Source organism: Genypterus blacodes, unplaced genomic scaffold, assembly GCF_046128005.1.
Source record: "Genypterus blacodes isolate CSIRO-AG114 ecotype Tasmania unplaced genomic scaffold, CSIRO-AGI_Gbla_v1 ptg000070l_1, whole genome shotgun sequence".
Classification (NCBI taxonomy): Eukaryota; Metazoa; Chordata; class Actinopteri; order Ophidiiformes; family Ophidiidae; genus Genypterus; species Genypterus blacodes.
In genome coordinates, this window is record NW_027466880.1 from 5,002,685 (window position 1) to 5,145,958 (window position 143,274).

Here is a 143,274-nt window from a genome sequence, read left to right on the forward strand (position 1 = left end):
AAGTACTATTGCTGCTACTATGATAAATACAACCACTACAACTTCTACTAGTGCTACTGCCTGGTCTACAACTAAATAGTAGTACTATTAGTACTCCAATAAGAATCACTCCCTCCTTTCTCCAAACACAAACTGTACAAAAGAGTAGAATAGTTTTTTTGATGAAATAAAAATAACAAGACTGAACAGAAATTCAGAATTGTCTAACCCTGTCCCTCTCCCCCTCCTATCATTCCTTTTCTCTAATCTTATCATCTTTCCTTCCCTAAATCCTCGCCCCATCTTTCCTTCTTCCATCCCTCCTGTTCATCAATTCCCCTCCCTTCCCTTTCAGAACCCCTAGTCAATAACTGGCCCTGTAACCCTGAGCAGACGTTGATCGCTCACATCCCAGATCGCAGGCAGATTATCTCCTTTGGCAGCGGTTATGGGGGAAACTCTCTCCTGGGAAAGAAATGCTTCGCACTGCGCATTGCATCCCGCATCGCCAAGGAGGAGGGCTGGTTAGCTGAGCACATGCTGGTAAAAAAAACACAGACAAAGAGAGAAACCTACCTTGTATATTGATTTATAAGACAATTCTCAAGTTTAAATTAATTGAATTACAATCATTGTTCCCATTGTTGGGTGCTTATATGATTACTTACAAATCATCTATAGCCAAGACTTTGCAACCCAAACTAACTGATGTGTCCTGTCCAGATTCTTGGTATCACCAACCCTGCTGGAGAGAAGAAGTACATGGCAGCAGCTTTTCCGAGTGCCTGTGGGAAGACAAACCTGGCCATGCTGTGTCCCACTCTGCCTGGCTGGAAGGTCGAGTGTGTGGGAGACGACATTGCATGGATGAAATTTGATGATGAAGGTGAGGGATTCATAGAACTGCCTTTCACAATTGGGGGGTGGGGGCGGCTATAGAGATGTTATAAAACAATATGGGACGGGTGATCGGTCTGACGAGGGGGAAGTTTCGCCTCATTATTCATCATTTACCTGTGGCGGTACTTATTCATATCGCTCCTCTTCCGATCCCGCGCCCCTGACTTTGGGAACCGCTGGACTAAGCCATTATGCACCAGTCGTAGAGTTAGTCCCCAGGCACTGCAGTGGGTGGCTGCCCAGAAAGAAAACGTTTCCTTGTCGTGATCAATCTTCACTAACCAACTAACTGACTAACTAAACATTCAGTCAGATGACTCCTCTTCCTCTTTGCTTCCTGTTACAAGGCAATTTACGTGCCATTAATCCAGAGAATGGGTTTTTTGGTGTGGCACCTGGCACCTCACCTAAGACCAACCCTAATGCAATGGAGACCATCATTAAAAATACCATCTTCACCAACGTGGCAGAGACCAGTGATGGTGGTGTGTATTGGGAGGGAATGGACCAATCGCTGCCTGAGGGAATCACCATCACTTCTTGGAAGAACAAACCCTGGAGCCCAACAGATAGTGAGGTTTTCTTTAACTTTTAGGATAATTTAACAGTCTGGCTCAATGATACTACAGGAGGTGTGTTCTGTTTATTTGTGTGTGTCAATGAAATAAAGCTTACCTTCCTGCATCTTTCCATCCTTAGGCGAGCCATGTGCTCATCCAAACTCTCGCTTCTGCACTCCAGCCGGTCAGTGTCCGATTATCGACCCACAGTGGGAATCTCCAGAGGGAGTCCCCATTGAGGCCATCATCTTTGGTGGACGGAGACCTGAAGGTGAGATGGAACCTGAGTAGAAAACCAGGGCATTAGAGCCTAGTAGTGGGTAGAAACAAGATTCAGTGCGACAAAGTGACACATCAGATACTGAATGGGATGGAAAGGAATCAAAGAGGAGGTATCAACATATGAGAATATCAGTCTAACATAAGATTCTTCCTGTTTTCAGGTGTTCCTCTGGTTTACGAGGCTTTCAGCTGGCAGCACGGAGTGTTTGTTGGAGCAGCCATGAGGTCAGAGGCCACAGCTGCGGCTGAACACAAAGGTTGGTATCTGATGTCATTATTTCCATTCTGATGTCATTTAGCTTCCGTGCCTGGGACGTTTTCAGAGACAACAAATATGAAATGATGTTACCTTACATTCTTTCAAGAAAATAAATATTCACCAACCATCTTCCTCCTTTTCTCTCCTCCTCTCTCCAGGCAAGATGATAATGCATGACCCCTTTGCCATGCGCCCTTTCTTTGGTTACAACTTTGGTCAGTATCTGTTCCACTGGCTCAGCATGGCCGACCGCCCCAGTGTTAAACTCCCCAAAATCTTCCATGTCAACTGGTTCCGTAAGAGCCCCAAGTCCGGCTTCCTCTGGCCCGGTTTTGGCGACAACATCCGTGTTCTGGACTGGATGTTCCGACGCATCACTGGTGAGGCCGGAGCCATGCCCTCAGCTGTGGGCTACCTGCCCTGTCGTGATTCCCTGAATCTCCACGGCCTCCAGGGCAATGTGGACCTGGAGCAGCTCTTCTCGCTTGATCAGGAATTCTGGCAAAAGGAGGTGCAGGAGGTGAGAAATTACTTCACCACACAAGTGAACATCGACATGCCCAATGAGGTCACCAGACAGCTGGAGCTCCTGCAGCACAGAGTCAAGCAGATGTAAAGACGGAGAACAAGGAGAGGAAGAAAAAGGAGTAGTTGCCTGCAGGACAAGACTATTTTCATAAATCTCAATTTGAATGTTGTTTATCCTATCCCAAATTAAAACTCAAGCGGCAAAACGAACAATTCTAGAGCATGCTGGACATTCTAGAACCAAGAGTTAGGCTTTTTTGCATGTCCTAAAAACAGAACACCAAAGAAACCTATTTTTCTCTGATAGTATTTTTACTGGTTGGTTTCCTCATTAGCCAGAATATGTGGTTGCTGTGAAATTGCATATGATGGACTAGTTAAAATTTGACTGGGAATGTTGAGAGGAATTTTGCAAATTTAGCAGTAAAATGTTAGAAAACATGACTCATTTAAAATGTTCCAGTCAAATTAAGTCAGCGTGTTGATATAAAAAGGAATTTTATTTTTCTGCAATTCATGTTCTGTTGTCTGCTGTGTTTTAATTTATTGCCAAATAAGTGATGTTTCTTACCTCTGTTGTTATTTAACTTTATTCAGAAATCACAACATACTGTCCTTGCCTTGCGATATTACATTATTATACAACACAGAATTTTCAGCCCCAAATAAGCTCGGAAAGAGACCAGGTGGGGGTAACAATTCTGTGGTTAATATATTTTTGTACTGTGCTATTATATTTGTAATTACAAGCCCCAAGTTTGTAATCACAAGCCCCAAGATAGGGGAGACAATAAATGTTTTGAAAATTAAATTTTTAAGATTCAGTTTCTGTGTGTTATCTTATTACAGATGCATGAATGAACTAGGAATAAGTTTATAAGTACTAACATGGAATATACAAAGAGTTAATCAGTTAAGATTGCAACGGAGAGCACATGAAACATCTCCAACAGGGGTCATTGTTGCTAGTATCTACTGTACTATGTCACATACATTTGCTGAATCATATTTTGGCCAGAGTTGGATTCATTTATGTCCATGATTTCTTGAATAATGATAGGTGCATTACAAGATGGTTACATCTGTATTAACTGTTGCAAACTTGGTCTAAACTGAGAGAAGCTGATAAACTTCAGGAATTTGGGAAGATTTATGATGTCCCAGCTGAATCGACCTACTTCTTACCACTGATTCTGGTGCTTTTTCGGTTTTAATTATCCTCAATTTAAGTGCAGCCTTTGACACTGGGGATCATTGTAATATGGGCCCATTACTTTGCTCAATATATATATGCTCCCTCTTGGCATGGATGTACAATGGACAATATTGGGGAATTATACAAGCAAAGGGCTACTGGAAAAAAGGAAAGACATACAGAACAGGAAAATTTACTGAAGGTTGAGGTTCACAAACAAGCTCAAAGACAAATGAGAGACAAGCAGGGGAACAAACACCAATGCATCTGAAATAAAAGAAAATATATAAAACACAGAATGAAAACCAGAGAAAACACAGAATACAAGGGCAGAATCAGACTCTCACAGGACAGTGAGGAAAACAGGCACACGAGAACACAACCAGGACAGACTGCGAGTCACACAAAGAACAGAGACTGAAGAAAATGAATCATCAATTTCCGATCACAATGGACTGAACATCAATGGAGAGGGAGTGGAAGATGTAACCAGCTTCAAATTTCTTGGTGTAAACATATCAGAGGACCTGAGCTGGAGCATGAATACTAAACATCTTATCAAGATGTGCAATGACAATTAAGTGTTTATCTAATGACACAGCTGTATAGGTTTTATTTTACTATTTTGATACTTAGCTGTAGCCATAGCCTCTCGGCTTTTGTTTACATTGTATAGCCAAAGATAATCGTAAAATGTTTTTTTTTTTTGCAATTTGTCTTTATTGAAGCTGACATTGTACATGACATTGTGCATACAGTTGTAGGATATTTTGGAGATCATTTTATATTAATTTTTATATAGAAAGAGGGGAAAGAGGAGAGAGAAAGATAGAGAGAAGGAAGGAAGGTTGTGTTATCCCTACTATTGTTGTTGAACTTTATACATAGACCCTGAGGTAGAGTACAAGTAGATTGGAGTTGCAATGATGTCATAGGGTACATACAGATCTTACAGGATGGTGTCAAACAGCAATGTAGGCTAGTACAAATCGCATCATAGGTTGTGATAGAGAGAGAGAGAGAGAGGGGAGAAACAGAGAGAGAAAAAAAGGACCAGACAGAGAACATCCCAACCTGAAACCCCACCCAACCCCACAGTCACACAACCCTGCATTCACACAACCCCATCCTGGACTGCCTGAAGTGCAAAATAAAATGATAAAATAAAATAAAAAGGAACTGTTCTGTGTTCTGGTATTGAGTCACTGGTCTGGCATAGCCTGTAGATCTGTGAAATAGGAGAGGAAAGGTTGCCATCTCTGAGAATTTATCAGTGTGGTTCCTCATAGTGTATTTGATTTTCTCGAGTCTAAGAAAGTACATTGTATCCTTATGCCATTGCGAAATAGAGGGAGGGGTGAGGGATTTCCAATGTAGGAGCAGGCGTCGCCTGGCAAGCAAAGAGGTGAACATGATGATTTCCTTTTGTGGGTTGTTAAAACAGTGTAGGTCATACGGAGTATCGAAGATGGCAATATAAGGGGAGGGTTGAACTTGCATTCCCAATATGGTGGACAGTATGTTGAAGTAACCCGCCCAGTAGTTGAGGAGCCTGGGGCAGAGAAAAAGCATGTGGCTTAAGTTACAGTGAGGCATCTAACATCTATTACATTTGTCATCTACGTTTGTGTACATTTCGGCCAATCTGGATTTAGAAAAGTGGACCCTGTGCAAGACCTTGAACTGGATGAGAGCGAGACGGGCACAAGATGAGGCAGTATGCAGATTGCTTATGTTATCGTCCCACTAGTCTATGTCCAGATGAAGTTTGAGTTCAGTCTCCCAGACAGCCCGTGTTTTTGAGTTAGATAGGTCCCCGAGGTCCAGAATACAGCTGTAAATCTCAGATATGGTCCCACTTGGCGGAGTCCTGAACGGTAGCAGGTCTTCGCACATGAGTTGAGGGGGAGGGGAGGGGAAGGGAAGTTTGGGAATTTGCTGCAGGCAAAGTGTCTGATTTGGAAGTACCGAAATAATTGGTTAACAGGTAGTCTGTGTTGAGTTGACAGCTTGGAGAAGCTGTTGAAACTGCCATCATAGTACAGGTCGAGAAAACCTTGTATGCCTTGGTGGTGCCAAGCTGAGAAGGAAGAGTCCAAGAATTAAGGTGGGAACAGGTGGTTGTTGCGTGCTGGACCCAGGGGGGAGGCGTTTACAAAGTGTTTCCTGAATTGGTACCAAATCATTAAGGTATTAAGAACAACAGGGTTCTTGGTGAATTGAGATATCTTGGTTGGGAGAGACGAGTAGATCAGCGCAGTGGCGGAGGAAGGGAAGGAGCACGACTAGGCTTCAAGCCTGCACCAAGGACCAAGGCCTCCACTGAACTTACATCTTCGTAGTAGTGGTTTGAGCATCCTTGGAGGCTTCGCACCCTAAATGAAGGCGCTGATCATTTTGTCTAAAGAGTCAAAGAAGAGTTTTGGAAGGAATAGAGGAAGAGATTGAAACAAGTAAAGGAATCTGGGCAGAACATTCATTTTGATCACGTTTATTTTCCCAATCATACAGTCAGAGAATGAACGGGTCACATTGATGCTAGATACTTAAACCCCGAGCTAGTGAGGTTAAAGGGGAGGTCTGTTTGGCGGAGTTGCAAACTTAAAGTATTAATGGGGTAGCATTCGCTCTTAGAAATGTTGATTTTGTAGCCAGAGAAACTGCTGAATGTGTCAAGGATGGAAAGGACAGCTGGAAGACTAGATATAGGGTCAGTTAGGTAGCGCAACAAGTCATCCGCATATAGTGATAGCCTGTGTTTGATACCATTACGGATAACGCCTTTAAAGAGAGTGGAAGACTGTAATGAGATGGCCAATGGTTCGATGGCAAGGGCAGAAAGGAGTGGAAATAGGAGTCAGCCCTGGCAGGTCCCCCGTTGGAGTGTGAAGTAGTCTGAACTAATATTGTTTGTGTGGACACTGGCCTGTGGGGATGAGTATAATAATCTGATCCAGCTGCTGAATTTGTTTCTGAAGCCAAATTGCTTCAGTACTGCAAATAAGTATTCCCATTCTACCCTGTCGAAGGCTTTTTCAGCGTCCAGGGCAGTGGCACCATTAAGGAGGGGAAAATCGCTGGCCCCCCCAGTGACCCCCCCACCGGCCACTTGACCTTCCATCACTCACACTATCGGCACTTGCCGTTTGCCGGCGGGTGCGTAGATAGTGTCGCTCACCGGCGCACTCACCGATGCACTCCCCGGCGAACTCAACGGTGAACTGCCGGCGCACTCACCGCAGGCGCAGCACACAGTACACCCGGCACCGGAAATTGAAGAATCCAGAGCTATCGCAGTGTCGGAATTGATGTTTGGGAAATTGAGGTTGGCAAGGAATTGAGTCATCTCTGTATTGTCTGAGGGAAATTCAGACTTGTAAAGGGAGAAGTAGAATGATTTAAATGTGGTGTTTATTTCCAAGGGGTCAGTAGTGGGGGTGTTTGACTCAGTGCAGATCTTGGGTATCAGACGGGAGGCGGATTTCCTTTTTAACTGGTGTGCTAGTAGACGACTGGGTTTGTCCCCATGTAGTGAATAGCGCGCAATTGTAGTAGTAGGCGCTCGGTATCCTTGGTGGATATAAGATCAAATTTGGTCTGAAGGTTAAGGCGTTTGAGAAGTTCTGGGGAGGGGTCGGATGCGCACCGTTAGTCAAGGGAGGTGATGGCAGCGGAGAGATTTTTAACCTTGGTGTTGTATTTTTTCCTGGAGTGAGAGGAGTAGGAAATAATTTGGCCTCTAAGGACTGCTTTCAGTGACTCAGAGCAATGAGTAAAATATTGTTAGGACTGGAATTACCAGGCAGCAGAGCCAAATCTAAATGTGATGTGTAATTACTGTCACAATTCATTCCTAATTTACATTTTTAATTTTCCATATTTGTGTTAATGTCAATATTCACTTTTCTTGCAATTCTGTACAAAATATTGTATTTAATAAATATTGCATTTTTATATCTCATTCTATTCTGTATAGATGTACTTATTCGTGTACTGACAGATAGAGCAAACTGTTTTAAAGGACGGAGGATTGTGAAGGCAACACTGGGGTGTCAGGTGTGACTTTGTGACAATGACAAATAGTTTAGATTCAAGCATAATTTAGCTTAAGGATCCAGCTCTGTTTAAGGTCATTTTGTTGTGAGGGGCAAGTATGACTATTGCTCATTATATTATCATTGTTGTTCACTTTTGGTAGTGTGTTGGTAGAATAGGTTTTGGTGCTTTCATTGCATTTTGGAGGTGAGATTAACTGTTGGGCCAAGCTGCAACACTTCACATTAACCCATTTACATGCACACTAATGCAGGGCAGAGGCACGGCATGCAAGGCACCATTCAGGAGCAATCAGGGGGTTCAGTTTCTTTGAGGAGGAGCGAGGGATCATCTGATCTCTAGGCAACCGCTCTACCTCCTGAGCCATGCCACCCCATGTCTATGTTCATGCTGGGTGTTATTTTTCACACTTGAAGTGATACCACAGCGGTCCATATGTCATCATTTGACACTGATACACAAAGGTGTAAATAACAAATGATCCATAGACTGCAAGGTGTTCAATGCTACAACGCTAATTACATCTCAGAGGAATTAATAAGTGCATGTGTGTGCATCTGTACGTATGTGTGTGTGCCCGTGTGTACAATAAGATAATCATTTGTATTGTTTATAATGGTATACCTCAATGGAAACAGGATTAGACTGTGGAAAAACATTTTGATCCTGGCCAGTGATTTTATTTGAATTCAAAAGTTCTCAAGTGGAGAAAGTGTGTAAAATGCAAATAAAAAAGAGAGCAGTGATTTAAAAATTAACAGGTTTTTGGTTTAATCTGGTTTAGCTTTAAAATGGTCATCTTATTTTTCTAAATTTACACTCGTTCTGAAATTGATGCCTGAAACACATTCCAGAAAGGTTGGGACAGGGGCAGTCCAAGAGCAAATTTACCATCAGTTTAACAAAAACGTAGCATTATTGCAAGGAATTCAGTGATTTTACCATCTATAGCCATTTATATAACTATTAACATTCCAAGAATCTGAAGAAATTCCACAATCTGGTAAAGGTCAAGGCCAAATTCCAGTACTGCATGCAGCGCAGCAGTGCTTTACTACTTTAATACTTTAAGTAAGTTACGAATGAGTTCCGTTTCAAGTGTGTCTTCAAGCCAAATTTGTATGAAAGTTGGAACAGTTACGTACATCTAGCATCAATTAGTCAAACACAATGGACACGGAGGACGATTTTAAGGTCTTACTTTGAGCCTACAAAATATTGCATGGTCTTGCTCCGTTATATCGTACAATCTCATAACCACTCTCAGCAGACGGGCCTGGTCACTATGCCAAAAACAAAGACTAAATCTTTTAGTGAAAGAGCGTTCTCATTTTAGGAGGTATCTTGAAGGTTGGAACGAACGAAACAAAACTTAAAAAAGTAAGTGCAAACTAATTTAAAAATAAAGTTTACTACCGCCTTAGTTAGAGTTAAGACAAAAAAGATTGTTCATGTTCAATGTAAATGTAAGAATGATAGGAAAAATACTGAAAAGAAAATGCAAAATTTACACCCTTTACACCCTTTACACCCTTTACACTGTTTACACCCTCCCCTGGACTTCAAACCAGGGGAGGGTGTAAAGGCCTGAAATGAGGTTTTTGTGTTTTTGCTCTACCTTCAGTCCTTCTTGGGACTCCTCGTGTCACTAGTTTGCAAGCTTGTGGCCTTTGTTTACAAGTCTCGGAGCGCCTGTAAATGTTAGTGTGCGAACACAAATCCAATCAAGGATTATTTGTGAACATTATTCCCTGAATCGGAACAAAGCAAATGAACCACAAGTCTGAATACAGCCTTACATTTCCCAAGATTCACCATGAGCCATGTAGTGATTAGAACTTAGTATAAGGGCCGGGAGGGCGGTAGATGACCACTGAACAGAAGGAGGGTTGATTTCCTTGGAAGGTGCTGGATTGAGAATTAGAAGCTCAAACGACGAGAAGTCAGAGTTGCTGCATCTCCTGGTGACAAGGTTGAGAAACTGATTAAAGATAAAGCCTACACCACAACCCTTTTTGGAGGAGTGTCCAGCATGAGCATGGGTGAAACAGGGGGGAGACGCTTCATTTAAAGGCATGTGGTCATCGTCCTTGAGCCATGTCTCGCAGAGACAGATCATTAACTAAGAGAGATTTGCTAGCTAGGGATCTGATATTAATCAGGCCCATATTAATGCCAGCCACTTTCACAGGGTGGCACAGCGAATCCTGTGCACATATATTTATGAGGTTGTTAGTGTCAGAGTAGCGCGCACCTCTGTAACGAGTGTGCCGTACTGACACTACACAGTAAATGTTTTGTGGTCTGTTAGTAGGAAACCTTATATGCAAGATATTAGAGCGAGGAAGCACAGTCTCAATGGAGTGAGTTAAACTATTGGGAGAGTCTCCAACCACAGCAGATGAGTGCCTAACAGGTTCTGAAAGAGCCTGTGACCTGGCAGGCTCTAAAGTAGCAAGTCACTTTAGTGCATGGTTAATATTTTTTTAAAGTAGATGGGCTCGTGGAGCATTAGGGTGGAGGCGGTCTCTCTTTAGCAAGCCAGGTTTGCCCCAGAAGGAGGCCCAGTTGTCAACATAGACTAAGTTCTGCTCTTTACAGAACTTTGCCAGCCACTGGTTCAGAGAACAGTCTACTAAACCTCTCATCATTACCCTTTGCAGGGAGGTGGCCAGAATAAATAGCTCAATGCTGACACACCTTTCTAGCGAGGTCACACACCCCAGCCAAACTTGATTTGTAGACCTCAGTTGCCTTATCCTAGTATCATTGGTGCTGGATTACTACATTATCAAAGTTTGTTACGCTGTGGTAGCTATGTGTGTGTGAGTGTGTTTTAACAACATTAGCCCTAGCCCTATGTCCGCCAGCACTCTAAGGGTCGCTTTTGACACTTGACAGCCATCAGGCCTCACTGTGAAACAAAACAGCGATGTGATTGGAGCCCATTTCTACACACAGTGCAGAAAAAATCCTGGCTCATGTTTTGATGTAGTTTACTGTAGCATTGCCGTCCAGCTTGTTTCCCAGCCATTGCCTGAGCCCTGTCTGAGCAGATCCCCACACAGTCCTGATCGGCCTCTTTCAGTAAGTGTCAATGGTTTTGAACAGTTCGTCTGCAGTGGCTCTGCTAGTAACTTGTTTGCAGAAAAGCAAATCAAATTATCGCCATCAATGAATCTGACGTACAATATCAGTAAACTGTTTTTGTTACTGTCAATTGCTTCATCAATCTGCAGAGCAAAGCAGCTGTCTCGTAAATTGTCATTAAGCTGCTCCTCTATGTCCTTTGACATATCATTAATGCGCCTCGCGATAGTATTATTTGACAGAGGAAAAGCCTTTAGCTTGCTGGCTGTTGCTTCATTAATCATTGTGGAAACCATATCGATAGCAGAGGGAAGTATTAATTCCTTGGCTATACAGAAGTGTCGGCTAAAGCTCTTGACAATGACTTTACATTCATTCATGCATTGAATGGCCAAGGTATATCATGCCAGTAGCCAACCTTACACATCAAAGCAGTTAGGGGTTCAGTGTCTTGCTCAACAACACTTCGACAGGCTCTCTACGAGGAGCCCAGAATCGAACTGCGAACGTTCCAATTCCAAGACAACCGCACTACCATCCTGAGCCACACCACCAGCACTATTATTTTTTTTAAGAGAATGAATACAATATTATGTAGACTTTTTTTGTTGATAGTTTTATTTATGTTTATATTCCATGATTTATTTTGTCACCAGTGTGCAGAAATTAAGATCCTTGACATTCACCATAACAATAATTGTCCGTGGAGTATGCTGGCCAGAGAAAATAGTCCTTGGTCAAGATGCAGATAGGAAAATATGATGCCTATTGGAGGTGGAGCATCAGTCTCTGGGTAGAGAGAGAAGATGCAATAAGTGAAGGCAGAAAAACAATAAATGAGTTGCATGAGGAGTTTTGGTCAGAACGCTGCCAAGGTTCAGCATCATCTTTGCTCCCTCGAATGATGAAGACCATGGAGGAGGCTGAACTCTGCTTTCCGCAACTCTTCAATACCTCGTGCAAGAAGCCGACACAACCTCACACTGAGGCGCTGCTGATTTATATTTTGCTGTCCTCTGTTTCTTTGATAACAGTGTTTTTGAACCTGCTGGTCATCATCTCCATCTCCCACTTCAGGCAGAGATAAGCTTCTATAAGCAAATATATCAATATCTATATATATATATATATATATATATATATAAATGTCATGTAGTTTTTAAAACTAGACCTGAAGAAAATACTTCAATGTGATGAAGCATGTTCCATTTGTTTGTAAATGGTTTATGTAGCTATGGCTTCTTATTGATAATATCAACAATAATACATGTTACTTTGGTAATACTTTATATATCTGTGTGTTTAATTATGGTATTCTCTCACTTCAGGCAGCTTCACACCCCTACAAACCTCCTCCTCCTCTCACTGGCCACTTCAGACCTCTTTGTGGGCTTCCTGTTGATGCCAGTGGAAATCATCTACATTGAGTCCTGCTGGTTTCTTGGTGACCTCCTGTGCTCTCTTTATTATGTTCTAGATTACATGATTTCCTCTGCTGCAGTGGCCAACATGGTGCTCATATCAGTAGACCGCTATGTAGCTATTTGTCACCCTTTATCCTATCCCTCTAAAATCACCCAGAACAGAGTTAAATTATGTGTTTGTCTTTGCTGGATGTTTTCTGCCATTTACAGCAGTCTCCTTTTAAATGATCACCTAGGGCAACCAGGAAGGTCCAATTCCTGCTATGGAGAGTGTGTTGTTGTCATCAACAGCACTGCTGGAGTTGTTGATCTTGTTATCACTTTTCTCATCCCAATATCTGTCATCATAGTACTGTATTCAAGAGTATTTGTGGTGGCCTTATCTCAGGCTCGTGCAATACGCTCTCACATTGCCACTTTGACACATCGTTCAGGGACAGTAAAAGCGAAAAAATCAGAGAGGAAAGCAGCCAGGACTCTTGGTATTGTTATAGTGGTGTTTCTTATTTGTTTCTGCCCATACTATTACCCTATTCTTATAGGCCAGGAAACTTTAATTGATGCTTCATCAGCAGCTTTTGAGATCTGGTTGGCACATTTCAGTTCATGTGTAAACCCTATCATTTATGCATTTTTCTACCCTTGGTTTAGAAAATCCATCAAACTCATTGTTACACTTAAGATACTGCAGCCTCACTCCCGTGATGCTCAAATACTACACTAAAAGACAGAGAGCCTGGAATTCTAGACTTAATTGAATACCATGTATGTTTTCCAATGTCAGTAAACCAGTAAACCAGGGATATACCTAAATCTTGCCATCCTTCACATTTTGACATGTACCTTTAACTATTTCTAAAACTCACTTCAACACCCTTCAACAGACTTGTTTTAAACTTTCATCTCTTATCACCAACTTTGCCATTTTCTTACTTTCCTTTTCATGGCCTTATCATTGTGTAGTTCCCATCCTCTCAGTCATAATCATAAAGCAACTTTGAAATGCTGTATATTAATCCACACACATTTGTGTGAATAATGAAGCACAATTCTCAATGTTTATCAGATCAAGAAAAGGGAACTACTACGGTAGAGCATTGGTGACATCCTGTGTTGATACAAATAACGTATGGCCACATGTCATGTTATTGTCATTGCACAAGCAGTACAATGGGAAAAAAAATGTATATATTTTGGCCACAGCCTGCCATGCAATAGTAATGCTGTCTGGCATAAGATGATATACAGATGATAACTATTGCATGAAGAGTTTGCCTGTTGAAACTACTATCAAGTATGTGTTTCCACATAGCTGGAGTTGCTGTTAGGATCATTGAAACTATATGTATTTATAATGCTTATGTGTGTATGTACGTGGTGATCACTGCTGTTACAATATATTTATTCTGCAACAGAATTGCTGTATATTTGATATATCATTAGCTCAAACCAAAATCATATCACTAAAGTTCACGCAAAATGATTTGATTTGGTGTCTGTGTCAATTTCATATTTGTAGTGGAAGTGGGCGGTGGGTGTGTGTGAAGTTTAAAAGACATAATTTTACTTCTGTTATAATTGTTTTCAGGTAAATACATATTTGCACTTCAGTAGTTTTAGGGCATAAAACAGTGAAATTGAGCGGAAAAGGTTTCCACAACAATATTGACTTGTAAATGTAGACGTGTTAACTTCATCAAGAGATAGTAACTGACAGTTATAACTAAGCTGAATTGGAAGGAAGCACAGTATTTAGAACAGAAAGGATGTCAAGATTGTAAATATATGTCAATATGTGTTTTATTTCCACATTTATTAACATCTCATAGCTTTTAGCCATAGCTGGGTAGCCTTCGGTTAATATGTCTTGTAGGTTGGTAATTTCTTCTCAGTTCAGTCAAATAGAAGTTTGGCCATTAAGCAATTCCTATCCACATAAAAATGAACTTGTGTTTCGTAAATCCACCAATCAGTAATTCAGAGCAAGACAAAATACTTCAAATGTTTTTTAAGGAGAAGAGCTATTGAAGCTTGGAGAAACAGCGCCCCCTGCTGCTCAGATGGCAAAAACACCTTTGAATGGGGCCAAAATATTAATTTTAATTAATTTTCATGCATCATGTGTTGCATGTGTAGCGAATTTTAGTATTTAGTCTTTTGTATAGTTTAATAGCTTTGAGTGAAAAGCAGTGCATGATACTGCACTGTAGGAGAAACGACGCCCTCTGCTGCTCAGATGGCAAAAATACTTACAGAACCTGGTATTCCCATCCAAATACTACCCAGGCTTTGTAGCATTGAGTGAAGTTGGAAAAACTGGCAATAATGTCATGAAACTGCACTGGAAGAGGAACGACGCCCCCTGCTGCTCAGATGGAAAAAAGACTCAATTTCACTTACGATATCGATACCTGGCCTTGGCATTACCTCATTGCAAAAGAATTTCAGGAGTGTGCGAGAACGGTTTCATGTATACAGTAACTGATCATATTGTTAATTTGACCAAATATTAATCATAATTTTCACGCCATGCTTGTAATGGGAGGGGAGTTGTTGCCATCTAGTGTCTTTTCTCCTAATTGTAGAATCTACAAACAGTATGACGGAAAATATTCAGTTTGTCATTGCTACCATTATGTAATTGAGTTATGAAATTGTGATATTGTGAAAATATTTTAGTCATCATGTTAACAAGACTGAATCTTTAATGACAACAACTATGTGAACAGTGAATGATAATCTGTCAGAAGAAAGAGATGTCAATGGAACCTGTCAACTGAAAAGATTTGTTGCGCAATAAAGCCTACCACGAGCAAAACTAACAGCTGTGTCACTCTGTCACACACATTCACCACCATCTCCTCTGACCTAGTGTTGCGTAATGCATGAACGTGTGTACGCGTGCGTGAGAAAGAAACACAAATGTTCCGTCTCCCCAATATATGTATGAAATACGATAGCAAGTATTTATATCTGTAACATTACAATTGCACAGAAAAAAATGAAACTCGCACAGACTTGTGGTATTCCACGTATGACTCACGCAGGGGCAGTGACGTAATGACATCACAAGGCCTATCTCGTAATGCGGAAGTGGAGACAAAAAAAAAACAACAAACCTCAACTGAAGCCTCTGTTGGCGAAGATAGTTTAGGTCGACTAAGCTATTAAAGGAATAACTATTCGGTTAACAGAGTTCCGGGAATTCGTTTGCAGCAATTACTACAGTTACTGGTGACATTTAACGACAAAATGTCGATATTTGGGAAGTTATTCGGAAGCGGGTCTAAGGGTGGGAAAGCGCCGACAACTCAGGAGGCTGTCCAGAAACTCAGGGAGACTGAGGAAATGCTGGCCAAAAAACAAGAATTTCTGGAGAAGAAAATCGAACAGGAGCTTCTGACGGCAAAGAAAAACGGCACGAAAAATAAACGAGGTAAGGGGAAAGTCGAATGTGGGATAGTTGACGGGGCGACCTGCAGTAAGTTGGTTAGCCCGCAGGCTAAGGAAGCACCCAGAAAGAGACAGGCTACATAAAGACACAGCGTGGTCCCATTTAATGTGTCATACCTATTGTTATTGTCATTATTTTAAAGTGTTTTTAGGAAAAATCACAGAAGGGATTGCTGATTTGGTACCAGAAATAAGTTGGAAGGAATTTATGTATTCACTGCTTCTACTTAACTTCTTTTCTCTTAACTAAATCAAAGCAGAATCTGTTGCAAGTACGTTGTTATTTGACAGAGAGACAATAATCAAAGGACAAAATGATAAGATAATGGTGAGAAAATAGATTTGTAGCAGAAACCTCAGTAGCATAATGTGCTGTACAATCTCTCATCAGAAAAAAAACATAGTCTTATGGTTAAGTCATCATTCCTTCATTAAAGGTATAACACAATCAACAATTATGATTAAAATACTCCTACAAGTATGGGAATTATACCTGAATATTATAGGTATAGGGACCAGATGAGATCAGGAATACTGATAAGATTATGAAATTTATATCATAAAAATGGAACTGAGATTCAGATTGACACTCGCCAATGCATCTCTGACAAATAATCTGATAATGTTTGACTTGACTTTCCCTGGGATGATTTTTTTCATGCCAGGAATAGAGCTCCATCCCGATATAATCTAATAAAACTGGACCAGTCTGGTGCTGTCTGGCGTCTGGTCAGCCAAATCAACAGCAAAGACTGTGTGTGTGCATATGCCAAAGATGCACTAGAAGATTTGTAATTCATAAGGTTCATATTTTTCTGAAATTTGTAATTTAGTGGGGTATAAATGAGACGTAATTGTTCTAACTTAGATGATATCGCTGTCTAACTAATTTAGATGATATCGCTGTTGTGACGTTATTGGTCGACATCATTGTTGTTAGTTTTATGACATCACATTATTAGTTCGATGACATCAATATTGTTAATTTAAGTAGGGTTATAGCCTCATAATGTTGTGATGTTGCAATTGGAAGCATGAAAAACAGTACAGATGATTGTACACTTGACTTTGTAATTTTGTGTTTTCAAATTGATCGATTTGAAGGAAAGTGACCTAGTCTCATGTGTGCGGCAAACACTGTTTGCTGGGCTTACCCAAGAAGTGACAAGTCTACACCCAAAGACGGGGCAATGACATGTCATAACTGTGTGTGTGCATGCAGCCATGTGCAATGGATGTGGGGGAAAAACTGATTATAAACTTTAGTTGCTGGTGTAAATTTACAGTTACATGATTTGTCTACTTCTCTTGAGTAAGATTTCACCAAATAGATGGAATTGTGGCAATCATGTGTGCTTAAAAAATCAAGCACATTGCAATGTTTAATGTGCATGTTGCATGCTTCTTTTCTTCTGTAGCCATGAGTTTTGTTGCATCCTTGAATAATTGTTATAGGTAGCAAGATGAACCCCATTATTTAGTACCAAGTACTTCATTAAGTGAATCAGCTGATGCCATTTAGTAATCAAAGTTCTTTACTAATTAATGTTTAATGTCATTTTCAATAGTTTACAGTGAAATCAAACTTAACTTGAGTTGCACATATCTTTTTCACTACTGTGGGCAGTGAACAGATCTTAGGAAACTGTAATCTTTCAAGTTAAGGAAATAAGAATAACCTGTAAAACCAATAAGAATGTGCTTTTGCACCTCTGGTTAGAAGCTCTCTGCATCGTTGCTTGTACCTGTGACATGCAATGACAATAAAGTTGAATCTAATCTAATCTTAAAAAAAGGATACAGTTCTAGAGTATTGCTCCTCACTAATTCCAGAAAGTTCTTTGATTTTAGAATTCTTAAAGCTACAATAAAAGACCCTAGGAAATATTTTAATAATCTTATCCATGTCATCAATTTTGGATTTATTTTCTTTACAATTATTAACTAATGTTTTTGTAGTGAAATTATTAAATATGTAAACATAACTCAGATTCTCTCCCCCCTCCTCAGATATGAGTCAGCATCTTTGCGCTGACTCACTCCCTTGATAAGGTATTTTCCCTTATCATCACCACAGGGAAAGTCCCAGGGTTTTCTGGTGGATTCATGACTTACAGACATGACATCATCTTTCTACTGATTAGACTACAACTATGGTGGTGCTTCGTGCATCTTGGCCAAATGGACAAATCATTTAATAAGGGCTGAAATATTTTATTTATGCTCAACCCCTTAGGAGTTTATTTTGTTTAAAAAGGTCTTTTACACATTTCAAGCCAATGTTGAAGTGTAAGATTAGGCTTCATGTGCACCTACACACTCCTTACCTCTTGTTTTGCAATGGCCATTACTTGGCTGTGCGGATGGAGCATCTATTTTTGGGTGGGTTATATTCTCTCCTTTTAGCCTTTTTTTTTTTTTTTTTCCCAACCGAAGCCTATGATGCTATCTGTAGCTGCCTACACTGCTGTTTGACACCATCCTGTAAAAACTACCTATGAGATCATTGCATCAACATCACTGATGTCACCTGGGACTCTGCGTCCACACTACTTCTGCCTTATTTACACAACCTTCGGCATCAGTGGCTTTCTGCTGTTTCAGTTTTGATTAATTTGAACATTACATTGCCTATTTTGCCTCAGGTTCTAAGTTCTCCTTTCCCTCCTTCCCTCTGGCTCTCTGCCGCTCTTTGACAACAATAATAATAATAAATATGCAACCTTCTTTCTTTTCTCTGTCTCTCTCTCCCCCCCTCTTTCTATAAAAGAAACAATCTCCTAATGTCAAATGCTTGCTTCAATAGAAAAGTATACCAGCAATGTTACGTATCTGAAGATAGGCAGTCTTTGAAATTAGTTTTATGTGGGACTTACCTTGATAATAGATAACTACTAGATTCCTTACAGTGGCCCTGGAGGCCGGGTTTAAGGTATCTGTACTATCACAGGGTTTTTGATGTACTGTGAGATCATGGTTGTTGGAGAGGAGTGTATGAGGGCAATAACAGACAATGAGGTGCAGCAAGATTGGGCTTTGAGCCTGCACCAAGCTAGATGAAGGGAACCATCCTATAGCTTAATTTATGTATGTGTAGCCCAGTAATAGGATTGAAAGTTTGGTAAGGCGAGTCCACCACTGACCTTTGAAACAGTGATTTGCTGATCATTGAAACCCTCACACCCCAAATGAAGGAGCATTGACCTTTATTTTCTTCTACAATTTCAAGAAAATATGTCACTCACCTTCCTCCTGTGAAATCAAAGAGAAAAAGATCTCTAACTGTAACCTAACCCCCAGGTCTCCCTATCTCTCACTCTAGCGGCTCTACAGGCCTTAAAGAGGAAAAAGCGTTACGAGAAACAGTTGACTCAGATTGATGGAACATTGTCAACCATCGAGTTTCAGAGGGAGGCACTAGAGAATGCCAACACCAACACAGAAGTGCTCAAGAACATGGGCTATGCTGCCGAGGCGATGAAAGCTGCACACGAAAACATGTAAGGGAAAGATCTCCTCTTCTCTCATCTCCTCTACTCTAGTCATCCCTTCTCTACTGTTGTCATGTCTCCTTAAATCTACCCTAAGGCCCCTCTCTCTATCCCCACTTAACACAGGGACATAGACAAAGTGGATGATTTGATGGACGACATCAGAGAACAACAGGAAGTGGCCCAGGAAATCTCAGATGCTGTTTGCAGACCAATTGGCTTTGGAGAAGAGTACGATGAGGTCAGAACATAGACTGTAGAAAAAGTAATCTCTCACTTATCTCTCAAATCTGATCACTTATTTGTCAGTGCATTGTCATTTGTGCATCCAGGATGATCTTCTGGCTGAGTTGGAGGAGCTGGAACAGGAAGAGCTGGACAAAGATCTTCTGGAAATCGGAGGATCACAGGATGTCCCTTTACCCAGTGTGCCATCAACATCACTACCATCCAGACCAGGTAATACCAAGAACCAATTATTTTCAGTCTTGCTTTAAATGAATCGACGGGCGCTGTAAAGCTCTCGGCCGGTTAAAGGGACAAGCCACTTTCTCCCCAAGCCTTTCCAATCCAACCCAGAGCTGTTTGCATGCACAGCTTCATCCCTGTCTCACTGACTTGAATCCCCTTGGCAGACTACACAGACGCCACCAGTTTGCCGCTCACAATTTCACACTCTCTTGGACTTCTCCCAACAAAGTTATTTTGAACTTTCCCTTACTGTATTTTTCGGACTTTTGCCAGTATTTAGCCTTAGATGGAGTTTAGCACCCATTTTGGTCTGCCAATTCGTAGGAGCAGGCCCCTGGGCGACAGGCCTCACAATGTCCACAAGCAGAGCCTCGATCAAAAGGACTCAGGTCCCAGAGTGAACAGGGGAAGCAGTCTTCCATACCACGGTGTGCTTGACTTAAATTTCCTTAGGCTCCACACACTGAAACTTATATATATATATATACAGGTGCATTTCAATGAATTAGAATTTCGTGGATAAGTTATTCATAGTTAATATTATTTATTTCAGTAATTCAATTCAAAGAGTGAAACTCCCATAAATTCTAGATTCATTACAAACAAAGTGAAATATTTCAAGTCTTTATTTGTGTTCATTTTGATGATTATGGCTTACAACTCATGAAAACCCCAAATTCAGAATCTCAGAAAATGTTAATATTGTGGACTCATGCTGTCCCACTCAATCAGCTAATGAACTCAAATCACCTGCAATGGTTTCCTTAGCCTTTCAGTTGTCTCTCAGTCTGGTTCAGTAGGCGACACAATCATGGGGAAGACGACCATCTTCTAATTTATTGAGCTGCACCTGTAACTGCCTCATATTAAAAAGCAAGCAGTAAGATAAATCCATGGGCCCTGAATTTTTCGGAAAGCTTCTGTCTTGATTGGCCCATTTTTAACATTTTGCCATCATCCATGTTTCTTGGTTAATGGATGTAGCTCAGGTCCCATCCAGAATGTCATCCCTTGATCCCATGATCATGTTGACTGATTTGATTACCCACTAAACATTGCCAGTGGATTTTTTCATTTAATTGCATTTTTGTTTCTGTCTGTTCTTTTAGCCAAGAAGAAGGAGGAAGAAGACGACGACGACATGGCAGACCTCGAGGCCTGGGCGGCTAACTAAGCTTGCCAGGCCCGGCTGGCTGTCTCTCTGCTACCAAACTGGTCTTAGACACATGGAAGAGAGACAGGGACAGGTGCATATCAGCTGGCTGGCTTGCCGCTGTATCTTAAGCCCTGCATCCCAAAATTTAACCAAACCAAAACTCTAAACGTATGCACTTTTGCATTTGTGCACATGTTTACTGAAAGGAAATAAACATGAGGCATTTCTCTTCTGACAAATGTCTGTCATAAAAAGGATTTCTTGGCTCTGCCCCAACGCTGCAGTTGTCTTAGGGGCATAGGAGTATGGAAAGAAAATGAAATGCCTTGGATTGCTTGTGGTTATGTGTTACAAAGTGCTCTGTTTGGGAAACGATGGTATGTATTCAAACTTGAGGCAAGTGCATACCTCAAGGGAAGGCTGTGGAGGAATGCTGTGTGGCAGGTTTATGGGGGAAATGAGAAGCCTCAACAGATGTTTTGGGGAAAAAAGCAAAACTGACTCAAATTATTTAGTGTATCCTCAATCGTCATCTCTCTGCCCTTTGGAGATGACGATCACACCCCATTATCAACATCTCTGCTAAACCTCAACTGTTACACATTCTAAATGTAGGACTTTCTCATTGAAACATCACTGTCAAAAGAAATGTTTGACATGTCTGAAGGGAACACGACCTGTAATGGAAGGAGTGCGGAAGGTTTAAATAAAATTTGCTTTTAATTCCTAATAAAGGCACAATGTTACTCACGATTGTTTGCTAGCCATCATCACACTAGCCTGGATTAGTTAAGTAAACACGGCCTAGATGTGTCAACAATAAAAAATGAGTTTTGGTTAGGAGCTGTAGACATTCAGTATGGCTACCAAAGGGTGTGGCCTCTCTGCTGTGTTTGGGATATGCCTGACACCTGTTGTGCCTGGTCTACTTTTGACTTGAACAGTGGATACTTTGAGAAAATCTTACATTGGTGGAATCGAAAGACAAAACGTTTGTATGTTTGTTTGTTCTGCCTTTTGAAACAGTAACCTCTGATGAACATTCAGTCAAACATGCTATGAGTGGGCCTTCTTTGCTCTAAACACATTTAAGGCTGATTTTTGTCATTGAAAGATGACACAAGGCATAACTAAATGTTCGTTTGTTGATTCTTCATCATGAAGCAATGAAACAGTCCCTTCTCTGTAATGCTAAATCACCTTATTTGAGATCACATTGACCCCTTGATGTTGATATTGATATTGAGAAGACTTCCCTATCCCAGTGGAATTTATTTTCTCTTTCTTTTACCTCAAAGATCATTCATTCTCTCTCTGGCTGTACAGAAATACAGTGACCTATAGCCGCCTAGAGGACTCTGGACATGGATATCAGTTTTTCAGTGTGGAAGCCGTTGCTTCATGACTGTTGCTAATGTGGGAATATATACATCTGATCTGAATAAAGTTGGGATTTGATGCAAATTTCAGTACTATTGCATCTGCAAGAGTAAGACTTGTTTTTTGTTGTTTACCACATACCTCGTTAGTAATGAGATTGTGCAATTCCTTTCTCCACCATAAGGTCTCGTTTCTGAGATTTTGGAAGTAAATCCAACAGGCCTCGCACCCGCAGGCCTTGTGTAATCACGGCTGCCCAAGACCACCACATTCGACTTCATCTGAGGCCTGCCACATGGACAAATGATCAAACAGGTTTACACAACCAAAGAATTTGTCTCAGGGAAGCTCATCTGCATACTTGCTGTCCTCACTGGGGATTGGATTTGTCTGCAGTATGGCGTCTCAACGTGAGTGGGCAAGAGCTTACCTTTTGTGGCCATTGGCATGCTGGAGAATTTAACTGATGAATCATAGTTTTAGCCACACAGGGCAGGTGGCAGGCAGTTTGTGTGGCATTGTGATGTAATCCTGGGGCCCACTGCTGTGCTATTCATCTACCACTATTACCTCATGTTTCAGCATCACAATGCATGGCCCCATGTTGCAAGGATCTGTATTCTAGTTCCCACCAATATGCAATTACACTGTACAGCTATTGAGGAGGAGTGGAAGAATATTCCACAGGTTACAATCAACAATTTGATCAATTCAGTGTGGCAGTGTGCTCCATTGGAGTGCTGCATGAGGCAAATAGTGGTCACACAAGATACTAAATGGTACTCAATCCTCAATCACTTGAAATCAATATGTAACCACTTAAAGAATGTATTTCAGTTGACTGATAAATGTAAATTACATTTGACCTCAAGAACATCTTGGATTATATTTTTGTATTGGTTGTTGAAAGTTTTTAACAGATAATCAGTTAGAGATAATAATTCTACCATGGAAAAGATTTTACGTAAATTAAGAAATTAAAAAGAATGTTTAGGTGTTCACTTGTGTATTATTATTATTATGATTCCTTATTAAGATTTTATTTTATAACAAATTTACCAATAAGAACATACAGCAAAGACAATAACAAAAAAAATCATATACCAGATATTATATATAGAGAAAGTTGTTATTGTTAAGTTGTTATCGGTTCTGTTCAGGGATCCCCAAATCTTGGTAAACTGTGACATACCAAAATCTTTGCAGGAGCCGGGATGAAATCATGCCATTGAGCCACTGCTTGAAAACTGGTGGAGATAGAGATTGCCACTCGTTTAGAATCACTCAGCATACAGTACCTGTTGTTCAGTATATGATAGCATTGGTGTGGCAGTGGAACAGTCAGAAATGGCCAGTTCTTTATCCAAGATGTCTTTTTCGTAAACCTTAAAAAAAAAACAACTGATGGTGTCGACCCAGCATTTTACTAATTTCAGTTCAGATCAATTCAACTTTCTTTATGTAGCGCCAAATCACAAAAAAATTGTCTCAAGGTACATTTCATAAGAGCAGGTCAGGGTTGTAATTCAAAGAGACCCAACATTCTCCCAAGAGCAAGAACTGCAAGGAAAAAGTCCCTTTTAACAGGAAGAAACATCAAGCAGAACCGTGCTCTAGGTGGGATCTGCCTTGGCCGATTGGGTTGAGAGAGAGAGAGAGGGAAAGAGGAGAAAGGGAGAGAGTGTGAGAGAGGCACACATGCAGATAGGCACAACAACTATAATACCAATATAAGTACGACTAATGATAAGTAGAATGCATAATCCTCTATTGCTACCGTGTGGAATCTAGGCGTCATCTTTGATCAGGATTTGTCATTCAACTCCCACATAAAACAAACTTCAAGGACTGTGTTCTTTCACTTGTGCAACATTGCAAAAATCAGGCACATTCTGTCACAGAATGATGCAGAAGAAGGTGTCCATACATTTATTTTCTCTAGGTTAGATTATTGTAATTCATTATTATCAGGCTGCTCTAATAAGTCTCTTAAGGCTCTCCAGTTGTTCCATAACACAGCTGCACATGTGTTGACAAAAACTAGGAAAATAGATCATATTACTCCCATTTTAGCTTCGCTGCACTGGCTTCGTGTCAAGTCCAAAATAGAATTTAAAATCCTTCCGCTCACTTTCAATAATTACTCAATAGTTAGCCCCCACCAAACCTTGTATGAAGTATGATATTCGATTGTCTGTTACACAATTTGTAATGGATTTAAACATTAAGTCAAATAATTCCTTCCATCCTTGCATTCCATTCAGAGGTGGCTGAGTTACATTTAAATATTAAAATGTAAAATTGTTAAGGGTTAAAATGTGTGAGAATGATTAGTCTCACCATCAGCAACAAGGTCTTTCTATGTCTATTTCACTCATGCATACACATGATATTATGCTGTGTCATAGTATTACTGCAATCTTTACAATATTAATTAAAACGGTTATAAACTGTGATGCAAAAATGTCAAAATGTAAATGTGCTGTGTAACATGATTTACGATTTCATGGCAAAGAGTAATATACAAAGAATAATTTAAAAAATGTACAAGGAAAAACATTGAATAGAATTGTTTGATGATGAATAGACCAACATGGAACAATAATACTGAGCAGAGTAGTTGTTAGTTCATTAGTTTAGCCTTTTAGGACAGGGGTGTCAAACTCATTTTCACGTTGGCCCACATCAACATTATGGTTACCCTCAAAGGGCCGGTTGTAACTGTAACACAGTATAAATGTAACTACTCATACATATTATTTACATTATTATTATAATTTTGATCAGTGATAACTAACTTACCCCTCCTAACTAGGGACTTGAAGCAGAAACAGCTCAAGATCTCTAAAGTGACCAGAAATCAGATCCGCTGTGTTGTAAATGCGAGTATTAACATTAGTAGCATGTTGGCCAAAGAAAGAAAACCCACATAGGTTTGCATACAGACTGCAGGGCCTGCTTGGAGGAAGACACTGTGCTGTGAGACGAAATTGCTACAGGGCAACAAGTTAAACGTTTCATTTGTGTCAGTGTTTGACTTTACTTCTGCACCTGTTTGTGTATTGCCTTTGTTTGTCTTAGCAAAAGATGGCAAAAAGAAAACGGTTTTCCAAATTCATCCTGAGGGTTTGAGGTCCTTCTCCTTATGCTGATGCACCACAGCCAGTCTGTAACAAGTCAACCCAACACTATACTGAAAAATTGTTGAACTTTTCATATCAGAAATTCAGATTATATCATGAAATGCATTTTAGTATTCTTTTCACGTTGGCCCACATCAACATTATGGTTACCCTCAAAGGGCCGGTTGTAACTGTAACACAGTATAAATGTAACTACTCATACATATGCAACTCAATATATAAATAATTGTCTTTATTTGATAATTACTTATTTAAGTTACAAAATTGCATGCATTTGCATAGATGTAAAAATACATGTTAACTTATTTCTGTTATTATAACATAAGTCCTTTTGATTTATCAGGTTAAGAACCCCACATTACTCCATTAATCAAAGATCAAACTTTTCAAATAAACAGACAAATATCAAGTTATTCATTATAAGTATTATTAACTTTGTTCAAAACTTTTTTATTACAGTCAAGGGAAACAATTGTGAGCTTCTAAGAACATGTGTGACAGCTGTGGCATTTTACAAAATCAAATTGGCTGCACACAACCTTGCAGACGGCATACATCCAACTAGACAGGTGGTTTGATAGCAGTTAACAACAGGTGTTTACAGGTGCATTAACACATTCACCTGTAAACACACTCTAGTCCATTGCTACACATACAAAGTAGTATATATAATTAACTCAAAGTAAAAGTAAGGGTTTTTGGGATAATCTGTAGGTAGCCTATTTCCCAACACCACTTGGAACGACAGTTGGAAAACTACCGTCGTAAAACGCTGATCTGACGCTGATGCGGAAAGTAAATACTGCATTTTTGTCGCAAAATCGACGTGCATTGTGGGAAATGTATTGTAGTTTACGGATAATGTACGCTTGTAAGCAGCATTGACGTTTATTTTGCTTCCGCGGCCACAAAAAATGTGGCGGCCCGCGGGCCATTAGTTTGACACATATGCTTTGGGATAACGGAGTCCTCTCCTCACAACTCTCTCTCACTCATTCGCTGTCTCATTCTAGTCGCCGTTCTCGGCTGACCCGCCCACATATAATCTTAGCCAATCATATCACTCATACTCGGGGCGGAAAGCTACCGCAGCCAATAGAGGCCCAGAAAGCCAAGAAGGCGACACCGCCCCCTGTTGTAGACTAGGCTGCAATGGGTCCGCAGGATAAAACCGACCCGTCTAATTTCTACCGTTCCCTCTCTGCCTCCCTCCTCCTGCTGTACACACCACTCAGCGCGCCCCCTACGCAACAAAACAATCATGTCTGAGAAACTTCCCTTCAAAGTTGGTAAGTATATTTAGTTGTATGGCTTCACTTATGCGTGAAGTTTAGAAAAGTATAGCACTCTTTTGGCTAGCTTGTAAGCATCGTACGGGAAAACAGTTTTTCCAGCATGGGCCTCTAGCAAATCGTTTAGTAAAGCCTATACATGTTATCAAATTGGTTTAAACTAAAATCGGGCTTAGTGGCTAACATACTGTGCACACGAGATGTTTGTTCAAATGTAACAGCTGGTGCATTCGTTATTTGTGTTTGTTGTAGCTTGTCAGTTGTCAGTCTTCCGCACGGACAGCATATGCTGAGCACCTCCATGTGAGAATGAAACGGATGGAATAGCCGCTTGCGCCTGAGGTCCACTGGTTATTGTAGTTTCTTGACAGCGTTGCTAGGTAGGCAACTTGTATTTGTGGTCTACATTTCCCGTGATGCTTTGCGACCATGCCGACAGTTTCTGTGTGAGTGACGGGAGCAGGTAAAGAAGGCGTCTGCTACTTTTTACACGTGGTAAACTGCTGCTTTCCCTTGTAATGCCGTTGGAGGAATTACATCATGTATAAATCAAGAATGAAATCACATTTTTTTATTCTAATTCTCTAATCTGGCTTCATTTATATGCATTTATAATGACCCCATTTTGATCAGTGATAACTAACTTACCCCTCCTAACTAGGGACTTGAAGCAGAAACAGCTCAAGATCTCTAAAGTGACCAGAAATCAGATCCGCTGTGTTGTAAATGCGAGTATTAACATTAGTAGCATGTTGGCCAAAGAAAGAAAACCCACATAGGTTTGCGTACAGACTGCAGGGCCTGCTTGGAGGAAGACACTGTGCTGTGAGACGAAATTGCTACAGGGCAACAAGTTAAACGTTTCATTTGTGTCAGTGTTTGACCCTACTTCTGCACCTGTTTGTGTATTGCCTTTGTTTGTCTTAGCATAAGATGGCAAAAAGAAAACGGTTTTCCAAATTCATCCTGAGGGTTTGAGGTCCTTCTCCTTATGCTGATGCACCACAGCCAGTCTGTAACAAGTCAACCCAACACTATACTGAAAAATTGTTGAACTTTTCATATCAGAAATTCAGATTATATCATGAAATGCATTTTAGTATTCTTAATGATTGATTGTGTCTATTTGCATTCTTTGTTGATCATTTACGCTTACAGATACATCTCCATTCCTTGAGCCAAACAAACATGGTGCTCCTTTTACTTTAATTCAGTAAAAAGTTAATTGTACAGAGGAATGACTGATTAACCAACACATTTTATTTAGTCGGGGGGAGGGGGGGAAATAGTGTTGTTGCCGCTAATTTGCACCTGGAACCTTTGGGAAAAACAACATTTTGGTGTTGACTCCACATTTACATTGTGGACATACCAATTGAAAGTAAATTTGTCATTTTTTTCTGTAAAATATTGGTTGGCTCTGTGAGTAACTGTAGAAGTTGCACAATGTCCTGATAACTGGAGGTGAAAGTACATGCACCTTAACGGACTCCGTGCAGTCAGTGTCGAGGTTAGAACAGTGGCTCGAGCCTCAATCTGATCAACCCGAATCCATTCTCATCTCATGTTGTGTTTTTAGGACATTTTCAAAAAATGTATTGCCTTAATTGGATAATTGAATAATCAAGTTTTTGTATGAACTGAGTCAAGTATGTTTGCATGTACGGAATTCACTAATTCTATGCAAGTATAAGCAAATGACTTATTGCATCTTCGTACTCCAAACTTGTGCCAGAATTTCTGTAAAAGAAACGATTAGCACTTCACCTGACCAGTCAATCCAGTGCAACACGGGAACCTGGATTTCGTAACCCGTAACTCGGGACATAGAGGCCTCGGGGATATGAACTTACTGTAGGTTTGTTCTGTTCTTTCAACAAACTGTTTCTTGTGACAAATGCAAATATTTGATGATGCATTTGCAAAATCCACATCCTGGTTAAATAGATGGATTCGGACTGTTGGGGTGGTATAGTTCAATAAGTTAACACAGTCTAGGAATTGGAAGGTTCCTAGTTGGACTCTGGCTACGCATAGGGAGCTTGTCGAAGTGGCGTTTGCCATCAGTGTATGACCGGGTCAATGTGAGGTCAATGTAGGTGAAGTCAGTGCTTGGGTAAAAGCCACATAAGTACAGACAATAAATGCACTGTTGCATTTCAATTGCATATGACGTATGAATGACATCTCAGCATTTTTTACCTGCAAGAATTGACTTTTCCACTACTTCCAACCACTACTTTTGACAAACATTCTAAGACTATGACGATTTTTGCTTATCCATTCAACCAAACAAACAAAAACACATTTCTCATGTTTTTAGATAAGTGTTCACTCACAAAAATTTAAAACTGACAAGAACACTATTCTCAAAGGAAGAATTTAATTTAAAGTTAGCTGGGCCAGGTTGAAGGATACAAAGTGTTATGGGGTTGGATTGCTGCTGGGTCTTAAACAGAGCAGAGTTAAATTTTAACGTTGTTGATGTCAATTTCCAGTTTCACCCCGGGGAGTCCACATTGATATATTCTGGTTCGGTTATACATGTATTTAATACTTGGTTAAAATGAACCCTCGGTTAAATTCTGATGTAAGTGATACCCATATTTCACTAATGCTAGTGGTCCAAAATGATGTGGAAGCCTTATTCCCCTATACTGTAATTCACTGCATGTTTACAATTGGGTGCCTGCTTGGAGGAAGACACTGTGCTGTGAGACGAAATTGCTACAGGGCAACAAGTTAAACGTTTCATTTGTGTCAGTGTTTGACCCTACTTCTGCACCTGTTTGTGTATTGCCTTTGTTTGTCTTAGCATAAGATGGCAAAAAGAAAACGGTTTTCCAAATTCATCCTGAGGGTTTGAGGTCCATCTCCTTATGCTGATGCACCACAGCCAGTCTGTAACAAGTCAACCCAACACTATACTGAAAAATTGTTGAACTTTTCATTTTAAAAATTCAGATTATATCACGAAATGCATTTTAGTATTCTTAATGATTGATTGTGTCTATTTGCATTCTTTGTTGATCATTTACGCTTACAGATACATCTCCATTCCTTGAGCCAAACAAACATGGTGCTCCTTTTACTTTAATTCAGTAAGAAGTTAATTGTACAGAGGAATGACTGATTAACCAACACATTTTATTTAGTCGGGGGGAGGGGGGGAAATAGTGTTGTTGCCGCTAATTTGCACCTGGAACCTTTGGGAAAAACAACATTTTGGTGTTGACTCCACATTTACATTGTGGACATACCAATTGAAAGTAAATTTGTCATTTTTTTCTGTAAAATATTGGTTGGCTCTGTGAGTAACTGTAGAAGTTGCACAATGTCCTGCTAACTGATAACTGGAGGTGAAAGTACATGCACCTTAACTGACTGTGCAGTCAGTGTCGAGGTTAGAACAGTGGCTCGAGCCTCAATCTGATCAACCTGAATCCATTCTCATCTCATGTTGTGTTTTTATGACATTTTGGAAAAAATGTATTGCCTTAATTGGATAATTGAATAATCAAGTTTTTGTATGAACTGAGTCAAGTATGTTTGCATGTACGGAATTCACTAATTCTATGCAAGTATAAGCAAATGACTTATTGCATCTTCGTACTCCAAACTTGTGCCAGAATTTCTGTAAAAGAAACGATTAGCACTTCACCTGACCAGTCAATCCAGTGCAACACGGGAACCTGGATTTCGTAACCCGTAACTCGGGACATAGAGGCCTCGGGGATATGAACTTACTGTAGGTTTGTTCTGTTCTTTCAACAAACTGTTTCGTGTGACAAATGCAAATATTTGATGATGCATTTGCAAAATCCACATCCTGGTTAAATAGATGGATTCGAACTGTTGGGGTGGTATAGTTCAATAAGTTAACACAGTCTTAAAACAGGTTAAAATTAACCCTCGGTTAAATTCTGATGTAAGTGATACCCATATTTCACTAATGCTAGTGGTCCAAAATGATGTGAAAGCCTTATTCCCCTATACTGTAATTCACTGCATGTTTACAATTGGGTCGGCCACCACATTTTGGTTTTTACACCAGACAATATCTTGCTGAAAGACCACTAACAATCTGAGTGGAGGGGGAAGAACAAACAAAATAGAATTTTTTTTGTTAAACATTTGTTAAATCGGAGGTACTCACATACAAACGCTTTCTCTCCTAGCTGACATCAGCCTCGCTGAATGGGGGCGTAAGGCCATCGACATCGCTGAGAATGAGATGCCTGGTCTGATGAAAATGAGGGAGAAGTACGGCCAGTCCAAGCCGCTGAAAGGCGCCCGCATCGCCGGCTGCCTCCACATGACCCTGCAGACTGCTGTACTCATCGAGACCCTTACTGCCCTCGGAGCTGAGGTACCATCTGCTTCTAACGCTTTGGAGTATCGAGTAACCCAATACAGTAGCGACTTTCCTGTAAATAAGACCATGGTAGAAAAAGAGTAGAGGATTCTTGTAGATAAAATATCACATCATTGTCTTGTTCTTTGCGATGAAGTTGCCTTTCAGGTCACAGTGATGAATCTGGATTCCTTTAAGTTCCAGTAAAAGTGGCTTCAAATGGAAGTCCTTTCAAATTTTTCCTCAAGAATGGTCGACTGGGTTATCCTTCCACATCTAAGCACTGAAAAGGAAATGAAAATGACAAACTATGTAATGGACCCTTTACCGTTTAAATGTGCTTTGTCATATGAGGAGCAAGACTATTTCTCTCACAGCAATACAACAATTTATCAATGCTTCAGCAAAACACAGAATTTGGCAAAGCTGAGCAAGTGAGCCATTTTAACTTGAACAAAGGTACAACTTGGTATGACAAAACTACCATGCTGTTGAATAATTTAGATCTCTGCCCTTTTGCTTTAATTTGACCACTTGCTGTAACATGTTGTTCTGCTGTGTGTTGTACATTCATAGGCCAGTTTCTGATCTCTTTTCCAGTCACTGTAGCAGTCTCGCAGCCATTGCTACTTAAAGTAACTGCTATTTTCTGAACAGTCACGTGGAGCAGTTTCACATTAAATGCCTTGCTAAACTGCACTAAAGTACAGAGCAGTTTACTCATTATCCCCGGTATGTCTCAAGGCCACTGCTGTTTTATCTCTCACCAAAACTGGTCACATCTGCCTGCAACCAGCACCCTTAGAACCAGCGCACAGTGTAATATTTGAGGCGGCTGAGGGACTCGGATCAATCCGGAGATTTCCAGCTCTAGTTAATGACTAAAGCAGTGGTTCCCAAAGTGTGGGGGGGGGCGCAGGGAGGGCAGGACAAGAGAGAAAATTGGTTTAAAGCAGAAATGCTGTTACACAGTAAAAGTTGCACATTATCACACTGTTAGGCTTTTAACGATTTCACTGTAAAGGTGATGAAAGGTTTTGTTAAATAACAAGTTGCAGTTTTATGAATATCAATTTTTGAAATAAATTCCAGTGGAGTTTGGAAGCTAAAGATGTGTGTGTGTGTGTGTGCGCGTGGGCATGTTGGGGGATCGGCTCCCATCGTTTGCTAGCGACACATCACACCCTGCTAGCCAGCCGGAAAGTCCCGTGAAAAGTTGCTGTGGGCTTTGGTGAAGTGGCGCTCCACAGACACCGCTCGCACCGCAAATGAGACACGCACACACTTGTCATTCACATTCGTACTTTTTTTAATTCCTCATGAAAATAGCATTTGTTGGGGCGGTCATCGTCAAATCTAGTGTGCGCTTGCTAGCCGAATGTTACGGTGTCACATAACCAAACTTGACAGCAGTGTCATTTGTTGGACTGACAGCTGATTGGCTTATAATTGTTTTGTGACAAAAGGGGGCGGGTTGTCTGTGAATTTGATTGGATAGCACATTAAACAGCTTTACCAAGTTACAAATTTTAAAATCATAATTTAATAATGATAAAAAAACTCAATTGAGTCTCCTGGAGCTGAATTGGTGTGTCGGATTTGCCAACTGGTGATGTTTGTTAGCAGTTTCATGTTTCTGACGGTCTTTTGCAGGCAGAGGCATATCTTTAATCTGTTTTTGTCTGAGAATAGATACTCTGCTATTTAAATGAACAACTCTTTCATGTATTCACCCTCTGCCAACTGCTCTCAGCGCTGTGCTATCTCCTGAGCATCAAGCAGCAGCAGCGTAGTGGAGTTAGGAGATTTGATACAATTACAGCACATTTGCTCTGAGTCTGTCGCTCTTTCTCTCATCCGCAGTGGAAATGCACTGGGCAGTACACGGTGGCTATGACGCACATTTCAGTTGACAGAATTTTTTTTTTTTTTTTGCAATTTGTTTTTATTGAAGCAGATATTGTACATGACATTGTGCATACAGGTTCAAGGGGATTTTGGAGATCATTTTAGAGAGAGAGAGGAAAAATACAAGTGGGCTGGATTTGCAATGAAGTCATAGGGTACATACAGAACTTACAGGATGATGTCAAACAGCAATGTAGGTTAGAACAAATCACATCATAGGTTGTGATAGATAGAGAGAGAGAGAAAGGGGAGAGACAAACAGCAAATGAAAAAAAACCCCAAAGAGATGGCATCCCGCCCCGAAACCCCACCCAACCCCACATTCATACAACCCCGCATTCACACACCCCCGTCCTGGACTGCCTGAAATGCAAAATAAAATGATAAAATAAAAAGGATCTGATCTGTGTTCTCGTAATCAGTCACTGGTCTGGCATAGCCTGTAGATCTGTGAAATAGGAGAGGAAAGGTTGCCATCTCTGATAGAATTTATCAGTGTTGTTCCTCATAGTGCATTTTATTTTCTCGAGTCTAAGAAAGTACATTGTATCCTTAAGCCATTGCGAAATAGAGGGAGGGGTGAGGGATTTCCAATGTAGGAGCAGGCGTCGCCTGGCAAGCAAAGAGGTGAACATGATTTCCTTTTGTGGGAAAAGTTGACGAAAATTTTAAAACATTTTCTTAATTAGGTGTATAAGCTGCATATTTCTACATTTGGAGAATGTACACTTCTGACCATTATACATGATGACGTGAAAATGTTCTATATTATGCTTTGTCAAAGCCACAGGTAGCCAGCCACTGGGATGGGGCAAAAGAGCTGCATGCTGCACCCTTTTGACATAAGGGCAACTAATTCAGCTACAGTTGAGGCTGGGGGAATTAGTGGTTGCCATTTGTTCTAGCTAATGTACAAAGTATGTACAGTGTAACAATGAACACTTTAAGACCGTTAATCCTCATCCTGACATCCTTTCCCAGGTCCAGTGGTCCAGCTGTAACATCTTCTCCACTCAGGATCATGCTGCTGCTGCCATCGCCAAAGCTGGAATCCCAGGTAACACCGTCTGTGTTTGTATGGTACCGTCTCTGGTTTAATACACGTAAAAACACTCTTAAGTAAAGATATCTTAATCAGACATTAATACAGACTAAAGTCATGCTGAGTGTTGGCGCTGTTCAGAGCATCCTGACAGGCAACACCAGCCCTTAGTCTGCTCCAGATAGCAGGTGGTGGTCAGTCAGCTGAGCGCACTACTGGAACTGTGCTGTACTGAGGTTTAGATCCAGAGCCTGCAGGATCATGAAGGAGTTTCTTCCCACAAGTCATAAGAGTGGTCAATGCTGCATTTGACCTTTGCACGTTTATAATGGTTTCCCATTGGGATAGCATGTAAATCTCCTTTTTGACTTATCAGCAGACATATTTACAGCAGATGAGTTGGTCCTCATGGAACAATTTTGGGTGCAGTGAGCGTAGCTTCAGCACAAACCGCCTTTTCAGCACTTAAAAAAACATTAAACAGACAACAACACTGTATTCATTTAGTCTATTCCTCATAAGTCTGGAGAACAGAGCTCTCTACCGCTTTTCCACAGATATGCGGTTTTAACATGATATTTACTATGGTTAACCAAACATTACACAAAGTAATCGACCTGTTTCACTGTTAACCACAGCTGTTTGGATTAGGTTGCTTATCTAACAAAAGAGGGATAGAAGTGGGAGAGTCAGCAGGTCCCCTACATAAGATTGAAGACCCCCGTGCAGCTTTTTACATTTTAAATAAACCACATCCAAAATAATGTCAGTCCTATTTAATTTGGAATAAATAATGGTGGATGTTGTCAGTTTAAACTTATCTATGAAAGTCATTTCTTTATTTTCTTATCGGAATGGGACCAACACTTTGCCATGTCTGAAACAAGTTTAAGGTAATGTCTTTGTAGTGGTAGTGGCATTGTGTTGAGGCCTTTCTGAATGCATTTAGAAAGACGGCTTCTCTCAAAATGTCTTAATGTTGTGGTTCTTATATGCCCATGTTGATGGATTCGTGCCCCTTCGTGCGTGCGTGTGTGTCGTATAGAGAATGGTGCTGCTCTGCACTGGGATCCTGATTGACACAAGGACTTAGCGTGATTCACACCACCCACAATTAACAAAATGAGTGAACATAATGCTATACCAACTAGTTTGTCTAAAATGATGTTGAATATGAGTGAACATGGCGAATACACATGGCATAACGTCTTTTGTGCATTTCTCTGTCCAGTCTATGCATGGAAGGGTGAGACGGATGAGGAGTACGTGTGGTGCATTGAGCAGACTTTGTACTTCAAAGACGGTCAGCCCCTCAACCTGATCTTGGACGATGGAGGCGATCTCACCAACCTCATTCACCAGAAGTACTCCAAGCTGCTGACAGGTTGGTTTGTTTATACTCGCACACACCATTTATCACATGAGGTTGTCATTTTCTGAATTCAGAATAGACTTCATTCTCCTGTCATTTGACTCCAATAAGCCTAATTTTCGTAAAACTGTAACCAACTGTTGAACCGAAAGATTCTCGATATAACTTAAAGCCACCATAATGCAAAAGAAATGGAGCGATTCTTTGTGTTGATGGGGCATAAGACACAGCTTGCTCATATTCAATTATTGATTTAGGAGAAACTGACGAGGATAAATATGAAAAAGCGTCTTTTTAGCCCGTCAGCTGTAAACAAAACAGAATGTATTCAAGGCTTTGCCGCAGACATATACAGCTATCAAACATACAGGTATGAGCTCTAACAGAAACGTAGATCTGTCTAGAAAACTTTACCTTTACAACTACCTTTAGCTTCTTGGCACTAACGCTTGTTCTCTCCCGACAAGATCAGGTCTCATATGTATGTCGCTTTGGATTGAAGCGTCTGCCAAATGTAATGTAAATGCCTGCCTCTCGTATAATTATCTTTAGTCATTCGGGGTCTGAAGTTAAATTGGTTTGTGTGAGAAAAGCCAAGGTCAGTTTTTCCCTTCGCAGGTCTTATTAGTCTTAACACATTTCAGGTGTTTTCTGATCATTTCTAAATGAACAGTGAACCCTGTTCGTTACTAACTTAACACTATGTCCAGCAAACAGAAATACTAAATTTTCTCTTAAAAAAGAAAAGACAAAGCATCATAATCTTACTCTGTTGTCATTGGATTTTATGCCCCTTGAGGCGTTGCAGCCCGACTGTTGGTGTTGTGGCTGTACTGTGTCATAAGGCGGCAGAAAGGGAATGGTGGTGGTCTCTACTTACATTACGGTCATTTAGCAGACGCTTTTATACAAAGTGCGTTCTACTGGGACAAAATATTGGAATTGATGGTGCCTTTTGTTCCATTAAAAAAAAAAAAAAAAAAAGAAAGTGAATTTGTATTAGAGTATCCTCTGAGGGCACAGTCTGTTTTCGTTGGTCTTGGTGTTTGGTTGGACTCTTTCTTGTTGTGATTCACTTTGAGCCTCTATGAAAACCAATTGAGAGCCTTGGTGTGACCTAGCAAAGTTGCTGCTGAGCACAAGTTTGTCGATTAGTATTTTTATTTTTGTGACTTTGTTTTTCAGGTGTTCGTGGGGTGTCGGAGGAGACAACTACAGGCGTCCACAACCTGTACAAGATGTTGAAGAAGGGCGACCTGAAGATTCCAGCCATCAATGTTAATGACTCTGTCACCAAGGTAATGAATTATAGACCAGCTTTAAGAAAAAATGTTTTCACCTTTGTTATGAAATATTATAATACAGACCTGACTAGCTTTAGAGTGGCAATATGGGGATGTGACCACATTGCAAAATAAGATCCGTCCAACATGGCAATTAATGTTTGCATTAAATGTTTGCATTAAATGTTTGCATTGCGTTTTAGAACGTGCAGGTTCAGCGATGCCCTACTTTCACAGATTCATAAACACATCCTTTCTGTTTTGGGAGAATCCATGCCTAAATTTATAAACCCAAAAATAAAGCATTACTCTGCCTCCATAAAATATTATATATCGAATAATATTAAAATAAGATGTCTGTGAAGGTTAAGTCATCAAAGTCATGGTATCCAAGGTAAGTACGTCTTAGGCAACTGGGCTTTCTAATAAATGCTTGAAGACATTTCACCTCTCACCTGGAGGCGTCTTCAGTTTGGACAGACTGGTGGGGATTCCCAGGATTTAACCTCTGGGAGTCATAGTCGGGGTCATTGATACTACTTGTAGGTGTTTTCACTTTTATCAAACATCGCTATCAAAATAGTTTTTTTTTTTAAATATATAATAATAACTTTAATAGAATGTGAGTCCTCTGGGCACGACCCTTCAGATAGTGGATAATTGATCTAAGCCTCAAGGATTCACCATAAATTGTGACCTATCTGATCTAAATGATTAGATTAAATGGGAACAATTAAGGATTAGTTTTTGCCACCATGGGGGGCTAACCAGTCCAGCTCAAAGGGCCACAACAAAGCCCAACACCATTTTGAAGAGCTCACTGTTACCAGACCATCAATGGGATGAAATGGTTCAACATAACAAAAGAGCCATAAAGAAGAGATGACAGAGAATAAATCAAAATACACGAGAGCAAGGTGGCTGTAAAATAATCGGTCAAAAAATTTCCCCTGACAATACATAACTGATGGGAAAAGAACCAGAAACAAAAGACCATTGTTTGAGATTGTGTGTGTTGTAAGAATAAAAAGATGACGATGAAGTATTAACCCACAAGGGTAAAGTGCTTAAAGATTAACTAATAAAGAACTATAAACAAAAGTGCAGTGCGCAAGCAAGGCACAACAAGGAGCTGCCCAGTGACTGACAGAGAGCAGACAGGAAGAGGGGGAGCGAGAGATCGGCCCAACCCATAACAAGTGTTCACTGCACTAGCATACTTTCAGACAATGGTTTGAAAGTAGTAAAAGAGTAATTTGTATTCAAAAAAAGTTATTTATCCTTTATTTATATAGAGCCAAATCACGACAAACGTAATCTCGAGGCACTTCACCTACAGAGCATTTAATAGAAGCCCAACATTCCCCCACGAGCAAGCACTCGGCAACAGTGGCAAGGAAAGCTCCTCTTTAACTGGAGGAGACCTCAGGCAGAACTGGGCTCTACATGGGCGGCCATTGCAAGCGTCTTTTACAATGCATTGAAAGTTATTGCAATCCCAAAATTTTTAAACCCTGATTGCCGGAAGAGTAAGTGCTTAAATTGTCTTCTCTCCTCTCTGAGTAGAACTGTTAAATAGTATGAACATTCTCTTTCTCCTCTAGAGTAAATTCGACAACCTGTATGGTTGCAGAGAGAGCCTGATCGATGGCATCAAGCGAGCCACCGATGTGATGATTGCCGGTAAGGTGGCAGTGGTGGCAGGTTATGGTGACGTGGGCAAAGGCTGTGTCCAGGCTCTGCGTGGGTTCGGTGCTCGCGTCATTGTCACAGAGATTGACCCCATCAATGCTCTGCAGGCCGCCATGGAGGGTAGGTGACATCCAGACACAACTGTGAAAGAAATCATGATACTACATAAGATCAAGATTGACAGCATGCATGTAAGGCTGTATATGTTTAACAACCCAGCTGTCTCTATGAAGGTTATGAGGTTACCACCATGGATGAGGCCTGTAAGGAGGGAAACATCTTTGTCACCACCACTGGCTGTGAAAACATCATCATGGGACAGTAAGTCTGCCAAACTCACACTTTTATTTTTAGTAGTGTTTGGACTTGAAACAACCTGCACCCGACACTGCCTCTTTAAGCTGGTCTCAGTGTGATGCAGAGTGACTGGATAAGTGCAGTCATATGGCTAGGTTGATCATTGTGTTAAGATCAGTTGTTGCTAATCACACAGCAATGAATATTTTCCCATCTTTCCCAGCTCTATCTACACCTCATTTCATGTGTGTTCAGCCAATCAAAATGTACCAAGTGTATACGCTACCTTACGACTGACATTACAACATAAGTCATTGTCTCTTTCACTTTATGTCCACCTATCAGTCACTTTGAGGAGATGAAGGATGATGCCATCGTGTGTAATATTGGGCACTTTGACTGTGAGATCGACATGAGCTGGCTCATCGCAAATGCTGCCAAGAAGATCAACATTAAGCCTCAGGTAAAGACACACACACACACACACACAGTAATAAGTATTATCTATATATATATATATTCGCTCAAAAATGGTCTTTCCCTTTCCTCCTCAGGTTGATCGGTTCCGCCTGAAGAACGGTCGTCACGTCATTGTCCTGGCTGAGGGCAGGCTGGTCAATCTGGGTTGTGCTATGGGACACCCCTCCTTCGTCATGAGCAACTCCTTCACCAATCAGGTTCGTGAGAAATAACATTTTCATACTACTCTTTATTACTCAGTCATGAGCAACACCATATTTTGTAGATTATGACAAAACATCATGTTTTCCAAATATTGCCTGGAAGCCTTCATATGTCTACTTCATTCTGAACCGAATGAGGTGTAGTCTTCATCACTAAACACAACATCAAAGCCCTTTCCTGCTGCTTGTATTAATTTGATACTGCAGATGAGGGCCTGACTGATCTGTTGCCAAGCCTATATCATTGAAACACGTTTGGTCAAGGTTAAATCACTCTTTTCTTTCCCTAAACGTTATGTAAACACCATGTAAACATTAGAATTGAAGTAAGACACCTTCACCTATCCTCACCTAGTGGACTCTCCTCATGCTCGGATGTCGGATGTTACAATAACCATATTGCTATTTGTAAATCACTATTATTACGACTATTTTTGGAACTTTTGTCTAATTGAAGCTGTAACTCCTTTCCTGCAGGTGTTGGCTCAGATTGAGCTGTGGGTGAACACAGAGAAATACCCGCTGGGAGTCTACTTCCTGCCCAAAAAGGTAAGATCACACCAAAGTATGGTGCAGTATTTCATTTATAAGGGTGTAGGGCTGCACCTAACAACTATTTTCTTAATGATAAATCTACAGATTATGTTTTTGATTTGTAGATTAATCTATAGATTATATTTATTACGCAATACAAGGCAATGTGATATTCAGAATAAATAACCGTGCAACCTCAAGTTTGGCAGCTCATCAGAAAATCATCTTAAATAGATATTAATATAGATAATTTCATATTTATTATATTTACATCAATATAAAATTAGTGCAATTTGAGTAACACAAGAATAACTAAAACTTGCAATCTGAATCAAATCTCAACACACTCTTATCCCTCCCTTCTCTCTTTCTCATGGGTGTCTGTGCGTCCTGAGTGAGACTGTAGCTGGCATTCAGCTCACTCATACATGACTGAATATGCCAAATATAAAAAAGGCCGAATAACAACGCATGATGTTAGCAGCGGTGCAGAAATGACTTAAAACATGGACGGTTACAAACTACGAACAGAAACACGGTCGGCATATTGATCATCCTAGTGTATCACGCTTGGTGGGCGGGACACAAAGTAAACAGTACTTACATCGCTGTCTTGCTGCCACCTTGACACCGCGCTCCGCAATGCTTTCGCCTCAGGTGTTGGTGCAGAGCAGTTGTACAGCTGCGAAAAAGCCATTTTGAATTTGCAGAGCTTTGTCTAGAGAGCCCCGTTGTGAGGTTGTACGTAAGGTGACAAGTACCTTGAGAAGCATTGACCAGCTTTTAATGTACCACATCAGTTAGAGGTTCATGACATAGCAGTTCAAATGAACGTCATGTAGCTATGTGTGAAGAGCTGCAACAAGATGCATACTACCACGGATACTCCAAATGTTCAGCCCACTACTAAAACAAAGTACTAAAATTTCCACCAATAGACTAAATAGTGGTGAGTGTGTTTAAACATGTTTCAGTATAAACTGAAATCTGGCCAAACTGGTGGCAAATGCAAGGAAATTAAAACTTGGAAATTAGCAGATTAATTTCATAAATATTTTGGCTCTGCTGTTCCTCCAGCTAGAAATAAAGTCTAATAAAATCTGTCTCTCCATACAAATATTCTTCCACATTTCTCAACCTCTTTCTCCTGACTCTTTTAGCTGGATGAGGAGGTGGCAGCAGCCCACTTGGACAAGCTGGGTGTGAAACTGACGAAGCTGACAGACAAGCAGGCCAAGTACCTGGGTCTGCCCCTTGAAGGACCCTTCAAACCAGACCACTACCGCTACTAAGCACCTCCTAGCAGGGGATGAGGAACAAACATCGTTGGAGGAGACCTGGCTAAAATAGTATTGGTGTTTGCTGCATTTGGGTGTTAAGTGAGAGCATTTGGGGCCAGGTTGCTCTGTGGATGACATGTTGGCTTTGGTCTCCCAAATTATAAGAATTCAGGAAGAATTTTTTTCTTCTCCCAAAAGGCTGCAGAAAGTATTTTCCAATTTATTTGCATCTTCTGTCTTGTTAAAGCAACTGGCCACCGCTGCAGTTGGCACAAACGCCATTTCGTTACACTTTTCTGTGGCATAAATGTGCATAAATACAAATCACAGAAATACCATGCTAACAATTTCTAAATTGAAGCCGAGACGTTTGTGTGATTTTGATCTTGTTCCTTCTTGGCATCTCTAACCAACACCTTATCCATCTTACCTGAAATATACCTGTACTTTGCTCTATCACCATCATAGTCCACCCTTTTGCCACAATACACTCAATTTTTCCAGCCTTCTCTTTTTAATGATCAGCGTCCTACTGGGACTCCATTGATTGTTACTGCCAGAGACGATTCCTGTCGTTTCCTCTTTAATGTAATTATGATATAAACCCCCAGTTGTCTGTTCTCTGAGCCTCAAGTATCTTGGGTGTTTGAGGCAGATGTAGGCCTGATTCTGGTGTATTTGTGTTATAATAACTTGAATTGACCCTTGATGGGCAGTATGATACACATACTGCAGACTTTGATTAAATGCTGGGTGTATTGATTGAAAAGTTGCTGCTAAAGGAACCAAAGAACATCTTAATTTGACTTCCTTGCTTATAAAATGGATTATGATTTCTGTTGCCTTTTGCTTTTATTCTTACTGTAACTATTTAAATTGACTTGAATTACCACAGGAAAATGGCCCCCAATTCTTGTAAATGGTCACTTAAGCTCATTCTATTCTTCTGTTGCCGGTGTCAGCCTTTTGGGTTTGTGTGATTAAAGCGGTAGCCATGGTTCTTGACGGTTGTCTTGAGTTCAACTGTTTTTCATTAAGGCTTGGAGCGCTGCAAAGCGTCTTTAATAAAAATTGTTGGCTCTGGATTGTAATTTGTCATTTGGTGTTTTTTATTGAGACATTTGTATCTAGACCAGTGGTTCTTAACCTTATTGGATGTACTGAACCCTTCAAGCTTCATCAGTGCATTCAGCGAACCCTTTGTAATTAGAAAAATAAAATATGATTTCTTCAAAACTTAGGTATATATTTTACTAGTGCATCAGTTGCACACAAAATCACTGCTCAAAGAACAAAACATGAATTTCACACAAAACCATAACTCAATGAATATTTACTGCAAATCAATGTGACTTTTGCTGTTACCTATTAGATACCTTATGAGAAGTTCAGAAATGCGCCGCTTCACCTTGGAAAGTGCCTCTCATATCATTTTCGCAAGTCTGTTCCTTTTCTTAGTTTTCATGTCTACCATCCTCGAAAAGGGTTGCTCGCAAAGATAGGTTGTAACAAACGGTGTGACTATCGCAAGGGCTTTCTCAGCAATAAAAGGGTATGGTACGATTTGGTGAAACCAAAACATTGAGGGCGTTGTTGTTCTGATGAGTTGCTGTTGAAGCTGACTCTGCTGAAGATGAATGATTTCGTCGAGGTATTCAGCGTTTACATCTGCTGTGAACGGCTGTCACCCATGCTGGATATGACTCTGTTCTGTTCTTTACAATTTTAATTAAAAAAAAGATTGTTTTCACGGCATATTCCGCCGAAGGCCCACTATGTTGAAACAACTCTCTCTCTGTTGTATTTCCTTCTGGCTATCACCGTCACATCAATCTCCACTTTTTTGCCGGGACTTCCAATTTAAGTTACCTAATCATCATTGTTTTGAACAAGGAAGTCCCAAAGAAACTGACCAGTCGGTAAGTGTACTTGGGTTTTACATTCAGCTCAACGGCCAGCATTTTTGAAGGGGCATTACGAGCCCATAGAAAAGTTAACAAAAGCAAGGCAAGTGAAGAACCCTCAAAAAAAATTCCCTTTCTTAAAGAAACCTCCTTTTTGTTGCATGGCTTGCTCATACAAGTCCATCGCAAGCCGTCAACAGTCTTTCCCTTTATTAAATTCAAAGGGTTTTGACAAGTTTTGCAATGTTTGTTTTTCTCCAATAATCCTCCATCCATATACAATTGAACTGGAGACTAATAGGTTTGACATAGTCAGACAAATCAAAGATGGATGTTTTATTTACTACGATGGGATGAAACTATTTTTTACCATTTGTAATCCAACACGGCGAAGAAAAATTGTGTTGCCAAATTGTCGGCAGCCAATGTTTTGACGGCCGACAAAAACAGCCCGACATTGCTAGTGTGAACCGGGCTATACTGTTTGTGTCTTGACCCCTGCCGAACCCCTGAGAATGACTCACTGAACCCCTGGGGTTCGATCGAACCTAGGTTGAGAACCACTGATCTAGACTTAATTAAAACAGCCACTTGATCACCTTTTTCTAAAGCACAGATTTCAGATAAGATTTCAGAATAACGTTTGGCTACATACACTGCCTGGTCTGCACAGTTCAGGTAAGATGATGTAGCGGGGGGCAGCTTTGCAGTGTTGATGGTGGGAGGTTACTTGGGGATGAGAAAATGGCAGGGTGTAAAGGATGCCCCACCGTCCCTCAGGGCGAGAATGGAGCTGAAAAACAGCTGACCCATGTAACCCACAATCAAGGGTGTGGAGCCCATAGGCCAGAGAAGTGGTCAGTCCAGTCGTGGGATGTAAAATGAGCAGATTAAGAACGATACAATTTGTGCGCATCATGGTGAGGTGGTGCCTCTCAAAATTGTAATTTTTTTCCTAGTAGCATTTGTTCCAAATGTGAGACAAACTTTCAGCTGAGGCTTAATTGTACTCAAAGACAACATGTAGAAAATCACGATATGAAGAGCAGCTGCCTTTAGATGGTTCAACAGGAGATTGGAAGTCGTATTGAGCACAAACAACCTTGTGTACACCCTAGAATGTTTGTTCAGATCTGTTGGAATGCCCCACATATAAACAGCAATGTTGGCACAAATGTTTCATTTGGAGAACTTGTATGGCTTTATCTCAGACTAAAGACAATAAAAAGGAGCAGATTTTTCAGTGGCGCAGTATTTCCAAGATGCTGCTTTGCTTTCCTTGTGAGTAGACCTTTCATCTGCCAGAACCTTGGGAACTTAAGGGTGGGGTCCTTTCTCTGTCAAACACAGTAATCTGGAGAATAGGAAGACAATACAGTGATTAAAGATTGTATTACCTCCTGGAGGAACATGGCCTTGTTCTGCAATGCATTCAGCTCGGCAGGGAAGTCTTAGAAGGGTACTGCCTGGTGAGAGCATCCTCCAACGCACACAAGCACGCACATGCACACACACGCACACCTTTAGGAGGCTGGAATTTTATTTTATAAACCAAATAATAGTGACAAAAAACCTACAGTGGAACTAATAAAAGTCCCCCACCACCGATCTAACCGATAACCAAATAATTCAATTAGGTAATGCTCTTTTATTCAATCACCAGGGAATCACCATCTTTCTTTACTTTCTGGCTTCTTTCAAATCTAGTTTTAAAGCACTTGGAAACGTAGAATGACTAATAAAACAGTCACATCAGAATGGAAATGAAGCATGGAAATGTGATGGCTGTGGATAGCTTTGACTATTAAACTTTCAGGAAAAACTTCTGCATCTTGCTTTGCCAGCTATTCTCCTGCTTTAAGTCACTCCATGTATCAAAATGAGAAACAGAATATCTTTATCTTCTCTTGGCCTCTTCAGAAATGAGCATGTGGCCTCCGACACCTGATTCACCTTTGCGGCCTGAAAGATGACTTGATTTAGTCAGTATGTTTCTGTATTTCCAGGAAAGCCTTCTGTAAATACGTAAGTGGATGGCAAACGGTGGGAATGGCCTTTAATGCACCAGCCATTTTAACAAACCCTATACTATGACACCGCATATTTTATGTTTTGTGCTGGTGTCCTGCATGGCCAAACTGGAGCTGCTCACTGCTTATTGGCTGCCCTGCGTCCATGGAGAGAGATTCCAAGGGCAAATTGTAGCCCTCACTCAAAATATCTCTCCTTGCACTTGGGTCTGTATGTTGTTTGCTGTATTTTTTCTCTTTTTGGTGCACCAATTCTGGCAAAAGTCCCCAGCCAATAGAATGGCAGGTGTTGCTTTGACCAATGTTATGATCACTGCTGACAGTCCATGTCAGCCAGTATTATCAAAACCAGCCCAAAGGGAGGTGGTATGCTAGACAGCTACTCTTAGCTAATGCAGTAAAAGTATGGAAACTGGAACATATTAAAGCTGTGCCTTTTTCATTCCAAAAGTGGTAATGAAAGTGATATCAGATTATCTGGACCCACATGAACACAATAAATACATGTCACACATCATCAATCACTTTTCACTGTTTGCCCTGAGAGAATTAATACCAGATGTATAAAAACTTCAAGTTCTTACTCTTTTTAATGTGTTTAAGTCCTTTGAGGTTTTATGTCTGGATATGTTGAGTTTCTTCAGTGAGAGAGAGAGAGAGAGAGAGAGAGAGAGAGAGAGAGAGAGAGAGAGAGAGAGAGAGAGAGAGAGAGAGTCTTTTGTGGGTGTTTTTCTATGTTAAATACCTTTTCCCATTTGGCTTCATGTTTAATGCAAATATAAACAAAACTCGTGGGCTTTATATTTATATAGAACATTTCCATTTGCGGTATGCATATAATTAACATCACATTGTTTTGAGCTTCTATGCTATATTCAGGGCTTTCTACAGTCTCATGTGACTCGACATGGCAGAGCGACTGATTTACTGGCCACAGCTTACAACACTTTTACAAGAGCACACATTTCAGTCATACACAACACAGCAACACACCCATACTTATTCAACCAAAAGTTTAATGTGATGAAGAAACAGGAGCATCTGAATTACCAGTTCTAAGAGATTCCCACCATAGGAATTATTGAAGGAACTTAAACTGATAAACCCTCTGTGACGGACCAATCATAAACATGCTAACAATAGAAATGTGACCAATGATGATTTGTAAAACACTGGCGTAAACTTATAGTAGCTCCATCAACGCATTCTGTTATATTATTATTATTATTATTATTATTGTTGTTGTTGTTGTTGTTGTTGTCATTATTATTATTATGTTACATACATTGATTCAATATTTCTATATTTGAGTTACCTGGGTGTCCTAGTGGTGCATCTGCTGAAAAAAACCTTCTTTTTGGTTTGAGGGTTGAATTGAGTTCACTGTGTGTTAGCAATCTTGTAAAAAAAAAAAAAGACTTCTTCTCTCATTCCAACTTTCTTTGGATGTTAAACAGATGCCTTCCTTTCTGTTCCCACCCCTAGCTTGATTTGACTCTTGAGAAGGTCACACTCATTTAGAATGAGTCATCAATCTCAACTCTGTTTTGTTTAAGTGACCTTTTAGAAATTGAATCAACACATTTATTTCCTTCTTTTTCCTGATGAGATAGGACCCAGTTTATACTAATACTATATAAGTTGAGCCAATTGCCTGCTTTGTGATGTTTTATTGTGAATACTGAACTTGACCTTGAATTATTCCCTTAGCTCATTCAGTAATGTATTACTTGTGTGTAAATGAATATTTACTTTTGAGAGATAAACTAAGGATATTGAGCAAGTGACAGGCTTCTGCAGGTAATCCATTGTGTGGTGCTCTTTGTACGAATTGTTTCGGGAAATGCACTGTTTTGCAAATATTAAGGATGAATCGAAAAATTAACCAAAGAGAAACTGAAAATAGCGCTCTCCACTTGGCACACAGTTTCATCTTAATTGTATTGATTGAGAAGATAAAACACAAAAAAACAATCTGAATGAAAGGAAAACACTGTCATATTAAACATTAAAGTATTGAAGATTTATTTAAACATGCTATCATAATATCATCATACAATATATATATATATATAGAGAGAGAGAGAGATGAAAAGAGAAATGAAGTGTAATGTCAAATAATGTAAACTGTATAATGCTCTTGTTTCCCACACATTTTCCTCCAGATTAACTTGGATTGAAAGCTTCTTCTTTTGATACGAAAAACAAAAGTCAAATTCTGATCTGTGTCACTTCCAGACAAAATGTAATGGGAACGTTACCATGGAGACAGACCTCATTTAGTTTGACACCTTATATACAGTATGTATATGTCCTATATCATATGTCCTATTTTATATCTAACCTCTGTTTCTTTATATTCATGCATGTGGTGTCAATTTGGAACATTTTAAAATAATGCAATACTTCCAGCTGTTTGGCAACCATATCACGCATGCTGAAGAATAAAGTATACATCTATCTTTCTATCTATCTTAAAATGAATTTGTTGTAAAGGACTTCTATTGTTGTATTACAGTAGTGGTCTCATAGCCAGGTTACTTCCATAAAGTGCTCTTATGTAACAAACATCACACAATATCGTAACAAGTAAGACAAGAAGTGTTTGGTGTCATGCAGTGTTCACTTCTGATGGTCTGGATTAGTGGACATATGTTGCATTTCAGCATTGAGGGTTTCCCATTCGGCAGTAACACACAGTTTTGAAGAGGCGGCACTGACAAAAGGCACAATAATCACAACACACATTTGCTGGAAATTTACAGTCTCCCCAAAGAGGGATACAGTTAGCAGGAGGAGGAGGACGCTTTTTCACACTGAACTTGTTCTGTGGGAAAGAAACATATCAAGATGAATACAAAGATAGATAGATAGATAGATAGATAGATAGATAGATAGATAGATAGATAGATAGATAGATAGATAGATAGATAGATAGATAGATAGATAGATAGATAGATAGGACCCACCTTTATTGTTTTCTTTTTTCTTTTGTCCATTGTTGTGTTGGGTAACACTGAAAGAGAATATCAGAAACAGAAACACCTGTAACAACATAGTAGCTAAATGATGTAAACTGTATCAAGGGTATAAAATAAAGTGAAACACCTGAACCGTAACTTACCTACAACAAAAGGTGTTGAGTTTCCATGAAGACTTTGAGAGAGGCCAGCAGTTTCAGCCAACCTATTGGTGGAGAGTGTGTCATCATGGATCATGTGGGCGGAGCTAAGCAGGTAATCTGTTTTGCCAAGAACCAAGCAGCCAAGTAGCAGGATGGCGTGCATCTTTCTCTGGAATAATAAAGATGACAACAGTAAATACGCACTTATTTTTATCAAGTCAGAAAGCATTTGGGGAATCTATCAGCCATACAGTCACTGGCTAAGTTTAGTGACTGTAACTGCAATTCTTTCAATTTCAGATGATTGCGAGAGCTTATCAGCGGCTCGCAATATTCCATTACTTTTTGTATGTCATTGAATGAATATCTTATATTCAATGACGTCACAAGTGTACAAAATCCAGTTTTGATTTGTTTTGACAATGGCAAATGTACTGCAACGACCAACAGTGAGAATGGACTGATAGAATTAAGTTCTACTTCGTACTAATACGGCACTCCATGTGTAGGGGTCACATTTACATGGAATACTTTAACCCTGTGAGTGAGATGGTGAGCTGTTGACAAGGCCTGGTATTAATCGCCCTGTTTTAGCTAGCAGCTAATTATGGCTATATTAATACTAATGGTCCGGTTTGTCTCAACACAGTTAGTATTATAATGTTCATTGCAGTGGAAGTTATTGCAAATGTTCTGTGTACTTTTTAAAAAGTCAAATGACCCTATGACTAGCGATGCATCATTTTAAATATGATATGTCTATATCAGCATTGGACTTTCTTAAATTATATTTTTCAAATTGATATTAACCTCAGATTATAGTAGTTTATATTCACGTTTATGGTCTCTGCTCCCACCTAGTGGCCAGGAATGGTAATGAGAATAAAGGATGGAAGAAAGTATGCTGCTAAAATGTGACCTAATTTGTTTTTGAAGAAGTGGTGTTTATTTTATTTTAAGAATGATGCATCATTTGTGATATGTACATTTCTGTAAAAGTACTTCAAACTACTTAAATAAAAAGGTAGCAGTACCTACCTACATAAACATCTTGTATGTTGTGTTTGAACTCTGAAACAGAATATTGTCTATTGATTGAAGCTTTTTTCACTAACGTGAAAGTGTATGACAAGAGTTTGAACAGTGTCGTGAGTCCTTTGATTACAATAGTGAACGAGTTGTGGAGCAGAAGCTCGAGCTAAGCTACAATGTAGCCATGGGTATTACCCTTACCAATACCAGTGTTTCCTGCAAGAAAAAGCGTAATTAAGAACGTTTCGGTTACGTTTTGTTACGTAAGAAAGGGACATCTGCCCACTTAATGAACATTTTACCAGAGCTGCACACTGGCTGTGGGAAGTGGAGCTGGATTTTTGTCGCATTTCGGAAACATACGAAATGTATTTTGAAAGTTAAAATTTTAGAAAATATGACTCCACTGAATGTCTTTGTTACCAAATATTTAAGCTTTTCTTTCCAAGTTTGCTTCACAGTGAGAACATGCAAGCAATGATTCATCTGTTCATCTGTCCAACTGGCCCCATGCCTATATGCCATAGATCTTTTCAGGTTTCTTTGACCCCTTCATACATATTATGCAAGTCTAGTTTCTGGTTGTGGCATATATAGAAACTATAGCTTTATCAGTTCACAGTATGAGGATTCTATCCCCCATCCCCACTCTTGTCTGTTTTCTCTTTGAAAGCACTTAATTTCAACCAAAAATAATGAAGACATTTGTCTTTGAAGGTTTAGAGGAAGAATAACACCAGGCAGCCTGGTTCTCATTTTGAAATTACTTCCTGCAATTTTCAATAGGAACAAACACACTTGGCCTGCTGTGTTTCCGTGGTTGTGGCATGACTCTCTTATTTTTAACAGACAGACTTGTATTCTTTCCTTATGTTATATCTGTTAAGAAAAAAAATCACTAATACAAGGTATCTAGAAGCTGGCCTGCATTAAATCTTCCCATGCGTTGTATTTCCCTCAAAATGCAAAGTTGTTGGATGAATTCTGGACAAACAGTTTAAAACAAGTTATACAATGCACAAAAATAGCTTACAAGATAAGTCAAATTGAGAAACAAAACTGAGTAAACTTAACTTGGAAAACAACATTCTTAGCATAAAGAACCTATCTACCTACCTATCGAATCTAACTATATCTAATGCAGCTATATTCACACATATAATGAACATTTTTAACATAGATGAAAAATATCAGCATTTAGAATTATCTTAATTTCATATATTCTATGATGAATCTAAATTATGCTTCACTTTTTCTTTCTTCATTCCCATGGGACATCTATGTATCACACACTTTGAGAACCACTGCAGGACAGGCTTGAATTCTTCCATACAAATGCCATGTGCCAAATACCAAGGACTAACCAACAAACAAACAAACAATCCTTCCATCTGCACAAGTTAGTTGGGTTACTTCTTCTTTACTTTTATTTAGTTAGTCAATCAAGATGGCCATCATTGACTGAACCCCATTTGCTCTGAACTTCACACACAATTTACAACAAAATAGTTTCCTCTTAGTAGTTAGTCACTGAGCGTAAGCATGCTATAAAGGAATAGCCCCATAAAAAAAATATAAGAGTGCGTGGCCATACAATGCTGTGTTCACTTTGATTTACAGAGTTAATCTTGGAAAATAATTTAAAGCTCCCTAGGAATAGTTTTAGTAGGAATTACAAGCACTTAAAATGAAGATATGATAACGGTAAAAACCGTAATTGTTACTAAAATTCATGATACATCCTCTGAGTGTTTGACTTCAAATGCACTGTGTAGTTGTACTGTCATTACGCCTGTACTTCGTTGAGGTGCTGTCCTGGAATTGTTTGAGCAAGTACAAATGAGAATCACACATTTTCATAAACCTTACCTGCAGTTGTTAATGCCAATTCCCTGATAGTCTTCACACACTCCGTTTCCTGTTTTCTCTCGTTTGTTTGTGTGCCACTCCCTTCTCTCCTTATGTCTAACTTTAGTTAAGAAATTACAACTTTGTCATGCCCTCTCTCGTCGGTTTACCCCTCAAATGTTTGTTTTGTATCTTCTCTTTGCCTTTATTTTACAATTTCCTAAATCCTCTCTTTGTTTCCCGCACACACTCTCTGTGTGAATGTTTCTCTCTCTCTCACTCAGCCTCCTCATGTCCCCCTCTCCCCTTCCATTTCTTCTTTTATCTCCAGATAAGTAGCAGTACCTTGCCCTGCTGTAAATAATAAAGACATACTGAGAGGTTTTAACCAAAGGCGGAGCTGGCAATGGAGTCTTTCTGGGGGTTGGGAAAGGTCAGATTAAGTGAAGGATGGACAGCTAGATGTGAACCAGACCCTCCAAAGATATGTTGTTGTGTCCCATTATTCGGGTTTGCCAATATCAGAGGCCAATGTTGGCCTTTTATTAAAGAGGAGTGTTCTCATCTGTGATATTGAGCACATTTCAGGATATTTTGTAATTATTTGCTGTTCTTTCTCTGCTTCTTCTTTGTCTCAGATGTTTCTCCACTTTCCCCCAATCTCTGCTGTCACTGACAGTTTGCAATGTCTTACATTTCACAGAAAGTATTATCAAAATTTGGGTTTGATTGCATGAGCAGGTGGCAACCACAACAGATTGTCCATCCATCCATTGTCTGTAACCACTTATCCTTCGTGGGTCATGGATTACCCTGAAATACCTCTCACTCAAACATAATAAAAAGCAAACCAAGATTTAAATTAGTTGGAGCACCTCAAGGTGGATGCTGGTGCCCAAGGTGACCAACACAGAAGGCAGAAAAAAGGAGAAATGTTTCTTGTCTTTTTGTCCGATGGTCACTGTACTGAAATTCATAGTGTATATAGAGTAATTACGAGGACTACTTATAACTGTAAAACATTTGTAAATAGTAGCTGTGTGTACTTTGATATTTTGAGGTCATTTGAGGACATTAGCATTACATGTGCTTGTTTAAAACATTTTATTACTTCTCATTTTAACAGTGGAAAAGAGACTGTGCAAGTGGTTTTATGGGTAAAAGGACAACTCAATGACAAATCAAATCAAAGTTTTATTGAGTTTAAGTTAAAAGAGAAAGTTGTAAACATGTGTCAAATGTTATGAAGGTCCTCAGTCTGCCACCAGAGGGAGACGTTTCCTCAGTCCAGTAAAATGACCTTCTCATCCAACCAGTTCATTACACACACTGATCGAATAAATTGGCTTCTTACACATTGACAGTCGTTTTTGCTTGGTTTCACAATATATTACCCAATTGTGTAAAATGTTGTATACATTTCGTTATGTAGACAGGTTGTGTAGCCTTATTTGCACCAAGCTTTCCTCAGTTAGCCGCGTAAGCTTCATCCGGCCCAGTATGAGTCACTACGCCCTTCAACATAAAAATGTGAAAAGATGGCGGCAGCATGGAGCTTGATACTTAAAAGCTTGATACTTAAAACATATATTTGATTATTCTGTCTAAAAAAATAAATGTATATATCCCTTTCCTTACTAAGAGCACGCAACATCCTCCGTTATTTTACGTTTGTATTTTTTTATTTTTTTTATTTTTTTACTACAATGACAATAGCAGCGACTCTCACGATATCACTGTGTGAATCCTTATTACCATCAGTTTACAGTATATTGATTCCTGCATAGAGAACAATTTCATGATAAGTTATGAAACTGTAACAATGCAGTTCAAGTTGCGCAACTGACTCTTTAATTTGAAGGCTGAGACCGGAAGTTATTAGTGCCTGCTATGCCTCTGCTCCTTTGCCAGAAGCTCAAAGAAGATGGCGGCTCTCCGAGTGGTGGTGCTTTCGGGGAGTGGGAGAGCGCTCCTGGGCTCCCCGAAAACGTTTAAGATCCCCAAGGTAGGAGAATTGATGACTGTTGGGACTATGGTTCAGGGTCATAGTCTTTTGAAGAGCCTTCTGATCAAAAGAGAACTATTAGTAAGATCTCTCCTGGCACTGTCTGTTGGCGGGGTAGGACAAGGTCACTCGTGCTGGTTCACGTTTGTAGGACGCTTACAACGGGACTGTCGTTATCGTATTCTATCGTTAATTATATTTTAACATATAGAAATATTTGTGGCTTTAACGTCAGATATAAAGATACAGACCCTGGCGTTTGTTACATTACTGTTGATGAACAGCTATCAGGTTAGCTAACTTGTGATGCGATGCCGGTACAAAGCAGCTTCGCTTATATTCCGCTTTGCCCTTCACGTTAGAGTAATTCAATTCCACAGATAGATCGATCACAGTGTAAGCACTTCATATATGTGCTGCCGGGGTCTTATTTCAGAAACACATTGTTAGAAAGGCACCCCACTTTGCTAGCCCAGCTATCTCGCTAACTAGAGTTTAGCATCTCAAGGACTGAAAGGACTTCCGGCTGATCAAAGCTACAGCGAGTCACCGTGTTGTGAGACTCAGCTAATCAATCCAATGATGTAATCACAGGAACAATGAGGCTCAGTTGATAAACTAACGAAGACATGTTTATTATCGATAGGTCTTTGGTGTAAATTAGCCTGTGAAACTTAAGAAAAACAACTGATTACAGATTTATATCTGCAGGTCTGCGGTGGTAGTACTGTACGGTCTCCACTAGTTGGCGACAGAGCTTCGAGCTGCTCAATACACAGACCAAACGGCTGAACTTCTGATTCTCAATTTTATTGTTGTTGTGAAATTAATGTTCATGTTCATTGTAAAATACCAACAGAAGAATATAGCATGACATTTTGAGGTATGAATTTTACTATACAAACCTTCAGAATCAGCTCAACTCTTGTACAAGGAAAATAATAGCCTGTAGGCAATTGAACATGATAGAAATGATCATTCTATTCATCAAATCATCCATAACTAGCCCAAAGCATATACAGGTTGCCTCAATATAGGCTCAATTAGCTCTTGCAAACTTTCTTAAGTATATATTTGGTTATTCTGTTGCCAGCTACGCTTATTGTGTGCTATTGTAATGGTTTTGTTTTGTCTCTTTTAGGGGTGTTAAAGAGTAATGCATTAGTGATTAACAGTTATAAAATTTTTAACTGATTTGGAATATATCTTCGGACTCTTTTTTGAAACATGGCTCAGTGTGACTCCCCTTAGCTCCCTGCTCTTATAAACAACAACGCTATCCTGGATTTCCTGCCCCTCTGCCTAATGGCACAGTAACAAAAACATGTCCCTCACTAACCCCAAAGGGCCACATAGGGAAAGAGGAAGTTTAAAAAGGAAAGCAAAATGATAATGTGCAGTAATGTAGTCGTACACATGAAGAAGGAAGAAAATCAGCCCGTATGCTCACCTCAGTAAAACTCATTCCTCACTGAGCAGACTGTTGATTCTGGGCTGCTCCTCAAATGCATTCAGTGCTTCAAGTCACCTCAGGTCACCTACACAGGCTGGCATTAGAATCTAAAAATATGATCCATTCACACATCGTAATGCTGTGTTGGTTCCAGCATGCGGTCATATGTGAATCACTGATATCCGGGTATATTCTTGGTTTTATACCAAGGAACAATGCTGGGATTTGACCTGGCTGTAACATTGTTGAGGGGTTTTTCTTCTCATTTTTCTTTTCGTTGTTTTTTGCACTAACAAATAATATTAGTCGGAGATGTGAGAGATGAGTGGAATCACAAATTATAATACAGTGGAAACAAACACTACATTAGGGGTGAAATACCTGGGGCAGGATGTTGTGGAAGGGTCGGCAAGAATGTGAGGAAGGTTATGAGAAAGAGCCCCAGCGTCGCATTTATGTTGATTTTGTTTACATACCTTAATCTTTCTATGAGTCACAGGGTCTCCTTTTCCCCTCTCAAGTGCTGTATATTGAGCATCCGTGTATTTTTGAACAGAATAGATGATTTACTGTGCATTGTCTGCACACATATAGGGACGTGGCTTTATAATGACTGTGAAGGCCTCAGGCCTCAGAAGTTATGTTGGTTTAGTTTTCTTAAGCTCCACCATCTGTCCCCTCTGTAGGCTAACGTGTCCTTCGCCAGTCTGCCACAGAGCAAGAAAGTTGCCCTTACTACACTAGGCGTGGTCGCAGCTGGAGGAGCGGGGCTTGCTCTAATGCTACACCAATCTGTAAAAGCCTCTGACCTGGAGCTTCATGCCCCTCAATACCCATGGAGCCATGCTGGATATCTGTCCTCTTTGGATCATGCAAGGTAATGGTCACTAAGTGAGATTCCCATATGTGTGTTTGTTGTGTATATAAGCTGCCACTTGGTTCCATCATACAGAAGCATAATGTATCTTACTATATTTTTAGCAATGAATCTACATTTTGTACAGTATAGGTGAGGTCTGTTATGTTTGCAGCAGCCTCACACATTTTATATGACAACCTCTCGTCTTTCCTTACTCCCTCAGTGTCCGACGTGGCTACCAGGTCTATAAGCAGGTGTGTTCTGCCTGTCACAGTATGGAGTACCTGGCTTTCAGAAACCTGGTGGGAGTTTCCCACACAGAGGCAGAGGTCAAGACAATCGCTGAGGAGGTGAGGTAGCATTTGTGGTTATGCTTGAGATGGAGGGGGAGAGTCGCCTTCATAAAATGTTAAGAATATATGTTGCCTTTAGATAGATAGATGGATAGAAATACTTAATTGATCCCAAACTGGGAAATTGTTCTGTCACAGCAGCATTACAGTAAAACACGCTGGAATAAATGAAAACACAACACACAGTATTAAATTAAAACACGGTCATAATAAATAAAATAGTGGTAAAAATGCAACATATTGATTTAAAGGGCAGAAAGAGTGGATGTGACCTAAACAAAGACTATGAGGCAGAGCATTCTCTATCAGACAGTGGTGAGGAGTTGTGAAGGGACATAGCAGCAGGCAGGAAGAATCTCCTGTATCGGTCCTTGTGACAGCGAGGCTGGATCAGTCTCTTAGAGAAGGAGCTCCGCTGTCTGTCCAGTAGGTGATGGAGGAGATGATCAGGGTTATCTATGATTGATAAGCGTTTGTTTAGTGACATCTTCTCCATCACAGCCCCAAAACTATCTGGTTTGCAACCAATTACAGAGCCAGCCTTCTTAATAATTGTATTAAGTCTGCTGGTGTCCCTGGCTCTGATGCTGCTCCCCCAGCAGACCACAGCGTTATAAAGTGCAGTTTTGCACATTTGCAACATCTTGCTGCACACATCTGCAAAGATCTCAGCTTCCTCAGGAAAGAGTCTGCTCATCCCCTTCCTGTATACAGCCTCAGTGTTGGTCTGCCAGTCCAGCCTTTATCATCATTTTCTGCCAGTAGGTGGCAGTCTCTTATCCTACATGCTTGGGATGGCATGTTTAACAGTCATAGGCCTTAAATGCCGGGCATTCAGTTGTGACTTCATTGCTAAAGCAAAATTTGACTTCCAACACAGTTAACTCAAATTGTCTGATATAAATTACTATTATTGTTAGATATGGTATAGATTTATGATATATAGATTTGGTTCTCATTAAAAGCACAGCGAGCTCAAACTTGCCTTACATACATACACACATGCTTAGTGTCACAGCTGTGTGATGGCACAGGGAAAACTTATCTCCATATAAAAAAATGAATGACTGATTATAATATCAACACACCTGTGATACACATTAAAACATTTCTATTTGAATATCACTACAAGTAGTATCACTATTTTTGTTCAGACTGTACATAAATTAAATTCTTTTCTTTTATATGGTGATTAGGTTGAAGTGGTTGACGGCCCTGATGAGAGTGGAGAAATGTTCACCAGGCCGGGGAAACTGTCTGACTATTTCCCCAAGCCCTACCCCAACCCTGAGGCAGCTCGGGCCGCCAACAATGGAGCCCTGCCACCAGACCTTAGTTACATTGTCAACGCCAGGTAACAGAAGTTAGGTTGGAAACATATGGTTTTACCTGATGTCATCATTTTCCTGATGGTGGTTTTGTTCCCCTTTGATCCTTCAGACATGGTGGAGAGGATTATGTGTTTAGCTTGCTCACAGGTTACTGTGAACCTCCAGCAGGAGTGTCAATGAGGGAAGGACTCTATTACAACCCCTACTTCGCTGGCCAAGCCATCGGCATGGCCCCACCCATCTACAATGAGGTGCTGGAGTATGAGGATGGTAAGGAAGCATTGGTGTTCAATGTGTTAAGATTAAATCCTTTCTGACCTGCCTTACAAATGAGCCATGTAAGATGGAAAAAGGGGAGTATATCACATGTTGCCTAATACTGTATTAACGTTGACTTTTCCATGTAACTGAACCAGATGAGATGTTAAAATAGCACATGTCAGTGTTTGTTTATTCCATTTCAAAGTGCTTGTTACTCAGCAAAACTAGGACAATAATTTTATGATGCCTTGGAAAAATCAAAACAGATCGTATGTTAATGATAAGACTTCAAAGGTAGATATTGCTTGTTTTCTGGTGCTGGAGTATCCAAGTGCTGCTGTCTAATGGCCACAACCGCCATGCTGATGTAGAGTCTCTGTATTTCCACAGGAACCCCTGCCACCATGAGCCAGGTTGCTAAGGATGTGTGTACCTTCTTGAGGTGGGCTGCTGAGCCGGAGCACGACCAGCGCAAACGCATGGGCCTGAAGGTAGAACACACAACACACATGGAGGCGAAAGAGAACTCTTTCCTAACTGCAGCATTTCTGGATGAACATTTCAAGAATATTTGTTCTTCAGTGTCAATGTAATTCCAAACTGTGCAACTCCACAAAACGCTTAAGCTCATCATTTCGGTTTTTCCTTTGTAATAGTCGCCTACTTTGTTTTCAGCAGTACCCACTCGTAACCAGCCATTTAATTTGTACTAATAAAAGTCATGTGCTTCAGGAGAGCAGGAGCTGAAAGAATATAAGCATTTGTATAAACCATAGAAAGGATCGGGAATGTTGAAGCACCTTCACACGCTCTGTAGTTTCCTCTCAATTTGCAGCAATAAACCTGCCTTCTCCTGATTCACTGTCCAGGGATTTGATAGAGGTTGGTTTCAGGTGGTTCTTGCCCAGAATCCCCATAGTAGTACGACTTGCGACTCCCATTAGTATTATCATATGTGTGTGCACATGATGAAAGAGCAGGCAACATAAGCATACTCTGTGACGCGTCTATTTTTGTACATCTCAAACACAAACACCTCATATTCTCTCTGTCTCTGTCCCAAACTCTGCAGCTGCTGATGGGCTCAGCCATCCTCATCCCCCTGTTGTACTACATGAAGAGGCACAGGTGGTCCGTGCTGAAGAGCAGGAAGATTGCTTACCGGCCCCCCAAATAAGAACCGGAAGAGATCCACTGAACTTGGGCAGAACCATACCAGACAGGGCTGCGCTCAACAACCTCACAATACTCACCCAGCAATGGACACAAAACACACACATGCCTTTCTAAGAATGGGTAGAGAAACAATACTGTTTATTCCTACAGAAAATGCCTTTTTTAGTTGTTGGCATGGAATAACCAGCTGTGTGACTGATGTTCTGTGTATATGGAGTATTAATGTTGTGAGAGTTGTGGTGTTCTTGAACGCACCTTCCTGAAAGTCTGTTTGATCTGCAATGGGTCACAGCTGGTACCAATACACATCCCGACATCAAACATGTACTCATGATTGACAGCTGGTTAATTGTCCGGTAATATGAATAACTACACGAATACCTACAAATGGTTGCTCTAAAGATATTTGTAACATTGTGGGTGTGTTCATCCATCCTCTCCACAAAGCCAGGGAATAGAATAAATGCAACCCCTGAACCTATGTTTTGCTGTACAAAATAAATTATAAAGTAACCCCTCTGTGTGACAGCTTCTTCAAACAGAACTGGATTCACACATTTTTCAAATAGATTGTTTTTATGGAAAATTGTGCTCATCAATTAAATGTTTGTATAGCCCAATATCACCGACAATGTAAGACCCACAACATCAGGAAAATAAGCTCTCAAGGAAGACGGGGTAAAAGTCCTGAGGAGAACTTAATGAATAAGGGGAAAAAAAGGAGGCAAAGGCAATTCCAAGAGATTTCCTGTTTATGAAAGTGGTCAGTACAGTCACAGGATGTAAAATGAGCTGAGATCTGAAGGATCGAGCAGGAAAGTAAATGGCAGTAAGGTCAGAAAGATGCACTGGAGACATGCTATGTGTTATCTTGTAAGTAAGAAGGGACACCTTAAAATCTGCCCTGGCACTGATATGAAGCTAATGACTGACAACAACCCAATGTTACATCTTTGTTGAATACTAAAGCGAAGAATTAAGGTTTCCTTTTCTACCTAGTGAACAAAACTAACTATACTCCTGAAATGGAGGCACTGGGGACTGGAACTGAGCACCACTGGAATGTGATAATGGGCCTTTATAACGTTGCCATAATACAAACGTCATCTCATCTCTGACAGACATTGTTGAGCATTTCAGATTATAATCATCACCTTAAGTTAATTGAGGAAAAAGTGAAGCTCTCTTTGTTGGAGATGTCCTGAAAAACAATCTAACACTGCCAGGGGGCTTGATCTGGAAGGAGGGTAGGTTCAAGTGCTTAGGTGTGTTTTGAGGGTCTCTCTCACGTCAAACTTCTGAAGTATTTATGTATTTGTGGTGGGCATTTTTATTCTTTTTACTAACGTAAAGAAAATATTTGAATATCGTGAAACAATCAGCAGCTCCAGCAAAGTGCAATAACTGGCAAACAAACACAGGCTCAGCAGCATTTCCTATAGGTTTGGTCTTGATAAGGATTCACAGCACTCTACCTTTTTAAGGGCACAATGGTTTGTAGTATATTAACTACTTAAGAAACTAAAGACCCATGTGGTTTTCTTTTTTAAATTGTCCCTGACAGTGGAAGGCATACGTTCAAACCCTACAGCCTCCTCCCGTGTGTCCATAGGTTTTGCTGTTAAATCGTCTGTGCTGTGCAACATTCAGAAAACAAAACTAATCAGTTCAACTATATTTGTGCAGCATACAGTACATAAAACATAAAAAGCCATAAAAGTCAAGATAAAATATTCATATCTCACCAAAAATAGTCCTTAATGACATAGTATGAGCTAAAATTTGCACCTTTTCTCATTTGGACTCAGAAGCAAAGACCTTCTGATATTGGTCACTTTGAGAAATGTTACACATTAGTAAAGATGATCCAAATTAGCTTGACCTCCAATTCTATTACCTTTTAAAAAAAACACATTTATGTAATACAGTGTAGTATTTATGATCTGTTTGTGTTTGTCTAGAGTACATTTTATCCTGTTTGTCTTTTACATGATGACATTGAGCTCATCAGACATGTTGAATTATAGAAAAAAAGAAATAGAAACTTTTATTGGGTCAAATCACACATGCAAACACGTCACCATGCAAACACGGCAATCTGAAATGTGTCTTGCGTGTGCCCCTCTTACACACACACACTTTTTTACAGAGGGGTCAGTGCTGGGCAGTCATGATACGGTGCCAGTGGAGCAGTGGTGGGGGATCGGTGCCTTGCTCAAGGGCACCTCAGAAGCAAACTCCAGCTGCCAGTCCACTTTCTTGGTCCATACAGGACTCGAACCGGCAATCCTCCGGTTTCCAAGCTGAGTCCCTATGAACTGAGCTACTGCTGCCCTATGTCTTGCCCATTAGAGCTGAATGCACAATCTGGAGATACAGTATTTGCTACAAATTTAATTTGAGTTTAACGCCAAAGATATTATGACCAGTGTGAAACTGGATGTCTCCGAGCTGTGACATCATGAAAACATTACATTCTGGTACATAGACGCTGGAGAACAAAATATTCTAAATGCCAATTTCATCAGCAGAAGGGAGTATAACTCAGTTTGTAACTTAATATGAGCTGAAACTAGTGTAGACAAAATTTAACATTACGTTTACAACAGAGTGGAATGTAGGAGGGAATACAAGTTGGCCAGCTGCCGCGAGACACACGAGTATTCCCATGTAAACAGGGAAGATCCAGGTCAAGGCGCTTAAGACAGTGAAGACTTATATCAAGACAGATGAGGTACAAATACAATCCCAAGTCAAGACAGCCAAGTCCCAACTAAACACAGCAATGTAGAGGTTTACACTCCACGCACTTATAAAATGTCCCTTTCCTGAATGCAGGTGCGTGTGGGAGGTCACATACTATGTAAAATGGCTGGAGAATGGTTGGAAGGTTGTATTTAACTAAATTGCTATTTGGAGCATATGCCTTGGTGTGCAAACCACCCTGTCTGCACTGCACTGATTTTGTCCTGCACCCAATCCCAGCTTGCGCTAGATGTGCATCCACCTTGTTTCTTCAGGAGAGGTTGATTGAGCTGATTGTGCTTAATTTCATGGTTTCATGTATCATCTCTGTCATCACGTTATGAGTAAAATTCTGATCTGTAGTCACTGTTGAGTAAAATAAAGAAAAACAGGAATGCAGTCATGTGACACCTTTTCACTCGGGTGAATAACGTGCTATTCCCCCCAGATTCTGCCCTCCTTTGTGCAGGTGATGAAATAGTAGAAGTCGCTCTTCTAATTAGGATCCCCACTTTGGCATCTAGACCATAGACAAGGGTAATTGTGTGGATAATGATATTGTGTGTTATATTTAGCCATGAAGATGATATAGTGATCTTGATTAAGAGAAAGTATTTGCAGCACCTTTTTAGATGCAAATTATGTCAACCTGTTTAGTAAATGAAAGACAAATTTCATGAAGGGAATTTTGCAAATATGACTGTAGTCTCAAGTGGCTCAAGTAAGACTCAAGTAAATGATAGGTGAGGCTTCACTGCAAGGTGTACAGAAAAGTGTGTGTGTTTGATGTAAAGCACTCATACCTATATGGAATGGGGCCTCAAACTGAAACACCGAACAACAGGTTGAAACAGGTTCTGGATGTTTTCTCAGGAGGATATGTGTTTATGTATATGCACTCAATACTTGGTCAGGGTCCCTTTTGCACTAATTACTGCATTAATGCGGTGCATCATGGAGGCGATCAGCCTGTGGCACTGTTGAGGTGCGATGGAAGCCCAAGTTGCTTTGATAGTGGCCTTCAGCTCGTCTGCATTGTTGGGTCTGGTGTCTCTCATCTTCCTCTTGACAATACAGGTTCAGGTCAGACGAGTTTGCTGGCGCAGTAAAACCATGATCGTTAAACCACTTATTGGTACTTTCAGCAGTGTGGGCAGGTGCCAAGTACTGCTGGAAAATGAAATCAGCAACTCCATAAAGCTTGTCAGCAGAAGGAAGCATGAAGTGCTCTAAAATGTCCTGGTAGACAGCTGCGTGACTTTGGACTTGAGAAAATCCAATGGACCAAAACCATCAGATGACATGGCACCCCAAATCATCACTGACTGTGGAAATTTCACACTAGACTTCAAGCAACTCCGATTATGAGCCTCTCCACCTTTTGAGTCACACCTTGATTTCCAAATGATATGCAAAATTTAAGGACTTTGGAACACTGAGCAACAGTCCGGTTCTTTTTCTGCTTAGCCTAGGTAAGACGCTTCTGACATTGTTTCTGGTTCAGGAGTGGCTTGACACAAGGCGCGTCTTCGACACGTTCACAGGGGGGTCACAGATGGCCTTCCTGACGATCTTGTTGATCCTGTTGGCGTCTGCTGACCTCACCCTGCTGCCCCAGCACACAACAGCATAGAAGCTGGCACTGGCTACCACAGACTGGTAGAACATCCTCAGCATGGTGTTGCATACATTGGAGGACTGGGGCCTCTTCAGGAAGTAGAGTCAAACTGTAGGGGTGCATTTCCACCTTGAAAAACATGTTGACGGATACACGTTGCTGCAGGCTGATTGTGCCAAACTAAAATAAAAATAAATGGATACTAAACTTACTTAGTAAATAAAACTTTATTGTCACCTCCCTCTTAACACAAAAACGCAGTGGAAAACAAAACACATAAGGGGATTAATGTTTCAGTGTCACATGGACCCAGTGACACTGAAACAGTTGGATCAGCTCTCATACATGCTTGCCAGGTCTGTCTGATGCTAGACTTTGTTCAGTATGTTTTGATTCCATGACAAATACAACATCTATCACCAGAGCAGACTCATTACATGCTGGCTGCGTGATGCAATACTGGATTCTATCAACATTTGTTTCCAGAGCGGCAAAGATATTTTTGTCCTCAAAACTCAAATTCATTTTCACTGCAGAGGGACCATGGTGCAGAATTGGGATTTTATGGAGTTCAGGTTTAGTGGAGGCAACCAAGCGGACCCTCTCAGAGAGCAGCACAACAGACTTCACACTCAGATTTTACTTTTTGCCTGATTTCTTGATGCCACCAGCACCTGGAGAGAATGAAAGTAAAAAAAATACAAGATGATGAGGTCAGACAGAGAAACCAATTAAAAAACAAAAAAAAGGAAGTAACATGTTTTGTACAGTATCTTCTGAATAAAGTTTGCAAAAATAGTATGCAAAAGAGTCTTCCTCCATAACTTTATTATTAGTTATGTGTTAAAAAATAATTTATCACATAACTATCAAAACACTTTCAGAGATGAATAGGAAATGAAAGACAAATGCATTCAAGTTTCATTTTTTTCTACTTGTTACCTTTTGAAGTCAGTGAGTAATTTGGGGTTTGAAGCTTATCAAAGCCTTAAGAATGACTTTACAATCACTTAGATGGGTTCATATCCATCCCCCCACTCAACTCCATCCCCCCACTTGCATCATCTTGCGCCATTTGCACAACTTCTGTTTTGCACTGATTATTTCCATTTCACTTCGGTTTTGCACTAAGACTCTTTGCACTATTAACGTATTTATTAATTTATAATTAAAGTTAGTATATATAGTTTATTCTGTATATATTCTGTATTCTTTATTCTGTATATATAATATGGATATATATATATAATATATGGATGCTAACTGCATTTCATTGGCTTGTACAATGAAATTGAATCTAATCTAATCTAATCTAATCTAATATGGTTGTGCTCTTACTTAGAGGTCCTTTTGCTGAAGCTTTGGCCTTTAGGGCGTCCATGGCCTTCTGGTCATCCTTCAGTTTCTGCTTGAAGGCCACATCATCCTAAAGCCAAAAACAAAAAGTTTCATGTCCTCTGACTTTTAGAGACACATCACGGTGCCCTCAGCTGTCCAACCCGTTTCCCTCATCCACGAGGAGAAGATGTGAGGACAAATGAACAGAACATCCTTCCAATTCAGGCCTGAATTGGAATAATGTGAATGTTACAGATGACACGGTGCAATTTGTCTGTACACACAGCCGATCAAAATGTAATGTCATGGTGTCAGTGCAGCCCACTGTATCCTATAGCAGTCCTATAAACATTTAAGTGTCCTTTGTGAACCACATTGAAGAACAAGGACTGTAACCCTACCATAGTGACACACTTGTGCCCAATGTCCCTATCTATTTTAACATGTTTGTAACAGGTTATAAAATAAGAGCAGCAGGCTGAGTGATGCATGGCTCAGTATCCATGGTGACAGATGGTGTAATGATGAATGGTAAATGTTTATTAACAAAACGCTTACGTCATCCATGTCTTTCGACTGCTTCTTTGGTGCCTTCAGTGGTTTCTTCTTTCCTCCTGGGCACAATAAACACATGTTCAATTAGTTTGGTTTGCTCCTTTAAGATAACATTGAATTCAGCTAAAAAGAAAAGCAGTTTAAAGTTACAAGGTTCCTTGCAGGCTTGACTGAAAACATCTGATCGTGACATGTGATTTGAGAAAGCAAAATGATGCCTGATCTTTTTGTGAACCATCGGTTAAGATGCTCAATATGGAGGCTTGGAAAACATTATGGGATACATACATTCGCTTTGGTTTTTAAATCTTCAATTTGTCGAAATGCTTTTCCATCATGAACACTGTTTCCATTTTAGTTTGCAATGTGTACAGTGATGAATCGATAAGAGCCTTTTCACAAGGCGCAGCTCGGACGGACTCAACATGGTGGAATCGTTTCACTCCATATTCAGCAGCCACATCTTTTGTTTTAAGTGGCGGCTCAGGGGTATCATAAATACCGAATTGACCCAACGAAAGAACGCTTACGTGTCGTAATGAAGTATTAGTCGCGTGTATGCGATTACCAATGTGCAAACTCGTTAAACTGTTCAATATAAAACAAAACCATCGAGAAACGAGCAATAGCAAGTGTTAGCTAATCTAGCCAGTAGCCCACGATGGGTTCCGGTTGTGATCGGAAAATATTGTTTCTCATGACAGATACTTTTAGGTGACAACGACTTAAACTGTGTCTCACCTTCCCTGCCGGACATTTTCGAGTTGGTTTGCTATTAAAAGTGAAAAACTGATTTGATAAGATGGTTTGTTCAGGAGTAGGTGCACTGTCTACCGAATCCGCGCCGTCAGGACCCAGCTAACCTGTCAACCGGAAGCAGTATGGCTGTTGTGTGCCTGAATGCCAGATCGCTGACTTGTCCATTCAGCTCCAACCTGTGAAGTAATTTGCTTTAGATACTCAAACTTCATCTATGTGTCATGCACGCTTGGACACTGACACAATCGGTATGCTTACTTCAATTCAGTTTTGTTGTGTGACTTTGAGAGTTTGAGTGTTACAAAACGAAAGAGTCCGTCTGGGGACATGTTAGCAGCATGGAGCTAAAGCTAATTAACGTGATGTAGCGGGAAGAGAAACGGCTGACCTTCAGGAAAACATTTTAAAACACGAAACAGGTCTAAAGCATTTATCACGGGTCTGTACATGTAACCATTGCCTGCTTTCAGAGGTTGTCAATTCAGTAGCAGTGTGTTGTTGAGACCATTATATACAAACGGTTGGATTGCAACTACATAATATTTATGATTTATTGTTCATTTTTACATTTTCAAGTCCTCAGTGCCCTTCAATTAACCCTATGACAGCAGAATATGATCATCTCTGAGGAGCGGGGACTAGCAACATTTATTTGTTCATTGTTTTAACGCTATTTGAAACAATGAACAAATGATAACATAATTAATACCTCTGTTGTTGATTATCTTGTATTCTAGCACCAATTGGAATATGTTACCACCTTTTTGAAATCTTAAAGCAGTTCATATGCATTACTGATCATTACACATTGTTACCGTCATTGTTGCAAGTGATGTGTTGGTAGTATTTTGTAGTTCACACGATTAACATGACAAGCTCCTGGGAAAAAAATAAGCAGGAAAAAGACTTTGCTGGTTGAAATGTTTTCTACTGTACTGGATCTGCTGCAATATGCTGATTTGATCCATAACCCAGTGCCAACCTGGATTGGACATGTGTGATGTGTGTCCTTCTGTCTGATCAGTCTGTCTGATTTGACCAAAATTGGTTTGGAGAAACTAGGCAACAAGTTTATTCAACCAAGGATTCACCACTAGCTGATATTACTCTCAAGCTGAACTAACTTTTCATATTTTTTGGCTAATTAGACTGATTATTTAGTTTGCTTTATTGTTGTTCTTCCAGGTGCCTGTGCTGGTCTCTGCTTGGTAGCTGCTGTGACAGTGAAACTCCTGGCTTTTTTCTAGCAGCACTTTTGACTTCCGCTCTTCTCAATGAGGTATATTGAAGACGTTGAAAGACTCACTAATCGCAAACAGCCAACATTGGATGAGGGTCAGACTACACAGTATGACACACACAGTCGACATAACAAGTAAACTTGATATGTTTCCTGTGGAAGCAAGTGGAGCTTCTTTGAAGAGAGGGCAAACAAAATTGAAATTTAGATATTGCAGTTATATCGTATTATGATAATAATTATTTATTTTTAGCAGCATCATACAATGAATGTAGCTCAAAGGGATTTTAAATTTGAGATACTTCAATAGGTTGAATACAAGGTTAATGAGATAAGTTGAATAAAATAAAACAATAGTTAAAAGTCATTAAGATCCAACTGAACATGTTGTCACTTGTTATTTCACATACATTAACTGAGCTCAGTTGTAAAAATGCAAAACCATATGCTTGAATCAGCTAGTTAAATACAAAGTGTTATATTATTATATGGAGTGGACCTAACCAACAGTGCCTTTGTACAGATGTAGCTAAAATGTTTGGCACCCCACCATTTAAAAAGTAATTGGCATCCAACATTCCCTATTTCATATTTAATGGAACCAACACTTTTTTTTTTTACATGATTTTAAGTAATAGAATATGAATAATGCTACCTTGGCCTTGATGAAAATTATTTCACCTTTTAGAAGTGATGATACATTTGTGATTTGTTTGTGCTATAGCAAGGTCTGCTGCTCTAGGCAGGGTGCCTCTGCCCTGGGGACTCTGTCTAGCCAGTGTCTGACCTCCTTCAGCCTGATATAAATCTTAATCTATAAGACCTCTTTGAGTTGGTTTTGACCGAAGAACACTATAAAATGTTTTCACATGTCAGTTCATTATGGAGTCAAGCTTTCATGAGTCTAAGCCAGAATGTAATTGAAGACTAACAGATCATATATTTCCCTGCCTGCCAGACATTAAGAAATATATGATGTCAATGATAACTAATTGTGTTTCAGGTACGGAGCAGCTCAGATCATTCTCTGGAATTATGGGTCCTGCTTTCTCTCCCAACGCTCCATGCCTGGATCTTTCTCCAGCCGGATTTGTCTGATCCGAACCTACAGTACCAACCATCAGCCCAGCTCCAACCTTTCCACTAACCCCACCCCTCCTGAGGAAAAGGGAGGAACTGAAGTCCTGAAGGACCGTGCACTAGCTGCTTTAAAGGTATAGAGAAAATGCCTCTGCATTTCTTGCGTAACTCCTTCCACACTGCATTGACTGATGTACAATATTGTTTCTAATGGGGTTGTGAGTGATGGGCCAAATCACAATCTTTCTGTCATGCCATGACAGAATGATTTTGAGTACAGTCTCCATAATAAATCAATTTTCTCCCTTTTCCCTGCTCCAGAATGTAGGTGAGCTTGGGCAGCAGTTGGGTCAGAGGTCAGCTAAGACGGCCACAGCCTCAATGAACTACTGGTGGGAGAGATACGAGGAGTTTGTGGGTCTGAACGAGGTCCGGGAAGCTCAGACTAAAGTCACAGAGGTCAGCATAAGAAACACCTCACATCCCCAAAAAACCTCAGATCTCATGTTTTCACACTGAAAAATTAAAAATACATTTCTTTCCTTTTAAATGTAGATTTTTTTGCTCAGCATTCTGTAAACAAATAAAGTTGCACAGATAAGATCTCCTCACAACATTTAACCAGATTTTTTTTTTTTTAAATCTTTTTCCTGAAACATTGAGCATGTGTTTACGTCCAACAGGCTGGGTGGGCACCGTGGCTATATTTGGGGGTTGCAGACCACAAACATTGTTTTTTTTTTTAACCATGCAGATGGAGTCCGTGGTGAAGCAAACTTGCCAAACTGAGAGTGAAGGAGATTTGTTTTCTGCTAAGTTTGATCCCACATTTTCAAAGAAGATGTTAAACCCATCAACTATATCAGTCCTATCATTGTCAGTAACATATTAAGGGTGTTGGTCGAACTGTTTCTAATAATACTGTTTAATATATTCCATATGCCTTTGATATAGTGGTTGAAACAAAAGAATGTATACTGACAAGAATGGTGTGTGCTTGTTCCAGGCTGAGGCAGCCTTCATGGTGGCCAGAGGGATGGTGAAGGAGGCCCATGCCAGCCTGGAGGCCCTGCAAGTCAGGCTGAAGGAGGTCAGAGACCGGTTAGACAGAGTTTCCAGAGAGGAGGCACACTACCTGGAGCTGGCCACGTCAGAACACAAACTATTGCAGGTTAGCCAATGCATTAGCACAGGAATATACAGATGTGACTAAAAGTTGTGGTATTGTTCCCTAAAAAATAAATCTACAAAATGATTTGAAAGTGACAAAAGTAATCAGCAACCACCATTTTATATTTGTATTTACTTTTGTTGTTTGATGTATTATGTTATTTTAAATGATAAAACAAATGAACATGGCCTGGACAAAATAACCTGCACCTGTACCATAACGTTTCCTGTGCAGCCTTTTGAGGCAATCACTGCAATCAAGGGCCTTCTCTAGCTCTGAATGAGACTGCCACACTTCTTAGCTGGATGTTTGACTTAGCTGTTATTGATTTTAAGATTGAAAACATCTGTGATACCAATTACAGAAAATACTATTATTACAATTATTTTATTTTATCACTTTTAAGGGGTATAAATCCTTTTCTTCTGATCATAGGAGGAACGTCGCCTCCGGACGGCCTATGAGAATGCAGAGGGCTCTGAGAGGGAACGGTTCTCCTTGTTTTCAGCAGGTGTCAGAGAAAGCCATGACAAGGAAAGGACAAGAGCTGAACGAACCAAAAACTGGTCTGTGATCGGCTCAGTGCTTGGAGCCCTGATAGGCGTCATGGGGTCTACATACATCAACCGTGTCCGCCTGCTGGTAAGGATTTGTGATGATAATACTGTTTGTGATTTCTTTGCCATTTGTTGTTGTTTACATTTACACATACAGATAATTTTTTGTATTACTCTTATTACTATTTCAATCTTTTATTCAATCATCTTTTCAGGAAAACAAACAAATGTACAAAACAAAGTATGCACTGCATTATTGCACAACAAAAAATAGCCTGGCCTTAACTGATAATCTCCAAAATAAAATTAAAGCAAGTGATTATTCAATTCAAGTAAAATTCAAGTCATCAGGTGCAATCTGCATTTAGCAATCCAACAACAAGAATAAATTAGACAATCTAATATTGTAGTCACTTTCAGAATGAATAATTGTGCAACACATCAAATTGTGCAAGCCCAACATAAAATAATCTGCGGTAAATCAAAAATGGAACGCATGTGAATTCGCCCTAAATAGTGGGTTTCTGCATATCATAAAATATTATCATAACATCTGGTGCTAAACCCCAGCTAGTGATGATGCTTTATGATATTGTTGAGGTGTGTTTTTATTCTTGAGATGGTTGGAGGCTCTTCCTGGGTTATAAAATTGTTATAGTGGTGTCACCTAATAACTTTGTCCGCTTCATCAGCCAATTTCTGTTCATCATTATTGTTTTGTAAGGCTGTATTCAAAAGGGTGGTTCCTTTGCTTTGCTCTGATTCATGGAATAATGTTTATCTCTCATTGGATTTGTGTTCAGAGAGTAACATTTGTACATGGTCCAAGACTTAAGTAAACACAGCTTCCAAAAACGGAACCGATTGGTCAGAATTGACCAAGAAGTTAACCTAACCTGGTAAAATGTCTTTTTGCATTTTATGCACCTGTTAGTAATGTTTGTGGCTGAAACACCTGAACTCAATGACTGGTAGGGGTGTCCACATACTTTGAGTGTATATGCATATGGTATATAACCCACAAGTTGTTATTTTAGGTAAAACTGTAATGATTGTTTGACACAGCTAATTCTGCGTCACACAAACACACGCTCAGCCCATGCTCTCTCTGGAGGTTGTCCTTCAATGGAAACAACATCTGGGTTGTGGTTTGGCATGCTTCTACATAACTTGGGTAGTATGTAGTTGCTTTTGTTTTTAAATACTGTATCATATTTGGGAGCACCTGATTGAATGTGTGCAAAAACGTTTCTTACAGCTCATACAATACTGTATGTCTTTACATGCTTTGTCTGTAGGAGCTGAAGAATCTGCTGCTGGAGGCTCAAAAAGGCCCAGAGAGCTTGCAGGATGCGCTTAGGGTGCAGGCAGCAAACAATCGCTCCCAGCAAGATGAGCTCCAAACTGTCATTGACAACCTCAGGGTTTCTTTGAAGGATGCAGCACCACAGAAGGACATCAACCTTCGGGATAAGACGGTTCCAACCACAGACTCAACTTTCATTCCTCTTTCTACTCTAAAAGACATCCGCAATGATAGCCAAAGAACTGAAACGCTCCTCCAGTCGCTGCAGCCCCAGGTAGGACAACTGGAGCAAGGAATTGGTAGGCTAGAAAATGAACTCTCCGTAGTCAGGGGACTGCTGGTGAACAGTTCAAAGGCTGAACAGCAACAGTCAGTGAGAACAGAGATACTAGAAAAACCAGTGACACTAGGGACCCCAGGCCATTGGGACACTGTGACAGTGGTTAATGGTCTGGAAGACACTCAAAGGATACTGGGAGAACAAATTAGCAAAAACACAATTTATAGCGCTGTGTTAACCTACACAGCCTCAGCCATCACTGTCTCTGCTCTCTATCTGCTGCTCCGAGGTCCTGGATAGAGAAGCTGCAAGATTACTAAATTACACCATTTCTCTAATAAACTGCTTGAAACGGGTTGCAATGGTCAGCTGCTTCCTGCACAGCTAACCCTGGGAGAGGATTATAGTTATGAAAATCCTGGAAAAAAAATGTTTTACAGTGATTGTATTTTTAAGTTGAACTTGAGGCTCGGAATTTTAAACAATGAAGATAATTGTTTTTATTGTATCATCTTTGGGAACCAGACATGAGATTATCTTGCAATTCCCTATTCCAGCCCAATTGCTGATTTGGTAATTTTACCATGACTAGAGCTGGCTGGCTTTGCTCGAGTCATTGTCGCAATGCAGAGAAATTAAATTTTGAGGATGCCTGTTTAGCTACTGAAAAATTAATTCTGGACAAAAATGTTGAAGTACATGCAGGGTGTATATTGAACAAATGTATGATTCTTCCATCGTAATACGTTTACTTTGCAATTTCCTTTGCGTTCAGTTGCTGTAGACTGTAGAGGTTACTTACTTATTGCACAGCAGAGTTATTATACAGAAGTTGATGGGATCAGCAAGACAGGTAAGCTTTCTCTCCTGGTTACACACCTCTGTGCCCATTTATTCACATAGGGCAACACACATCAAACGTACATTGCCACAACACCTGCTTAAATACAGAAATGGCACTGCTGTTCCCATAGCTACACTGTGCTCTGTCTAAAGGAGTAAGGGTACAGGACAGAGGGTCCCTCATGGTGGCAGCATCTGAGAGTGCTGTCCTAGTGGGAGTAGAGTTGGCAATGAATGAATCAGAATCAGAATAGCTTTTAGTGCCAATTAAGTTAACACTTAAAAGGATTTTTTTCTGGTTATTGGTGCGATCAACATATAAAACAACTGTGCAAAGAAATTAAATTAAATGAATAAATAATAAATTAATGCTTTGATATTGTCAACCTTGTTCATGAAAAACTCCATGGTGTGGTAAGAACTCAGAGCTGACTGGCTACAGGTTTGTTTGAAAGCTCTTCCACTGTGTCGCATAAGAATGTGGGGTTACTCCTATTATTATTATTATTATTCAACAATGCTGGTGTTTTCCAGCATTCTCTTGTAAACCTCTTTGTTCTCCGCCAGCCTGACTCTTAGCTCCCCCTTCAACTTTCCCCATTCCTGAAAGCTCTCTGTTTCAAAAGAAGAAGATCCGTCACATTGCTGTTGATCCATGCTTGTTGATGGGATAGCATCTAACTGTCTCTGTGGGAACAATGGTATCCACGCATAAAGTAATATAGTTTTTGGAGTCTATTGATGTCCTCCCCATGGAGTTCACATTCCATTCTGTGGCTTCAAAGCATCCACAAAGTGCCTCATTAGCATCTTGTGACCACACTGTTCTTGTAGTCACAGGGAGCTGCTGGACAATGGGCATGTAGGTGGGGGGAATAGTGGGTTCCCCGTGGAAAACTCCAACTGGAATGCTGCCTGAAGTTGGATTTCAGACTCGCAAAGTTGGAGGAAACTCAAAATCCAAAATGGCAGCTCTGCCCATCAACAGTGTGATCTCACTTCTAGTAAGTCTAGCAAATCTACCAAGTTGGGGAGAGGCGGTGGCAGTAGCCTTTCATACTTAATAGCCAGGTATAGCCACATTAGTGTCCGGTTTACTCTTGCAGCCATGTCACAATGTTATGACAGAGATGGCAGAGCCAGAACTTCTTAAGTAAGGGATCATGCACAGGCTGTCCAGGTTACCGATGAGTTCCGATTTTCAGTCTGTCTCAAAGCCAAATTTGTATCGACACAGTTTAGTATGGTTCACATCCAGTGTTGAAAAGTCAAACACAACGTACACAACAGTGTTAACACGTTTTTCAGTTCTGTCAGTCAGGTGAACCGCTGAAAACACACTTTTGATTGTAATTCACAAGGGCACCAAGTAGTCCGCCCATTCATTAGTAAGCTTTATCTGTAAATAATATATGTAATGTATTTTGTATAAAAAAGCATTTAAAAAGTAAAAAGATTAAAATCTTAAATGCTGCTGTGGTAACCAAGGGTAGAGTGTGTACGATTCATAGGTCCCATCAGCGCACCTACACTCATTTGGCCAATTGCACACAGGTGTGAATGGACATGGGAGTGTCTGCGCTACCCAAGACACACAAATCAACTTGTGTTTCTGCAGCTGGGGTTTGGAATGTCTGATCTGTTCTCCGTTACAGGTGTCACTGTTCACACAGCAGCACAGAATGACCGGTTGTGTGTCATCATGAATGGGTCATTGTTTATGCAGTAGTAGGCGCAGAGTCCCATTAAGCACAAAGCTTATTTGGGGTACAGGATTGTAAGCTACATGTTGCCGAGCTGTCGTCAACTACTGATGGAAGTGAACCAGTGCAGTCACATGCTCTATGAACACTGTTTGCAAAGTATGTTGTCTTTTTAGATTGTTTTTATTTAAATGATTTTTTACTTAATGGCATAATGTGGCTTGCAATGAACTCGTGCTCTCTTAAATGTGTCAGCACCAGACACTGTTTCTTATGGTCATTAAATACAACCAAGGCTCTCTGCAAACTAGTCCTTATTGGGCGTCTGTTTTAGAATGATAAAGTGACCACCCGGCCATAGTCCACTAGAGGGTGCAGTATAATCAACTTCTGTAAATCAGTTCTATAAAATCTGCCTATGTACTGTATATATGGCCACCGCTTGCCTCTTACAGCTGCCTTTACAAATCGTATTTACATAGATAAGGCATTGTAGAAAATACAAAATGTAGAAAATATCTCTGAGGTTTGCTGCCAGGTAATTAGTCCATTCCTCACAATATTATACACTATAACTATACAATGTAAACATAAACCTATAGGCCATGGCTGCAGCTATAAGTCTCAAAATAGTCAAATAAAACCTATACAGTTCTGTGATTAACTTTGGTTCTACATGCCCAAATGGGGAAACACTTATTGGAATGGCCCATTGTCTCCAATAGTTAAGCTATATATTTTGTATGTATTGTATGTCTCATACTATGATTTACTCTTCAAAGTGGCACATTGCATTTTTCTCATTCTGTCCTACTTTATACTTCCTATGCTGTCCCATCTTCTCCTACCTATCATCAATTGCCTCCAAACTTGGCAGAAGCATCGTTTAGGTGTGCATAGGATGCTTTTCATTTCATTTACATTTTTATTTTAGGTTTTTTGCCATAAACATATTGTGCAAATTATAGTTGTGGGAGTTGAGAAACATGAATTATCATGAATTATGTCACACTTGTTAATAACATCATTGACACACACGTGCACTACTTTCTTCTTTTTTTTGTCTCTCACCTTAGGCCTGTTTATGAGAGCTACTTCAGCGGGGACGGTCAGAGGAGGCTGAGGTTAAGGTTAAGGATAATTGGGCTGGGTTGAAGGGGAGCATGGGGGTATCAGGGGAGGATGTTACGGAAGGGTCTACACTGTACTACATGCTATGTAGTAAGCATACTGTATAGGGCTGCCCGGGTCGGAGCAGGGTCGCACGCCACAGATAATTGGCCTCCCTGAATTATCACATTATTATTATGAATTATTATAATTATTACAATGAATTTTAATTGTCAGCTCCATTTAGAGAATCAGGTGTATTTTTGTATATTCAGATTATCATGCCACAGCTGGTCGCTGTGAAATTTGGGCCTGGGGAAAGTTGCTTTGGTTGCAACTGTTGAGTTCCTCCTTCTCACTAAGCAGGATGTGCTGTTGATCTGTTCAATAACATTAACATAACATAATAATATTCTATAATTGGTTGAAGATGTACAGTTGAGGCATCAGGCTACATTATGATTATGCTGTAAAGTGAAACACAATATTGCTTTAAGGAATATAATGAAAATACTTTTATGTTGATAATCCCAATTATCAACTATTTTCAATTTACTATTTTCATTTCACTCTCTGCAGAGGTGTTATGTCACCACCAATCAGTACCTCTACAAACAGAATTACATAACCTCCTACGTAATATTTTAATCCCCATCTGCAAACTCCAGTCCTCATTCTTATGGGATGATTGGCTGAGAGGGAATAAGAATAACAATTCCCACTGTAGCATCACACATTACTACATTACCACATGCAGTCCCAGAGTTACATTATTACCATTTTTTTTGAAGTCATCAGAGAGAGAATGTAACTGAATACATTTACTCAAATACTGCTGCTTGTCTAACCATGCACACATTCCTGTCTGGTATGACTGGGATGTAGAATGACTTATCATATTTCTTATCTGGGGCCATCAGCAGGTTGATACTGGTGCGAAATGTCAGGACATGAGTTGCTTTCTATTTTTTCTTTAGCCTGCATGGATTTTTAAGACTATACAGGCCACTGTCCGTCACTTTGTCTCTGTCTTGTCCAAACGTCCTCTCAGTTCGTGGAAAAAGGACGAGGAGGAATGCTTGGTGTGCTTTTAACCCTTTGCAGTCCCTTTGTGTGTCTGATCTGTTCATCCTCTGCCTGTGATCTCTGCTGGTGACGTCCATACCCCACTGACAAAGGGAAGCACCCTGGACAGGATTACACTTACTCACACACCAACATCTTTGGACTCATATTCACATTTATTGTATACTTTATTGATCCCACAAGGGGCATGAAGTCTGCTGTATTTACCCCAGCAACCAAATCCAGGTCTTAGGGTTCCTGTGTCTGGCACTGGCAGGAGATTAATCTACCCTATCTACCCTATGTACCCTACCTATCTCTGCAAGGTAGACCTACGGTACCCCAGCATTTACATAGGAAGTTGGCTATGACAGCAGTTTCTCTACCGATTTTTATCACAATACAGTCATAACATTTTGAGAAAAAAAGATTAAATGTTACAATAATGAAGTTATAACATATTGTGAAAGCAGGGAAAGACCAATGATGATTAAGATTAAGATCTTAATATTTCTCTCTTTTTTTTTAAGTTATTTTCTTCATCAGTGACCCCAACACTGCGTTCTATGTCTGAACCTAGAATGCCTAGTACCTGGTTCTGCCAGGTAGAAAGAAAAGAAGAAATAATATCTAAAAAATAAATATACAAATAATAAATCACGTATTTTCCAACCATTAAGTATTTATTTCTCTTAATTATGAGATACTACGTGATAATAATCAGATAGCATTTCGTAATAAGATTCAAGTTTCAAGTTTATTTGTCATGTGCACAGTAGAACACAGGTCATACTGAACATTGAAATTCTTAATGATGTGACAACAACAGCAGCATATTGAAATTGAATTGAATTTAGTGCAATATCAAGATTTTGCAAAGTACTAAGTATTAGAGAAAATGGAATTAAGTGCAGACCAGACTATATACAACAGAATAAAAAAAAAATATATAAAAAAAACTATTACTATTACTAATAAGTAGATCTAAATTGGCATGAGTGCCGATGGAACAGAGTGCAGGGTGAAATATGAAATGTTATCTCATAATTATAAGATATTATCTCATGAATATGAGATACTAAGTCATAGTTATGAGATACTACTGCGTATCGACATAATTACGACTCAACATCTCATAGTTATAAGTAGTTATATATATTTTCAACTCGAAACGAGCTTCAACAGTTAGTCATGAGTGAGTCATCTTGCACAAAAATGATCTCTGTGCATTGCTGGAGTTGGGTCGGCCCCTGATTGGTCAGCGGGTGGGACAGCTGCGGCGCTATAAAGTGTGAATGTGCAGCTAAGCTTCGGCTTTACGTCAGCGCCTGCACATGTGCGGAAGGAAGGGTTGAAAAAAGCAGTCGGGGACAGCAGCATGAGCAGAGGCACAAGAAGAAAGAGAGGAAGACCGAGCACAAATTAGTCTCCTGGTTTCTTGTAAAGATCTGTGAGCGTCGTAAGGGAACACTCGGGCTCATCATATCCGTAAGTAATCACCCCCCGCTCACAATGCAGCGTGTGCGCGCGCGTGCGGGCCAGCGCTCTTCCTTGTAGTCAGTATGACGTAACACATGTTACGTTACTGCCGACCTCTTGTCTGACTTCATCTCACACTGATATGACATAATGACTCGTAGTCATCGAATGTAAACCGCGGTACATTGCACTAAACTGTTCACTTTGGTTGAATTGAATGGAATTCTGCTACGGGGAAGAATTTTGATATGGTGGTCTGAGATCCTTATCTGGCGTTTAATAATATCAAATGTCCACACTTCCCCTCAGTGCATGAGCAACAGCATGTGTTAAACATGGACTCGGGTTAATGAGTTTGTTACATCGACACAGGCACAGCTTTTGTTACGTCATTCATGCAATATTGCCTTTGCCAATTTTGTCTTTTCAGTGTTTTATTTCTTGATAGCCTCTATGAGGATCTCTTTATCTGCTGGGTTGAGTAACTGTGATCTCTCGTTCCATCGGCCAATGGGATACTTACTGATCATGGATTCAGGATAGATCACGGAGCACTCCGATTGTCTTGGACCATTGTAGTCAGCTTTTCAAATGAAGTCCTCACATGCGAACAACTGAATTATTCGTCTGTACATTATCACGGTTAAATCCAGCATAACTCAAATTATCTCATTTGTTAAGCAACATATGGTGGAGGTCCACCTGGGCGCCTCCATGTCACATGATCACGGGGCAGAGCCAGAATAACCAGGCCAGGTGAAATGAGCACTGAGGCATGTTGACCTTGTTTTGAATATAACAAAGTAAGGATATTTTAAATGTGTATTGTGTTGTAGGTTTACACAGAAACACATCAGGTTTGTGTGTGTAAACAGAATATGCTGGAACTGAACACTTGCTTATAACTCACATGAGCAATCTGACTGGAATGTGTGTGAAACCTGTATATTGTGTTCAAGTGTGAATGAGTAAATGGTTGACACAAAAAAAACTCAATTGCTATGACTAAATCACCACAGGTTGTCAGAAAGTATTTATGATGAAGGCTTGTTTCTCAGCATTCTGAACTTGTACTACATGCATATACACAAAGTCATGCATGGAGACAAGAAGTGCTGTGTCATTGTTGTCAGTAGGTGTGGCGGCAGCCAGGCACAGTAAAGATTTCACTGACGCTAACACTGTTACAGTTGACTCACTTTCTGGTCAGGTTGGTCATTTTACTTCATGTTCCCTATTGCCGATTTCAGAATACAGAATGGATACAATGAACTTGGTGTTTTGCTTAAAAACAAAGAATGAGCATGTTTGACTACATGCATGACCAGACTAGAAAAACATGGTCACAAGGGTTAACTGATAAATAATGAGTTTAGCTTAGAGCCTCACTGAAAACAACAAAATGTCTTGGCACTCATCTGGATTTTATTTCATATTCGCCGGATTTGTTTCAGTTTGGTCTTCAGCAGCAAAAACAATATATTGAATTCATTGTGGAAACTAAGTGGAACCTGTTACACCCTATCGTTGTTATTGGTGAATCTCAATAGACATTAAATCCTTATCACTGATTATTGCAATGGGAGTCCATTAGTGTGGACCAACTGACAACCTTTAAAAGGTATTTAGATGTTCTCAGGCACTTTTTGGTATCATTGCTGTTCCTACACCACATTTTAGATGGATAGATATTAAATAGATGATGCATGAATTAAATATGAAGACACAGCAGAATTTCTTTTAAAAAGTTCTCGCATTAAGTCGAAATGTTAAAAAGTAACCAAAGGTTAGATTTTGAATGATTTTGTTTTTAATTTGACGTGTCATAAAATACAAATTCTCGATGGCTAAAAATATCAGGATGGTTTTGACTTTTCAATTTATGTGATGGCATAAAAAGTCCAAACTTGAATACAAAAATGATGACTTAGTTAAACACTTATAAAGTTAAAGTTATAACCTAACTAATACTTACAATATTTAAAAAATACTTACAAAATGTTACTTAATGTCTGACAGTAATGCTTAAGTTTTGTGTGTGTGTGTGTGTGTGTGTGTGTGTCAGTGGTTCTGTGTCACTCCCTTTCTTTTCTATGTGGTAGTTTCTCTCCTACACTCCCTGTTTGTCTGTGTAAGCATGACTCGCCAGATTTTATGTAGCAACTTACACTCTCTCTCCCGCCACACCACTCTGACCTCAGCTCACCCGCCCGGGTGCGTCTGAGACATCATGATCTGCCATCTGTCTATCTGCCAGCAATGCAGGTTGCTTGTTACAGTGAAATAGAAAAATGTGCTGGAGAATCCGAAGTTATATAGATGTTTTTGTTCCTTACCGAATAATTAATAAATGTAAAGAATAAAATCCACAAAACCTGACAATGCGATATCTCAGGACATTGGATGCATTCAGCTGTATTCAGTAAGGCCATTTTACTGGTTTAATGTGAAGTATCATCTCTGCTTGGGCTGTCACTACATACAGTATGTGTCTGGCAAATCGGAAAGCATTTTGATGGTGATGCACCTTGATTTCCACCTTGCATTAACAGGTGACCATTATCTGGGGAAGCGAGACTGCAAAGTGGGCCTGTGGTTCACGGTGTCCTGTTTCAGTAGTTGTTTTTGTTTCGACTCTGGTGTAACTGATCAGAGTAGTGCTTGCTTGTGGTTTTTTGTCTGCGCAATTTCAGTGTCAAGTATTTGAACATATCCTGTCCTAGGATGGCGACGTGTTGCTTAACTGGAGTGTGAGGGAAGTCTGCAGAGAAATGCATGCTGTGTATAATTATAGAGAGAGGAAAAGACCTGTTGATGAAGAGATGCTAGGATGCAAGAAGCGTCTTAAATAGCAGCAGTGCATTTAAATGAAATAAATAAATACATTTTCATAAATACCCTGCACAACTGAAAACATGCTACAACAGAGATTTGTGGCCTGGATGGCAACTTGTCATGCTTCATAAATCTGGCCCCAACAGTCTTGGGCCTAGAAAGATCTTCCCCCACATCAGCACTCACTCGGACTCTCTAGACTCCTTCACCTCAGTTTAAGGTCCCACACCAACCACGTGAACAGAGATGACGTGTGTATGCTTAAAAGTGTGTACTGTGTGTGTGTGTGTGTGTGTTGCGTCGGAGGTCAGGGGAAATCTACCAGCAGAGTTTTGTGACTGGTGACCAGACATGGCAATGAATAACACCTCTAGTTATGTGTCAATCATGAATGATAATGATGATAATGTCTCTGTCTCCCCAGTTAATATGGATCTTAACGATAAAGAAATTATGCCTGGAGAAATCTTGCCTTTAGTGATCATTGGTAAGACACACACACACACACGCACACGGGTAATTAGACTTGTTTGCTGCTGACCTATAGTCCGTCTAATAACATGGATATTTGTCATTAGGGGATTATTTATAAATGACTGGTTGTAGATTTCTCAGGCACACATAATCACTTTCCCCTCCCCCTTGTCTTTCCTAGGCAACGGGCCCTCGGGGATCTGTCTGTCATACCTGTTGTCGGGTTATATTCCCTACCTTTCATCCGAGTCGTCCCACCCTAACCCTCTGCTGCAGAGCAAACTGGGAGAGCACCCTCAACTGTCACTGCTAGAACAGGTGCACGCACACACGCACGCACGCCAACCGCAGGCAGGCCGGCAGGCAGGCAGGCACGTAGGCAGGCACACACATAGAGTCTGCTCCTCTTACATAGAAGCCCAGCTGAGTGTATTGGCACCACACCGCTGGGGTTGTACATAACATAACATTATATTACATTACGGTCATTTAGCAGATGCTATATCCAAAGCGACTTCCAAGTGCGTTCAACATAGGTAGATCAAAGAACTTCAGGTAACCCATGACCCCATGAGATGCATTGGGAAAAACAAACTTGACGTGTGAATTTCAGAGGGAAGTTGGCAAAGTAATGTGGGAGTTTTATGTGGAAGAATGACAACACGTATAATATGCTTCTCATTTCTATATTTTATTGTAATTTTAGAAATGTATTGTTACCAAATGGAAGTAGTTCTACTTCATAAAGTATTCTTTGATGATGGAATAAAAATACCTCTCTCCCCCTCCCTCTAGGACCTGGAGTACCTGTGTGAAGGGTTAGAAGGGCGATCTTCCAATCCTGTGGCAGTGCTCTTTGATTCACTGCTGCTCCCTGACAGCGACTTTGGACTAGATTGTGCCTCTCCATTGGTATGGCGATACGAACCAGAGCGTGCCATCCCTCACCTTGTGCTGGGGAAGGGTCCACCCGGGGGAGCCTGGCATGTGCGTAGCTGGAATCATTTATCATCTACAAATATTTAGTTATTGAATTCAGGCCAATTTGTGGGCCTTAATCTGCTAGTTCGTAATCTGTAAAGCATTCTAAAGCGTTCTATTCCATCCTCAAACTAATTCAAATTAAATAAATAAATAGCCTGTAAGCACACACTTCATTGATGCTGACGTTGAGCTGTTTGCATGCAGTGACATTGTGATCTGCACAGAATAATACACCTGCTGCTCCAGATTAGAATGAACAGGAATTAATTCGACAAACATGAAAATTGTAATTATTTTGTCTTTTCTTAAGCCAAATGATGTTAGTTTTATTCAATAAGACACTTACATTTATTGAAATGTCTAATCAATTGGTGTTCAGTTGGTGTTGAATATGTCAGTTGCATTTAGTGAAAGTATTCTGTAATTCATTAAATTATGTTTTTTGTGTTTTCAGGCTATGGAGGGCTCCATGTTGACTCTGAGCCTGGCTAACTGGATGGAGCTTCCTGGACTCAAGCTGAAAGACTGGATTAGAGACAAACGCAGGTCAGTCCCACAACTCAGCACTTCACCACTCGCCTAACCTATTATAATTTCACAGACAATAACAATAATAGCAATGTCGCACAGGTCTGTGTGACACTGGACGTTGTCCTGGTGTATTTATTTCTTCTTTTTTTCTTTTTAAGTAAACAATTAGTTTCAAACTCAAACCCTCTGCAGTATAAAGTCACTTTTACATTGTTTTCGTTTGTTTGTTTGTTTGTTTGTTTGTTTGTTTGTTTTGATTTGGGAACTTTACTTTTCTCATTCTGATCATTATCGGAAAAAATACCAAAACTCAATTCTTAAAAAATTACTCTTCATAGAAATGTTTTAAAACAATTGAATTTTGTTGTTTGTAGAAAAATTATCCACAAAAATAGTTTATACTAAGAAATGTTTTATACCATAACTATAAGTACCAATAATAATGTAATAAAGTAGAAATGACACTTTGAAATAGCTGCAGGTCGGGGTGAGGGGAACTGAGGCATTTAGCTGAATGGTCATCGCTCGGAGGATATTGTTGTTTTTCACTCATGTTCATGGTGTAATATAGGAGTTTGTGTAGGGCATTGTCAAAGTGCCAAAGCTTGAGGTTGTTGCCTATGGAAAGACAGACACATACTGCATACACTCTTAACTGGTTTTGTTTGAATTTTCATGCAGGAATGTTCGTAATGACCGAGCCACACCAGCAGAGATTGCTTCCTACTACCAACACTATGTTTCTCAGATGTCGTTGGAGCAAAGCTTTGCCTGCGGGACCACTGTCACCTCGGTGACAAGGGAGCCCAGCAACAAGGAGGGATTGCCAAACTGCTGGAGAGTGATGGGACTGCAGCGCAGAGAGGGGGAGGAGCTAGAAGGTATGACAACACTCCCCATCAGGTTCTCCTCTCCTCTGATGTCTCTCCTGTCTTACTAATTCCGTTTTTATCACTGCTGTCTTTTTCTCCACTGAAAAAATTACCCTTCTCCTCTTCCTTCACCTAGACGGCGCCTCTGTCTCAGAGGAGGTACCTTTCTCCCTGTTGGCCCATAACTTGGTGTTGGCAACTGGGACCAATGACATCCCTGCTAGGCTTGGCGTGGAGGGTGAGTCCCTGCCCTTCGTCTGCCATTCCTTCTGGGAGCTAGAGGCTGCCATCTCTCGGGGTGAGCTAGATCAATCATCAGACCCCGTGCTGGTGGTGGGGGCGGGGCTTACGGCTGCAGATGCGGTATTGGCTGCCCACCACATCAACACGCCTGTCTACCATGCCTTCCGACGTTCAGTTACTGACCCCGGACTCATCTTCAACCAGCTGCCTAAACTGCTCTACCCGGAGTACCATAAGGTGAGGAAGATCTGGTCTTACGGGATGAATCTGTTAGATACCAGTTTCCCCACGCTGTTTCATTAAGGGTTATGCAGTAATTTGTGGTCTTTATCTACCCCTGCTGGTCACCAGTGATAACAGCAGCAACATCATTACAGAGTGCTCTGCCTAAGCTAGTCATGAATTATCGGGCTTTGGCTTATTGTGTATTGCCTCACTGTATGAAACATCTATTATCATTAAGTTATTCCTGTTTGGTTCCAAGAAATATTAATAGGATCCACTAGAAAATGTATATATTGTATTTAGTCTTTTTCTAAATAAAACTAAAGCTTGAAACTCCTGATCTGGTCTCACATCCCCTTTTCTAATGTTTTTTTTGTCATCCAGGTTCACCAGATGATGACCCAACAGCAGCACCCGCAGAGTTCTCCACAACAAAACACTTCCCCAACATCCTCCCCTTCCTTTCTCCCTCCATGCACATCTTCTTCCTCTTCTTACCCGGGTTACCTCAGTTTCTCTCGTCACAGGGTTGTTGCATTCCGCCCTGATCGAAAGTGTGTCCTGGAGTCAGACTCTGGCCAGACAACGGTGGTCCAGGTCTCCATGGTGCTGGTTCTAATTGGTGCTCACCCCAACCTTTCCTTCCTGCACGATAATGGCCGTCTACTGGGCATCAACCCAGAGGAGCCAATCTCATGCCGGAGGAACCCCATCGAAGTTGACCCATTCTCTTATGAGGTGTCTATGGCAGATGGTCCTGGCATGTACGCCATGGGCCCGTTGGTTGGTGAGAACTTTGTCAGATTTTTGAAGGGAGGAGCACTTGCCATTGCAAGTGACCTCGCCAAGAGACGGAGAGAGGGTAGAAGTTGGAAAGGCGATTGGACAACAGACAGGTGAACAGGCTGAAGGAGGTTTATGTTGTGGACTCCAGCAGGTTTCCTTGGCTGAATGGAACAAGCTTTTCATGATGATCTGGGCCGAAAACATCAAGACCAAACAGGAACTGATCTTAACTACTGTTCAACCGGAGACAAGTTCAAATAAAATAGGGTTATCAGATAAGCCAGTGCAATGTTACAGGGTGTGTTTTGGACCAATCTGATCTACTTGGGCAGGAACAGAGATGCATGTCAGTCAGATGGAGAGATGGCGGCAGCCACAGCTGCTCGGATTTGTTTCTTCATTAGTCACTCAGCTACGTTATAACCAAAACCACATACTGTGTTTTGGTTGTGTCTTTTTTTTTGTATTTTTAACATGGGGGGCTCAACACTGGTGTGATTATTTCAGGCTCATGCTTGATTTCCCAACAATAGTAACGTCACAAAGTTATGTATGTATGTTTATGCCCACTTTCTTTTAATTCTCTACATCTTCTTGCATCATGCAAGTTTGCAGTTTTGTATGAATTTGTGGAGATGTACTCATTTCAGTAACGGAACGTACCTGAGATCTGTATAAGTCTCATTTTGATAAGATTTTATCATCAGACAAATGTGTATATACACTGAATATTCTGTTGAACGCAGGCACTGTTTCATCCTCAGTCTGAAAAACATGTGAAGCTCTTTATTTTTGAGTAAGAAAACTTTATAGCAATACATTTAAAAATGTCTATTTTATTAACAAATGTCAGCGCAATAATTGAACTGTTTATTTTAACAGTTAAATACAGATATACTCTATGAGTACATTTGAATTAATTTGTCATTTGTCACCTTAAAATCTGCACTGTAAAAAAAAGAAAAAGCCTTACTATGAGACAGCACAACTAAGTCCAGGTTTTCTTTTGAGACTTTTAGACTTTATTGAAAACAACTAGGAGGGGATAAGGGGGGGGCTTGCATTCAAATCTGGAACTGACGATGGGACTCCTTACACTTTGCATCAACAGGCATTGTCATGATCTGGATTGTCTCTGCAGTGTGATTGGCTCTCAACAGTATGGTTCCATGGTGCGCCATGGCTGACCCTAAGTCACAATAAGGACAGGTAGTGTATTGCATATTGTATCTAAATTGGTGATTTAATGAATTAAATGTTGGCTGCTCTCCACGTGCCAGAGGGGTTTAACTCCAGACTTCTTTTTTCTGTTTTACTATTTGTTTCCATTGAAGCAAACATTTTATGACTGCGCATACAGTCACATTTATATGCACACTGTATGCGCTGGCATACCGATCTGTTTGCTCACATGGATTACCGATCTGTTTGCTCACATGGATTACCTTCGCTCTGCTCACACCTGGAACATGCAACTCAACCTAGCCGAACATCCTCTACCAATCGGACCATTTGACCAATTAAATGATCGCTGCATCCTGTCTAGACTTTCTCAGCTGTTATCATTGATCAGAACTTATTGTTTGAAGTTGTGCTAGGATGCCCAGAGAAAATGGTGATTATGTCATTGGTGAGAATGTTAGCCGTGTCTTATTGGTGTAGGACCTTTGGCAAGGTTGTAACGCTGCATGTTCCGTGTGCGAGCAGAGGGGTCAATCTGTGAGCAGACAAGTAGATATGCTAGTGCAATATTTTGAGGTGTAGCAGAAGAAACAATTGTAAGCACAAAATTGAGGACGAGCAGAAAGAAATTGTGTGAGCACAAGGTGATCTGTTGATTGATCGAGAACCAGAGTCTGTGTGCTTTACATTAGGTGAACTCAGCCTTTGACTACCCATTGCAAATCAATTTGCTTGATTTGACTCGTGAAATCTCGGTTTAACCAAACTAAACCAAATGTCACACAACCATTCTCTGATTTGGATCAGAGCAAACTCTGTGTTTAGCAGAAAGTGTGGAGAATAAAAGTTCATGAAGATGCGACAAACAGCTAACATCCATCCATTATCTATCGCGCTTATCCTAGTTCACGTGTCAAACTAAAGGCCCCCAGCCGAACCTCCACGTCATTTTTTGTGGCCCGCGAGAGCAAAAGAAATATCCATGCTGCTTATAAGCTTACAGTGTCTGTGAACCACGTTTCCCACAATGCATCTCGACTTTGTGACTCGCGAAGTGACAGCATCCCGGCACTAAAATGCAGTGTTTACTTTCCACATCAGGGCCAGGTCAACGTTTAATGAAGGTTATTTCCTAACTGTCATTCCAAGTGGTGTCGAGAAATAGGCTACCTACAGATTATCCCAAAATGTCCAAGAGAAAAATTTATGCAGAAGGAAGGCAGTTTCATGAAAGATGGGAAAGCTTCAAGGAGCTTCACAATATACGTCGCCAATATAGTGATGAACTGAGACAACACTGTCTAGTTGGATGTATGCCCTCTTCAAGGTTGTGTGCAGCCTTTTGATTTTGTAAAAAGCCACAGCTGTCACGCATGTTCTTAGCAGTACACAATTGTTTCCCTCGTCTATGATAAAAAGTTTTGATGTGAAGTTAATAATACTAATAATAATTAATAACCTATTTGATATTTGTCTTTGTTTAATTGAAAAGTTTGATCTTTGATTGAGTAATGTGGGTTTCTTAACCTGATCAATTAGAAGGATTTATGTTGTAATAAGTGAAATAAGATAACATATATTTTTTACATGCAAAATGCATGCAAATGCATACAATTTTGTAACTTGAATAAGTAATAATCAAATAAAGCCAGTTATTTATATATTGTGTTACATATGTATGAGTAGTAACATCTAAACTGTCTTACAGTTACAACAGGCCCTTTGAGGGTAACCATAATGCTGATGTGGCCCAATGTCAATGGGCGAGGGTTGGGGTACACCCTGGACAGGTCACCAGTCCATAGCAGGGCACAAAGACACACAAACAATGCTCACTCACATTCTACTTCAATATAATGGGTTAATGACAAGCTAGGACTTCTTCAAGCTAGGAGAGCACCATTTAATATGTGGATAAGATAACTTTTACCCTGTATTGGTTTGGAAAGACTAACTTACATTGCTAAAGGCAAGTGGAAAGACTTTTAGGGAACCACACATATCATGACAGAAGGAAATGTAAGATGTACTTGAAAGGAAATTGTAAGTTTTGTTGGGAAATTTTGTATTTCATTTGTATTCGATCCCATGTTGATGTAAGTTGTGTGTGTATAAGAAAATTCATATATGTTGGAAAAAATGGTTGAAGTTACGATAAATTGCTTGTGTTTTGCAGGCTGAAACACAAACTACACTTGTTCATTGAAAAGCCAGTCCCCTTTCAGTGAGATGTAGCTCCGCCCCGCCGGGCCGTCGCGGTTAAACCACATAGCGCATATTCCTCGTGTATTCCACATATACCCGCGCGCGCACACAGACGCACGCACGCAACCGCGCGCGCGCATTGCTGTGTCAACGTATTCCAGGAACCAAGGCCATAAACCTGTAAACTTTCGAAATAAAAGAATAAAAATATTTCTGTTTTCGAATGGAGAATTTTTAAGTTTTATTTTGGTTTATTTAACAATCTTGGCTACATACAAATGACCATGTATACTAATTTTAACACACATTACTTTGCTTTTTAAATTTACAAAGTGTACTCTGTATGGGTACAATAACACCAAGAAAAACCTCTTTGCATTTCTCATCTTGAAGCATTTATCTGTTTTGCGCAAAATTCCAATCATAACAGATGACAGACAAAAGCCAAGTTTAAATTGCGAAAAGTGGGAAGCAGATGATAAAGTGAACATCATACGAAAACAAATGAAAGTGGACACCATTGAAGATCTTTGAAAATAAGTATAGTTCTGTAAATAATAAGCCCTCAATTAGGGATGCTTATTTGATTTGCTGTTGTGATGATGTCACAACAATTACTGTTGTAGGAAGAATGTTAATTTATATAATGCAAAAACTGTGAAGCTGAAGTGAGTGTAAAATGGATTCCCTTGCAGAGAGCTCTCCCACGCCTTGACATTTTTGACAGCTTCTGAATAAAGTTCCCAAATTAATGGATGGCCTTAAAGGGACCTAACTTGAACAGAAACAGAATAAATGCATTTCACATGTTCAATAAACATATCTGAGATCAGATTGTATTTGATTGGACTTATATGTGGAAAGTAGCTAGGAGCAACAGTATTTCACAAGCAATCAATGCAAGTATTAAGTTGTATTGTATTTTAGTAGCAAAAGCTGAGAAATTAGATGCTTGTATCTGGCTGTGAAGCGTAATATTAGACAGAGAAAAGACCCCACATCCAAACATAAGAAGAGAAACCTGGTGTATGCAGTGTGGAATCCACAGACCTGTATATCGGGGAAACAAAACATCCATTAAAAAAATGTATGGATCACAAGACCCAGCAGTATACCTACATCTGAAGGACGAGGGAGACTCTTTTGAGTACAACAATGTACACCTTCTGGACAGGGAACAGATGGTGGGAAAGAGGAGTAAAAGAGATGATCTACATAAAGTTAGAGAAACCAACTCTGAACAGAGGAGGAGGTATGCGACGCCACCTATCACACACGTACGACGCTGTTCTCTCATCCCTCCCCAGGATACGAAACAATAATTCAACCTCTAATGAACATTGTTACAGCAGAAAGGAGAACCCCAATGACTGTCGTCATTATCCACTCTTGGACACAGGGACCTCAATCACTCTTACGATGATCATCAGAAGCAGGAGAACTAATCAGGAGTATCAATGGCCCTGATTATGACCTATCAGGTATATTAATGACCCTAGCTATGACAACGATTAAAACCTGGGAATTCTCGCCATAACTGAAGAAGCCTTTTGGATGAGAGGTGAAAAGTCTTTACTAGCAAGTCCGGGTGCCTAGGACTAACTTTCCTTGGTACCAGGACCTGGATGAATGAGAACCTTCACAGACACATTCCGACAATTTTTTTTTTTAATGTTTATTTTATTTTGGAAGAAGAATACCCGGATGTGCGGTTTGTCATTGTGTGTAACTTAACATCACTTTGGAGAACTCGGCTCACTCAATGTCTCTGTGGACGAATAAGAGGAATACGACATCACATATCTTTGAAACTCGCCGAAAAACAGAGCGAAATCACTTCGAAACGCATCGAAAAATAGAAACAGGAATATCTCAAATAGAACAGGACACCTTGTAAAAAGTGTAGGGATTCGTTTTTTTAATTTCTCTGTTCCCGGACTCTGTTTTCCTTTGGAAAGACACAGTCGCACAGGTTGTTAATGTTAGCTAGCCAAGTTAGCTAGCCGCTGTTAACCGCCTCTCATTTTAGTACTAACCGGGTTAAAGTTAACAAACACCGCGTCGGACGTGTTCCGAGGCGAGCGGCTGCGTGATTCACCCAGGATGTGGTGTTTTTTGGACGTTTATCAAGTTGGCAGGCTGGTAGCATCGGCTGACTAAAGACTATGGTAGTTAACAGCCGCTGATGGTTTGGACGAGAGACCATCACCACGTATTTAGTTTCTCTCTCTCTCTCTGTCCGACCTGGATTTTACTCCCGTGTTTGTTCCTCCTCCCGTTCCCACTGTTCTGGCTCCGTTTTTAACGTGGACTTTGTCTGCCTGGTGTTGTAACTCTGCGCCCAGTCTGCTCAATTTAAGAGCCATATCGACTGTTCTGCTGGCGTGTTTTAACTGCTTTGGTGGTTTAAAGAGGGGAGTTATAAGAGGATTTTGTTTCGAGTCTGTTGAAAATGGATGCAGGAATAGAGAAGGAATGTGGCGCCTTGGGAGGGCTATTCCAACTCATCATGAGCGACATGAAGGTAACCTGAAGATCATTTCAAATTACACCAAAGTTAACCTAGCGACCTCTATCAAATATCTTTCTCACTTTTCTTTTCTATGGATCCCCACTATTTTTCTATGTTATGTCACAAAGTCAGTTTTCTTCAGAGATTGTTTTCAATTTGTCTGTCTACTGTAGACCTTTGATACACATATACGCACACACATTTCTGATTTGTCTCATCTGTTTTACACATTTTCTTTTAAACATCATTGATTTTAATGAATATAATTGTTATTATATTATACAATAACGAAAGCTTGATGTAAAGTTAAAAGATTGAAGATATAATATTTTGAGCTTGTCCCGTTAATTCCTACTGGAGATTCACATTTTCCCTTATTAACAGTCACACTTCCACAATCTAATATTCGTCTTTTCCTGCCATCAAGTCTCAAAAGCTTACGTTTAAAATCAGTCATAGCCCTACAAATGTTAGCACATAGTTCTTTAGTTAGTTTCGCTGACAAAATTGATAGTCATGAATGATTTTGCAATGTTTAGATAGATGACTCAGTCTTCACAGGTGCAGTATGTAGATGTTGTGTACAACGTTATTCAGATCACATATAACTCTGACAAGAGTGTGTATGTCGCAGCATTTGCCCATTTTCTAAGAATGCAGAAAATGAAATCATGTCATGAATAACCATATTTGACTGAAATTAGCATTATATCACTATATCAATTGGGACATGCAAACCTATCGCCATTCTGCATGCTCCAACGTTCTATCATTTCTTCTCCATCCTTTCTGTCACCCTTTTCCCTCTCTCACACTGTTTTCAAGACGCATGGACATGGGCAGCGTGATGATAGACATGTCTGTTAAGATGGATTCATGGCCCACGATAATGAAAGTCCTTGGAAAGTCACAGAATTTAAACATATGTTTGGAATATTGAATATCAGAATGCGATGCATATTTGGTTAAAGTAATGGAAATGTTTAACAATGATTTTTTTTTCCTGCAATTCGCCTCCTGCATGATCTCATGAGACCATATCTATTCCCTATTCTTGTGCGCTTGATGATAACATTCTAGACTGGCATTGACTCAATCAAGTAACTGTCACATTGCAGACAAATTTAGTTTTAATACGGCTTAAATATCTGCCTGAAATATAGATTTTGATTTCAAAACATTGAAAACACAATGTTTGCTGATGTTAAAAGATGGTGATTTACAATGATGAGTTGTAAAGCTATTTACTTATTACACAATTTGTGTAATTGGTAAATAAGTAGATAGCTGTAGGGCTGTAATTAGATTTGATTAAATAAATCTTCATCGCTGTTCGCATAGATTTTTATGCAATTTTAAAATATTGCGGCCTACTGTGTTTTTACCTTTTGTGAACTAGGCTAAGCTATCTTCCAGGCTAAACATCTCCTACAGCGGTCTGTACATGACAAAGAGAGATGAAAAGAATATCTATTCTGCTCAACTGACTGGGTACAGCACAGAACAAGAGGTTCTCATCCAAAGTTGTTCCTTTAAGTTCTCCACATTCAGACAGGCCTGCGTTTCTGACTGCAAGGTTCTTTGCTGTGCTAACTGTCTGACTGTGTTCTACCTGAAAGGCTGTGGGTTTGACGGTGAGGCGTTTTTGTAGTTAATTAGAATGTTGAAACATTTTTTAATGTAACATGATGGAACTTGCAGAGGACCTGTGGTGGTGATAATGCATGAGTCACTGCTGGTGTGTGTGTGTGATTCAGAGCTTGTGGCAAATGGAAGATAACCAACACGGATTCACACACGCACCATACAAGTACAAGTTGTTAAGTTATATCGGACCTCGGGCCTATGAAGATCACATAGAATCTGCTAGGTTCAGTCAGTAGTTTGCCGACACAGAGGTTTATTGCTCATTTTGCCCATAAGGGCTGAATGATATGTCCTACTTATATTTTTTATGTTAGATTGTTTTCACTGTCTATCTTTTGTGGCAGTACTTCAGTTTGGAGATAAAAGAGGATTTTCAACCCTATGTTGAGCAGAGGGAGTGAACATCTTCCACCACTTAACATACGGGGGTAGTATTATGAGAGTGTTGTACACTGAAATGATTCTATGTTGTACTTAGCAATTAGTACAACATTTATTTACATTGTGTGTGTGTGTAAATAAGAATAACATGCTTCCTTCAGATTTTTCTTTTTTTCATTCTCTGTTAAACCATATAAGATGAAAAAATGAAGAAAGACTCAATTAAATATATATTCACTGATTTCAAAGGGACACACAATATTGCACATTAATGCGGCCTGGGTAACGTTCTCTAATGTGTGTTTGCACTGCCCTCACTTCCCGCCCTGCCGTACCCATGGCCCCCTAGGTTATCAAGATTTAGGTCGCCTCCACAGATAGTCCAAAATTAATTCAGTGAGTCCTTCTCCTGTTGCGCCTGCTGTAGCAAAAAAACCCAGAAAGTCTTCTTGCACTGTGTATAACCCTTTTGAAGTATCTGAATTATGAACAACCAGAACCCAGAAATACAACAACAATAAGCAAACTAAATTTCTTAACCTCATAGAAACGGGTAGGCAGAGATTTGCTGGTGTTTCTGTGGTACGGTAGCTACTGCAACAGTTGACACAGACTTGCATGATTCATCAGACAGACAGACAGAATAGAGATGGAAAAGTGCACAAATACCATGCAAAGGAACTGAGAGAAACAGAAATAGGTTAAACAGAACAACACACAGTCACATGGAGATCAGATGATGTTTACTTCTGGCAATGCTGGCAAAGATACATGGGAAGAAAGTACAGCTGAAAGCTCCTGTTTGAGACAGAAACTCATTGAATATACTGAGTTCAGTACATTAAGTGTTTTTCAGATTTATTTCAAAGCAAATAAACCAACAAAAACAAAACAGACACAACATGCAGGATGGCTGTGACAGTCTGAAATTTATATTGTATATATTTGTATTTATTTTATTTAAACTTTTGGTCACTTGGCTGGCTAGACATACATATACATAGCTCATACATATAGGCAGTCCCCGGGTTGTAAACAAGATCCATTTTCAAGTATGTCTTTGAAATGAATTCATTTGTGTGTTGGAACAGTTATGTATGGTTGACATCTAGCTTTAATGATTTAAACACAACACTGTTTTCGCACGTTCGACACAAAATAGTCTACCCGTTGGTTAATACACAAACCACTGCATGTAACTCGATTTATAATAACATTAGGCTATACCATGGTCAGTACATAAATACGGGATGTAAATTGGGCATTAGTACCATGGGAACTGCCTGAACATGTGTACATGAAATCTCATTACATTTCAAATCACATCTAATTACATACTTACTGATTATCATTATAATCAATGATATGTCTGGTCCTCTTCACCTGTAGCTAGTCTGCACCCTAGCTATCACTGAATGAGACTGTCATGGGGTCATGCATTGGAACAGTGCTTGAGCAGTAAGGCAAGTGCATGTGCATTTTCAAAAAGAAGTGCGTATATATTTATTTTTTAACAATACATAATGTTGTTGGCCTGGCAGGGAGTTCTCACTAGCCTGACTGGCCACTATGGTTATAGAGAAGAAGGGGGTTTTGTGTTTTGTTTGTTTTTGTGTCTTTGTTTTCATAATCTCAATGCAATTCACCGTCTAAATGGAAAAACGGCACAAACTTTTTAGAAGAAGATAATGGTTATTAATTGGAATATTGTCTTCTGTGCTTTTGTATAAAATATTATGAAGGGGTATATGACCAATCATGGGCCCACTTTCACATTCACTTGTCCCTTTGGATTGCAGACTCAAGTTAGGACTTGAGAGATTACTTTAGCCCTACCTAACCCTGGTTGGATGTGCTTTGTCTTCCCTTCATGAAATGTAGGGATGACAGCAGTGCTATTAGAAAAAAGAAAAGAAAAGCCAGCAAGTTATGTAACAGCGATAAGAGGATTAGAAAGCCAATTCTCCTCTATTTGTCTCCTTTGATAAAATCCTCATTATTTGATAGATGTAGAACCTCACTGTACTGGTTGTATGACAGCATTACAACACACAGCCGTCACTGAACAAATCATTAGCCTGTTATTGACACGCCCTTCCTTTCTGCCTTTCAATCTCTCTGACTTTCTCTTTCAGTCAACCAGTGCTGTTCAAACATAGTATTGAAAAAATTGTCAACATGCTGTTTCAACTCACCCTCCCTCAATACTCTTCAGTATGGTGCCTGTTTGTCAGAAAATGTAATGGCCCTCCAACTGGTCTAATTTTTTGCACTCTTGTTATTTTAACTTTCACACACTTTCATCATACTTGGTGGGTGTGTCTCACCAGGCGTGTAGGCAGGTAAAGTTTAATATGCTATATATACAGCATATTGATAACAGAGATCACTTTGTGAGTGCACCTGCATGCACACGCTATCCACATGCACACACACGCACACACTCAAACACGCTTTGCTCGGATCAAGCAATAATCATTGTTGCCAAAAGGCAAAAAGTTAAAACAAGAACACTACTGGGAGTAGAAAGTTATACTCTTCTCTGAAAGTAAGTAGGTTATACATGTTTGCCTTTTTAATATTATATTAGTTATTATAATTTTTATATGTCTTAGGTAATCAACTTGGTTGAAATTGGTCCTTGGTTAAATGATGCTGTATCTACAATAAGTGATGCACCTTAATTTATTTCATCACATTTGTTGTCAAAGTTACTAATATGTTAACCACAACTCAAGTTTTTGGAAATAAATCAAGTTTTTATCACAAAATCTGTATGGCTAAATCTCACAGCCATCTTGTGAAGATGGCACCATCCTGCTCTTGTTGCTGCTGTAAAACCTTTCTACAAAATGTTTGTATTTTATACTGTCGAGTAGCAATTTGCAGTTTTGTCTGTTTTGCATTTTGGCAAATTAAATCTTTGTGTGCTGCTGTCCCAGCAAGACAACTATTTTGAGGATATGAATTGGTTTCGGGGAAATTGTGCAAGATACTTGTCACTTCTTCTTTTTTCTTTTTTTTACATTGTATAGGAAATTATTATTTGATAATAAAAACGTAGTTGACAATACTATGGAGAATCTATTTATGAAGCTTCGTTTTAAAAAATTTAACAACACATCAAGTGTGTGTGTCACTGTTTATGCAAGAAAAGTTGAAGACAGACGGACATTAAGAGGCCCTAAACCTTGTTTTAAACTGAAATTGAGAGTTAAAACAGCTGAGTTTTTGATTTCAGGTTTCACTCTCAAACCGGTTTAAGAGGAATTTACAGAGTCACATTCCTTAGGCAAATACCTTCTCCGTTGTCAGTCCGACATAGTGATTTGTGACAGAGGCTGGGCAATATTCCCATACATCACGAACCGGAATGTTTACACCGTTGAATACTTTAAATGAGAAAAATACAAGCTGACTCCAATGCATTGCAGTGACTTACGCAATCGCACCGTGGAGAAGGCACTGAACACCAACTAATATCCAGGATCTCTTTCTGTCTGTCAGTAGAGTAGGAAAGGATTATAGTGGTAGGATTAGAAGGCAACGGCAGGTTACCACACAGCACACATGCACGCATGCACAGTAACTATGCCTGGCCATGGTGGCTGGCTGGCTGAGCAGATAGGATAACAGCTCTGTATGTCTTCTATACATGGAGAACAGAGGCTCTGTGAAATGCTTTTTTCTGTGTCTCCACCGTAAGTGTAGCATGAAGAACTTTTGCACTCATTTCAGCTCTGTTATAGATAGGTGCAAAGGCTGATGCATCCATGCATTTTCCAGCCATTTCTCAGAAAACAGCTGTATGGAATAACAAGCTTCTAATTTCATGGTGGTGGGTTTATTTATCTGTAGGTAATTCAGTTAAATGGTCAAATTACAACATGGAACTCTTGGCTGTTGGCCTGGTAAATGTGCTGGTGCACTGGGCTAAAGATGGTTCCTAATTGACACATCACTCTCATTTTGGTACCCAAAGAGATGGATTGGACTGCCTGAGCATCATGAGTACTGAAAGCAATGCCTAATCCCAACCCTAACCCGCGTATAAAAACGTTTTATTTTTTTATTGCAAAACACATGTTACCACTTTACATTTATTCTAGTTAATCCTGAGTTTAACATTGATATGTTAATATTGGTATACATATACTGACAACTTTTTGAGAACCTTTTTCGGTTCTGAAGAAGGTATGAGCCATAATGTTAAATGTTCGTGGTTAATCTCAGTTGAAGTCCTCTTGTTATGTTGGTACATATTTTGCCAAAACATGCTGCCCATGCTTCAATGTCACAGTGTTCTCTCTGTGTTTTGACAGGCCAGTTATCCAACATGGGAGGACTTTGTTACCAAAGGAACCAAGCTACAATCACAACTCAGGTAACACACACACACACACACACACACACACACACACACACACACACACACACCAGGACAAACCTGAAGTAAACAAATATACATGCAACATAATGTACATGATTTGATCATAAATAACCGTGCATATACTGTATTTATGCATGCACTGTGTGCTTGACTGATTGATGCAGTGTATTTCAGCCACAAAGATGGGTTTAAAGGCCAAAACAGTCACAAGTCTCTGTTTAGGACTTGTGTCTTGCTTGCTAAGCTACTTTTTAGCTCTACACAACGCCTCTCAGCCCTGGTTAGAAGGGACAGTAACACACTGGAATCATCTGCTCTCTGTGCTCTCATTCTCTCTTCTATTCTTGACATTTCCTTGTGTCTCCAGGTCACCAAACTTGTCGTCTGATAGTTATATCTGTATATCCACGGTTGTAATGAGAGCCACACCTTTTGTTGAATTGTATACGTCTGAATTCTTTGTAGTAATTTATAAAAACATGAAACCTGTTTCCAGTTAGTTTTGTTGGCCATGGAGCAAGCCTCATCATGCTTGCTTGCTTTGCTTTTAAAAGTCTCTATGTGATCGTTCACAATTCACTCAAATTCATCCAGGATTCCCTTACATCGGCATGGTAAAATGTGAATCAGAAAAATGTGGTTGTTTCAGTGCAGCAATCTACACTGCTTATGCCTACACAATTTTAGGGAATGGGCTGTATAAGGTAACCAGTCAGCCAGAGGAGTTCCATCTTGAATTCAGATTTTTATTGTTGTGAGGCAAATATTCACAAATATTCATTGTTGTTTTTTCAAATAGGCTCGTATTTACGTTTAAGGCTCAGGGTTCCAATTGAAATGTTGCCTTGTTTTGAGCTGTGCCTGACAAGAAAACACATTCTCGGCTTTGGAATGAAAACATTATAGTTTGCAGGATGTCGGACTAAGAAATCCAAATTGGCCGTCAGGTTTGGAATTGGATAGAAATGTTAACATTTAAGCTTTAATATATAAATTGCTTTATCGTCAATTGTTTTGAATGTCAAACTTAAAATTTCTAGTGTTGGACCAGAGGTCCAACCACTATGAGGTTTACTGTGGATACATCTGTGTATGTGTGCGCAGTGTGTGCATGTGTGTGCAGGTCTAAATATGGATGAGTTTCCACAAAGTTCAGTTCATTCACATGCACAGCCGCACACTCTATTGACAGCACTGCCATCTGATCTTCTTAGGTTTCCATGGGTAAAGACTGTCCGTATGCGTGCATGTGTACAGCGATAGAAAGCACACACACACACACACACACACACACACACACACACACACACACTGGCAGTGACAGTAGAGCCTCCTGAATAGAAGCCCATTCAAAACTCCTGCTGTATGTGTGTTGTAGGCCGACTCTGTGTCAGTCATTCTACCTAATGACCCTCTCCATCATATTAACTCTAGGTGCTCTCGCCTCATGTGCCCCCACATTTACACTATAGCAGTGGTCTCCGACCTTAGTCCTACAAGGGCCGCTATTGTGTGTGTGTGTGTGTGTGTGTGTGTGTGTGTGTGTGTGTGTGTGTGTGTGTGTGTGTGTGTGTGTGTGTGTGTGTGTGTGTGTGTGTGTGTGTGTGTGTGTGTGTGTGTGTGGGTGGGTGGGTGGGTGGGTGGGTGGGTGGGTGGGTGGGTGTGCACTAAAATCAAGTGAAATAATAATAGATATCATATAATGATATTGATACTAATAGCAGGACAGGGTCTTCATCTCTACTGGACAGGGTTCCACAGCAACCTGTGAGACGAGTGAACACAGAAAACTCCAGGGGAGAAGTAGAGTTAGTGGAATGCAGTGGGAATGCAATGATATGTTTCCCCAGAAAGTCTGCCAATTATCTATGAAGCCCACATTATTTTTTGGACACCACCTCAACAACCAGCGTTTGAATGATATACGCATTTATGGCTATCCATAGCATCACTAGATTGGGAAGGGGGGATAATCTTTGCAAATTATACAGTCAATAGAAGTAGAAGTAGAAGTTGTGTGTGACGTCCATTAACCTGTGAAATGTTTTTTGAACATTCGCCAACATTCCCAGTCTTGCATTGCTCTTCTCCCAACTATTTTGGTATTGTATTGTAATTATGGTAAAAATGGTCGATGTGTGACTGTGAATGTTTTTGTACTTGTTTCAGGACCACTATCTTAGTGACTGGAGCCTTCCTGGATGCTTTTCAAAAGGTAGCAGACATGGCAACTGGGACCAGAGGTATGCACACACACACACACACACACACACACACACACACACACACACACACACACACACACACACACACACACACACACACACACACACACACACACACACACACACACACACACACACACACCCCACACACACACACCCCCATAGCGCCAGTTTTTGTCCAGAAACCTTGTGCCCTAGGAAATCTGTTAAGTTTGGTAACCTTTGTCAAAACTGTTGAGAAATGAGTTCACTGCAGTGCAAATGAGATCCCCTGAAGCAGAAAGCATGAACATAGTTATCCGAAAGTTCTACTGTGCAGGCGAATTAGGGCTCATTCAGGCACACATACACACAGGCTTGTCTGTTAATTACAGTGTATGTGTTTCGAAACTCATGGCAGCTTCCAATTTCGCAATTATTCCCTTAGACTTAAAAACCGGCTTAATAAGTGAGATGTGCAGTGGCTGCAATCAGGTGTGTCTCCATTCCTCATTGTTAAGATCCTGCTTATCAAACCTTTTTTGGGGTCTTTCTGTCTTTTTTAGTTGTGTTTTTTGTTTTCTATCAGACAGAGAAAAAGGGGCAGTTTCAGTTTTTTAGGCATGTTTTCAGTTTCTCCTGTTCAGGGCCATTATCTATACATTTTACACACACCGCACATGTTTGTTATCAATTTCCCAGAAGTCAATATTGTGCAGTTGTCGGCAACATATTTTGTTATACACTCAGTTATTTATACAAATTCAATGTGTGTCATTCTCAACCTTAGTTTGTGGCTGTGACTTCTTCACTGTGTCAAGTGCATGCTTCCACCAGGCACAGCCATCTTACGTCATTCTGACTCGTAGGTGCACGGTTATGCAAATCGACATATTTACGTAGTCCATTTACAGCGTCACGTCACCCCACCCCTTCTATTATCCTTCACCTTGTACTGCACATCTTCAGTGCTCTGTTCATGTGTGAATGGAAACATGATTGATAAAAAAATCTATATTTATTTCTAGACTTGATCCCTTCATCTTGAGGACACTAACAGGTTAATTTCTGATAAAAGATCCTCATTGGTTTGTAACTTAAACAGCTAATGGAGTCACCACTTTAAAGATCATTTAAAGGCATGAAGATTAAGCAGCACACGCAGATCGTCCACACTATCTGTTTGATCTTGTCTGGTTGCATTTTGGACTAAAGTTGACTCTGAGCTCCATTAGACGTGTCTGAACACACACATAACGCCTACAGTTCCTGGCTGCAGTGCGCACACACAGACACCAAAACTCTTTTATCACTTATGTCGTAATGCATTGCTTACTGATATTTAAGATGGAAAAGATGATTATTCAAAGCAGCAACATGTGCAGGCTTTTGAAATTGGAACCACACAAACAACATTGCATGACACAGTTATGCTACAATGTCCACAACATGTTTGTGTTGCATGGCTGTGTATGTGTTACCTCAGAGCTCGAGGTGTAGCAGGGAGGGAAAGGCAAATTAAAAAACACACCTTGCCACACCTTGTGTGTGTGTGTGTGTGTGTGTGTGTGTGTGTGTGTGTGTGTGTGTGTGTGTGTGTGTGTGTGTGTGTGTGTGTGTGTGTGTGTGTGTGTGTGTGTGTGTGTGTGTGTGTGTGTGTGTGTGTGTGTGTGTGTGTGTGTGTGTGTGTGTGTGTGTGTGTGTGTGTGTGTGAGAGATAGATAGTTGTTTAGTACAGCAGCAGAATGTGGGAGCTTCCGGTTTCCCAATAATTTGGCGATCGGTGAGCCGCATTAGCGACTAGACACTGTTTTGCTGTTTATTGCTCTAAGCTCTTTGACCTAGAAAGACGGATCCACCTCAAGGAGAGACGGTGTAGCTAGGTTAGCCAGTAGAATTTTTTTGTTGCCACATTCCGTCTTTCATGCATTCTTCCATACCAAGCCAAGATATCTAATTACGAACCGAGTCCAAAACAAATTCTTCATAAGAGTAATCCAATTTTGAGCTCATTAGTCTGGCATTGCATTGTCTTAGTTAGTAACCCCCTAGATTTGGTGGATTTGTTATTTTCCGTCAGTCCTGTGCTATGTTGAAATGAAAGTGATCATTAATGATTAGTTCTGTTCTTGTTGATTGTTTTTCCAGGAGCCACCAAAGAGATTGGATCAGCACTAACCAGGATGTGTATGAGACACCGCAGCATCGAGTCCAAGCTTAAACTGTTCACTACGTAAGACAGAGACTAAACACACACCAAGCACTTACTCAGGACTGGTGAAGGTGTGAATGATGGCGTGATGACACATTTTATTTCAATGTGGGAACTAGGCACACTAAATTCCTCGCAACCGATCTTGGAACACATTTTCATAGCTTTAAACCCAAAGCTAGTTGAGTTGGGTACAGGTTTAGATTTAATATAAGGTACATTTAGACCTGAGTTTCAGAACTAAATCAAGAATTACTTGTAGGAATCTATCCACCCCCTGCTCAACACTATTGGGGATTGGCAGATGTGCTGCCAAAAAGGCCAATCTGATGCTGGCCTTTTCAAGTGACACAACCCGTCAAAACGCCACGGATTCACCACACACATACTTTGTATTTTTAAAATGTATTTTTCTTCTTTATGTTGTTGTCAGATGTAAAAATCTGGATATTTTCTTGTTTTATATTTTATCAGTAATTCTGCTCCAAAAATTTCACACATTTGCTCAAAATATTTTTTTTTGTATGTGACAATGAATATTTTATAAATTTCAGTTTGATTTAAGTCATGTTATTTTCCGGAGGGAAAGTATCGGCTGATAATATTGTTCAGCAGCAATGGCAGTAACAGATGATGGTATTGGAGCCAAACATCTGTTAATAATGTGCTTGCTATTTCGAGAGAAATAAGAATAACAATGATAACAACAATCAATGTCATTTTCAAAGACATTTCCAGAACAAACACCCACTATTTACTGAATAGCACTAAGCTGGAAATGAACGTGAAAGAGCGATTACACACTGCTGCGTAGAGAAAATATAACTTCAAGAAGATCGTAAGGTGCAGAAAGCCGTTCACAGACGGAGATAACATGAAAGATTCAGTTACTAAAATATCAGAGAATCCATTCAAAAACTGTCACTGTAGGTGGCCTATTTCTCAACATTTCTGTAAAATCACCTTTGTTAAACGCTGATGTGGAAACACCAAGAAGTGGTACATCTATGCTGAAGAGGAAGCAGGACGAAGTGCCAATACACTTTGAATACCATGTAAATTATGGAAATCCAAGCAAGTGGTGTCATTGTCTACCAGAGCCTTGTCAATGATGAGATGTGGATTTGGTTGTAGAGGCTCTTTGTCAGTGATTCTTCTCACAGCCATTCCACAGTGTCATAATTTTTCTGTAATCTGCCTAAATTCACTCCGTCTGTCCATCCCTGTAGCCAGATCCTCCATGTCTCCAAGATGTGCCTTGAGATAACATTTGTTGTGATTTGGCACTATATAATTAAAATTGAATTGAATTGATTGTGCGTAAGCATGGGTTAGAGGTTCTGTACTGGTGCGCACATTCTCACCTCATGTATGTCGTTATAAATCCTAACATTTGCGTATAGAGTGGCGTACGCACTGAAACGTGTCTAGGCCACGGTTATAAATGAGGCCCCAGGTCTGGACGGATCAGTGTCTGTACCTGACTGTTGCCTGCAGATGAGCAGTTGTGTGGACAGCTGGCTTCTTTAATACGGTAACGACCGATAATATTATTAGTATCTTTGAGGGTCTTCTTCTTTGGGTGAGTGTCAAGCAAGGGCACGGGACTACTTCTCCTTCTTTTGTCTTTATTAACTCTGCATTAACAGTGCTCCATCACATACATCCACTCTCACCTTCACGCCTCTCTCTTCTCTCGTCCTTTCCCTAAATCATTCCCCCATCCTTAGCACTCTACAATTAACGTTCCCTATGGACAGATAACTAGTCCCTTATAGATGTATTACAAACAAATAATAAATACTGTAAATTAGAATATTTAATGAAATACGACCATCAAAGATGTACAACTGAAATTAAAATAGATCTCATCTTACAATACGTTGTGGAAATATGAGCGTGGGTCGAGATCGCTCTTTAAGAACAGAGTATCCAGACAAGTGTGGATGTTGCTTCACTTCACTTGCAGTTGACATCATGTAACGATGATACACAGAGATAAACAGAACGTGATACAAGAGCATTGCTGAATTGGAGCCATGTGTGTACCTGAGTTTACATTTAAGATGACAAACCCTTTCTGTTTCTGTCTGTCTGTCTCTCAGAGCGCTCTCAGAAAGTCTCATCACTCCTCTGGAGTTGAAGATGGAGGAGTGGAAAAAAGTGGCCAGTCAGCTAGACAAAGACCATGCTAAAGGTACCACAGTCTGTTAACACACATACAAAGACACACACTCACAAACTCAGCCTCATCTTCACTTTGCTGTATTGTTGTTTAGAATATAAGAAAGCCAGAGCAGACATCAAGAAGAAGTCCTCAGACACCATCAAACTGCAGAAGAAGGTGAAGAAAGGTAAGAAAAGAGCAGATGCTCAGCCCCAACATCACCTTTACATTCATGGCACATTTGATTGAACACATATCAAACATTTGAAAAACATGAAAAAAGAATACACTTGTCAAGTTTCCGTCTACAGCTTTCTGCACAGTTTCACAGTCAGAGCTTGTTTTGTTGACAGTGAATACGAGGACACTTGTTATATTCTCTCCATTGTGCATTGTGCATGAATATGCAGTTTTAAACTGCTTGTACGCTGCCAAGAGTTTAGATATAAAACCATCCAAATTATTAATTTAGCCATCCTTTGGGGTCTATAAGCACTGTGATGCAGTGAAAATTCCAGCCTTACATTTCTCCTAATGAATCAGCAGTGCCAACGTATAGCATTACACCAGTCTGTTTTTGTTAAAAGATTCATTCGAATCACTTGAAGACAGTGGAAGTTGTATCACATTATGATTTGCTGCATGTGGCGATATTTGCAGCCACTTTTTGTCAACATCTTCCAATGACAAGTACAGTATGAGTACAGTAAGAGATCCTAACACCAAACACCCAACGCCGCTGCAATCCCTATCTATGACTCTTCACCTTTGACAAATGCAAGGTATTCGGGTTTGATGGCTTTTCAGACACTTCCATATCTTTTGCCACCATGTCAGATATAACTGACAGACAGAGCTGCTTTGGACCTTAGGTACAGTGAAAGAGTCTTCTGGCTCAGCTCTACAGTATATACAATATGTGTTTGTCTGTGGCTACTGTGGGAGGCAGTAGCTCAGTGGGTAGAGCTTCCGCTTGGGAACCGAAGGGTTGCCGGTTCGAGTCCCTGCCGAGGTGCCCCTGAGCAAGACACCGAACCTTTAATTGCTCCCCCCTCTGCGAAGGGTGGTAGTGTAATGCAATGTAAGTCGCTTTGGATAAAAGCGTCTGCCAAATGCTCGTAATGTAATGTAATGTAATGTACAGCCCCTCTCCCTGTTTCTCTCTCGCTGAAGTTAAGAGCCTTTATCAATACTACATTTAAGCCCAATATTAATATTTGACATAAAACTACTGGCTTTATTGGCTGTAAAATAAGCCCCAAGTAGCATTGTATGCTGCCATTGACAAATATAAAGATATCATCGTTGTAGTTTTAAATATGTCCAGCAAGTGGCAGTGTTAAAATTTTATAATGTTTGGGTCTTGTTTTTTCATGCTGTACTGTAACTGTTGCACAGTAATTTCCCTCGGGATAATAAAATTTCATCTTATCTTATCTTATCTTATCTTATCTTACTGTAACTACCCAGAAAACTACATATTTTTGAGGAGGCAGGTCCCGTTCACATGCTGGTGGCTGTGTACAATTAACAATATATTATGGAAATCTCTTCAGAGAGAGTGACCTGCTTAACTCCCCCCCCCACCCCCACCCCTGGTGTTAAGCTTAATCAGATTATTGAAAAATATTTAAAATTCAGCCTGTCTCTGGTCAGAAATGTTCAAGAACCCAAATCCACACTATACGTCTCCTTATGTGTATTTTTTAACATTTGTTTCTCCTTCCATCTCCGTAGGTAAGGGTGAGGCACGGGGCCAGCTGGACAGTGCGCTGCAGGACGTTAATATGCGTTACACCATCCTGGAGGAGACGGAGAAGCGAGCGGTGTTCAGAGCACTCACAGAGGAGCGAGCGCGCTACTGCAGCTTTGTCAGCATGCTGAAACCTGTACTGGTTAGTGTGCAGGCTTGCATGATGAACTGCAATTACCAGAAGGCTGTGGTTGTACTCGAAACTTTCAGATCATTTGATCGTGTGTGTGTGTGTGTGTGTGTGTGTGTGTGTGTGTGTGTGTGTGTGTGTGTGTGTGTGTGTGTGTGTGTGTGTGTGTGTGTGTGTGTGTGTGTGTGTGTGTGTGTGTGTGTGTGTGTGTGTGTGTGTGTGTGTGTGTGTGTGTGTGTGTGTGTAGGACCATGAAACCAGCATGCTGGGTGAGGTGACCCACTTGCAGACTATTTTGGAAGACCTGACCAACCTGACAGCCGATCCCACTAAACTCCCCCCTGCCAGTGAACAGGTACCATTCTCCTTTGCTTATATTGTGGTTAACCCTTTGCCCTCCTATAGCCATCATGAGGCCCAAATTTTCATTTGTGCGATTAAAATATTAAAATCTAATGCATATTTTATTAACCTATCAATGCTCTCGAGGGGATAGACCATTGGGTTTTTAATGATCCCACTCCGGGCAAAATTTATATTCATTCATTACTTGCATATGATTGTTCTGAAGCGATTTCACAAAGTCACCACGGGAGTGTTTTGTGTCTCTGTGTTTCTCAGGTGATTTTGGATCTGAAAGGCTCTGATTTCAGTTACACTTACCAAACACCGCCATCTTCTCCAGCTAACACTCTGTCCCGGAAAAGCAGCATCAGCAGGTATGCACACACACACAAATTAATACAAACACGCACACACAGCAATACTGACTAGGTATTCAAGCATTCCTCTCAGCCATAACACCACTAAAATATGGAATCAATTTGCAGTCTTCCTATTATTTTGAAGCTGAAAGTGAAAAATAATCTGAAACTGCATGTCAATTTTGGCTTCAGTGGTGACATCATATCTTCTGAAGCCCCAGACGCTGCAAAACAACAGCCGCTTGGGGCATGTGAAATCAAGTTTGAAAGCTTAGAGCTTTTGTATTGGATGAAACACGTCGATCCTGTCAGTAAAGGCTGAGGAGAGTTATCATCACATGTAGTGATTGGCCCCTTTTTCGCATCACTGCAGACATTGTCTGGTTTCGGGATTTTCTCTCAAACAGGAGTGTGGATCTAAATGTACTCTCAGATAATTTTTTAGGACATTTTCGACCTTAGAATTGACAAAAAGATTGCAAATCGATTCCATATTTATTTTTTTTAACAAATATTTCTACTGAAGAAAGCATTTGACATGACCATACAGTTGTCAGAAATTTTAGAGATTTGCTTTCATACAGAAACAAGGGAAATAAATGTTGATTGGACCTTGAGAATGTGATACACAAAATGTATGAGTAGACGAGGGAACGGTGACTCAAGGTAATGACCTATACAGTCGGGTTGCGTATAATCTCATTTATGGTGATGAATAATTGTTCTGTACCCAAGTGATATTAGTGAGGCCACATTGTCACACAGAAAAACAGCAAAAGAAAAAGTGGGAGACACAAGGGGGGGACATAAAAAAGAACGAAAAGGGAAGAAATCCCATCCAAAAACCCGACCCATCCCCCTCCCCAGCAGTCACACAACCCCACATTCACACACCCCCTCCTGGCCCGCCCGTGATAAAGAAACCCTTTGATGTTCAAATTTCTAGTTATTGATCTGGCATAGCCTGTAAATCTGTAAAGTAGGAAATAAATGGTTTGCATTTGCGAAAGAACTTGCGCTATGTCCCCTCCACAGTTACCTTGAGAAAGTAACTTAGTTACTTGACTGATTACTTGATTTTAAAAGTAACTCAGTTAGATTTCTCGTTACTTTATTAGTTACTCTCAGCAGCTGCCGACACAAACTGAAAATAAGGACTGTACTTCCACCCCGAAAATGCGCATCTCTCTCCTCCCTCCATTATTGTTTACATACGTTTGTGCAGCGTGGTATTACACGTGACATGTCGCACACATGACGTTAATCCCCGAGACAAGAAGAAAGCAAAGAATATAATATATATTATAGATATTTTATTTTTACGAAGGAATAGTAATGCACAGTTAATTGGATAAATCGGTCAGGTCAGATTAGATTAACGCGTTACTTAATATAATCAGACCTTTTCTCTGGCCTTTGGTTACTGGCATCACTGGTCCCCTCATAGTGTATTCTTATTTTCGTGAGTTAAAAAAAACATAGTGTCCATCAGCCATAGTGAAATAGATGGAGGGGTGAGCGATTTCCACCGCAAAAGCAGGCGCCGTCCAGCAAGCAGAGAGGTGAAACTGATCTTTTCTTTTTGCGCTGTGTTTGACATCAGTCGAGTAGAGTTCCAAAGATGGCAATATGAAGGGAGAGGGAAGAAACTGCATTCCCAAAACGTTGGTTATGTTGAAGTAACACAACCAGTAATTTTGTAACCTGGGCCAGAGAAAAAACATGTGATAGATGTTCGAACCCACACTGCAATCTAAGCCACATGTGTCCTCTACTTCTGTGTACATCTCATATAATCTTGATTTGGAGAAGGGGAACGTGTGTATAGCTGGATGAGTGCAAGAGGAGTACAGGATGAGGCAGTTGCGTATCACACCCTCCCACCAGTCCGTGTCTAGTTGGAGTTCAAGCTCACCCTCTCAGGCGGCCCTTACTTAAGAATTATATTGGTCCCCTGGATCCAGGATGAGGCGGTAGATCGCAGAGATGGTCCCTCTAAGTGCTGTCCTGAACGTAAGCATGTCTTCCCACGTTAGTTGAGAAGGAGAGGAAGGGAAGTTTGGGAAATTGTTAGAGGCAAAGTGTCTGATTTGGAGGCACTTAAAAAATGAGTTTGCAGGCAGTCAGATTCCATATTTTATAGCTGAGAAGAATGTTATAACTCCATGTTGAAATAATTTTTGAACGGTTGGTGGCCCCCGCTGTTTGCTGTTACTGCCCAGATAGTAAATGATTTTTTAGTACTGAATTAATTGTTAACATTGCTGTGTTTCTGTGATATGTAAATGTATAGTTCTCAACATAAAACAACCAAGAAACATAAGCAAGATTGTCCAGTTGCTGCTAGTTAGTGCCCTTTATGCTTTGTTCATTCATTCCACCAGAATCCTAATGGTACATCTGAACCATTTGGGGAAGAAACAAACTGAAAATTCTTCTATAGTACAGTACACAGTCAAGGGTATCAGGGGAAAACAGTTTGATTTAGAGCTTTAAACCTTAACTATAAAAGTTACAACTGAAGTTACAAGGAAATTCTTCATTTTGTCTTTGTCTCATAGTAACTATCAGTCTGGATTCGTGCGACATGTTCCCTCACTTGACTCCATCACCTGTGCGGTTGATGGGATACACATTCAGGTAGCACGTGTGCACACACACACACACACACACACACACACACACACACACACACACACACACACACTCTAGGCAACTTTACTTATACATAAATGTCATCTTTTCATTCATACTACTAGAAGTTCTAAATGTTGACGTGATGCTATTATAAATTTTATCTTTGGGAATATTTGTCTCCATTGCTTGTGTTTAGCCTTTAAAGAGATCTGGTTTTTGCTGTGCTAATATTGTGATGTATTTGTTGCTGTAGATTTGGGTTCATAATCATGGCAGGTGGTCACACGGACCGGATTTTGGGAAGCTTAATGGAGCGGCTCCCCAGTTTTGTCTTTTACCTTTTTGTCTGGGTAGATTTTTAAAAAGATTTTTAATGTTTGCAGTGCATTCTTAGCTCGTTGCACAAGTGTCACTCCAGATCAGCTATTTGTTTAAGATCAATAATTGCATATGCATGTTATATTCTAATAATTTCTTATACACTTACATTTATCTCAGTCTTTTCTGTGCCAGTGTGCGTGGGATACCTCTTGTTGGGATACTTTGATAGTAATCTGAAATTGTAATCCTTGGGTGACGGTCCCGAGGTGGCGTTGTTGCAAATAAAATTCACCATGACCTATTGAGCCAGCTATTTGGCCCGCTCACACATGTCTGATGTATCTCACACTTTGGAATGTGGTGACTGCTGGTTTTAACAGTTCCAAGCACTAAAACTGAATAAGCACACAGACAATTATTTCTCATTTCGCTGTTTTGTTTATGAACTGCCAAATTGATCTAATCTTTGTTGATGATCATACAGGAGGTGCTATAGAAATCCTAAATTAAAAAGTAAAAGAAAATGTAATCTAAATGATTGTCTTTCTATCCGATACATTTTGATATTAACATTATTCATTATTAACTTTATAGATGTTATTTAAATATGCATTATTATTTGTAGGCTTTGTACTTACTTATATACAGTCTTTTTTTGTAGATGCATAAAACAATATGTTGCATTTGAAATAACAGCTAGTAAATTAAAAAGATTTAATTTAATAATTAATTCAATAACTAAATTGCAAGATAATATAAGAGCAGTACTTAACATAATACTATGTGTGTGTGTATGCTGATACACACACACACGCACGCACATAGGTGCTTTTTGCTAACTACTGCCATTTGTTTGAGTGTGTATGGTCTAAATTATCAGGATAAAACGTCCCTGAGCAGATGCTCCTGTATCTCCTCCTCCTCCTGTATCTTCCATTACAACTAAAAACAACAGCTACTACTATGAGAATTGTGATTAGGATTATTTTTTTATTTTTCATTATATATTTTAATGATTTTACATATCAATTGTGGATTATGTCATATATAGGATTCAGCTGTCAGAAAAGAGAGATATTCATGTGATAGCCTGTGGACAGATAAATCATTTTATGTCATTGGGTTTTATTTATTACTGTTTAATGACCTGAGGGTCACTTAATTACTGCTTAATAAAAATGTTTTCCTATAGTGACTTTTCCTGACTTTTACTGGTTGTGCTTTTGTTAGTTTTTGCTTGACTGTCACATTTTCACTAACGGCATGTATTAAATTGATTGCTTCATTGTTTGTAGGATGCAGTTGGCTCAACTCATCAGCTCACTTCTGGGGGAAGTGGAGAGCGGGAGAATGGTTTGTTGGCACCCCCACACAATGTCTACACATACCTTGGAGAGAGAACACGGGCCATGTCCGCATCTGGGAAGGTAGCAGCACTCATACTCACATTCACATACACACACAATGAGGTTGTGTGCTTCCATTCTAATTTAATTCTGAACAGCTGGACAGTGTGTTCCTGTGTCCCTGTGCAGCAGTATCCCATACATCTTCAGCCAATTAAAATCCTATCTCTATCTCTTTAGTCTTGCTTGGCCCGGGATCAGCTGGCGTTGACGTTGGGTGCTTTGAATTCCGATGCCCCACGGAGCAGTAGGGACTCTTTGCATTGTTCTAGCGGCTACAGCACCCAGACCACCACCCCATCCTGCTCTGAGGACACTATACACACACACAGTGAGTACAACAACAAAATCCAAAATACACACTTCCTTAAATTCTTGGCACAACCAATTTAACAGTCTAAGTTTGCCAATAGTGTTTTAATTTAGATATTTTTATTGTGTTACTGTTCAGGCCTGGGTAAAGGTAAGAGTATGGGAGGGACCCCTGTCTCTATGGTGTCCTCTCAGTTGAATCACTATGAGATGAAGAGTCATGGCTAGGGGTCGCCAACACGTCACTCGTGAGCTACCGGTAGCTCGCGAGTGACGTGTGCGTGAGCGTTTCTGAAGTGAGCGAGTAGCTCGCCGAAAGGTTAAAAGAATACGTACATTTGACAACACATCGTCACTTGGTAAAGCTGTTTGAATTTCTATCCAATCAAATTCAGACATCCCGCCCCCTTTTGTCATAAAACGATTATAAACCAATCAGCTGTCAGTACAACAAATGACGCTGCTGTCATGTTTGGTTACGTGACACCGTAACACTCGCACGCCGGATTTGAGGAAAACTTCCCTGATAAATGCCAACAAATATACTATTTTCATGAGGAATTTTAAAGAAATACGAATAGGAATGATAAGTGTGTGCGTGTCATTTGCGGTGCGAAAGCGTCTGTGGAGGGGCACTTGACCAAAGTCCACAGCAACTTTTCACAGGACTTTCCAGCTGCTAGTAGGGCGTCAGTTAGCGAATAAACGACCAGCTCTTTTAGATGGACGATGGGAGCTGGCTCCTGTCCGAGAGCCGTTTTTATTTTTTCTGCAAATACAAGACAGATTGATAGGATGGTCTTGATCTGTAGTGAGCGAAAAGATGAGTGACAGCTGTAAAAGACAGAAAAAAAAGAAGAAGAAGCAGCATTTGGATGCGTTTTAACAATTGTGACAACATAAAGGCAGAATGCAGAATTTGCAGAATTAAGCCGTCATGTCGAGCAGGGTCCACAAAAAACCTTCACAGACATGAGAACTGTGCATCCAACAGTCCAGTTGGAAGAAAAAAGGGCAGCCTAGCGTGCCTGCTACTGTCAGTGCTTCTACAACCATTGGGATTAAGAAGCTCCACCCAGACTCTCAATCCAGTGTATGTTCTTCCAAACAGGAAAACACTCCAAACTGTACGACAGAGAACATGCTTCACTGCAAGAACATTCCAAAACTATTTTAATTGCTCATGAAAATAGTACCACACTCTCTGTCATCTCGCTAACATCAGAACAGGCTGAATGCATGTGAAGTACAGATGATATGGGAACTACAGGGAATTCCCTGAATTACAGGGAATGTAAAGGGAAGTTGTGACAGTGAGATGTGGACAGACAAATGTGAAATATGAAAGGTATAGTATTGGTAAAATAAGTAGTAACATTGTTTTGTTTTTTTATGAGATTAATATGATGTGAATCTATTAGTGTGAGCTTGACACTGAAAATGTATACAGAAAAAAACAAGCTGATGTTGCTGAATTGAAGTGTGAAGTGTGAAGAGTGTTGGATATCAACATTTTGTAAATGTTCACACAAAAGACGCTTATTCAGCTGGTTTGGTGGAGCATCAGCCATGTGGAAAAATGTTAGGAATAATGTAAAACATGAGTAGCTCTCAGACACTTTTATTTTGTCAAAGTAGCTCCCAGAGACAAAAAGGTTGGAGACCCCTGGTGTAGGCAGTGGTCCCTCATAGTGCTTGGCTACGAAATGTACCGTCTGTGTGTGTGGGCATTCATGGTTGTCAAGCTTTCATGATGACCATGTCCCTCAACACCAGGACTTTTAGCTGAAGGACAAAGTGGCTCTCAACCCCTTCAAAACAGTTTCAGTCAACCACACATCACTTCCTTCTTCTCCAGTCAGTCGTTGATGGGGGTGCAATCACATCACTATGGCCAATGTTGAAAATGTGAAGTGCTCACATGCTGCCATTGTCCCTGGCCAATTTTTCCATTATTATTTAATTGATTCTTAATTTAATTGCCATTGTATTTACAGCAAAATGTGTCCTGTGCATTTAACCCATCCTTAGCCTTAGTCCAGAACCTGGTTGTGTGCCATGTGAACACACATATAATATAATAATGTCAATAATGTCAAACTCAGAGGAGGCCTAGATGGCACTGTCCTCGGTGTAGTGACTAGAACTTATAGAACAGGTAACACAGGAAGTTACACCATATGAGACAGGATTTCTGTACTATAGAAGTCGAAGCATGGATGGACCTTGTGGGGACCAGGGTGTAATGTTCACGCAGTCCCAAGGTTATGAACCAGTTCTGTTTTGAACTGCCAAATTTGTATCGGAACAGTTGCGTTAGTCAAACTAACAAAGTTCCAAGTGCAAACAAGTTTTTATGTATTACCCTGTGGCCAACAAACCCAGGACAAACATGGGCAGTGTTTTGAGGAGCAAAATAGTCTGCCCGTTTATTCGTGCGAACCATTGTTTGTAACTACAATTTTACATTGTTTATAGCCTTTACAGAGGTCTGAACGTAAGTAAGATGTTCGTAATTAAGGTTACCAGGGACTGCCTTTGCAAAAGAAAGGTACAGATTTCACCACAGCAGGCAAATCAAAATCTTGTGTGAAGGATGGTGTGCTGTGGCGTAGCATCCCCAACTTGAATGATTCCTTGCAGGCTGAATGATTGTCTCTATTTCCTAGATGTCTATATTTCCTGAACCTGTTTGCATACTAGTTTAAATCATAATAATAATACTCATTTGTTACCTCCAATGTGTGATGTATCAGTCTTTTTTTGTATGTAATTTCTCCTGTATGTGATTTTGATTTGCTGTTTTTTCTCTGCCTTACTGCCATCACTGGTTCCTCTCTCTCCTTCCTTCTCTCCCAGCTGTTAAGAGAGAGCCTCCCCTCTATGGTAGGTCTCTACCTGCCTGTCGGCTTGTCTGTCTGTCAGCCTGCCTGCTTGTCTGTCATTTGCCATGTTTGATTTTAGTACAATTCATTTTATTATCAAGATCATAATTTTGGTTGTCATGTACATTTTCAGCCCTACCACCTATCACAAATTTACACTGTTTAAGAATTCAGTTCAATTCAACTTTATTTGTATAGCACCAAATCACAACAAAGGTTATCTCAAGGCACTTTACATACAGAGCATTTAAAGAAACTCAACATTCACCCCATGAGCAAGCACTTGGCAACAGAGAGAGAGAGAGAAAGAGAGCAGTCTAGGCCTATAGCAGCATAACTAGGGGCTGATCCAAGGCATAAGTAATAACTTTTATCAAAAAGGAAAGTTTTAAGCCTGCTCTTAAATGCAGAGAGGATGTCTGCCCCCCGAACCAAATTTGGAAGATGGTTCCACAAGAGAGGCACAAAAAAATTAGAAGAAGATTACGTGGTGGAGCCAAATTGCCTAGTGTCAGAAAGGTCTGTCTCAGTCGCAGGTCATGGCTCCTCCCATAGGATAATGATGCTTAGAGTGGAACAAAGTACCAGCTTTGAAACGGAAATGAAATGAAAAAACAGTAATTGATTGAAACTACAAACCCCAAATCCATACAAGTTGAGACATGTAAAACGCAAATAAAAACAGAAAGCAGTGATTTGATAATTCTCTTACCTATTTGTAATTGAAAAAATTGAAAAAACTGTACTATGATCAACAGTTTTTTGTAAATGTACATTCATTCTAAATTTGACACATTCCAAACAAGTTTGGACAGAAGCAATATTGACGAATGCTCAACAAACATTCCATAGGTTAACAGGTTAAGGGGTAACGGGTAATGCAATCGTGATTGGGTATAAAATGAGCATCGCTGAAAGGAAGCCCTCCACCAGCAAGGAGGAGGTTCACCAATTCAGTTTAGTGCATCTGAAATGCATTGATGCACAGTGGAAACGTCTGTTACAGTCTGATGAGTCAACCTTTAAGATTGTTTTTGGAAATAATGGACATTGTGTTATCAGGACTAATGAGAACCATCCAAATTGTTACCAACACAAAGTTCAAAAGCCAGCATCTGTGGTATGGGAGTGTGTTAGTGCCCATGGTGTGGGTAACTTGCACATCTTCTAAGGCACCAGTAATGCTGAAGATTGCATATGCATTTGCTGCCATCTAGACCACGCCTGCTTATTTCAGTAAGACAATGCCAAGCCACAGTCTGCACAAGTATCAACAGCGTGGCTCGGTAGTGTGGGTGTAGGTGCTAGACTGGCCTACCGCTTACAAAACTAACAGTTTGGGCCAGAATTACTTTTGCAGTAATAAGATAATGGCCTTTTTTTGTTTACTAAAATTTCTGTGTATAAATGGCTTCTTGTTGGTACTATTCGTACGGCAAAATAATTCCACCAAATTTCTTTGAAGTTGACCTTTTTTTTTTGAGAAAATGTGATGACTAAAATGATAAACAAAAAGAACATTCACCAACATGAAATCCTATAGTTGTTCATGAAAAAGTTAGGAACCCATGCGATGGTCTTTTATTGATTATGACTGTTTGGTCGAGTTTCACGCAACACTCTGATTTAAAACTAAATAAATTGGATTTTTGTTAACATAATGAGACACTTTAATAGACTGAACCCTGTACATAAAATCCAAAAAAGGTCTGAAAGTGAGTTTGGATTTTCTTCAATCTCTGCTGTGCATCAGTTTTGTCTTTGTCCTGTTTGTATGACTGTGTTTGATCTTTTGTCTGTGGCGTTGTGTGTGCGTGCGTGTTTAACATAGTTCAGATATTAGGTTACAGTGTTGACTTTATAGTTAGAGTAGGAGTTTGATAACCAGATAGTATTTTCATAAAAATGGATACACGCACACACACACACACACACACACACACACACACACACACACACACACACACACACACTATATACTACCATTGAGTAACTAATGTAATTGTGTCTTTTTCTATTACCTACATATAAGATGCTGAGCAATAATGTAATATGATCTCTTTCTGTCTGTTTCTCTCTCCAGTTGACTACGAGTCCATTTCTCTACATGGGGAGGCTGACTCCATCTCCTTGCATCACCTCTCTCATGGCAACATCCAATCAGATTTTGACAAATCGTCGACAATCCCAAGGAACTCTGACCTCAGTTTTCAGTACAGGAAGCTGCTTCATTCCAAGCGCCCCAGTTCCACCGTCAGCCTATTGGCTGAGCCTGAGTTAGTTGGGGCATCTGTCCGCCAGTTCCAGTCCCAGTCCCACACGGCAACAATTAGACGGAAACCATCATCCAAGCCGACTTATCGCAGGGGGACAATCAGTGGGGGGGTTCCCATCCCTATCTGTACCCCCCAGGTTCCTCTCAAAGCTCTAGGAGGAAACAGCAGCAGCAATGAAACTGTTTTTGTGCATCCTTCTGCAGGAGGGGCCCAGGTAGCAGGAAGTTTAGGTCACAGTAAACTCTGCACCTCCACGCAGAGCCTCAGCGTCTTGCCTCCACCCGCTTCATCACCATACTACCAGCTGGTTCCTGGTCAAATGCCCATTCCGGTCCAAGTACCCCCTGTACCCTCCCAACCAGTAGACAGAAGCACCGTCAAACAGCAGCAACAGGGAATATACCAACAACAGCAAGTGAAGCAACAGCTAAATCATCAACAGCAACACATTCAGCAACAGCAATCGGGTCAGAAGCAGAGTAGTCAACAAAATCAACTATTGCCCCAAAACCAAAACCACCAGCAATATCTTCAGCAACAACAGTTTCAACATCAACAGCAACAAGATCAATATCAGCAACCTATACACCAACAGCAACAATGCCATCAGCAGCAGCTGAACCAGCAACAGAAGCAGCAGTTGTTCCAAGAGCAGCACCGGCAAGTGGCTTCAGTTGCCCAGGAAGAGTCCTCCAATATGGCGTATGTCACTCAGTCCCAAGCTTCATCTTTGGTCTCTGCCCACAATCAAAACCCTGACCTGATCCAGGAGGGAGGAAGAGACATGCTAAGCCTCATCAGAGGAGTACAGCTCAAAAGGACTATAACCAACGATCGCTCCGCCCCTCTCTTACCCTCTCCAACCAATCACAAGTGAGACTGAAGAGACATTTCGCTTCCGCTGGATAATAATTTGTATTGGTTGAGTTTGAAAGGCCTGTGAGCACTGTAATGGACACAGAACAAAACTGCCTGCACATTATAGCACATGACTGCCATTTCCCACGCAGACTTGATATTTAATCAGATTGCTGATGAACCCACAGACTCTATTGCTGGAACTCACAGCATCTTATTTTGTTATCTGAATTTTGCTTCATTTAGGCAATTTAGATTTGTGTTTGTTTTAACGTGTAGCTTTTTTTTGCCAGATTTTTTGGACCCCCGTCTTAATGCCTTGCTACACTGTGTCAACTGTATATTGGTTGTTTAGTCAGGAATCAGCACATTTGTTACATGTGGCACATTTATTAGCTACACATGGACCTTTTCAATCATGTGCCAGGGACTGGATGGGTTTGATTGACCTGCTATGTGGCATCTCAGGAGGACAGGGTTTTGTGTAGTCCAGTCCTATGCCATGTGGTTAAACCCTGGTTTGTAGTCGCCCTCTTCGGCTGGCCTGGTGCAGTTAGATCATCCTGTAACCAAAAGTCGTAACTCAAATTCCAGTAATTTCATAAACCAAATCACTTTTCAGTGAAGATCCAAATGCTGAAGTAAAATGAGAACTGGATCTGTAGGTTGTAAATCTTTAGAACACCATAAAGCTTTGGGAGTAGCGAGGCATGTTTGTTTTTTGCTCAGCGGTATGTTAGAGGTGTGATCTGCCCAACCTCATACAGTAATGTTAACAATGAATCACCATCTCAGCACAAATTCAGCCGCTGGGACAGCACATGGCACTGTTGAAAGCCTGTGATTTAATTGTTTGTGTAAATAATCTACTTATATATAGATAACTGTAATAAGACAATGGAGCAACATTAATGTTACAGGAAACAGCAGAAACTGGGACCAAACGAAAATACTGATAACATAGCTGGCTATGAGGAACAAAGTTTACTGATGGGCCCAGTTTCTGGTGGACATGAACATGTAACTTACATATGCTGCCATGTTTGAAATATTCCAAGAGGAAAAATTTGTTTGCTTATTTTCTGTTGCAGCAGAGTTAGAAATTAAGGGAAATGTCAAAAGCAGGACAGAAACATTTTCATTATTTTCACCTTAATGAATATGATATATTTTAGTAACATGTAAAATGTAATTAAACAGCTTCCTGAAAACCTCTGAACCTGATGCTGTAATGCTGATGATTCCTACTAAGGCAATAGAATGATAGGCCTGTACTAAAGTAATTATCATACCAATTTAGCAAATACTGCACTGACAGTCGGATGAAGTTTTAGATTTATATTGAAGCTATTGACGATATTTGGATAAATTCTCCTTTCTTCTTTGTTTTGACATCAACAACCTCATTATTGTATCTGCTTATGGTGAATATTTCAGCACCGTCAGCTGGAAGATTTAATTATTGCGTTTTACCGGAGAAGTCTGTATATAATACATAATTTTAAAAACATTCTCTGCAGCTACGAGGAGGAACAATTAAGAGGGGTTGATGACATCTGTCTTCTATTGTCACTCTTCAGCTTTAATAATAACCAGAATTTCCAACCATCTACTGACAGCAAAACTCCCTCTGCACCACAAAGGCAGAAAGAATTTTGACATAAAGGCAGAAAGAGCTTTTACCTCTTTTGAGTTTGAAGAGCTGCTGGCAGCCAATCAGAATCCAATATTGTGCTGATCGATAGAGCACCAAAACCAATAACAATGTTTGTGTAATATTAATTGTTATATTTGCTGATCTTTGCAGTTTTGAGGCAGGATATGTTAAGACTATAAGTCTTATTGTGAAAGATGATAAAAAATGAACAGTAAAATGAAATCACTGGAATTTTAATTATAAAATACTTTCTAAACTTCAACTCTTAAGTTAAGATAAATTAAATTAAAGGAATGATTGTACCCAACATTTTTTGTGTATCTGTGCCAATAACCATATATCTTATCAGCACACAGATAATATCAGTTTGCCAATATGTTGGTCAGACTTACTTGGGATGTATTCACTTTAGTAACAAGGGCTGTGGAGGAGCCAAGACTGGTGTGTTTTCTTGGTCGGTGCCCATTGTGTTGTCCATTAAAGTAATGTATTTTGGAAACCAGCTGGAACAAGCGGGGAAGTTACTAATAGAAGCTATCTGCATCTTGGGAAATGTTGAAACCTTCCAGTTTCATGTTTTCTCATTTCCTGCTGACAGGAGCAGATTTGAATGTTTTAATGTAGGTGAGAGGAAAACAATTCCTTGTCAGTCTGAAGAGTTTATGGTAATTATTTGATTGTTTGATGGATTGATGCAGAGAGAATCCATCCAAATTACTGCATTTGCACTATGATTGCGTAAGAGAGAGATTTATTAACTCCCTCATTCCTGGACTCTTCTTTTTCAGTATGGTTTTTCACAAAGGTATCTGTATTCGGATGGTAGTTTTAACAGCTTCTCCAGTCTGTCAACACAACAGAGATTGTCTGCAAACCAATTTATTTCAGTTCCCCCAAATCAGACACTTAACACTAACAATTCTCAAAACTTCCCTTCTCCTCCAAATGTAAAAGGACCTGCTAACGTTAAGCACACCACTAAGAGGGACCATCTCTGAGATCTACCACCGCATCCTAGGCCTAGGGTACCAATCTAATTCTAAAATAAGGGACACCTGGGAGGGTGAGCTTGAACTCCAACTAGACACGGAGTGGTGGGAAGACATTATATGCAAACCATAGACGTCTTGTCCTGTACTCGTCTTGCGCGCAACTAGTTTAAGGTCAAACACTGATAAGTTTTATCAGAGATGTCAACCATTTCTCTCTTACTTCACAGATATACAGGCTATGCCAGACCAATGACTGAAAACCTGAACACCGAACAGTTTCTTTTTCTTTGTTATTCTTTTAATTTGATATTCCAGGCAAGCCTTGAGTTGTATGAATGTGGGGTTGTGTAACTGCTAGGTTGGGTTGGGTCTTTGGGTGGGATTTCCTCTTTGTTTTTTTCGTTTCTCTTCTTCTCTTCACCACAGCCTATGATGCTATTTGTAGCAGCCTACATTGCTGTTAGACGTCATCCTGTAAAAACTGTATTTTCCCTATGAGATCATCGCACCAACACCATTGATGCCATCCTGGACTCTGCGTCCACACTGCTGTGCCATGTTCTCACAACCTCCAGCAACCGTGGCTTCCTGCTATTTCAATTTCAATCTACATCATGCCTAGTTTACCTCAGGGTCTACGAAAAAGTTAAACAACAACACTAATAATAATGATACAACCTTCTTTCTTTCTCTTTATCTCTCTCTCCTTTTCTCCCTCTTTCTGTATAAAAAATGATCTCCAAAACGTCCTATAACTGTATGCGCATGTAAAATGTTTGCTTCAATAAAAACGAATACCCCCCAAAACAATTATTCCGAATTTACCTAAATAAATTAATCAAGATACATTTTGATGGTTATAGGTCAATATAGATGCAGACTGATATATACTGATATATATATATATATGTGTATATATACTGTATATATATCAGTATTTTATATTAATAAAAAAACATATATACATAAACATATATATATATATAGACACACATTTATATTCAGTATATATTAATATATAACATTTTTTCCTTATTTATTGTGTCATCAGAACAGCTGACAACAGGTGAAAAGCGAGGGGACTGAACAGTTTTTGAATATTATTGGTTTGATTTCACTTTGGACCAATCAAAGGATGGCAAGCCATTGTCTTCTGGATCTACTGGTGATTGAAAGAAACTTTGAGAATTCCTCAGATTGCCTGTGGGTCACAAAGAAGAGTTACATTCCCTCTGTGATGTTTACCTTGATGTTCTATGTTGTATTCAGATTTCAACACACACAACAGTTATAGATTTTGAACGGTATGACTTCAAAATTTATTTGAATGACAGTTTGTGTTTGAATGTAAACATAAGGAATTGTATGCAAAATGACAATAAAGTATCTACTATCTAGTAAGATTCTTCAAGCCTAGTTTATCAGAATCTGTCCTATCGGTAGTCTCTAATTCAATTTGAATCACTCATCAACTACAAATTACACTATTAAGAAGGTGTAAGGTGTGTTTACTTTAAAAAGTGTAGTTTGTGGTGTTTTTATGCTTGGGCCTCTTCTTACATGTTGGTTTGCAAACAATGAAAGATATTAGTATTGTATTCAAATATCAAATATTACAGTCATTAGGGCTATTGTTTCTCACATTAGGGCGGTTGTTCTCTTATGAGAAAGGAAACTTTTGGCAGGTGTTGATAAAGAGACTGTTGGATACACAATCACCAAAATTGCCCAGTGAACCCATGGCCCTGTTCTATTTGGACCGAACAGGATTTTGGCGATCAGCCAACCCCTGTATGTAAAGTGCTTCGAGATAATGTTTGTTGTGATTTGGTGCTATATTAATAAAGTTGAGTTTTATTGAATTGAATTGAACGTACAGAAGTTTCGAAATTGAATGCGTGTGTTCAGGGATGCATGAAGCTGGGGAGAACAATATGAAGATAAAGATAAAGGTTGACGTAGAAGTAGTGGCAAGAACTTCACCCTTGAAAATACAGTTCTTACAGATACAATTCTAACACCTCACTAACACGAGCCTAAGTTGGGAAGTAAACTCTGACCAGAATAAACACTCTATTGTGTAAATGCTTTAAGTATTTTAAATAGATGTCTCACAATTGGCAAGTTGTTAAGCAATACATTTTTTTTCTTCATTGTAGCGCCCTCACATTATTGCCTAAAGGTTGTCAAGTGTTATATTAACATTAACATTAACAATAGTTTGTGCTTGGAACCTTAATAATAAGGATAAGATAAAGATAAATACCTCTTTATTAATCTCACATTTGAGAAATTCCCTGTTTCAGGGCCATGCATTTATTACATGCACACACACAATGCAATACACACAAATCCGAATCCCCCCCCCCCTACACACACATCCAGCAGCGGGGGCATTGCAGACAGCCAGCAGCCAGCGCCCGTGGAGCAGGTTGGGCGTTCGGTGCCTTGCTCAAGGGCACCTCGATAATAAAAATCTGAACAAAAACAATACAACTCCAGGACTCTGTACTGGGAAAACCTTGTAATACATACAGACGGCATAGCTGCCACAAGGTTGGAGACCTTAGCCTCATAAAACTTATTTACACACCATCTCATTCAAATATGGCCATTGGGTGAATTGAAGTACATGGAGTCTTCATCACTGATCCGTCCATCAGTATACAATACATTTGATTCAAATGTAGCCATTGCCTTGTATGAAGTAATTTTCATCCCTGAAATGTTCCACAGTAACAAGATAAACAAACATAATTTGCATACCCCATATCCCTTATTTAATGGCATAACATGGCTGAGGGTTTAATTTCAAACAACTAACATGTATCTGATTTCTCAGATGCCTGCTTTGAGCATAATTTGTTACACATTAACATTATTAAAGTAATCTTAAAGAGTTGTGTGTGTTCTTTCAAAGGTTTTTACTTGCTAGCTCTTGTATACATCATTTCTTCACAAAAAACAGTCTGTGATTGTTAGTTTTTCTTTTACCACTAGAGGTCCTTAGTAAGTCATTATGGACTGGAAGTACGACACACTCTCTCGATGAGTCATACAGTCAGTAAATGTTTCAACATTCTAGCTTTTTCTACAGCCAAGGAGAGACAGAGAAAGAGAAAGGAAAGAGATGTTGATTGGGAACGATGGAGTGAGATACACACGTGGATAAAATGTATAAGTGGATGAGATGGTGACTCTGGCCAATGGCTTGTGCGGTCAGGTTGTTTATAACAGCGTTATTGGTGATAAATTGTTGTGTTCAGTGTCAAAGTAAAGGTTGTGAGGCCACCTTATCCTACTCCTGCTAGTCTGATCCATGTGTGTAGTGCGTTTCCTTTTCCAGGTTATGTATTGATTATTATTATCATTATCATTATCATCATTATTATTATTACTATTATTATTATTATTATTATCATTACCATTATTATTATTATTATAATTATTATTATTATTATTATTATTATACTATTTTCTTTTATAAACATACAGGAGAGAAGAGAGGTATAAAGTTAAACACCCTAAGCCAAATTCTGCTAAGTGCCCCTCCTACCTAAACCATGAGCCATCTAAACCAGTCGTTCTCAAACTGTGGTACGCGTACAACATGTGGTCAGTGGGCGCTTCGAAATGACGGATGACGTTAGGAAGACATTGATTGAACGCATTAACAATAGTCGCTATTATTCCAGTGAACTGGACGAGACTACTGATAATGCAGGTTTGGCCAATTGACTTGTTTATGTCAGATATGAGCATGATGGTGCAGCTTAGGAGGACTTTCTGTTCTGTCAGGCCTATAAGAGTTATAGATAGCTGCCAAAATGCTGTGTGTTTGAAGTACAGTTGTTTGTGTTTTTGACTGAAATGCGGTATTTATGTTCTCACATGCTGTGTGTGTGTGTGTGTGTGTGTGTGTGTGTGTGTGTGTTTGAACATGCTGTGGGTGTAAGAGGGACTGCCCCATATAGGAGAGTTGTTCATATGAGAGAGTTCTAGTACCAATTTGTACAATGTGGCTGTGACTGACAAAAGGTCAAAAACACACTACGCTAGTGTATTTTAACATCGCCCAAATCCTCCCTACTTTGAAACAGTTTGCTTCATGTGTCAGTCTAAGAATAAGCACATCTACACAGAACAGAATATTTATTGAATACTGTATTTAGTATAGAATCTTAACAAAAGTGAATATTAACATTTACATAAATAAGAAATTGTAGAAAATATAAAATGTAGAAAATATGTCTGAGGTTTGTTGCCTTGTCATTAGTCCTCACAATATCATACACTTAGCTTTAACTATACAATGTAAACATAAGCTTATAGGCCAGGAGTCTCCAACCTTTTTGCCTCTTTCATATTTCACTTTCTCTGTCTGTCCACATATCACTGTCACAATTTCCCTTCACATTCCCTGTAATTCAGGGAATTCCCTGTAGTTCCCATATCATCTGTACTTCACATGCATTCAGTCTGTCCTGATGTTTGTGAGATGACAGAGAGTGTGGTACTATTTTCAGGAGGAATTAAAATGGAATGTTCTTGCAGTGACGCATGTTCTCTGTCGCACAGTTTTGAGTGTTTTCCTGTTTGGAAGAACATACACTGGATTGAGAGCCTGGGTGGAGCTTCTAAATCCCTACGGTTGTACTTTGTAGAAGCACTGACAGTACTAGCAGGCACGCTAGCCTGCCTTTGTTTCTTCCAACTGGACTGTTGGATGCACAGTTCTCATGTCTGTGAAGGTTTTTTGTGGACCCTGCTCGACATGATGGCTTAATTCTGCAAATTCTGCATTCTGCCTGTAATTGTTAAAATGTGGAAATCCAAATGTGTTCAATTTTAAATACCTGCAGTAGACCATCAGCACTGAGTCTGGGAGGTGGTTCCACAAGAGGGGAGCCTGATAACTGAAGGCTCTCCCTCCCATTCTGCTTATGGAGATGCTAGGAACCACAAGTAAGCCTGCATTCTGGGAGCGCATTGTTCTAGGGGGGTAATATGGTATGGTATGGTAATGAGCTCTTTAAGGATGGAGCCGTACTGTTACAAGCTTTAAAAGTGAGCAGATGGATTTTAAATTCTATTCTAGAGTTTACTGGAAGCCAGTGCAGAGAAGCTAGAATTGGAGAAATATGATCCCTTTTCTTAGTTTTTGACAGAACACGTGCAGCTGCATTCTGGACCAACTGGAGAGTCTTTAGATACTTATTAGGGCAGCCTGGTAATAATGAAGTACAACAGTCCACGAGGTAGTCCTAGAGGTAACAAATGCGTGGGCAAGTTTTTCTGCATTATTCTGTGACAGAATGTGCCTGATTTTAGCAATGTTGTGAAAGTGAAAGAAAGCTGTCCTTAAAATTTGCTTGGAGTTTTTTTTATTGACTGGATTTGTAGGAGCCATTTTGCTATTTATTATAAGTTATTGTAATCATGGTCTTTATTTCTATTTTCTGCCCTCTACAGATCAAAAGGCCATTAAATAGGAGAGTGACCGGTAGGAGGCGCGGCTGACTGGGAGCACACAGCTTTTGACCTTGCTGGCTTGCTGTAGGCGAGGATAGACATAGGAACCTGCTCCTGATCATAAATCAAGTTTCAGCCTTTATTGATTTAAGTTATGTATGCAAACCCTATAAGACCTATTTATTAATAAACCATCATTATTATTTGAACTTTGCCTGGACCTCTTTGGATTTCCTTTTTTGCAATTCAACAAGCGTCTAAGAACCCCCAGTCACCATCAACAATGTGAACAAACAAAAAAAATGTACCTTATGCAGTGGTTCCCAAACTTTTTCTACAGGGCCCGCTTTTTGTACTATCAGACAGACACCTAGTGAAAGTATTTTGCTCTGCGGGTGTGTAGTAGAATAATATACATTTTAAAGTTATTCAGTAGTGATCAGAAAGAATAGGGTTATGTCCAAAAATTGTTAACTGTTGCATAACACACAGCTATTAATACTATTGCCGTAGCTGCTTTGTTGAAGACCGAGTTTGCATACTCGTCCCATTACATTCAAATTTCTTTACTAGAACAATTGTGTCAACATCCTAAAACGGGCCTCCTGGCCTTTGCTCAATGCATTGTATTTCTTCACTTACACATAAATATGTTCTACCAATTTGAATTCCAGCAGTGGTTCTGGCACACCTGTTCGCTTCCTAAATTGGACCAATCGTTGTATGTGCAATCCAATTAAGAGATCCAAGGTTTTCTGTCATCTGAAATGGCTCAACTCAGACATAACATTTTTGAGAATCTCACCTTAAGCTCAAAGAGCATCATAGGTTTCGGCCTTCCTGGACCAAATATAATGGGGTTGCCATTTTAATCAATAAAATAAGTAAATTTTTTAGTGAGGTTTTGTTTGGTTGTGGGCATTGTCGGATGCCATCTACTCTTGCAGTGGTGCAAATCATCATATTTCATCACGTCATATTTAGGTATTGTTTGTACAAATAATTGTTTACACAGAATCCTCAGTGTTTTGAATTGTTAGTTTTCCAAAAATGCCCCAGAAGCCCTCACAGTGCATGCTAGGATAGTATCAACTTCCAACACATGTACACACACATAATAATTAAGTATAATATAATCATAATAATGAAAATAAGGTATCAATATAATATAAATATTTTTTTAAAAGGCAGGGTACATGACAAAGTAAAAACATCATTGCTTGGGTACAGTGTGTGTGTGTGTGTATGTGTTCCCTCCTAGTGTAGAATGTAAGATTTGGAGTGCTGCCAAAAACACATTCCAGAGAGAAAGAATGTACAAAATCATTCACAAAAAACATGTACATGCTTATTGAGTTTTGAGTACGACTCAGGATGTTTTACATATGTGAGACTTGTGTGTGTGTGTGTGTGTGTGTGTGTGTGTGTGTGTGTGTGTGTGTGTGTGTGTGTGTGTGTGTGTGTCTCATGGCCTTGTAAAGTATGCTACTATGGAGATCAAACCTGAGTGCCTCTTTCTGTGTCTCTGTCTATATACAGTATGTTTGTGTACACTGCATACAGAAATACCACCGTGTTCTTAGCAGTTCAGTGACACATGTTGATCAGCTCACATGTTCTTGCACACACACACACACACACACACACACACACACACACAGACAGTGGATGTGGCTTCAAAGAAGATCATTTAAGCTGTAGTGCAAATTAATTCTGTTAGATATTAATAAATCAGACAGAGTTAGAGTTAAATCTGACCTGCAACATTTCTCAGAAAACACCCTGACATGTGAGGACCAAGTCACACCTCATTGGGAAATAGACTGGAATGACAATCTGACACCCCATTGACCCCATTCGACACACATGCACATGCACACACACACACGCACACAAGCACACACGCACACACGCACACACTCACACATGCACACCAAAACCAGTATCTCATTTGTAATTAATGTAAAGCATTCAGTTTGTCGCTTAAATGGAAACTTTAGGGCAGCGGTGTCAAACTCATTTTAGTGCGGTGCAACATTCAGCCCAATTTAAACTCAAGTGGTCTTAGTGAAATTAGTAAAATCATAGCAAAATGATTAGTAAAATCATAGAAAAAGAACCTATAAATGGATGTAAATGGAGAGAAAACAAAGAGAGATATTCAGACAAATAAACCGGAGAAGTATGCAAGATTCATTGTTAACATCAACAAACTGAAAACCATGTGAGAAATATAATCTAAACAGTTCCTTTAATGCCAATTAGGTGTTCTAATCTTTGTACTTTAATATGGTGGTCAATTGTGTCAAATGCAGGACTCAGATCTAATCAGATAACCACAGAGTCCTTTGTCTGGTGCAGTTAGAGGGTAATTTAAGACTTTCACAAGTTCTGTCTCTGTGCAGTGGTGGCCTCTAAATCTGGACTGAAAAACCTCCAATAAACTATTGTCGAGTAGAAAATCACATAAGTGGTTGACGACTACTTTTTTGCAGATCTTGGAAAGAAAGGAAAGATTAGATATAGGCCTGTAGTAGGCCAGCATGCCTGTTTTTTTAACAAGACGTTTAATTACAGCTATGTTAAAGGACTGTAGTACATAGCCTGTTACTAAAGAAAGATTGATCATATTTTTTAGAGAAGTGCTGATTGAAGGAAAGAGTTCTTTGAGCAGCCTAGTTGCAATTGGGTCTAGGGGACAGGTCAGTGATTTAGATGAGGAAATTATTGAAGATAATTCAGTAGGGTCAATCTAGAGAGAAACTATCGAAATATATATCGGGTTTTACAGCTGTTTCTAAGGTTCCTGTGATTGAGGATAAGTCAGTGCCTATTGAGGGCAGGAGGGGATACATTTTGTTTCCAATTGTTATCATTTTATCATCAAAGAAGCTCATGAAGTCATTACAACTATGATATGTATAGGGATGCATGGGTCAATAGAGTTATGGCTCTTAGTCAGCCTGGCTAAAGTGCTGAAAAGAAACTTAGGGATGTTTTTGTTCTCTTCAATTAGTGAAGTTAGAGGCAGCTCTGGCATTACATAGGGCCTTCCTATATGCTTTGAGGCTGTCTTGCTAAGTTGAGCGCAACTCTTCCTCTCTTGTGGATCGCCATATTCTTTCAAGTTTCCGGGATGATTGTTTTAGTTTACGGGTTTGAGTGTTGTACCACAGAGCTGACCTCCTTTGTTTGATTTTCTTTTTCTTCTCTTTTTTAAAGGTGCCATGGAGTCAATAATCATTTGCAGTGACCCTGCTGTACTATCAACAAGATTATCAATCTGGGAGGGACTTAAGACACAACAGGAATCATTGATATATGAAATTGAGTTCAGTGCTGATGGAATTGCTTCAATGCCCTCCACTTCACCCTCCAGCGCCTGGACTCCGCAGGAACCTACGCCAGGACCTCTTTTGTGGACTTAAGCTCTATCTTCAACACCATCATCCCGTCACTGCTGCAGGACAAGCTCTCCCAGCTTCATGTGCCCGAATCCACCTGCAGGTGGATCACAGACTTCCTGACTGACAAGAAGCAGCATGTGAAGCTGGGGCAACACGTCTCGGATGCACCTCCAGTCATCAGTTGGTCCAGCAACCAAAGTTCGCGGACTCATCTCTGATGGGGACGAGTCCACCTACAGGCGGGAGATTGACCGTCTGGTGAATTGTGGAGTCTTTTCGATTTCCTGGGATCCATCATTTCCCGGGAAATCAAGTGGGAGCTCAACATCAGCTCCCTCACCAAAAAGTGCCAGCAGAGGATGTTCTCCCTGCGGCAGCTGAAGAAGTTCAGCCTGCCAAAGACAATGATAGTACGCCTCTACTCTGCCATCATTGAGTCCATCAGGACCTGTATGCCTCCCAGACCCTGAGGCGGGCAGGCAAGATTGTGGCCGACCCCTCCAACCCTGGACACAAACTGTTTGCAACCCTCCCCTCTGGCAGGAGGCTGAGGTCCATCAGGACCAAAACCTCACGCCACAAATCCAGTTTCTTCCCTTCTGCCTTCTGCATCAACAAGGCCCGGGTCTTCCACTGACCTCTTAGTTACTTATAGCAGATATCACGTTGAACTTTATTTAATTTAGTTGTTGTGTGTTTTTAATTCGATTTTTTGCACAGTTGTTGTTTTGTATGTTGAGTGTGCTAACGGCCAGAACAATTTCCTTTTAAGTGTAAACTTAATTGGCAATAAAGCTTTTCTGATTCTGATTCTGATTCTGATTCTGATTCTGATCAGACAGACTATTTCGTGACCGTGTGACATCAGCGTTTTTGGAAAAGCTCCAGCTTCTCAGTCCACACCTTCAGATCTATCTGTCAGGAGAGTATTTCCCAAAGGCCCTGTGTTGAATGACATTTTAGTTGCCGGAAGTCAAAAGAGGAGGCACTCATCTTTATTCCAGCAAAACAGTGAACTAAAGCCTTGCTCCCAGTGTTGCCAGTACAAACCAGTTCTCTCATTCACTCACACAATCCAATCTCACGCATCCAGAAGGCCTTTTTAAACATAGTTCTTGGTTAATTACTGGGATATGATTTTTAGTATTCACACATGCAGCATCATTCAGGAAAATTGCCATCTTGCACCTTTCACATGTCATTGCCAGAATAGATGGACCAATATATGGGTCTTTACGTGCACTTCCATGCAATGTTACTCCTTTCATTCACAACACAGCCTTACATGCATTTTACCTGCAATAATACGTGATCTTGAAGTGGGTAATTGGAGGTACAGATTTACTGGAATATCGATTTCTGCTCCTATTTACACATGGTCCAATTTTAGGGAAAGACTGCATGTGTGAATGAGGCTAGAGGTACTCTTCACACTTCATGTGTGTTTTCTCACTCTCTCTGTGCTTGTGTAAGCAGATCTTCACACCTTCCACTCATATTTTACATTTGTGCGCCTGTGAATTAAGATTTCACCACCAACGAAGCTGTTGAGTCACCTTCCCTAAATCCCACTCCTTAAGGAGTTGTAAAAATACAATCTGTTGGAATATAACAAATAATGTCAAACATATATAGGTAAATGCAGTAACTAAGATTAATTTAATTTAACCAAATGGCTGGCTCCAGTCTGGTGGCGGAGCAACAAAGCTTCTCTCTCCAGGAGGGCTTTATAACGCATATCTGTCAACAGGTGAAGATGGCACTGAATCACCTTATCAAAAGCAACAGCGTCATAGCAGGAGGGAGGAAGGGCCACTCAGTCTGGGGGCACTTACAATAGATCAAAGAAGGTTGTAGAAGGACAGTTACATAGTAATGCTGATCTTTAATTTGTATGCATTTCACTCCCCCCCCTACTAATTCTCAGTTCAAATCTTAAGTGCCGCCTCTTTGGAAGTTGATTCACCAATCGATTGCAGTTAAACAACATTGTCATCAATGAATTATAATGTTATGGGAACGCCCCACTAAGCATGATACAGGCGAAATGTCCGGAGAATTTGGGGTTCTCTTCCTCCATCGCATGCAGGAGAAGGTTCCCAGCAGCTGTCCATCGTTACTACAATAAACTCATCTGAAGACTTCAGTTCATCTTTTCCTCCTGATTCACCACCAACTCAAAGAACGCGCAGAAGAACATTAGATCGATTCTTCAATAAATCATTTCTCAAAATTCTTACATATGATATTTGCCTTCAAGAGCCAAACTTCTAGCTCAAAAGATGTGTGAGATTACATATATTCACATATATACACGTACACACACCACCACGCACTGTGGCCATTCTAAAATTGTTATTTTCAGACAGGACTTCACACAGACTCATTCATGCTCTGTCTCTGTCAGTGGAAACACTAGAATATCAAGCCAGGGGAAGTCTCATTCATCTATAAGACTTATGTTTACACAGGGTGTTCTCTCCATCAGTCTCTCTCTCTCTCTTCCTCATTCTCTTTCTCCCTCTGTTATCACTAACCTGCTGTGTTTGCATAATACATGGACCCCATACAGTATAGGGGTTAATGGTGTGTGTGTGTGTGTGTCTGCCTCAGTGTGTGAGCGAATGAGTGAGAGAAAGCGGGGGAAGGCTTAACTCCACACACTCATGATGGAGTTAAGCAAGGGAAAGTGTTTAACTCTTTGTATAAGACATCTTATGTCGTATTTTGAAAATGAAAATGAAATTCCATGTGAAGACGTGAAGAATTTTCCCTCTGGGGATCAATAAAAGTGTTCTTTCTTCAGGTCTTCACATGGAATTTAATTTTAATTGATTAATTTTCAAAATAAGACATAAGAGCATAGTGGTTGACTCAAACAAAGAGTAGAAAATAATGACAAGCTTTTCTTCAGACGTTCATCACCTCAGTAAAGAATGCCTCCATATTTCCTGCACTTAATCTCACACATTTTCTCCTGAAATTCCTTCCAAAGATTTGGACCTGACCAGATCCTGGGTCCTGGGGCAGGTCTCATGTCAGTGAGATAAATTTAGATTGTGCTTTGCTTTGCTGTATATGTTTGAATGTTCGATCACTCTGGGATCTCCAACTTGGAGTCCTGTCTTCTAGCCGTTAAAGGCTAGGTGACAAAACATTTTCTGCTTCTTAATGTTAATAAAACTGAAACCTACTAGATAATTTTGGCAATGGTCCTATCCATTGCGTCGCAACAGCAAAGAATCTGGGCGTAACATTTGATGAGGACCTAAAATTCAGCAACCATATTGATAACGTGACAAGAGTTGCTTATTTCCATATCCGAAATATCGCCAGAATCAGACCGTTCCTTAGCAAAGCAGATGCTGAAACGCTAATTCATGCATTTGTCATGTTCAGACTGTAATATTGTAATGTCCTCTTTGTCCTCTTCTGGTTCATATCACACCAGTCCTGGCGTCGCTACATTGGCTTCCAATTGTCTGACTGTAAGGTCTTACTTCTTACATATAAGATACTACATGGCCTAGCTCCTGTGTATCTTTCTGACGTTATTACCAACTACATTCCCGCACGATCTTTAAGATCTCAGCAGGCAGGCCTGCTTGTCATTCCAAAGGTCAAGACAAAGAACATTGGAAATAGATCATTTTCGTACCGCGCCCCTTTTCTCTGGGACATACTACCTGCACTCGTTAAAGAGGCAGGATTCCTAGAAATTTTCAAATGCTGCCGAAATATGCACCTTCTTTCAGTAAATCTTTCTGCTAAATGGACAGCAAGCACAGTCTCCTACTTGCAGGAGAGTGATAAGTCAACCCAGGTTCAACATTTTTAGGTTAAATTCTGCACATTATCACATGTTTATATTAAACACATTTGCTGTTTTGAAGGTTACTCCACCTCATCAAGGAGACACTGATCTCAAAGTTATAACCCCACATCCTTCCCATCTTTCTATCTTTTTCCCCAGCTCGGTCTCTGTTCTCATGGTAATTGTCCACCCCCTTGAAGTAAACATGGACTTTTTTCACATATCAGATCTAAAGATTCTCCTCTCACCCTTGGACCCAGAGTTCATGTACATGTGAAGGGTCTTGGATAGGCATATGAATGAGCGGGGCGAGCCAACCAGGAAACAGACCTGTGAGCCATTTGTGGGTCGTGACCTCTAATTTTGAGAAACCGGTAATGCAACACCTCTGGGAAAGAGTGAAATAAAGCTTGGAGGCCCTCAGCAGCTGACAGTGTGGAATCAGTTAACATGGAACAACAAACTATGATGACCTGAAATTAACGTCTTTAACACAAGACAACACCTAAATATGAGTTTCTCATATTTTCTGAGGCTGCTGAAAGTTTGTATAAAGGATGATGCAACTATGGTGCATGGTAAATGTGTGGTGCCTGCCATCTGACAGCCCATTAGTTCGATGGCCCACTATCCCAAAAACAAATAACCACAGCTTTGAAAGCCCATTGCTTCCAAAATACAAAATTTGAGTTTCGACTTTCAAGCACTTGATAAACTGAACAAGCACACAGACAATTATTACTCATATTTCAGATTTATTGATGAATCACAATTACTTACATATTCTTGTTCTCTCACAAACTGTCCAATGACCCTGAATATTTGATAAATCTAATCAAAGTAAATAAATGATCAGAGAAAAATTGCTGTTGTTGATTTCCAGGTTGCTTAATCATGCATGGGCAAAAGAACATCGTTGCCTCATTGTGCATTGGCTTTTGTAGTTATAGATGCTGTAAGTGAGATTGTTTACAATAGCACATCATATGAAAGGATTGTTTATAATTAGTGTTTACATAAAACATGTCCACATAATCTATTAACAGTTAGCAACACAACACACTGATTGAAAGCTTGATTAAATCTAGTCTATTGAGAATCAGACCATGTCAGAAAGAACTTTTTCCAAACAAAAATATGCTGCAATCAGATGTTTAACTAGGGGAGGGGAGCATTGATGCTCTCTTACAGCTCCTGCCTGCTCTTTGTTTAGTCAGACCTGCATTAGCCACAAGCCACATAGCTTATTTGGACCACTTCACGTGGGTAGACCTGGGGGGGCTAACCAGTCCAGCTCACAGAGCCACAACAAAACCCAACCCTGAAGTAACTGGATTTTGTTGAAGAATGCTTCAACAAAAGCCAGAATGCAAGCACATACATAAAGCAAAGTGCAAAATGCAAAGAACAGAGAGATGTGGAAAGTGAGAATGTGGTGGTTGGAGGAGAGGAACAGCAGGGTTTCAAAGACAAAGATTTGTAAACTGTTCAACTGTTTTATTATTGATTATATTCACGTCTGTCCTTGTGTTACACCTGATACCCTGAGCAGCTTTTAGTGTTTCTTTATTTTCCCAGTACAAAACAAGTTGTCTCCCCATGGAGGGTTTTCCAAGAAATTCCCAGCAGAAATTCCCCGGCCTTCTTAGAAAGGGCTGAATGGAATTCCTGCAGCAGCTCCTTTCTTTCTCTGACTGTAGGAGAATTGAGGCCCCCATTCAGTCTCCACACCTCTCTTTCATTTGCTCTCTCTCTCCTACACTTTGCCCTTGCTCTCTCACTCTTCTCACAATATCTTTCTCTGCATGTCTTTCATTTTTTCTGTTTCTCCTTACCTATTTGTTTCCTTCGTACATGTCTGTCTTTTTGGTTTGAACCATTTGATGATTTGTATATTGCCGGACTTTCTTTCGTTCTTGTTGACTTTAACAGAAGGTTACATGGTACACATAGCAATAGAGCAACTTCACCTGTTTCTGCAGCCTGTGGTCTCACACACAGACACAGTGTCATCAGTATTATGTTTCTACAAACTTTTTAAGTTTTTGTGATGCCACAGTAATATGACAAACTTCCTGTCAAACAGGTACGGAACAGAGGTGATGCTGTTATTCTAGGAAAAACACAAAAACAGCATTATCCTTGCCGCATCAAACAGACAGGCAGGAAAAAAAACACCAGCAAAACCTGATCAATTCAGGTTACTGTTAACTCATAAATACCATCTTCATTTATGAATACATCTATGCGTATTAAACTCTTATGCCATGTGAAAAAGATTGTTCAATATTATATAAACACCAGAATTACACTGAAATTCAGATAAATCAATGCAACAGACTTTGTTCATGTTCATGTAAACATTAAAGTAAGACTTGTGTATCCATACAAAGTGCATTTACTCTTTGGATGGCATACTATCATACTACAGTTGTGCAAAGCATCATTATTAATTCTGTCCTTCTTAAGGTCCTCGGTTCAATTCCCGGCCAGGTCCTCTCTGCGTGGAGTTTGCACATTCTCTGTGTGTTTGTGTGGGTTTCCTCTGGGTGCTCAAGGTGGCTTCGATTACGTCTCAGTTTAGTGTTTGTACACCTGGGCTCATCACATTTCTGACATATGATAATTGGGTGCCCTGTCTTATTGTTCGTGCCCAGCACTGTCACATGTTGTCCTGGGTGAAGCAGGGGGCAGGGGTGGTGTACCTTCTTTCAATATGTAAACTTAGCACAAAAAGTAAGGACATTTGTGATTGGTACATTACTTCTTTGTTGCTTCTTGGCAATACATCTTGTACTGTTGGAAAGCCTGTTTATCCCTGAGGGTCTGTGTTGGAGGACGCGTCATACATTACTGTTCTTGAACTTCAGCTGTAATGTTACTCAGTCAGCTGTCTAATTTCCGTGGTTGATGTACTGTCCCGGTCTCCTTGCTTCTGCAGCCACACACACATGCTTCACCTACTTCCATTGGTTGGAAGTTTGTCTGGTTTGTCTGATTCACCAATTCGAATGAAACAGGAAATGGAAAGTTCAGCCATAGTCATATAATAATAATTTTTACGATGGAGTATTCGGGTAACTTGCCGAAAATACAATAAAGACAATAAAGTTGTAATATTCTAAGTGTTGTCAAGTGTGAAAAAAAGTTGGATTGTATCCAGACTTTTCACATCAGGCAGCTTTAGTCCTGTTAAACATGTCAAGGAAGATGATTCAATTCAAATGTAACAACATGATGTCAGGTACGAGAAACACTCCAACTGACACGATCTAACAGAAGATTCTAAATCGAACAGAAGTCTGTACATTCAACCAGATACAGATTACAATCAACCAACCAGTAAATATTTGGTTCAGGTGGATTATCAGTAAATCAAACACTAAAACCTGACAGATAAAAAGCTTCATCAGCCAAATGGGTCACTTTATATGGATTTCCATGTCCTTAGTTACATTTAGAGGTCTCCTTTGACACTTTTGAAATATTGTAATAGGCACAAACACACAGATGCAAAAATCAGTCAGCTTTTTGTATTGGTTGTGATATCACATACTGGTTGTGTGTGATATCAAAACATATCATATTGATATCAAAACATTAATGGAGCAGAGGAACAGCCAGGAAAGAGCTTTCAGTGTAGTTCAGGATCTATAGGTTTGTCTTACTGGAATACAAACTCCTGCTATATTATACTTTAAACACAAGAGAGCCTGTAAGCAGAATATGTTTTACACAGTTTAATCCCAGATGTGTACTTCAGGTCTGACTGATCACTCAGAGACTGGCTACATTTATATTTACATTTATATGATGACAGAAAACAACTTCTGTTTACATGTCTGCTGCTGCTCTTTTTAGGGTATGTAAACATCGAACAAAAAGTTTGGAAATTCTTGTTTGGTAGATTATTTCTCTTTTGTAACAATGCTTCTTGGCAATACATTTTATACCGTTGGAAAGCCTGTTTAGTCCCCTTTTAAATGGTTCCCCATTTGTAAGGAACATGCATATGTGGGTTGCGCTCATGAAAAATTTGCCAAATCTTCACTGCCAATGCGAAACAGCTTATTCTGCTGTTGCTATTGACTCTTGTTTGGTGTTTTTAGGTGGATTGGATGATTGAATCAGTAACAAGGAAGAAACAAGACATATTGACACACAGCCACAACAGCCTGGCACCTCCTCCTCATGCTGGTCACCAGCCTGGTCTTGGTTTTAAAAGGTTGGTGTTTTAAGGTTTCAAAGGTTCAAAAGGTTTAAAAAGTTTTAAGGTTTAAAAGGTTTAAAAGGTTTTAAGATTTACAAGGTTTAAAAGGTTTTAAGGTTTAAAAAGTTAGACCCATAGAACTGTGACCCTTGTGACCTCTGTGACCTCACTATGACCCACCCTCCCACCCTCCCGCTATCTGGGCTCTCAGAGGGACCAGCTGGACGCCAGGTAAGGTTGGGGCGGCAGTAGCTCACTCCGCTGGGTTGACAGCTGGGAACCGGAGGGTCACCGGTTCGAGTCCCCTGTGTGGACCAAGTAAGCAGACTGGTAGCTGGTGAGTTGCCACCAGAGCACTGCCGAGGTGCACATGAGCAAGGCCCCGGCCAGAGCAGGCGACATTGAATCCATTCTGACACTGCTGGCAAAGGATAAGCGCAAAGTATGATTATTAATCATAAATACAGTATGATTATTATTCAAGGTGGCACATTTGCAAGCGCGCGCTTCAAAATGTGCGCTGCAATTGAACGCAACACTTCTGTTGAGGGGGGGTGCGCGCTTCAAAATTTGCAATCTGCCGGTCTGTCAGACAGTTTCGGGTCACCGGCTCGGGCTGGCGGACTAATCAAGTGAAGTTGGATAATTTCCTACGGCACACCTGGCGATCTCTCATGGCACACAAGTGTGCCGCGGCACACCAATTGAAAATCACTGAGATAAAGGACTTTCTGTTCTTGTTCTATAAGATTTTTGTACTGCATGTGACATAATTGACCACCACATTTAATTACAAAGGCTAGAACACATAATTGGCATCAGAGGAACTGTTTTAGAGTTGGCAGTTTGCCTCCAGGGCACTGCAGAGGTGCCCTTAAGCAAGGCACCGAACCCCCAAAACTGCTCCAGGGGCGCCGTATCATGGCTGCCCTGTGCTGACCCCTCTGTAAAGCATGTGTAAGAGTGGCACGCATGACAAATTTCATATTGACGTGTTCACATGTGATTTAACCCAATAAAGTTTCTTGTTCTTACTTCATTTTTGTGAAGAAGACAACATTAGAGGGTTATTTTAGAAGTGTCTAGGCCACATGTGTCAAACTCAAAAGGCCCGCGGGGCAAATCCCACAACTATCCCACAACGCATGTCGATTTTGTGACCCGAGAAGTGAAGACATCCCGCCATTAAAATGCAGCGTTTCCACATCAGCGTTTAACGAAGGTGATTTTCCGAGGATATATTCTCTGATATTTTGGTAAATGAGTCTTATATGTAATCTCCGTCTGTGAAAGACTTCCCGTGCCTTACGATCTTCTCAACGGATTTTCTTTATCGATTTGCTCTCCCCAGCTTTCGACAGCAGTATCCATTGCTATCCTATTTTACGTTCATTTCCTGCTTTGTACTTAGTAAATGCTGCGTGTTTGTTCTGGAAATGTCTTTGAATGTTTTGCCTTTTACTTCTCTTATTTATTATAACTTCTCTTTAATTTCTCTCCACATTATTATTAATTATTATTATTTCTCTCCTGTATTGTTGGCAGTGAAAGCAAATGTATCTATCCACGTGTCAGGAAAATTCTTTTCTTCAGGCATGGAGACTTCAGAACACTTGGGTTGAGAATTTATTGCTGCAGCAAGAGTCAAGTCAGTTACAATGTGTGGTCATTGCAGTCTGGGTTGACTGATTTTCAATAGCTCAACTCGTCCTCTTATACATGGTTGCCAGAGAACTTTGTCCCTGTCACTCACAGTCTTGATCAGTTTAACAATAAAAACAGGACACACTACCTGAGTAAATCACAAGTTATCAATATCAGTAGGAAACATCTTGGTGCAAACTGTCTGAGTCAATCATAAGACTGTCTCTAGTCAGACTGCTTGTTTCCTCGTGTACTGGACTTCAGCATGCTCTTATCCCATAGTATAACTCAATCAACATTTTTCTAACACCAAGCAGAATCATACTCTATGTTCCTCAAAGACTTGTTTGGGATTTATCCATGGCTAGTGAGTCAGTTCACATTACTACACAGATGTGAAAATGTGAAATACAAATAATTTCTTGACAAAGATCTTGACAAATTGTTTTATATATAGTGTATTGTTATTATTGTTCATTGGTGAAATTGCACTTAAAAAAGAAAATTTAGGTCCTCTATAATATGTTTTGTGAAAAGATAGTTCATTAAATGTAAACATTTTCAATATGTACTTTTACTTCTTTACACTAAAACAAAGGAAAAACTAGGACTCGTCCATTTACATTAAATTATAGGTTATAATGCTATGATTTTATTGGGGCTAAATTTGTCTGTTTGTGGGCCCCGAACTAAAATGAGTTTGACACCCCTGCTTCAGGGGGTCTTTCCTCCTTTCCACACCCCACCCTTCATTGTCTTATTCCTTGTTTCATTTATCTTGTTTCCTAACAGGGTCTTTTAATTCATTGGTTCATTGATGTGTATCTTGTTTGTCGTCAGGGTTACAAAACATAACCCTTAACTTTAGCATATTTCATAACATACTGTCATTGTATTGTGGTTGAGAACATATGATCTATTTCTCCAACATCCGATGACTGGCTCTGTTGTAAATGTGATTGGATTGTAAAGACTCTTGAAGGGCAGATCTGGTTTTCCAACCTTACCGTAAGTAAATCTATTTATTATTACAGTTAAAGAGAAGAGGAAGAATCCTGTTAGTCAGTCTGATATTGAATTACGCAGCAGTTTGAACCTCATCCAAGTTTGAACCGGCCGTGGTATTCCTTTCCAGCCAATCACAGCATTCCCATGGAATTCCTGTCAGCCAATGGCAAATGAGACATAGTATTCCATTCATTCCTTTGCACTGAGTGTTCAAGGGGTGATTTGCTCTGCTTCTTTTCTCTCTAATCTGTCCACCCCCCCCCCCCCCATCTTCTTTCTGCCTGTGTGTGTGTGATGTGGAATGTGCAGTGGGATGTGAGTAATTTCCTGTTTTTAGGTGTTTTAAGTAGTTTTAGTTGTCAAGTAGTGGCTTTTTTTTTTTTTGCATATTCTCATATCTTTGTGTGTGTATGAGTGTGCGTGCGTGCGTGCGTCAGAAAGTTCACAGGTTTAAACCCTCTGACGTGTGTGAGAATCAGCAGCAACTAAGTACTGATACTTTGCTTTGAGTAATCCCGGGACAAGGTGTATGGATTTTCAATTTGTTGTTCTCTTTCTTTTGTAATTCCTGTTCCTGTTTTTTCTTTTCTTGCTTCTCGCTCTGTCCGACCTTCCTTCTTTGTTACATTCTTTCATTCCTCTTTTCTCTTTTCGTATGTTAAATGGACAACAAATTAAGTACCGAAGAAGTGTTTTACATTGTGGTACTCCAGCTTCTGATTTTGCACTCTATAGCTGAATCTCTGACCTCTTTCACACAGATATAAACTTTTGTGAGAAAAGCTGTCTGGTGTCCAGTCCCAGCATAGCAGGATTTGGTTTATTCACAGTGCCAGATTTGCTTGAGTATTGTGTTTGCATTCACACACATTCCAGCATGGCCAAGGCAGCCATGTAAAGACAACATTCGACATGTGACACAACATGCACCATTAAGCGTCTGTTGTTTGAGGGTTTTGTCCCTACAGACTCTCCTCACTGAAGCACAGTATCCCTAGCATTGTAACACCAGATTCCTAGAAGTTTTACACCCAACTTTAAAAAAGAAGATCATTAAGCAAAAGGTCCATGTTACAATACTCAAACCCGTAAACACTTGAGAAACTTGAAAGAATTTGGCGTTCCACAAAAGAGGAAAAATTGCGTTCAATTTGGCAAGAAAGCCTTAAAGCATGTAGGAAGCCCCTCTGTAATGCAATAGCTCGGTTTCTCGTCACTAGTAGAGAACAACAAAAACAGACCACGGTTTCTTTTCAGAACTTTGGCCAGGCTGACAAAGAGCCATAACTCTATTGACCCAAACATTAGAAAACAAACATTCTGTAAAACATTAGAAACACAATTTATCACCTCCTGCCCTCAAAAGGCACTGATTAATCCTCAAAGACAGGGGCCTTAGAAACAGCTATACATTTTTTAAATATTTGTATTAATATCATTAGTCATATTTACATTGGTACTATCGTTGTTGTTGTTGTGTGTCTCCCTTCCTTCTCTCTCTCTCTCTCTCTCTCTCTCTCTCTCTCTCTCTCTCTCTCTCTCTCTCTCTCTCTCTCTCTCTCCTCTCTCTTTATTTCTAAACCCAACCGGTCAAGGCAGCCAAAAGCCTAAAGCATTATATGAATAAAGTTAAACTTAATTGAATTAAAGCTGAATAAGGGACTTCAGATACGTGGATGCGATATTGGACACTGCTTTTAAGGGGAGCGTCAAGGACTTTAGCTTGATGCAGGCAGCCACTGGGAGCAAATGAAGGGATCTGAACAGCGGAGTGATGCATACTACTTTTGGCTGGTTGAAGACGAGACAAGCCGCCACATTCTGGATCATTTGATTGTGTGGTAGACCTGCCAATAAGGCATTGCAGCTGTCAAGGCTTCCGATAGCTTTTACCAGGAGCTTTGCTACAGACAGGTAGGGTTGGATTTTCCTGATGTTGTACAGGGTGAATCACCAGACCCACAGACTGATGTCACATATTCTCTGAAGGTTAACTTATTATCAGTTGTGATACTCGCGTTCCAACATTGTGGGAATGACTTTTGAGAAGGCAAAATGGATGCTGATTGATGGTTGAATTTGAACCCAGGAAATCCGTGCTGGCCTTAGTTCTTTCACATGTATGTCTGTAGAATTGCCCCTTCCTTTTAAGCCATTTCTAACTTGTTCAAGTTTTCATTTTGTATTTTGTGTCATCTTATGTAATTTTTCTCACAAATAAATTCACTTACTAACTAACTGAGTAAGTGCATAATTATTTCTTCAGGTTGGGAAAGTACCATTACCATGTAGGACTCACACACATGTACCCACACACACACACAAACACATTAAATAAGTTTAATATGTGAATCCACTGCTCAGTTGCTTTACCCAAATCAAAAGCTCATCAAAATGAAAAGCCAACAAACTGTAGTATGAAAACTTTCCACCAAAGTGGAAATTTTCTTCTTTTTCGTTTGTTTGAGGGTTTGGGTCACTGTTAGTCAAGTTAACACATCTGAAGACAGACAGAAACTCATCTGTTCCTGTCAGAAACGTTTGAATTACAAATGTCTGCTATAAACTCAGGCCTTGAGTTCACTCTGAAAAACACAGGCTTCTACCGCGCAGAATTATTTGACTTTATGGTTCCTAGATGTCTCTGATGTCTGTCAGTATACATGAAGGTTTATAAAATCCTACATAATGTCTCCAAGACTGAGGAGGTAAATCACTTCTATAATTTATCCATCCAGTAAATTGTTTATGTGCGAATTGAAACTTTGATTATACTTCAATTAAGGTTGTAAATCAGTGTTTTCAAACATAATGTGAACACCATAATTAAAATATGCATAACTTGATGTAGATTTAGTCATGCATTTCCTCACCCAGTGGACTGCTATTACATAGGATTTCTATTAATTCCAACCATATGTCTTACTTAGACTTTTGCCTGCAAATAACTTGTTTCAGCAATCGACGCGCAGGTAAATAACTGTAAAGCACTGAAATGTGTGCACTTACTGTATGGTAAACATGGTGACGTGGTGATGGGATACACTTATGATATTCAATCATTTCATCAATCATTATTTTCTTTCCCTCTGTCTTTGTATCTTTGTTGGACTTGGAAAATAACAATTAAGACAGAATGAATTTGATGTTGAAATCTTTAAGTGATATTTAACTGGTCTGGAGTTTTGTTTTCAATTTCCCATTGCATGTGGGTGGAGGTCAGCTTGAGGCTGTTAGGCAATGCTACCATTATAGTACATTCCATGCAAGGCAAAGCTTATCTATGCTTGCCCTCACTTATCTGTTGTTGACACTGCACGTTTACCCGAACCACTTCACTACAATACAATTGACTGCCTTTAACGACTAGTGGAAACGTCCATGTGCCAATATTTGTAATATTTTACTTAATTAAAGGTACCCAGAAAACACTTTAGAATACTGCAGTGAAAAGTTCCTCTCAGCAGTATAAACTACAGAGGGCAAAGTACATAGGGAGATGTTATCCAATTTCATGACTTCATTAGTTTGCTCATTAGTTTACATAGTGAAGAACAAAGAAATGTGAAAATTAACCAAAAGAAAGGATGGAGAACGCAGGAATGACGTAGGAAATATAAAAAGAAAGAAGGATAGGAGAAGGGAACTATATAAGAAAGTACAAATAAGAAAGGGGAAGAAAGAAACGGACAGAAGAAAGCAAAGGGGCAAATACAGGTAAAGGAGAGATTGAAGACAATTAGGCAGAAAATATATCAAAGGAGGCAAAGAAAGAACCACAATAATGAAAGTCCAATCCAACAGGTCCACTTCATGCAGGTGTTTTGAAGTACATTTCCCTTCTTTATACAATTAATATACTTTTCCAGATGTAATTAGATATCCACATATTTATTCATACATTCCATCACTTGGCGCTCTTTAAACTTCCTAAACCACACAGTTAAATATGACCTCACATTAAGTTATATTTTGCAATCAACCTCACTAAAACACCATTTATAATCTTTATCCAAACTTGTGAAACTGCTTGTGTTTTGTTTTGACATCACTGTTCTGCTGCCAGCATCCTGTGGACAAGTTATGATGTTGTTCATCACAATCTGAAAACAATTGTATTCGTCATTAAAAATGATTTGAATGGACGCCACAATTTGAATTAAAACAGTTTAACTGCCCCAGAAAGTCACAGGCCCTTTAAAAATAGATGTTCTAGTTTTCAGACCAACTTATTTAGTTAAAGTTATAAAGCGACAAATTCAGTTTCAGTAGAAACATTCACCTTCAGCTTAATATTATGGAGCCGAAAGCCATTCTGGTAGCTTTCCTTTTCAGTGAACTTCATTTGCCAAAAATATCCAATATAAATATTAAACTTGAGAAAATAACCTGTTAAAATTCGGAAAAAATTGCTTTGTAGACAAATTATTGGATCTCTAGATGTTGAAAATGTATATTGAATTCTCAAAAACAAAAACTAATTTGTCCGTCACGCTCACTCAACAAACAAACTCTCTCTGCTCTCTTAAAAAAAGTCTTGATTCTAGAAGGTCTGCATCATGGCCAGCTCAGCAGTTGACAAAATGTACATAACATGGACTCCAGCTCA

The 143,274-nt window shown here is 40.0% G+C and overlaps 10 protein-coding genes and 1 non-coding gene across 16 annotated transcripts in view; 9 read left to right on the plus strand and 2 right to left on the minus strand.

Moving 5' to 3' along the window:
• Positions 1-2,968, plus strand: part of pck1 (phosphoenolpyruvate carboxykinase 1 (soluble)) — a 5,448-nt gene extending 2,480 nt beyond the window's left edge. For both annotated transcript variants that reach the window (XM_076156981.1, XM_076156980.1), the window contains 6 exons: positions 335-522; positions 703-865; positions 1,227-1,451; positions 1,579-1,710; positions 1,883-1,978; positions 2,139-2,968. In XM_076156981.1, coding sequence (XP_076013096.1) covers positions 335-522; positions 703-865; positions 1,227-1,451; positions 1,579-1,710; positions 1,883-1,978; positions 2,139-2,596 — 1,262 coding nt within the window. In that variant the 3' untranslated portion in view covers positions 2,597-2,968. The remainder of the gene's footprint in view (positions 1-334; positions 523-702; positions 866-1,226; positions 1,452-1,578; positions 1,711-1,882; positions 1,979-2,138) is intronic.
• Positions 2,969-11,753: 8,785 nt separating this feature from the next.
• LOC143005450 (trace amine-associated receptor 13c-like) lies at positions 11,754-12,997 on the plus strand. Its single transcript, XM_076156863.1, has 2 exons — positions 11,754-11,926; positions 12,178-12,997. The coding sequence occupies exons 1-2, from the start codon at positions 11,754-11,756 to the stop codon at positions 12,995-12,997; spliced, it is 993 nt and encodes a 330-aa protein (XP_076012978.1).
• A 2,346-nt stretch (positions 12,998-15,343) lies between these two features.
• On the plus strand, positions 15,344-22,333 carry chmp4ba (charged multivesicular body protein 4Ba). Its single transcript, XM_076156736.1, has 5 exons — positions 15,344-15,709; positions 19,049-19,226; positions 19,344-19,458; positions 19,550-19,676; positions 20,798-22,333. Exons 1-5 carry the CDS (start codon positions 15,526-15,528, stop codon positions 20,860-20,862), a joined length of 669 nt encoding a protein of 222 aa, XP_076012851.1. The 5' UTR covers positions 15,344-15,525; the 3' UTR covers positions 20,863-22,333.
• Positions 22,334-26,498: 4,165 nt separating this feature from the next.
• ahcy (adenosylhomocysteinase) lies at positions 26,499-42,189 on the plus strand. Its single transcript, XM_076156501.1, has 11 exons — positions 26,499-26,656; positions 30,838-31,028; positions 33,903-33,978; positions 35,195-35,347; positions 36,521-36,633; positions 38,223-38,430; positions 38,544-38,631; positions 38,953-39,070; positions 39,162-39,284; positions 39,768-39,839; positions 40,985-42,189. The coding sequence occupies exons 1-11, from the start codon at positions 26,629-26,631 to the stop codon at positions 41,114-41,116; spliced, it is 1,302 nt and encodes a 433-aa protein (XP_076012616.1). The 5' UTR covers positions 26,499-26,628; the 3' UTR covers positions 41,117-42,189.
• On the plus strand, positions 36,122-36,227 carry LOC143005581 (small nucleolar RNA SNORA17). Its single transcript, XR_012964076.1, has one exon. It is a non-coding gene; the product is annotated as a small nucleolar RNA SNORA17 (small nucleolar RNA).
• Positions 42,190-47,700: 5,511 nt separating the features above from the next.
• On the minus strand, positions 47,701-48,325 carry asip1 (agouti signaling protein 1). Its single transcript, XM_076156864.1, has 2 exons — positions 48,167-48,325; positions 47,701-47,865 (listed from the first exon to the last, which is right to left on the minus strand). Exons 1-2 carry the CDS (start codon positions 48,323-48,325, stop codon positions 47,701-47,703), a joined length of 324 nt encoding a protein of 107 aa, XP_076012979.1.
• A 4,596-nt stretch (positions 48,326-52,921) lies between these two features.
• cyc1 (cytochrome c-1) lies at positions 52,922-58,994 on the plus strand. The gene is made up of 7 exons (XM_076156847.1): positions 52,922-53,047; positions 55,187-55,377; positions 55,583-55,709; positions 56,909-57,066; positions 57,153-57,313; positions 57,695-57,795; positions 58,377-58,994. The coding sequence occupies exons 1-7, from the start codon at positions 52,967-52,969 to the stop codon at positions 58,479-58,481; spliced, it is 924 nt and encodes a 307-aa protein (XP_076012962.1). The 5' UTR covers positions 52,922-52,966; the 3' UTR covers positions 58,482-58,994.
• A 4,057-nt stretch (positions 58,995-63,051) lies between these two features.
• Positions 63,052-65,607, minus strand: tma7 (translation machinery associated 7 homolog). The gene is made up of 4 exons (XM_076156757.1): positions 65,478-65,607; positions 64,740-64,795; positions 64,182-64,269; positions 63,052-63,517 (listed from the first exon to the last, which is right to left on the minus strand). Exons 1-4 carry the CDS (start codon positions 65,491-65,493, stop codon positions 63,483-63,485), a joined length of 195 nt encoding a protein of 64 aa, XP_076012872.1. The 5' UTR covers positions 65,494-65,607; the 3' UTR covers positions 63,052-63,482.
• Positions 65,608-65,631: 24 nt separating this feature from the next.
• Positions 65,632-72,075, plus strand: ccdc51 (coiled-coil domain containing 51). Of its 2 annotated transcripts, none has more exons than XM_076156756.1 (7): positions 65,632-65,743; positions 66,681-66,830; positions 67,739-67,949; positions 68,137-68,274; positions 68,822-68,986; positions 69,422-69,628; positions 70,842-72,075. In XM_076156756.1, exons 3-7 carry the CDS (start codon positions 67,800-67,802, stop codon positions 71,427-71,429), a joined length of 1,248 nt encoding a protein of 415 aa, XP_076012871.1. In that variant the 5' UTR covers positions 65,632-65,743; positions 66,681-66,830; positions 67,739-67,799; the 3' UTR covers positions 71,430-72,075. The 2 variants fall into 2 exon arrangements, with proteins under 2 accessions (XP_076012871.1, XP_076012870.1); XM_076156755.1 differs by having other exon boundaries at positions 66,681-66,774.
• Positions 72,076-77,077: 5,002 nt separating this feature from the next.
• osgn1 (oxidative stress induced growth inhibitor 1) lies at positions 77,078-87,122 on the plus strand. Of its 3 annotated transcripts, none has more exons than XR_012964020.1 (9): positions 77,078-77,338; positions 80,589-80,651; positions 80,820-80,956; positions 81,434-81,625; positions 82,077-82,168; positions 82,835-83,034; positions 83,162-83,505; positions 83,878-85,926; positions 86,024-87,122. XR_012964020.1 is itself a non-coding variant. In XM_076156479.1 (8 exons), the coding sequence occupies exons 2-8, from the start codon at positions 80,594-80,596 to the stop codon at positions 84,391-84,393; spliced, it is 1,539 nt and encodes a 512-aa protein (XP_076012594.1). In that variant the 5' UTR covers positions 77,078-77,338; positions 80,589-80,593; the 3' UTR covers positions 84,394-87,122. The 3 variants fall into 3 exon arrangements, 1 of the variants encoding a protein (XP_076012594.1); XR_012964019.1 differs by having other exon boundaries at positions 83,878-84,719; positions 84,826-87,122; XM_076156479.1 differs by having other exon boundaries at positions 83,878-87,122.
• Positions 87,123-89,401: 2,279 nt separating this feature from the next.
• mtss1 (MTSS I-BAR domain containing 1) lies at positions 89,402-118,425 on the plus strand. Of its 2 annotated transcripts, XM_076156469.1 has the most exons (14): positions 89,402-90,190; positions 96,529-96,590; positions 98,766-98,839; positions 100,949-101,033; positions 103,118-103,209; positions 103,292-103,366; positions 104,917-105,074; positions 105,310-105,417; positions 105,684-105,781; positions 108,328-108,406; positions 110,020-110,151; positions 110,311-110,461; positions 113,302-113,328; positions 115,411-118,425. In XM_076156469.1, exons 1-14 carry the CDS (start codon positions 90,119-90,121, stop codon positions 116,478-116,480), a joined length of 2,283 nt encoding a protein of 760 aa, XP_076012584.1. In that variant the 5' UTR covers positions 89,402-90,118; the 3' UTR covers positions 116,481-118,425. The 2 variants fall into 2 exon arrangements, with proteins under 2 accessions (XP_076012584.1, XP_076012585.1); XM_076156470.1 differs by lacking the exon at positions 113,302-113,328.
• Positions 118,426-143,274: the final 24,849 nt, after the last annotated feature.

Excerpts from the sequence above, each read along its gene's own strand:
- LOC143005450 (XM_076156863.1), top strand. The coding sequence starts at position 11,754 with ATGAAGACCATGGAGGAGGCTGAACTCTGCTTTCCGCAACTCTTCAAT. Across the intron at positions 11,927-12,177 it reads ATCTCCATCTCCCACTTCAG|GCAGCTTCACACCCCTACAA; the intron begins GCAGAGATAAGC and ends CTCTCACTTCAG.
- chmp4ba (XM_076156736.1), top strand. The coding sequence starts at position 15,526 with ATGTCGATATTTGGGAAGTTATTCGGAAGCGGGTCTAAGGGTGGGAAA. Across the intron at positions 19,459-19,549 it reads TTGGAGAAGAGTACGATGAG|GATGATCTTCTGGCTGAGTT; the intron begins GTCAGAACATAG and ends TTGTGCATCCAG. Across the intron at positions 19,677-20,797 it reads ATCACTACCATCCAGACCAG|CCAAGAAGAAGGAGGAAGAA; the intron begins GTAATACCAAGA and ends CTGTTCTTTTAG.
- ahcy (XM_076156501.1), top strand. The coding sequence starts at position 26,629 with ATGTCTGAGAAACTTCCCTTCAAAGTTG. Across the intron at positions 31,029-33,902 it reads TTACTGCCCTCGGAGCTGAG|GTCCAGTGGTCCAGCTGTAA; the intron begins GTACCATCTGCT and ends ATCCTTTCCCAG. Across the intron at positions 33,979-35,194 it reads CGCCAAAGCTGGAATCCCAG|TCTATGCATGGAAGGGTGAG; the intron begins GTAACACCGTCT and ends TTCTCTGTCCAG.
- asip1 (XM_076156864.1), bottom strand. The coding sequence starts at position 48,325 with ATGCACGCCATCCTGCTACTTGGCTGCTTGGTTCTTGGCAAAACAGAT. Across the intron at positions 47,866-48,166 it reads GAAACTCAACACCTTTTGTT|AACAAGTTCAGTGTGAAAAA; the intron begins GTAGGTAAGTTA and ends TCTTTCCCACAG.
- cyc1 (XM_076156847.1), top strand. The coding sequence starts at position 52,967 with ATGGCGGCTCTCCGAGTGGTGGTGCTTTCGGGGAGTGGGAGAGCGCTC. Across the intron at positions 57,067-57,152 it reads AGTTACATTGTCAACGCCAG|ACATGGTGGAGAGGATTATG; the intron begins GTAACAGAAGTT and ends TTGATCCTTCAG. Across the intron at positions 57,796-58,376 it reads GCAAACGCATGGGCCTGAAG|CTGCTGATGGGCTCAGCCAT; the intron begins GTAGAACACACA and ends CAAACTCTGCAG.
- tma7 (XM_076156757.1), bottom strand. Across the intron at positions 64,270-64,739 it reads AGTCGAAAGACATGGATGAC|GATGATGTGGCCTTCAAGCA; the intron begins GTAAGCGTTTTG and ends TTTTGGCTTTAG. Across the intron at positions 63,518-64,181 it reads TTCAGCAAAAGGACCTCTAA|GTGCTGGTGGCATCAAGAAA; the intron begins GTAAGAGCACAA and ends CATTCTCTCCAG.
- ccdc51 (XM_076156755.1), top strand. Across the intron at positions 68,987-69,421 it reads CAGAACACAAACTATTGCAG|GAGGAACGTCGCCTCCGGAC; the intron begins GTTAGCCAATGC and ends TTCTGATCATAG. Across the intron at positions 69,629-70,841 it reads TCAACCGTGTCCGCCTGCTG|GAGCTGAAGAATCTGCTGCT; the intron begins GTAAGGATTTGT and ends CTTTGTCTGTAG.
- osgn1 (XM_076156479.1), top strand. The coding sequence starts at position 80,594 with ATGGATCTTAACGATAAAGAAATTATGCCTGGAGAAATCTTGCCTTTA. Across the intron at positions 80,957-81,433 it reads AACTGTCACTGCTAGAACAG|GACCTGGAGTACCTGTGTGA; the intron begins GTGCACGCACAC and ends CCCTCCCTCTAG. Across the intron at positions 83,506-83,877 it reads TCTACCCGGAGTACCATAAG|GTTCACCAGATGATGACCCA; the intron begins GTGAGGAAGATC and ends TTTGTCATCCAG.
- mtss1 (XM_076156469.1), top strand. The coding sequence starts at position 90,119 with ATGGATGCAGGAATAGAGAAGGAATGTGGCGCCTTGGGAGGGCTATTC. Across the intron at positions 101,034-103,117 it reads AAGCTTAAACTGTTCACTAC|AGCGCTCTCAGAAAGTCTCA; the intron begins GTAAGACAGAGA and ends TCTGTCTCTCAG. Across the intron at positions 105,418-105,683 it reads TCCCCCCTGCCAGTGAACAG|GTGATTTTGGATCTGAAAGG; the intron begins GTACCATTCTCC and ends TGTGTTTCTCAG.